At 45.2% G+C, this 144,179-nt stretch overlaps 1 long non-coding RNA gene and 1 pseudogene across 3 annotated transcripts, besides 1 other annotated feature; one reads left to right on the plus strand and one right to left on the minus strand.

Moving 5' to 3' along the window:
* Positions 1–2,929: 2,929 nt before the first annotated feature.
* On the plus strand, positions 2,930–84,931 carry LOC105373182 (uncharacterized). 3 transcript variants are annotated; one of them, XR_001755830.1, is made up of 3 exons: positions 2,930–3,253; positions 6,510–6,610; positions 83,184–84,931. It is a non-coding gene; the product is annotated as an uncharacterized LOC105373182 (long non-coding RNA). The 3 variants fall into 3 exon arrangements; XR_001755831.1 differs by lacking the exon at positions 83,184–84,931 and adding an exon at positions 28,940–29,414; XR_949031.3 differs by lacking the exon at positions 83,184–84,931 and adding an exon at positions 6,741–7,341.
* Positions 43,346–45,686, minus strand: IMPDH1P2 (inosine monophosphate dehydrogenase 1 pseudogene 2; annotated as a pseudogene).
* Positions 91,283–91,332: an enhancer, noted in NCBI's record as "active region_29541". NCBI's record gives its function as "activates an Ori minimal core promoter by ATAC-STARR-seq in GM12878 lymphoblastoid cells {active_cell/tissue: GM12878}" and the evidence as "EXISTENCE:reporter gene assay evidence [ECO:0000049][PMID:35858748]".

Genomic DNA, 144,179 nt, shown 5'->3' on the forward strand with positions numbered 1-144,179 from the left:
CTCCATCTCTCAAAAAAACAAAAACAAAAACAAAACAGAGAGAGAGAGAGAAAAAAAATAAAGTAAACCACTACAGTGGCTAGGAGATGGTGAACAGCCACTTCACTTGACGGTTTGACTGGACCAACACAATTTTCATTCTCAATTTTCTAACTTGGCTGCTTGTTTCCCACACTGCAGAAAGGCCAGGGCTCAAACTCCCCAGCAGCATATTAGTAACTAAAATGTTTGCACTTAGCGGGCTGGACTCTAGTTAATCCAGCTTCATCATTATGCCAGGAGAGCTCATTCCAACTGAAATTTGACTATTGGTTTTTAATTTTGGTGCCATTTTTCAAGATGATGGCTCTTCTGGCTGACAGTGAATTACCCGGGGTGCAAATTAAATACAATAGAATTGCTAATCAGGCCATTAGAATACATGGACAGGAGGAAAGCTACAAGTTGTCAGACCTGGGTGGGTTCTCTCCTTGCTTTTTGGACAGAATTTGTGTGACTTTGAATGGGCTTATGCATAGAACTGGTACAAATATTGGAAACAGACGCCTGCAGGCAGCGAGGGGGACAGAGCAAGTGGCTGCAAAGCCTGCGATGGTACACTGGTTTGGTTGGTTCCCCTTTGCAGGAAAAATCTTGTCCTATAAGTACTCATGTCCCTGGGGATTGCTGTCTAATGTTCCATACACTCTTCTCATGCAAGGAAGTGTCGAGATTTAATTCTCAACCTCCAGGCCCACAAGGAAGGCACCAAATATCTGACATAATGAACAGTGTTTTCGGATTTCTAAATTTAGAGGGAAGGCGAGAATGCACTAGTGGTTTTTCTCATGTCTAATTCTAAGCAAAGACAGAAAGACCGTCAAAGACTTCATGTAGCACATTCAGTCACAGTTTCTTTGTGTGTGTGTGTGTGTGTTTCTTTAACCCCCACGAGACTAACTGAGAAGAAATAGATTCAGGAGCCACTTCCTAAGGAGGCAGTGCTTGATGCCAAGAGGTAGTTCAGTAAATCAGGAAGTGTTTGACCATTGGAGAAGATAGAGTGTGGTTTTCAAGGGCAAAGATGCAAGCCAGGATGCTGTCCAGTAATGCTGCTAGGAGTGGAGGTGAGCTGGGGATCATATCTGCAAGTGAGGGAGGACTCCTACTGAATCAATCACAGGAAACACTTACCAAGGCCTGCCAGCCATGTCTGACCACTTGAAGTGCTTGCAGCATTTAATTTTCACAGCAGCCGTCTGAGGTGTGGATTATGATCACCCCCATTTAATGGATGTTAACTTGGAGGTTAGGTAACTTCCTGGAGTGTGTTAGTCAGTTTTGCATTGCTATAAAGGAATACCTGAGGCTGGCTAATTTATCAAAAAAAGTACGTTTCTGCAGGCTGTATGAAAAGCATGGCACTGGTGTCTGCTCCTGTTGAGGACTCGGGAAGCTTCCAATCATGGCGGAGAGCAAAGGGGGAGCTGGTGTATCACATGGCAAGAGAGGGAGCAAGAGAGAGATGGGGGAAGGTGCCAGGCTCTCTTAAACAACCAGATCTTGTGTGAACTCATAGAGTGAGAACTCACTCATCACGGCAAGGACAGCACCAAGCCATTCACGAGGGATCCTTCCCCATGACCCAAACACCTCCCACCAGGCCCGCCTCCAACATCAGAGGTCACATTGCAACATAAGATTTGGAGGGGACAAAAACCATCTAAACCACATCACCAGGGTCACCCAACAAGTTCATGGCAGAGCTAGTGTTTATTAGATTGGGTTCAGCTATCAGAGACAGGAGAAAAAATCTGAGTAAGGCATAAACAAGATAGACATCCTTTCTTACAAAAACAAAGATTCAGGGCCAGGTGCGGTGGCTCATGCCTATTATCCCAGCACTTTGGGAGGCCAAGGTGGGAGGATCACTTGAGGCCAGTGATCTCAACATAATGAGACCCTGTCTCTACAAAATTTAAAAAGTAGCCAGTTGTGGTGTGTGCCTGTAGTCCCAGCTACTTGGCAGGCTGAGGAGGGAGGATCACTTTAGACCAGGAGTTGGAGGCTTCAGTGAGCTATGATTGTGCCACTGCACTCCAGCCTGGTTAACAGAGTGAGACTCTGTCTCTAAAAAAGCCCCCAAACCTACGATGTTTTGAGGTATACAGTCTAATTCCATTACAGCAGCTCCATAACCATCTGCCACCCAAGTTCTTCTTTCTTGTTCCTCTACCATCTTCAACACATGATCTCTGCCTTGGGTTGCCAGATAAAATACAGGACAGCCAGTTGAATGTGAATTTCAGATAAATAACAAATAATTTTTTTAGTATGTGTCCCATGCAATATTAAATAATCAAATGACATTGTTTTGTTCTTGTTTGAGATGGGGTCTCACTCTATCACTCGAGCTGGAGTGTAGTGGCATAATTGCGGCTCACCACAGCCTTGACCTCCTGGCTTAGGTGATCCTCCCGCCTCAGCCTCCTAAGTGGCTGGGACTGCAGGTGCACCCTACTATGCCTGGCTAATTTTATGTATTTTTAGTAGAGACAGGGTTTCACCATGCTGTCCAGGCTGGTCCCGAACATGAAATCTTAAAATTAAATGAAGTATTAAAATTGTAAAATATTAAAAAATTAAATATTTTTATTTGCTAAACCTGGCAATCCTATCTCTGCCTCATGGTTCAAGATGGCTGCTTATGCTCCAGCCTTCAGGACGACCATACTTCAGGCAGCAGGAGGAAAGGGGATTAAAGAAGGGCCTCCCTTCCTTTGAACACACCTCATGGGAGTCATACCCAAATCAATTTCTCAACTCACATTGGCAACACATTGGTTTTAGGGAGGCTGGGAAATATGGTTTCTATTCTGGGCAGCCACAAACTCAGCCACCAATCAGGGCTTCTATATTAAGAAAAATGGGTATCAGGGGTCAACTTAGTTTCTGTCACAGCTTTCGAGTCTTGAGGCTTAATCACCCTGCTGTTCTGCCTTTTCTCTATTTCATGAAAGAAAGGGTAGAGAAGACACGTGTGTATTTCACACAGACTTCTTTGGTTCCTTTTGACGATTTCTGCGTGCCTCTTCCCTGATTCCTCCTTGTGTTTGCTGCTAACAGCCTGCCCATGTGAAATGCTTCAGAACCCTGCCCTTGGGCTCACGGAGTCATGTTGCCTACACCTGGGAATTTGGATGGCCCTTAGCAAGTGACTTACTCTGTGGGAGCACAAAAACCCAGCTCCCTTGGCTGGGGTCAGGACGAACACGTAAGTGTAATTTACACCCCAGAGCCCATCTGCAAGATCAGGCTGAGGCTGGGACTCCCCTGAGTGTGTGCCCTGGCTTGGCTTCTTCTCTTCCCTGTCTTGTTTTCTTGACTTCTTTACTGGTCTGTCCTGGAAGCACTTCCTTCATAAATCATGTGCACACAAATCCTGGTCTCAGTGTCTTAGCAGGCTCAGATAAGGGTTTACCCTGGAAAATATAAATAGGAAGTGGGCCAGCACTTTTGAAGACAAAGCTCTTCAGTTGCTGCATACCCCTCTGTGATGAAGAGGCTAAAGTGACTGGCAAAGCCCTTGAGTTTGAATCAGGTCACACCCAGCCTTATGGGGCAAATCCTGAGCTGTGACAACTTCTACTTAGTTGGACATTTAATATTTATTTCAATCTTCTCCAAGCCGTATGTTTTCTAAGAGAATGTGTATTAGTCAGGATTTGGTCAGGAAAACAGATGGCACTTGGAATTTCAAATAGGGATTTAACACGGAAGGTTAGGTACTTACAAACCAGTTGGGAGAGCTGGAAGAGCAAAAGTCTCTCAGATTTCCTCCCAACTCCCAGAGCATCAGAAAGTACAGTGAAGAAAGAGCCCGCCAGCCTGTGGGACCAAGATAGCTGATTCTCGGGGAAGTGCCTGGAGGTGGCTGCGAAAGCTGTACTTCCTGTGCCCCTTGTGTCTGTCTGCTGTTGCAGGAGAAGCAATAATAATCATGGCTTCTGCTTCTCTGGCCTTCCAGGTCTTGTGCCACTACAGTCAATCCTCATTATTTGTGGGTTCCATATTTGCAAATTCACCTGCTCACTAACATTGATTTGTAACCCCAAAATCAATACTCACAGTCCATTCGTAGTCACTCTCGGAAAGAGCTGCAAAAAACTTGAGTCACCTAAAGCCCACGTTCCCGGCTGAGCTGAATAAGGGACCTCTCTGCCTGGTAGTTTGAGCTCTCGTACTGTAAACAAGTGTTATTTTGGCCGTCTGGCTACTGCCATGTTTTTCACATTTTTGTGCTTTTTGTTGGTGATTTCACTGTTTAAAATGGACCCCAAGTGTAGTGCTACAGTGCTGTTCAGCGTTCCTAAATAAGAGAAGGCAATGATGTGCCTTATGGAGAAACTGTGTGTTAAAAAAAAGCTTTGTTCTGGCCAGGCGTGGTAGCTCGTGCCTGTAATCCCAGCACTTTGGGAAGCTGAGGCGGGTGGATCACTTGAGGACAGAAGTTCGAGACCAGCCTGGCCAACATGGTGAAACCCCATCTCTACTAGAAACACAAACATTAGCCAGGCGTGGTGGCAGGCACCTGTAGTCCCAGCTACTCAGGAGGCTGAGGCACGAGAATCGTTTGAACCTGGGAGGTGGAGGTTGCAGGAAGCCAAGATCACGCCACTGCACTCCACACTCCAGCCTGGGTGACAGAGCAAGACTCCATCTCAGGAAAAAAAAAAAAAAAAAAAGGAAAGATTTTTTCAAGCATGAGTTATAGCGCTGTTGGCTGTGAGTTCAATGTTAATGCACCAACTATATATATTAAATAAGGTGTCTTTAAACAGAAACACACAAAAGACAAAGTTACATATTGACTGGTTCACAAAAATATTGTGACCAGAGGCTTGCAGGAACCTAACTGCCTATCTCTCCTAGGAGCAATTGTTCAGTATTTGCTAATTCAACGTTTGAAAACTGAATAGATCATAACTACTGTGAATAATGAGAATCAATGATACTTCTCATTGATAGAATCTAACTAGTAACCTATTTGGGAAGGAATGCTGGAAAATGTAGTTCCCCAGCTTCCAGATGCTGTGATATATGGAAGATCATAGAAGGAAAAAATGGTGCTAAGTTTTTCACAGACAATCCAGAGCAGTATGTTAAATTATGTAATGCTTTCAAAACTTTTTAAAGGGTTGCTCTAGGGTTTACAATATACGTATTTCATTAATCAATATCTACCTTCAAATAATAATATACTATTTCATATGTAGTATAAAAACATTGTAAGAGTGTACTTCTAATTCCTCCCTCCCATCCCACAGTACATTTACATATCCTATAAACACACAATGCATTGCTGCTGTGCTGACTTTAGACAGTCATCTTTTAGAGCAATTTAAACATTTTAAAAGGAATTTTTATTTACCTTTATTTGTTCCATTTCCAGCCCTTTTCATTTATTTGTGTAGATCCAAGTATCTGTATCATATCATATTCCTCCTACCTATAACATTTCTTATAGAGCAGTTCTGCCAGCAATTAATTCTCTATTTTTGTTTGAGAGAGTATTTCTCTTTCACTTTTGAAATATATTTTTTGCCGGGTATAGAATTTGGGGTTGACGTGTTCTTTTGTTGTTGTTTAACATTTTGAAGATGTTACTTTATTGTCTTTTGACTTGTATGTTTTCTGATGAGAAGTATGCCGTGATTCTTTGTTCTACTTTATGTAATATGCCTTTTTTCTCTGGCTGCCTTTATAATTGTTCTCTTTCTTGGTTTTCAGCAGTTTAAATATGATATACCCAGATTTTTGTTTGTTTGGTTTTGCTTTTGGTTTTTGTTTTACCCTGCTTGGTCTTTTCTGTGCTTCATGGATCTGTGGTTTGGTGTCTGCCATTTAGTTTTGGAAAACTCTTAGCCATTATTCCCTCAAATATTTCTCCTGCCTTGTTTGCTCTTCTCCTTCTGGGATTTCAGTTACATGTACTTCAGACTGTTTGATAATTTCCCACAGCTCTTTGATGCTCTGTTCTGTTTTTTCCCTCCATTCATTTATCTTTGTGTTTCAGTTTGAATAATTTCCACTGACTTATCTTCAAATTTGCTGATTCTTTCCTCAGCTGTATCAGTCTCTTGATGAGCCCATCCAAGGAACATTAGTGTTTTTCATTTCTTGCATTTCCATTTGATTCTTTCTTATAGGTTTATTCTCTCTGCTAAAATTACCCATCTGATCTTCCATGTTGTCCGTAAGTGTTTATTCCCAACTCTCCTTGGAGGCACCTGTCTTTTCTTACTTAGAGTTTGGGTTAGTTGGTTGCCCTGTGACTTCGGCTGTCTGATAAGTTCAAGGTAAGTTGTGATTTGCAGATTGTCTTTCCTTTTTTGTTGTTGCTGTAAGGGTGGGCACAATGCTTTTACCAGCCTCCTACATTAGAAGCAGACTGCTGCTATTCAGAGACAGATGTTTCTGTAGAAAAAGTACAAGACTTAATTTTGTGCCTAATTCCTGGTTTCTTTCAGATCCTCATGCTATGCACATATAACCAAATCAAGGCACCAGTATTTACTGTGGAATTCAAGAGGAAAAGCTCAGTCTCTGTGGGAATGGCTTAGAAACAGTGGTAAGTGGTATAAAATGACAGATCAAATGTAATATGTTACCCCTAGTTGCAGGTGTGGTAGGTTCTTAAAAACAGCCCCCAATGAATCATGTCTCCCAGTGTTCACATCCTTTGCAATGTTTCTTTGCAGCTCTTTCCATCATGAGGTGGAGTTACTTCTCCAGCGTTTGAATCTGCTGTTTTGATCAACAGAATATGGCTGAAGTGACATGTGTGTTTGTGCCTGGGTGAAGATGGGGGGCATTTAAGTCCAGGGCTTAGGAGTTCTGGTAGCTTCCACTTTTGCCTGGGGGGTTTCCAGCCACCATGTGAAGAAGCTCAGATTAACCTGCTGGAGACAGAAGCCACTTAGGAGGAGAGCCAAGCTCCCAGATATATTAGTGAACCCGGCTGACCCCATGAAAAGAGAGAGGCCCAGCCACCCCAGTTAGCCCCAGCCATGCGAACCACCCCAACTGAGCCATCAGACATGTCAGTGTGGCCATTTTGGGTTTTCCAGCTCCAGTCAAGATATTGCAGCCCCAAATTCCTGAACCACAGAACTGTGAGATGTAAAAAGGTAGTTGTTTTATGCTACTAAGTTTTGGGGTGGTTTGTTAGGAAGCAATAGCTAACAGCAGACACTTGTAGTTGCTCCACAATATCCCTTCTCCCCCTTTTCCTCTTTAAAAGAAAGGCTGAGTTTTCTAGCTGGTTAAATGGCCACCTAAAATAAAAATTACATTTCTCAACTTTCCTTGCCACTAGATATAGCCATATGACTAAGTTCCAGTCAATGAGATGCAAGTAAGAATGGGTATATGCAACTTCCAGCGTAGTATTTATTTTGGAGGCCTTTATCTTACCAATATATCAGAGTCTAGCACTGGAAAGATAAGAATACCATGACCATCTTTCCTTCCTACCCTACCCAAATGAGATATGGGTTGCTTTGGAGTCTGTTAGGAAAAAAACAAGAGCAACAGCAACCCAAACACTGTAGTGTAGACAGGCCATGAGGATCAAAAGGTCAATGGAGAAAAAAAGGAGCTAAAAATGATACAGTGAGCACCAACTGAAAAGACTATCTTTAACCCACTAACAGTTTCTAACATTTTGAGTACCTTGAAAAATAAGTGGTGGTGAATCTTCTCATTGAAAATGAATTTAAATGAAGACATTAGGCCTTTTGACTCTGGGCATAGAATGTTCTCAGGGTAATAACACAGGTCTGGTACTTGCACCTTAATTACCCACAGATGGCTGTGGGTAATTACCCACAGATGGCTGTGATCTTGCTGTAGTAGAACTTACGGAAATCTCCTTGCCATATCCTGGACCCAGGTAAATAGTCCTTCCAGGTGTGGTAGAAAGTTGAGAGGTTTGGTTAAAACACTGCAAGGGAAGCCAAGACTAGCATAGATGCCTTCCTAGGGCTCCTCTTCCTGTTAGCATTAGGCTTTGTGCATTCTTCATCTCTCTTGATTCTGTCACGTTCTCTTTCTCTCTATGGCCACTTCCCTGTGTTCAGCCTTCACAATTTCTCTCTGGGGCTCCCTGTCCTCATGATGTCACCTCGAATCCATTCCTCACTCTGCACCTAAAGTAATTTCTCTAGAGAGTATATCAGATTCATGACATACCTGTGCTTACAATCCCAGCAAGTCTCCTCAATCCTTCCATAGGAAGAAGAAAGCCGCGCTCGGGCTCTGTGTGATCTAGCACCACCTTTTTTCCTTCCCTTATCCTTCCATTCCTCCTCTTTCACATGCTAGATGACATGTCCAGCCACCTTGGATGACTCGAAAACTCCTGAAGCACCCCAGCTATCAAATCCTTAGAGCCTCTTTCCTGGCCCCTTCTTCTAAGACAATTCTTTCTTGCCTTTTAAGATTCAGATCATGGCCAGGCGCGATGGCTCAAGTCTGTAATCCCAGCACTTTGGGAGGCCGAGGTGGGCCGATCACCTGAGGTCAGGAGTTCAAGACCAGCCTGGCCAACATGGTGAAACCCTGTCTCTACTAAAAATACAAAAATTAGCCAGACGTGGTGGCAGGTGCCTGTAATCCCAGCTACTCAGGAGGCTGAGGCAGGAGAATTGCTTGAACCGGGGAGGTGGAGGTTGCAGTGAGCCGAGATCATGCCACTGCACTCCAGCTTGGGCAACGGAGCAAGACTCCGTCTCAAAAAAAAAAAAAAAAGATTCAGCTCAGGTGTTCAGCCACCCCTTTGAGAAGGTACCTCAGATTAGGGCCTTCTTTGTGTTTCAAGCATGCCTCTCGTCATTACATTTGTCAGGCTGTTTTTCTGACGATCAGTCTCCCCCTAAAGCTGTCAAGTGCTTAATGTGAGTGCAGCACCCACTGCCAGTGCCCCAGATCCTTCCAGCACTCACCATTTCTGCACCTAGCAGCACGGGGCAGGATGAAAGTGCCAGGGGCTTAATGCCTTCTGAGAGCAGCTCTCAACCAATGACTGATGGGAGTTGGCGTATAACTACCCCAGCTCCCTTGCCCTTGAGTGGGTAACACTGAGGCATGTGCTCTTGGCCATTACACAGAGTTCACCTGTGGAAATGAGCTCCAACTGCCCACAGTGGTAGTCAGTAAAGCCCACCGTTTATTGCCTGACTTCCTTTCCTTGTCTCACTTCCCTACTTCTCTTCTGGTATTTCTTATCCCTCCCAAATAAACCATAAGCCAGCACTCATCCTTCTTCTTTTTTTTTTTTTTTTGAGAAGGAGTCTCGCTCTGTTGCCCAGACTGGAGTGCAGTGGCGCAATCTCGGCTCACTGCAAGCTCTGCCACCTGGGTTCACGCCATTCTCCTGCCTCAGCCTCCCAAGTAGCTGGGACTACAGGTGCCCACCACCACGCCCGGCTAATTTTTTGTATTTTTAGTAAAGATGGGGTTCCACCGTGTTAGCCAGGATGGTCTTGATCTCCTGACCTCATGATCCACCCGTCTCGGCCTCCCAAAGTGCTGGGATTACAGGCGTGAGCCACTGTGCCTGGCCGCCAGCACTCATCCTCTTATCACAGGATCTGCTCTGGGGAAATCCAAACCATGGAGGTACCTGTCTTACTGTCTTTGCATCTTTCCACAGCACTGAGTTTAATCCCTGACACAAAGTAAGTCTTTGATGATAGTTTGTTGTCTGGCTGTGTCTGTCTTTTTGAGTGAATAACTGAATTAATTAATGGTTATGATGACAATTTTTCTGGTATTATCCCTTATCCCTCTTGTGGTAGACACAGAGATGTGTCACCAAATCTGCATTCAATAAAGTTCACTTTGGGAAGCTGAGGTGGGCGGATCACTTGAGGTCAGGAGTTCGAGACCAGCCTGGCCAACATGGTGAAACCCCGCCTCTACTAAAAAAAAAAAATACAAAACTTAGCCAGGCATGGTGGTGCATGCCTGTAATCCCAGTTACTCAGGAGGCTGAGGCAGGAGAATTTCTTGAACCCGGGTAGCGGAGGTTGCAGTGACCCGAGATCGTGCCACTGTACTCCAGCCTGGGCAACAGAGCGAGATTCCAAGAAAGTTTTTGTTGTCCATTCATGGAGTGTGCAGAGAGCAGATAGCTCCCAGCTGCCAGCAATACCGGTCTGCCTCAGCTGCAGAGAGCCACCTCACTCCAGGCCACGGCCTCCTCAGGGCAACCCACACCTGGCGACTGCTTTAGCAGAAATCATAAAAGGGTGTAAGAGTCTGGCCATTTCAGCCAATTGCAGGAAACCTCTGGTGGCCGATCCCTGCTCCAGAGCTCTCCACTGGGTTGGCCGAAGCTATGCGGGTTTGCATTACAGTTCAGCTTCTCAGTCAGCCCTATCTTGCCTTCTCCCATTTCTTTTTTTCCTCACAGAATTTGATCTCTAATAAACATCTTGCATCTCAAAAGCCATCCCATCATCTGCTTCTGGAGAGTCTAACTTGCAGAATCTTCCATGGTGTATTAATCAGGATTTTCCAGAAAAGCAGATCCAATAGGAGATACATTTATGGAGATGAAGTGCTGATGTTCAAGGGCAGGAGAAGAGGGATGTCCCAGCTCAAGGACAGAGAGAGTTAATTCGCTCTTCCTCCTCCTTTTTGTTCTATTCAGGCTCTCAATGGACTGGATGATACCCACTGTATTAGAGTATTCTTGTATTGCTATAAAGAAATACCTGTGACTGGGTAATTTATAAAGAAAAGAGGTTTAATTGGCTCACGGTTCTGCAGGCTGTACAGGAAGCATGATGCTGCTATCTGCTTGGCTTCTAGGGAGGCCTCAGGAAAGTTCCAATCGTGGTAGAAGGCAAAGGGGGAGCAGGCATGTCACATGCCTAGAGCAGGAGCAAGAGAGGGGAGAGGGGGTACCACACACTTTTAAATGACCAGATCTTCTGTCAGGAGGACAGTACCAAGGGGGATGGTTTACCTCCCACCAGGCCCCACCTCCAACATTGTGGATTACATTTCAATGTGAGATTTGAGCAGGTACACTCATCCAAACTCTATCACCCACCGACATTGGTGAGGGTGATTTTTACTCAGCCTGCTGATTCAAATGGTAATCTCTTCCAGAAACTCTCACAGACGCACCCAGAAACAATATCTTATTAGCTATGTGAACATCCCCTTAGTCCGGTCAAGCTGACACATAAAATTAATCATCACTCATAGATTCCATGCTTTGTCATCCTGATTCCCTGATTCACTGTCACCTCAACAGACTTTGTGCTTTTCTGACTGCACTCCATTGTTTATCCCACTGTCCACTCCTCTCTGCCATGTAATAATATCTGGACAATGCTTCATAGTCTAAGTATTTCTCCATATGACATCAGATTTACTCCTCAACAATAGCCCTGCAAGGTGGGCGTTCTTATTCCCATTTTTCTGCTGTGGAGACTGAAATTTAGATAAATATAGGGATTTTCCCAAGGTCCCCAGTTTCTAAGTGGAAACTGGAACTCAGAAGTCATTGGCAAGTACAGGAATGTCCGCAGGTAACTTTCCTCCCTCTGGGTGGGCCTTGGAGATATGGGCCCAACAATACTGTCTGCTACAGGAACTATCTGCGGTATTTGCTTAGCAGGTGGGAGGTAAATCACCTATCTAATTCCTTTGGATTCACACACTGAAAGCTCCCTGTTGAATTTTCCTGGGAACCGTAATGGCCCCTAGTCCCTTAAGCTGAACTAATACGTGATTTGTTCTGGAGTCACCTATGGGGGTGAAACAGTTGTAGGAGAAGGCAGAGAGGTCCAGGACTGAGGGCTTGGGAGAGTTGCTGGTGGAGGCCCCTCAGTGCTTATGGATGATCGTGGGCACTGAATGGGAGGAGGGGAATCTGTCATGACTTTGAGCTGTGGGCACACCAGCAATCTCTTCTTTTGCTCTCAGAGCTGCCTGGGAGTTGGTATATAAATACACCAGCCAGAGGGGGTTGGGGGATTCCCATCTGGAATTTGACAGTTCCTCCCTCAGTTGACACAGAGGAGGGTCCCTGTGGAAGTCAGCTGGTAATCCTCCACCCAGGTGCTCCAGACTTGAGACAGATGAATGGGTGGCCTAGGCTGGGGAAGCACCCAAGCAAGCATTCCATCTCAGATAGTCTCGCAGGGGGTAGCCTCAGCCTGACTTGGGAGTGGAGGAGCTCTGGAGTGTGAGTTACAGGTCAGAGGGGTCCCATGCATAGGCAAGGGAGCTGGGCTTTCATACTCCTCCATCCACCAGCCATTGGCTAAGGACTGCTTTGTCCTGGGGAAGCATACATTTCCAGACATTTTCAGCTCTCCTCAATAAAGTTGCTCCAGTAGGCATGGGCAGGCCTCCAAATAAGTTACAGGTTTTGGAAACAAAGGCACACTGAAGCCAGGGGTGGTCAAAAACAGCACAGAAATAGCCAGGGGAATGCAGGTGTAACACAGACAACAAGAAATTATGGGGACCTCTGGCTTTTTCAGTGTGTGATCAATGCACCTCTTCTCTCTTTGTTTTTGCCGTGAGCTCCATGGGAGCAGAGACTGTGTAACTTTGTAGTCCCAGCAGTCAGCAGAAGGCCTGGTGTCCATGCCCAAATAACTGTTGCCAAAGGGGTGGAAGATGGAATGTTTTGTCCAAGAGTGTAAACGAATGCACAGAGCCAAGACTGAAACAGGGCTCTCTGGGAACAAGGCAGAGGTGTAGAGCCTGGACTGGGGCCTTAGTTGGCTTTGGAGTCATGGTTTTGAACCTGGGGCTGTTCTGCAGTTTCTCCATTATCTGCTAGCCTCTCCCTTTGAATGAGTGATGCTTTCTGGGGATGTTAAATATCTGTAGCTGTTAACTATTTGTGCATGGATAGAGTGGAGGGTTAAGAAACAAAGGTGCCTCACCTCCCCCAGGAAAGCCCAGGTGGTTTGAAGAGTGAGATGTCTGGGTCAGAGGGAAGTGGAAGTGGACTTTTAGGTTAAGCGAGAAGTCTCCAGGGCAGAGCTGATTTAACTCTGAAAATAGCTGGAGGAGGACTCTAGTGGGTGCGTTTACCCCTGCTGTGGCCGGGGTTGGATACTTATTATTCCCCTTTCAACTTTCTGTATCTTATTCTTTCTAGGCCTGATTGTTACTCTCTTTCAGAAACAAGAGGGCGGGGGTGGTAGCTCACACCTGTAATTGCAACACTTAGGGTGGCAGAGGCTAGAGGATGGCTTGAACCCAGCCTGGGCAACATAGCAGGACCACCTCCACAAAAAGAAAAAAAAAAGAAACAAGGACACTCTGGGGACTGACTCACGTTAATTAAAATCACGAGACTGGTATTAAAAACTCAGGAAGTCATTATTAACTTACAGCAAGAAATTCAGTCGTTTATTCATTTATTTATCCCATAAATATTTATTGATTGCTGACCTAAGCCAAATTGGTCATGCATAACCCTAAAGTTCTTTCTAGAAGGTAATATAGCCTCCTGTATGAGGCAGGAGACAAAAACCACAGTGGTTGTTTTAACAGAGAGAATTTAATATAGAGAATGGTTAGCTAAGTATAAGGAATCATTAACTAGTTATCGAAGAACTCAAAAAGCAAAAAAGAGAACTCTGTGGTATCATGAAGGTAGCAATTTCTGGAAGCAGCTACCACCTCTGAGGGACAAAGGGGGAAAAGTTGGAATTATTAAAACCTAGAAGCTTGGAGGAGTGATCGCATGGGGCTGAAACTCAGAAGCCTGAGGAAGGGGCACCTGCTGGCTAGTGCTGGTGTCTCTGAGCTCAGAGGAGGGGCCCCACGGAGGTGGAATCCAGACCTCTAAGGAGGATGAGCTGGCCAGCTGGCATCTGTGGGGTAGGAGATGATGAGGTTGGTTCTGTGGGCATTGCAAACCGGATTCAGCTGCTGCTACAGGAAGGGACTGCTGCTGCCATAGTGAAGAAGCATGGTGTGAGGGATGCCACTCACAGGATTAGAAAGCTAAGGGAAGAAGCCACTGGGAAGCCAGCAGAAGCCCAAAGGAAAAAAACAACTCCCTTCTCCCTCCTCTAGCCTTGAGTCTCTCTCTAGCGCTTCCTACAGGCAGAGCACAAGAGGGAGCAGCTGGCAAAGCAGAAAGGTGGTTTAAGTCCCAGCCCTAGCATCATAAAGAAGGGTGGGTTTGGAGCTGAGAGATGATCTCTTAATAATTGGCTGGGCGCGGTGGCTCACGCCTGTAATCCCAGCACTTTGGGAGGCCAAGGCCGGCGGATCACTTGAGGTTAGGAGTTCGAGACCAGCCTGGCCAATATGGTGAAATCCCGTCTCTATTAATAATACAAAAATTAGCCGGGCGTGGTGGTGCAGGCCTGAAATCCCAGCTACTTGGGAGGCTAAGGCATGAGAATCACCTGAACCCAGGAGGCAGAGGTTGCAGTGAGCGAGATCACGCCACAGTACTCCAGCCTGAGAGACAGTGAAACTGAGTCTCAAAAAAAAAAAAAAAAAGAAAAGAAAAGAAAAGAAAAGAAAAGAAAAAATCTCTTAATAACTGATACATCTCCAAAGAGTCTTGAGGTGAGTGAGGATTAGCTAACCACCCCCAGAAACCTCACCACCAGCTCACACAAAAGCAAATATCTGACCAAACTCTACCACATTTATTAAGCAAGCATTCGTTAGCAATCTGGCACAAACGCAATTGATGCAACCTTTTCTCTAGGCTTGAGGAAGTCCCAGCTCTCAGCTTACCCTTGCATGAAAGGTCACTGAAGGTGGATGCAACATTCCAGAAGCATCAGAGAACCAGAAATCCTCTAAAACTAAAGGTTGAATCAAGCCTCAGGTGCCATCTCTAAGGTGCAGGGCACAGACCTTGCTAGATTCTGATAATCTCTTTATCTAAAGGTGGAGAGTAGCATCTCCAATATATTCAAGTAAACCCATAGACCCTGAATACCTCTAACTTCACCAACAAGAGTCTATTTCTAACATTCGTCATGCTAATTAACAAGCCACCAATTTCATCAATGAAAACCCATTTTTGACTTTCACTTTGCTAATTAGCAAAGCCTCGGGTATTGATGGAGCCTTTGTGATCTTGTATTTGGATATGGTCTTTCTGATATAAAGCCAGCTGACTAGCTGGAGAGGGGATTTTTGGTGAAGGCAAATGACTGACTGCCCCTGGAATTGGAGTTTTAGCTGACACAGACATGATATCACACTGTTCAGGTGGAATTACTTCAAAAATCAAATGCAGAGGTCGGGCGTGGTGGCTCACGCCTGTAATCCCAGCACTTTGGGAGGCTGAGGTGGGTGGATCACCTGAGGTCAGGAGTTCAAGACCAGCCTGGCCAACATGGCAAAACCCTGTTTCTACTAAAAATACAAAAATTAGCTGGATGTGGTGGCACATGCCAGTAATCCCAGCTACTTGGAAGGGTGAGGCAAGAGAATTGCTTGAACCTGGGAGGCAGAGGTTGCGGTGAGCCGAGATCACGCCACTGCACTCCAGCCTCGGTGACAGAGCGAGAGTCCTCCTCAAAAAAAAAAAACAACAAAAAAACAAAAAAAACAAAAAAAAACCAACCAACCAAACAAACAACAAGAACAAAAACAAACAAAAACAAAAAACAAAAAAAAACTGCAGAGACTGTAACAAGTACTGTTTATACCAGGTGCCACTGTGATTCAGTGGTAAACAAGGCACAGTCTTTGCTCTCAAGTGGCTCACAGCCTGGGAGATGAACAGTAAACAGGTGACTGCAATATGTGCAGAGTGTACCTATAGGGGTCGGCCGGTTGGTACTGGGTACTTTTCTGAAAACATCAGGAGGACCAAATTCTGCCACTCGGTTGTCAGCAAACCTTCCCTGTAGGTTGAGTTGCCAGATAAAATACAGGCTATCCAGTTCAATTTGCATTTCAGATAAACAATGAATACTTTTTTTTTTTTTTAGCATAAGTGCTATATTTTATTTGCTAAATCTGGCAATTCTATTTCTAGGCAAAGCTATAAGGAAAGCCAAACAGGGCAGAAGTCAGCTCAGTGAGTGTGAGATTAGTCAAGGCAGGAGGATGAGATAGCTTTAGGTTCAATGCCTGAGTTATCTATTTCCATCTGCCTCCCCAGACAAGCCCAAGTATTTTAGAGGTCAGGGGGTCGGCTTCCCTGAGCAGTGCTGGCCAAGACACACGTGGTCTCTCTGATTTCCTTTTATAAATGCCACGCACATTCTTCTTAAACAGACCCCTCTGCCAGCACATTCTTTCTTATGCAGATGCCGTGATGGTTAATTTTATGTGTCAACTTGGAGGGTGTTTTGGGATAAAATTAACGTTGAAATTGATGAACCGATTAACATTGAAATTGATGAACAGATCCATAGTGTGGGTGGGCCTCGTTCAATCAGTTGAAGGCCAGAAAGGAGCAAAAAGACCAGCCTCCCTGAGCAAGAGGAATTCTCCAGAATACACTGCCTTCAGACTTCATCTGCAGCTTCAGCTCTCCCCAGTCTCTGCCTACCAGCCCACACTGCAGATTTTGGACTTGCTGGCCTCCATAATCATGTGAACCAATCCCTTATAATCTCTCTCTCTTGCTCTATGTGTGTGTGTATACATAGGTATATGTGTATATATATATGCGTGTATATATATATAGTATATGTGTATAGATATATCCATGTATTTATACATATATACACGCACACACGTGTGTGTGTTTGTGTGTGTGTGTGTACATCCTTTTGGTTCTGTTTCTCTGGAGAACCCTAATACAGACCCCCAAATAGCTGATTAGGTTTGAGGTTCCATAATGACAAAGCAGTTTTGCTTCCTTCTTCTAAACAGGTTCCCTGAATGGGATTCGTTTGCTCATAGTCTTCATTTTTTTCTCCATTAATGGATGATTTCATTTTTCTCTTAACACTCAGAGAGATTAAGAAACTTGCCGAAGCCTGGCCAGCTGAAATTTCATCTCACCTCTAGCTTCAAGGCTTGTGCTTGAAGCTGTTCTGCTGTTCAGTGTCAGTCTGTATCCTGGAAATTGTCTTCCTCGATACAGGGAGGTTTCTGTTGGGTAAAGTAAAGGATGCTGGGCTTGGAGTCAGAAGACTTTGGCCTTGTTCAGAAATGGAAACATCCCAGATGGGGTTAGCAGTTTGGAGAGGGCTTTGATGCTTAGGAGCTATGCAAGCACGTTCAGCAACTCCTGCAGGTTGACCTGACAGAACCTCTTGATAAACTTGAACTCTGGGCATGCAGGGCGAGCCAAGGCTAGGTCTCATTAGTGATGTCACAGCCCCAGGAGGCACAACAATTAAAGGAGCAGCTTTTTGGGTCAAAGGCAGGAGATCCTGCTGGTGGGAACTCAGGGAAGGTGTGGGTCCCACTCAACCTCTGCAAAACCAGTCCTATTATTCTACCCTTGTCTCCAGGCAATGCCTACACTCATGTGGAAGCTTCAAGGGGATGGAGGGCAGGTTTCTGATCCTCCTGAGGCATCACAATCCTCAAATCCACCAGGCTGGGGCCAGAAACTGATGGCAGGGCGGGGCAGTTGGGGAGGGCAGGAGTTAAATAAACACAGGTTTCATGGCTAGCCAGGTGTGAAGGTAAAGTTTTTCTTTACTAGCTGTGTTCTAGTTCTAGAATATTATGTACTAAATGTTTCTGTCCCTTCAAAATTCATATATTGAAGCCCCAGTCTCCATTGAGATGTTATTACGAGGTGGGGCCTTTGGGAGGTGATTAGGTTTAGATGACATCTTGAGGATGGGACCCCCCCATGATGGGATTAATGTTCTTATGAGAAGAGGAAGACCAGAGCACACTGTCTCTGCCATGTGAGTACACAGCAAGAAGATGGCTGTCTGCAAACCAGGAATAGAGCACTCACCAGGGAACTGAACTGCCTGGCACTTTGACCTTGGACTTCCCAGCCTCCAGAACTATGAGAAATAAATGTAAGTTCCTTAAGCCCCCAGCCTGTGGTATTTTGTTATAGCAGCCTGAGCTGACTAATACATAGAGTGACTACACAATGTCTCTTATTAGCAGTTTTCCCATGTAAAATCTCTTAGTAAACATGTACTGCTTTGTGTACATGTATGTTTTTTAATTTTTAAAATCAACATTATTGATGTATAATTTACATACAATAACATGTACCCATTTTAAGTGTACAGTTTGATGAGTTTGGAGAAATATACATACCCGTTTAACCACACACCAGTCAAGATATAGGTCATTTTCATCCATGATGGATCTTGGATCCATCACCAAGAATACAAGATTTCCCTTGTATTCTTTTGCAGTCAATCCCTTCTCTCCACCCTAGCTCTAAGCAACACTAATCTGCTTTTCCCACTGTAGATTAGTTTTGCCTGTTCCGGAATTTTATAGACATAGAGTCATATAACGCACACTTTATTGTGTCTGGCTTTTGTTCAATAGAATGCTTTTGAGATCATCCATGTTATTGCATGTGTCAATATTTGGGGATTAAAAAAATTGCTGTGTAGTATTCTGTTGTATGAATATACCACAATTTGTTTATCCATACTCTTTGGTATATTTTAAATTTATGTATATTCTGTTATATATCTCATTCTGGGTTTTAGATTTTTCACTAAGCATAGCTTTAAGACTCACTCATGTAGCTATTTGTATATCTAACTCATTGCTACTAAATGCTTCATATTACTCCATCATGGGCAGTCCCCAGGTTTTATCTAATCACCCCCTCAGTGATGGATGCCACTTTGCTACCCACCACACAAAAAAATACTGCACTGAGCACCTTTTACATGTACCTCATGGACCTCTGAATTTTCATGGGATATATACCCAGGAGGTGAATTGCTGGGTCATTTACTACATGTTTACTTAATTAATGTCAGAGATGTCAGCTTCTTCTCCAGAATGGCTGCACTAGTCTACACTCCTACCTGCAATGCCAGAGGGCTTTTTATAGCCCTATAGCTCCCCAGCACTTGGCATTATACAGCTAACTTTTGCAGTCTAATATAAAAAAGTGATATCTCATTTTTGTTTTAATTTGCATCTCCCTGATTGCAAATAAGTTTGAGCACCTTTGCAGGTGGGTGTCTCTCTCTAAACTGCCTGTTCATATTCTTTGCCCAGTTTTCTACCGGGGATGCTGTTTTGCTTCATGTTGATTTGCAGGTGTTTCTCACATATTTGACATGCTCATTTCTTGTTTTAGAGATTGAAAACATTTTCTTCCATTTTGGGCATACATCTATTCCCTTTGTCTGTGGTGTGCTTCAATAAACAGAAATCCTTAATTTTGAAGTAAATACATTTCCCTTTTCACCTAATGGTCTTTGCCTTTGAAGTTTTATTTAAGTAGTCTTTCTCTGCCAATAGAGATCACAAAGATATTCTTTTACAGTTTCTCCTATTAACTTTATAGTTTTCACTTTCACTTTTAGTTCTTCAGTCTACAGACTCCCCAGTTTATTGGTGGTGTTAGCTTGGGATACAGTTTTAATTTTTTCCATTTGGTGCACCAGTTTTTGTTTTTTTTTTTTTTCAGACGGAGTCTCGCTCTGTTGCCCAGGCTGGAGTGCAGTGGCGCAATCTCAGCTCACTGCAAGCTCCGCCTCCTGGGTTCACGCCATTCTCCTGCCTCAGCCTCCCGAGTAGCTGGGACTACAGGCACCCGCCACCACACCTGGCTAATCTTTTGTATTTTTAGTAGAGATGGGGTTTCACTATGTTAGCCAAGAGGGTCTCGATCTCCTGACCTCGTGATCCGCCCACCTTGGCCTCCCAAAGTGCTGGGATTACAGGCGTGAGCCACCTCGCCTGGCCCAGTTTTGTTTTAACTCCATGCAGAGGATCTTTAAAATCTTGGCTCTGGCCGGGCGTGGTGGCTCATGCCTGTAATCCCAGCACTTTGGGAGGCTAAGGTGGGCAGATCATGAGATCAGGAGCTCGAGACCAGCCTGACCAACATGGTGAAACCCCATCTTTACTAAAAATACAAAAATTAGCCAGGTATGGTGGCATGCACCTGTAATCCCAGCTACTCAGGAGGCTGAGGCAGGAGAATCGCTTGAACCCAGGAGGTGGAGGTTGCAGTGAGCCGAGATCATGCCACTGCACTCCAGCCTGGGCAACAGAGTGAGACTGTCTCAAAAAAAAAAAAAATATTGCCCACACCAATTCATGAAAATGTTTTCCTCTAAAAGCTTTATTATTTTATCTTTCCTATTTAGATCTACAATTCTTCTGAAATTGATTTACATGTATGGTGTGAGATAGGGATCCAGATTTATTTCTCCCCATTTAGATACAAAATTAACCCAGTGCCATTTATTTAAAAGATTATCTTTTTTCCACTATACATCAGTGTCATACTGTAATAAACCAGGTAAACTAAATGTGTGTCTGCTCTGGATTCTTGATTATTTTCCATTGGTCAGTTTATCTATCCTTGTGTAGTACATCACTGTATTCCTCAGAGAGGGCTTGTGTAGTCTTATGCTAATTTTAGACACTTTATAATTTTGTAGCTATTGTAAATGATTTTATTTTTATTACATTTTATAGTTTCTAGTTATTTCTGTAGTAAAAAGCAGCTACTGATTTCTGTAGGTTGATTTTCTAGTTAGAAACTTTATGTATATCCCCACTTAGAGTTGAGTTTATGGATTACATTTTTATTTCTAGATAGATGGTCATATCACTTGCAAATAGCAATTTTATCTTTTTCCTTCCCAAAAGTATATCTCCATGATGATTAATTTTATATGTCAATTTGGCTAGTCTCTTGTGCCCAGTTATTTTGTCACACAACAGTCTACAGTCTAGGTGTTGCCACGAAGGTATTTTTTAGATGAGATTAACATTTAACTCAATGGACTTTGAGTAAAGCAGATTACCCTCCATAATGTGGGTAGGCCTTGTCCAGTCAGTTGAAGGCCTTAAGAAAAAAGATGAACATTCTTGGAGGGAGAGACAATTCTGCCTCTAGAATGCCTTTGGACTTAAGCTGCAACATCAGTTCTTCCCTGGGTCTCCAGCCTGCTAGTCCACTCTGCAGATTTCTGACTTGTCAGTCCACACAATCACGTGAGCTAATTCCTTAAAGTAAATCTTCCTCCCTCCCTCTCTCTTTCTCTCTCTCCTCCCCTTACACTCTTTTTCACTGTCTGCATACATCCTATTGCTTCTCTTTCTCTGGAGAAGCCTGACTAATACAACCTCTTAATTATTTTCATTTTCTAACAATGGCCAGGACTTTCATGCCATATTACACAGTAAAGGTTGAGGACACATTTGTCTTATTTATAATCTTAAAGGGAATGTGTCTAAAGTTTCTCCATTAAGTATATTTGCTGTAGGTTTTTTGTTGTTGTTTCCGAGGCAGAGTCTCACTCCATCACCCAGGCTGGAGTGCAGTGCTGTAGTCTCGGCTCACTGCAACTGCTGCTTCCTGGGTTCAAGTGATTCTCGTGCCTCAGCCTCCTGAGTAACTGAGATTACAGGTGCCTGCCACCACACCCAGCTAATTTTTGTATTTTTAGTAGAGACAGGGTTTTGCCATGTTGGCCAGGCTGGTCTGGAACTCCTGATCTCAAGTGATCTGCCTGCCTCGGACTCTCAATGTGCTGGGATTACAAGTGTGAGCCACTACACCCAGCCTTCCGTAGGATTTGATACATAACCTTTATCAAGTTAAGAAAATTTCTTTATGTTCCTAGTTTGCTAAGTTTACTGATGTTGAACCATTGTCGAATTTCTGGGATAAAACCTTCATCATGATGGATATATATATATATATTTAAATCCTGTTGAGTTCTGTCAGTAAATCTTTTGTTTGGGATTTATACATCTGTTTTCATAAATGAAAAAGCCCTGTAAGTACATTTTTTAAAATTTTAATTTTAATTTTTTTTTTTTGAGACGGAGTCTCACTCTGTCACCCAGGCTGGAGTGCAGTGGCATGATCTCGGCTCACTGCAAGCTCTGCCCCCCGGGTTCATGCCATTCTTCTGCCTCAGCCTCCCAAGTAGCTGGGACTACAGGTGCCCACCACCACGCCCAGCTAATTTTTTGTTTTTTTAGTAGAGACGGGGTTTCACCGTGTTAGCCAGGATGGCCTCGATCTCCTGACCTTGTGATCCACCCGCCTCGACCTCCCAAAGTGCTAGGATTACAGGCATGAGCCACTGCGCCCGGCCATAAGTACTTTTTAAAAATTGTCACTAACTGGTTTTGGAATTAAGATTGCCTTGGCTTCAAAATGAGCTGGATGGCATTCACTCTTTTTCTAAACTCTGAAACAATCTGGGTAAAATAGGAATTAAGCATTTCTTTCTTTTTTAAAACAATTTATTTTTTTTTTTTGAGATAGAGTCTCACCCTGTTGCACCTGCTGGAGTGCAGTGGCATGATCTCGGCTCACTGCAACCTCTGCCTCCCAGGCTCAAGCTATCCTCCTGCTTCAGCTTCCTGGAATTACAGCCTCCCGGCTAATTTTGTATTTTTTGTAGAGACAGGGTTTCACTGTGTTGGCCAGGCTGGTCTTGAACTCCTGATCTCAAGTGATCTGCCTGCTTTGGCCTCCCAAAGTGCTGGGATTACAGGCGTGAGCCACCACACCTGGCCGGAATTAAGCATTTCTTAAAAATTTCATAGAATTCGCCTATAAAACTAAAAGGGCCATCAGTGATAGACTGGATAAAGAAAATGTGGCACATATACACCATGGAATATATGCAGCCATAAAAAAGAATGAGATCACGTCCTTTGCGAGGACATGGATGAAGCTGGAAACCATCATCCTCAGCAAACTAACACAGGAACAGAAAACCAAACACCGCATGTTCTCACTCATAAGTGGGAGTTGAACCATGAGAACACATGGACACAGGGAGGAGAACAACACACACTGGGGCCTGTCGGGGGGTGGAGGGCAAGGGGAGGGAAAGCATCAGGACAAATACCTAATGCATGCGGGGCTTAACACCTAGATGATGGGTTGATAGATGCAGCAAACCACCATGGCACACGTATACCTATGTAACAAACCTGCACATCCTGCACATGTATCCTGGAACTTAAAATAATATATTTTAAAAAACAAACTAAAAGGGCCTAAAGTTTTGGGGGAGAGGATGTCTTTGACTACCATTTCAATCTTTTCGTGCTTGGCCTGGAATTAGTCATCTTCTTGATCAAACTGTTGCATTTTATATATTTCTAGAACTTTATTTCATTTTTTTTTTGAGACGGAGTCTCGCTGTCACCCAGGCTGGAGTGCAGTGGTGTGATCTCGGCTCACTGCAAGCTCCGCCTCCCGGATTCACGCCATTCTCCTGCCTCAGCCTTCCGAGTAGCTGGGACTACAGGCGCCCACCACCACACCCGTCTAATTTTTGTATTTTTAGTTGAGACGGGGTTTCACCATGTTAGCCAGGCTGGTCTCGATCTCCTGACCTCGTGATCCGCCTGCCTCGGCCTCCCAAAGTGCTGGCATTACAGGTGTGAGCCACCACGCCCAGCCCCTATTTCATTTTTTTTTCAATTTTAGTAGTGCAGAGTTATTCATAATGCTTTTTTCTTTTTTAAATAATCACTTTAGTGCCTGTGGTTATTTCTTCCTTTTCTTTTTGTATTTTATTTATTCACATCCTCTCTTTTTTTTTTTTTTGAGACGGAGTCTTGCTCTGTCGCCCAGGCTGGAGTGCGGTGGCACATCTCGGCTCACTGCAAACTCCGCCTCCTGGATTCACACCATTCTCCTGCCTCAGCCTCCCGGGTAGCTGGGACTACAGGCACCCGCCACCACGCCCGGCTAATTTTTTGTATTTTTAATAGAGACGGGGTTTCACCGTATTAGCCAGGATGGTCTCAATCTCCTGACCTTGTGATCCACCCGCCTCAACCTCCCAAAGTGCTGGGATTACAGGCGTGAGCCACCGCACCCGGCCCATATCTTCTCTTTTTTATTCTTGATCACTCTTGCCAGAGGTCTGTCTTTAAAAACATCTTTTCATGGAACCAGTTTTTGACTTTTAAAATAATTCTCACAGTTTTTGTTGCTGTTCTGTTTCATAGAGTTGTGCCAGGACTGAGCCAAGCATTTGCAGTTGTTTTCAATAACAACTGAGCATGCAAACTAGAGGTCAACTCTACTTTCAATGTATCCATAATTGGTAACTGTATCTGTCACAATGTAGTCTCACCAAAGCTGTAATTATTCCAGAGAAGTGGCCAGCTTGTTACCTTGGCCACAGTACATAGATAAAGGAACTGTTCACAGGAAATCATGAGAATAGATGCAAATATTGGAATGATAGCAATATGGTTGACACGCCAGCACTCACAGTCTATTCAGCAAATGTACCTTCTTCTCTTTAGGAAGGGCCGTGAAATCCTGGCTGGGAATTTTGCAGGACCAATCAGAGACATTGCTTTCGATGCTCATTGTTCCATCTCAGACCCCTGCTCTCATGTGCTTAGGTCTTCAATGGGTGATTTCTAGCGTGGGTATGGCAACTCACTTATCTCTGCTAATGTGTCTGCCTGTGCCTCAGTTGAGTGTAGAGGATTTATGGACAGGAGCCTTATCCCAACGTTGCCATCCTCCCCCGTTGCCCCAGATAAATGGCCAGATGAAAAGGCTGGAACAGTGTGCCAAGGATGCTCTGAAGGAGATTGTTGGAAAGATGAGCCATAAGACATGCCAGGTTTCTGGCTGCTCAAAATGTCACACACTATTCAATTTTTACAGCCAGTCCTGCTGAATTACCGTGAGGCCATCCATCAAGAATGGTCTCAGCTGTCTCCACATAGATAAATAAGAATGATGTCTGAATGCCATTCTGTCTGTAACTATCTTTCACTTATTTTACCCTATGAGTTAGTCTGGTGGGGTTAAGCCAAGGGTGGGATCTGCTGCTAGAATAATGAATACCGGGACCCTCTGAGCACACTGGGTCCGTGTAACATTGTCTAATTGATCACTGGCAAAATCTCCCTCCCAGGGTAACTAGAGGAAGACAGACCAATAGAAATGCCTCCTTCAGAGTCACTGGTGTTGATTTTTCAGACTCATGAGGATTCCTCAAAGCTGCAAGGAAGGAAGCAATAACTCCTCAGGCACTGCAGCTACACCCAGTATTTCACCTGGGTAGTGCCCAAGAGTACCACTGTAAAACAGTTTGTCACAGGCCAGGTTTCCTGGGAAACAGACTCTGAGATAGAGATTTGCATGCAGGAAGCTTATTGAGGTGTGATCTCAGGATCTACACCTGAGAGGGCATGAGGGCTGCAGGATTGGGCAGAGAAAGAACCTGAACTGTGATGAGGTTGCACCCAAGGCCCATTTGACCCCATGGGGAGTTCTGGAGCTGGGATGATCCTTTAGAATTGTCTGCAATTGAGAGGAGGGGCCAAAGCCTTTGTTCTCCCACATTGGCCAGTCTCTGGATATGGGCTGCCCCCTGGGAAGGGGACATGATCTTGGGTGAGGCAGGCATCTTCAGCTGAAGGCAATCCCCATGTAGGGATTCAGCGGCCAGCTGCCAGCTGTCAACACTCCCTGCAGCAGGGAGAATGAGTGCTTCAGTGGGACATTTGCACAGTGCACCACAGCACCCATCACAGTCGTCACCCCTTGTGCCGCTCACACTCACTTGCTTCATAGAGTAAACTTGGAGCACAGCTCCTCCAGGTTTCAGGTGATCTTCATTTCCTGGAATAACTTACAAGAGGAGGGTCAGTGAGACAAACTACAGACCCAGCTACTCCAACTGGTCTTGAGGCCTCAAATGATATTCAGTGTCTCCCTTCTCTACTACCCATTCTAGATTCTCTTCACCATTCAAGAACAACTGTCAGCATAGGTGGCTTACCTGCTGACACAATACAGATTCTCATCCTTGAAGGGTCTGAGCCCTGGTCACCATCCTCTTTTCAGACCAAGGTTGCTATATTTGTCCATTTCCTATCAAAACCGAGCAAGGAAGTATCAAGAGGTACCCAAGGATATCAACTGAAGGTCGAATATAATCCTTCCTGTCTCCCTTGTATAACAGAGCCCTACCTCCTCCTGAAGATCATGGTTAGACCTGCCAGGATAGTGACTCCTCTTATTGCCTGCTTGTCTGTTAGTGTGTGAAACCTAAAGTGACTGGGTAGAAGCAATAGTTTAAATTTTAGTAGGACTTTTTCTGAGCCCCTAGTGGAAGAGTTACCTCTCTAGGAACCAGAAACTCCAAACCTGCAGAGCTGAGAGTTGCAGGACAAGAAGCACAAATTCAATAAGCACAAATTTCTTATTTTGTTTGTTTGTTTTGAGACAGAGTCTCGCTCTGTCGCCCAGGCTGGAGTGCAGTGGCGCAATCTTGGCTCACTGCAAGCTCCGCCTCCTGGGTTCACGCCATCCTCCTGCCTCAGCCTCCCGAGTAGCTGGGACTGCAGGCGCCTGCCACCATGCCCGGCTAATTTTTTTTTTTTTTTTGTATTTTTAGTAGAGATGTAGTTTCACCTTGTTAGCCAGGATGGTCTCGATCTCCTGACCTTGTGATCCGCCCGCCTCGGCCTCCCAAAGTGCTGGGATTACAGGCGTGAGCCACCGCGCCCGGCCAATAAGCACAAATTTCAATAAAAACTGAGCAAGCAAGCTGGAGGTCAACTCCATTTTCTCTCTCTCTTTTTTTTTTTTTTTGAGATGGAGTCTCGCTCTGTTGCCCAGGCTGGAGTGCAGTGGCGCCATCTTGGCTCATTGCAACTTCCGCATCCTGGGTTCAAGCAATACTCCTCACTCAGCCTCCTGAGTAGCTGGGATTACAGATGTGTGCCACCACACCTGGATAACTTTGTATTTTTAGTGGAGACGGGGTTTCACCATTTTGGCAAGGCTGGTCTCAAATTCCTGACCTCAGGTGATCTGCCCGCCTCGGTCTCCCAAAGTGCTGGGATTACAGGTGTGAGCCACCATGCCCAGCCTCATCTCCATTTTCAATGCATCGATAATTGGTAACTATATCTGTCACAATACAGTCTCATTAAAGTTGTAAGTATTCCAGAGAGGTAGCCAGATTGTTACCTTGGCCACAGTACATAGATCAGGGAACTGTTCACAGGAAAAGATGAGAATAGATGTGAATATTGGAATGACAGCAATATGGTTGATGCATGCCAATTTTGATGAAGTCCAATTTATCTTTTTGTTTTCTTTAGTTGCTTATGCTTTTGGTGTCAAATCTAAGAACCTACTGCCAAATCCGATGAAGATTTAACCCTAGGTTTTCTCCTAATAGTTTCATAGCATTACCTCTTAAATTTAGGTTGCTGACCCATCTTGAGTTAATTTTTGTTTATAGAGTAAGGTAGGATTCCAACTTCATTTTATGGTTATAGAGTTGTTCAAGCACCATTTGTTGAAGAAACTAGTTTTACCCATTGAATAGTTTTGACATCCATGTTAAAAAATCAATTGGCCGTAGATGTTTGAGTTTATTTCTGGACTCCAAATTCTATTCATTTATTTCTACATCTAGCCTTATGCCAGTACCACACTGTTTTGATTACTGTAGCATTGTAGTCAGTTTTAAAATCAGGAGGTGTAAGTCCACAAACTTCGTTTTTCATTTACAATGTTGTTGTGGCTATTCAGAGTCCATGCAGTTCCATATGAGCATCAGAGCCAGCTTTTCCATTTCTGTCATTGCAGGTCCTTTTGATAGGGATTGTGTTAAATCTGTAAGTCTTTTGGGGAGGGGGTATTGCTATCTTAACAATATTAAATCTTCCAAACTATGAACATGGAATGTCTTTCTATTTATTTAAGTCTTCTTTAATTTCTTTCAGCAGTATTTCATAGTTTTCAGTGTACAAGTCTTTCAACTCCTTGGTTAAATTTGTTCCTTGGCATTTTATTCTTTTGGAGGTATTGTAAATGTAAATTTTTTTTTAGTTTCTGTTTTGGATTGTCCATTGCTGGCATATAGAAACAAAAGTGATTTTTTTTTAAAGCTTTCCTGTGCTTGCTATTATAAGTAATACTTTAATTTTTTTTTTTTTTTTTTTTTTTGAGACATGGTCTCATTCTGTCACCCAGACTGAGACGAGTGCAGTGATGCGATCATAGTGATGGCAGGGGCTGCTGCCATCATGCCAACTGCAGCAGGGAGGTGTGGCTGGAGCTGTACACTCCATGGAGCCGGTGGGAGCCCTGCCCCTTCTGAGTTGGGACTGGAGCTCCCTGTGCGGCTGCAGCCGCCCAAACCGCAGCTGCAGACCCAGGCCTCCTGCTCTACGGAGCAGGCAGAGCCCCGCCCTCTTGGGCACCACCGCCGCCCAAACTGCAGCTGTGGATCCGAGCCTCCCTGTGCTCTTGGGGGAGCCGGGAACAGGCAGGCTCTGCACTCCCTGGTGCAGCCGTAACCACCCGACCTGCTACTGCAGGGCCTCCCACTCCAAGAAGCAGGCAGGAGCCAGGGACAAGCAGGAGCCCTGCCTATTCAGGGTTGGTGGGGTGGGAGCTCCTGGGTGCAGCTGAGGCTGCCCTCCCAGGCACAGGACCTGGGCATCTCTGTAGCCTGCACCCTTGGGCGCCCCAGGAAGGAGCCCCCATCTCTGCAGTCTCAGGGGTATCTCCTCCCACTGCCTGGCCTCTCTCCACTCCCAGCACTGGCTCCGATCTCAGAGTGGGGTTGGAGCCAAGCCCAGGGGCCATGAATGGCAGCAGGAGGCAGACAGAGTCCTGGGCAGAAGGGGGTGGGATCCTCAGTAAGGCCCCACTCTCAAACCAGGGAGGGCCTGAAGGCTGGGGGCTGGGCTGCCAGAGTGAGGACTCGTGGTGCCTCTTCCAGGCCCACCCACGGCCGCCCACAGACCAATCTACATTCACTTCTTCCCCTCTGAGGTTCATAAAAGCCCTGGACTCAGCCAGAGCAGGGTAGAAGATGGCCAGAGGACAAAGAAGGCAGAGAGATGGCAGGAGGATCAGCTGCAGAGAGGAGTACCCTTTATGCTGAGAGCTGCAGAGATGACCTGCCAGCAGAGAGAAGCTATCCTCTCCCACTGAGAGCTTCAGAGACCTGCAGAAATGTCCAAACGACCTGCCTGCAGAGAGGAGCTATCCTCTCCAGAGCCTCCTCTCTGCTATGAGCTGAATATTCCATAGGATGACCTGCCTACACTGAGGAGCTACCCACTCCTCTGAGCTGTTCTAACACTAAATAAAACTCTTCTTCACCCTTCACTTGTCTGCATACCTCATTCTTCCTGGATGCAGGACAAGGACGTGGGCAAAGGTGCCATGACCACAAAGGTTTCCAGCCAGGAAAATCAACACCCCAGATATCCTGTAACAATAGCTCTCTGCAGTCTTGACCTTTTGGGCTCAAAGGATCCCCCTGTGTCAGCCTCTTGAGTAGCTGGGACCATAGGCACAGGCCATCACACCCAGCTAATTTTTTAAATTTTTGTAAAGATGGGGTCTTGCTATGTTGCCCAGGCTGGTCTCGAACTTTTGGGCTCAAGTGATCCTCCCACTTCAGCCTCCTAAAGTGCTGGGATTACAGGCATGAGCCACTCTGCCTGGTCCTACTTTCAGCTTTTTATCTGGTCCTTACTTTAGTGTGTGTGTTTTAAACACCACAACTGTATCATCTCAGGGTTCTGAAGGTCAGCAGTCCAAAATGAGTTTTGTAGAGCTAAAATTAAGTTGTGAGCAGAGCTACATTCCTCCTGGAGGCTCTAGGGGAGAATCAATTTCCTTGCCTTTTCCAGCTTCCAGAGGGTGCCTGCATTCCTTGACTTGTGGCCATTCATCCTCAAACTCACCAGCGTAGCATCTTCAAATCTTGCTCTGGACTGGGCACAGTGGCTCAGGCCTGTAATCCCAGCACTTTGGGAGGCTGAGGTGGGAGGACTGCTTGAAGCCAGGAGTTCAAGACCAGCCTAGGCAACAAAGTGAGACCCCTGTCTCTCTTTTTTTTTTAAAAAATTAGGTATGGTGGCATGCACCTGTAGTCCCAGCTACTGGGAGGCTGAGGCAGGAGAATCACTTGAGCCCAGTAGTTCAAGGCTGTAGTGAGCCATGACTGTGCCACTGTACTCCAGCCTGAGCAACAGAGTGAGACCCTGTCTCAAAAAAAAATCTTGTTCTGATCCTGATTCTGATTCCTCCGATTCTGTTTCTACCATCATATCTCCTTTATCTCTGACCCTCCTGCCTCTTTAAGAAAAATTGTGGTAATATATATATAACTTAAAATTTACCATTTTAACCATTTTTAAAGTGAATAGCTTGGTGGCATTGAGTACATTCAGATTGTTGTGCAACCACAACTGATTTTTGTATGTAGATCTTGTACCCTACAAATTTGCTGAACTTCTTTATTAGCACTAGTAGTTTTTTGTGTGTATTCTATGGGATTTTCTTTTTATTTTATTATATTTTATTTTATTTTTTGAGACAGAGTCTCACTCTGTCACCCAGGCTGGAGTGCAGTGGCACAATCTCGGCTCACTGAAACCTCCGCCTCCGGGGTTCAAGTGATTCTCCTGCCTCAGCCTCCTGAGTAGCTGGGATTACAGGTGCGTGCCACCATGCCTGGCTAATTTTTTGTACTTTTAGTAGAGACAGAGTTTCACCGTGTTGGCGAGGATAGTCTCAATCTCCTGACCTCGTGATCCGCCCGCCTTGGTCTCCCAAAGTGCTGGGATTATAGGCATGAACCACTGTGCCCGGCCTTCTGTAGGATTTTCTATATGTAGGATGATGTCATCTGCAAACAGAAATAGTTTTACTTTTTCCTTTCCAAGTTGGATGCCTGTTATTTCTTTTTCTTGCCTAATTGCTGTAGCTAGGATTTCCAGTACAATGTTCAATAGCAGTGGTGAAAGCAGGCATCCTTGCCTTGTTCCTGATCTTAGGGGAAGAGCTTTCTATCTTTTACTGTTGAGTATGAGGTTAGCTATAGGTTTTTCATAAGGAATTCCTTTTTATTCTTAGTTTGCTGGGTGTTTTTTTCATGAAAGACTGTTGAGTTTTGTCAAATGCTTTTTTTTTTTGCAACTACTGAGATGATCATATGGTTTTTTTCCCTTTGTTCTTTTAATGTGGTGTGTTATATTGATCTATTTTCTTATGTAGAACCACCCTTGCATTCGTGGGATATATCCCACTTGGTTACGGTATATAATCATTTTTATGTTCCATTGAATTCAGTTTGCTAGTATTTTGCTGAGGATTTTTCTGTCTGTTCATAAAGGATATTGGTCAGTAGTATTTTTTTGTTTGTGGCATCCTTGTGTCTTTGGTATCAGGGTCATGCAAGCCTTATAGAATATGCTGGGAAGTATTCCTTTCTCTTCCATTTTTTGGGAGAATTTGAGGTAGCATTGCTGTTAATTGTTCTTTAAATGTTTGGTAGAATTCACTAGTGACGTCATCTGATCCTAGACTTTTCTTTGCTGGGAGGTTTTTGATTACTGATTCAATCTCTTTACTTGTTAAAGATTTGTTGAGATTTTATATTTTTTTCTTCACTCAATTGTGATTGTTTGTGTGTTCCTGGGAATTTGTCCACTTCATCTAGATTATCTGATTTGTTGCATACAGTTGTTCACAGTATCCATAATCCTTTTAATTTCTATAAAGTTGTTTTTAAAATTTCTGATTTTACAAAAAATTAAAAAAAAATAGATGTTGGTGTGGATGCAATGAAAAGGGAACACTTCTACACTGCTGTTGGGAATGTAAACTAGTACAACCACTATGGAAAACAGTGTGGAGATTCCTTAAAGAACTAAAAGTAGAACTACCATTTGATCCAGCAATCCCACTACTGGGTACCTACCCAGAGGAAAAGAAGTCATTATATGAAAAAGATACTTGCTCACACATGTTTATAGCAGCACAATTCACAATTGCAAAAATGTGGAGCCAACTCAAATGTCCATCAATAATCAACATGTGGTTAAAAAAACTGTGATATATATATCTCCACACAAACACAATGGAATACTACTAAGCCATAAAAAGGAATGAATTAATGGCATTTGCAGCGACCTGGATGGGACTAAAGACTATTATTGTAAGTGAAGTAACTCAGGAATAGAAAACCAAACATCGTATGTTCTCACTCATAAGTGGGAGCTAAGCTATGAGGACCCAAAGGCATAAGAATGACACAATGGACTCTGGGGACTCGGGGGGAAAGGGTGGGAAGGGGGTGAGGGATAAATGACTACCAAAAAATTGGGTTCAATGTATACTGCTGGGGAGATGGGTACACCAAAATCTCACAAATCACCACTAAAGGACTTACTCATGTAATCAAATACCACCTGTTCCCCAGAAACCTATGGAAATAAAAAACTAAAAAAGAAAGGGATTATATACTCCGGCCAACTGGCATTCATCCCAGGAATGCAAAGGTGGTTTAACATCCTAAAATCAATTAACATAACATACCATATTAATAGAATAAAGTGTCAAAACCATAAAAAAATTTCTGATTTTAGTTATCTTTGTTTTCTCTCTTTTTCTTAGTCATCCTAGCTAAAGGTTTGTAAATTTTGCTGATATCTTCAAAGAACCAACTTTTGGTTTGTTGTTTCTTTCTATTGTTTTTCTATTCTCTACTTCCTTTCTCTCTGCTGCCATCAATTTTTAGTTTGTGTGAACATTCTGAGCTTTCTCATCCATGAACCAAGCTTGGCTTTTTCCCTCTTCCATTAATTAGCTGGTCACAAAGAATACCCCATGAAGCCCTAAGTGTGAGCTGGGGCAGAGGCACAGATGGAACAGTGGTAGATGGTTGAGGGGTCTGCGTCTCTTGCTTAGCCACTTGCTTGTGCTCTCTGGCTTTGCTTGTAAATGATCTACATGTTCCACCTCCATCTTCTGAAGGACTGCTTTTTGGCCTTCCTAAACCTATGACTTGGTGGGTCTGACAGAACCCAGGTCATGATGGTTAGTTCTGGCTGTGTGATCACTTGATTCCCCTTGGTCAGGCACTTGTCTCTACCTGCCACCCACCTTCCTCTGAGAGTCGAGTGTCACCACCTACCATCTGTCATTTTGGGATTCCATCATCCTCATTGCTATCAGTGAGCTCCGTTCTGTAACAGCATATCCTACCATCATTCCCAACCATCCTGATGGATGGCCACTGAGTTTCTCATTGATGCTGGCTCTCCTGTTACCCATGCATTGTTTATTGCTTTGATAAAGTGTGTACTTGGGGGTCCTCCAGTGAGGACTTTATATAATACAACCCCTATATTAGTTGCTCAGGCTGCAGTACCAAAATACCACAGGCTGGGTGGCTTAAACAACAGACATTTGTTCTCTCACAGTTTTGGAGGCTGGAAGTACAAGATCAAGGTGTCATCAGGGTTGGTTTCTGGTGAGACCTCTCTTCCTGGCTTGCAGACAGCCATCTTCTTACTTCTTACTGTGTCTCACATGGCCTCTTCTCTGTACTTGCATGGAGAGCAAGATCTCTCTGAAGTCTCTTTCTCTCCTTATAAAGATACCAGTCCTGCAGCATTACAGTCCCACCCTTGTGACTTCATTTAACCTTAATTACCCCCCTATGCTCCCTATCTCCAAATACAGTCACATTGGAGAGTAAGGCTACAACATATGAATTTTAGGAGGGCACAATTCAGTCCATAACAATCCCCTAGCATGCCTATTTTTCTGTGCTTTTTGGTCTTCCTTCCACAGCCTGCCATGGCAGTTCTCCCATTTCTACCTCATTCAGTGGTGCCCATTGGTTTCTCCAAGCTTCCAACAATGTGTGTAACACCATCTCCCAAGGGTCCTGCCAAGGTTTAAAATCTCATATCATAGATGAGTGGGCATCTATCAATAAACTCTCCCTTAGCCAACTTTATGGCTTACCTCCTGAATTAGTTTACTCGGGCTACCAGAACAAAATACCGCAAACTGAGTGGCTTCCAACAACAGAAATTTATTGTCTCATGGTTCTAGAAGCGGGAAGTCTGAAGTCAAGATGTTGGCAGGGCCATGCTCCCTCTGAGACTCTGGGTAGAATCCTTCCTTGCCTCTTTCTAGTTTCTGGTGGTGCTGCCAATGCTTGGTGCTCCTTGGCTTACAGCTGCATTTAGCCTCTGCCCCATCTTCACATGGCATTCCCCTGTGCATCTTCACATCATCTTCCCTTTGTGTGTGTCTGTGTTCAAATTTTTTCTTTTTAAAGGACACCAGTTGTTTTGATGTAGGGCCCTTCTAGATGACCTCATCTTAACTTGGTTAAGTCTGCAAGAGTCCTTTTTCCAAATAAGGTCACATTCTGGGGTACTGGAGGTTTGGACTTCAAAATAGCTCTTACGGGAGACAGTTTTAGTCATAACCCCTCCCTTGATACAGAATCCTCAGAATCTCATCCATACTCTCTGGGCTTCTGCCATTACATGGTTTGCTCTTACAGTCTTTTGAAATATAGCCACTCTCCTCTCTTAGCAGGCCCGGCACTTTAGTGGCTGGGTAATGTTATGACTGAACCCTAGTTATTGACCTAGCAACCAGGAGAAATGGTTGGGGTAGATCCCAGTAGGGGGTGGGCTATGTGTTATCTTGCAGGGTAGAGGCCTCTGCACCGTCTTCAAACAAAAGGCTATCACTAGCCTTAAGTATAGTCACTCCACCTCTCTTTTTGGTTACTGTTTGCATGGAATATATTTTTTCATTCATTTACTTTCAATCTATTTGCGTTTTTGAATCTAAAGTAAATCTCTTGTAGATAGCATATAGTTGGATCATGTATTTTATTCATTCTGCTAATCTCTGTATTGGAGAGTTACACCTATTTACATTTAACGTAATTACTGATAAGAAAGGACTTACTTCTGCTATTTTGTTATTCATTCCCTGTATGTCTTACTTTTTTTGTTCCTCAGTTCCTCCATTACTGCCTTCTTTCATATCAATTGGATATTTTCTAGTGTAACACTTGAGTTCTCTTGCCATTTCTTTTTACTATACATTTTTGGGTTATTTTCTTAGTGGCTGCCCTGGCGATTATAATTAACATCTTACATTTACAACAACCCAGTTCATATCAATGCCAACTTAATTCCTTTTCTTTTTCTTTTCTTCAGAGACAGGGTCTTACTCTGTCACCCAGTGCAGTGAGGGTGCAGTGGCATAATCATAGCTCACTGCAGCCTCGAACTCCTGGGCTCAAGTGATCCTCCTGCTTCAGTCTCCCAAATAGGTGGAATTACAGGCACATGCCACCATGTCTGGCTAATTTTAAAACTTTTTGTAGAAACCAGGTCTCACTATATTGCCTAGGTTGGTCCTGAACTCCTGGGCTCAAGTGATCCTCCCACCTCAGCCTCCCAAAGTGCTGAGACCATAGGTGTGAGCCACTATGCCTGGCCTTAATTTCAATAGTATACAAAATTGTTCCTCCATATAGCTCTGTCCCCCTTCCCATGTTGTTATTGTCACAATTGTATGTTTATACATTATGTGCCCATTAACATAGATTTATAATTATTGTTTCTTATAGATGTCTTTTAAATAAGATAGGAAACAAGGAGCTACAAACCAAAAATACTTTCTAACAAAGTTTTTTATTATTATTATTATTTTTTAGACAGAGTCTCACTCTGTCACCCAGGCTGGAACGCAGTGGTGTAATCTTGGTTCACTGCAACCTCCGTCTTCTGGGTTCAAGCGATTCTCCTGCCTCAGCCTCCTGAATAACTGGGATTACAGGCACCTGCCACCACGCCCAGCTAATTTTTGTATTTTTAGTAGAGACAGGGTTTCACCATGTAGACCAGGCTGGTCTTGAACTCCTGACATTAGGTGATCCACCCACCTCGGCCTCCCAGAATGCTGGGATTACAGAGTGTGAGCTACCATGCCTGGCCAATACAGACTTCTATATTTGTCTATGTACTTACCTTTACTGGTGTCCTTTATTTCTTTATGTGGGTTTGAATTACTGTCCAGTGTCCTTTCATTTCAGCCTGAAGGACTCCCTTTAGCATTTCTCATAGGGTAGGTGTACTAGTGACGAACTCCCTCTGTTTTTGTTTATCTGGGCATGTCTTAATTTCTCTTTCATTATAAAAATCAATTATTTAAATTAGTTATTTTAAAGAAGAATTTCTTTTTCCTCTGTTCCATTTGCTTAGTGGTCAGCTAAAAATTGTAGAGATTTCCTTAAATTTCTGTGTGTTTGCATGTTGGGGCACACCTTCAACACTCAGCCAGGCAGTTTAAAACTCTGCCTTAGCCTTCACTTCCTGCTTGTATGGAGCCTGAAGGGCAGCCAGAGGTGGGAACTTAGGGTCTTCTCAGGTCTTTTCTGAGCCTGCACATAGTCCTGGGCATGCATGCGGCCTTTTGGATTCCCAGGAATATGCCAGAACTTTTCAAAGCTCTTATTCCCAAATCACCTCATTATTCAGATTTTTCTCCCAAGATTTTTGGTTAGTCTATTGCCTGTCCCAACTATTATCCATTGCCTCAGATAGCAGTGACTAACACAATTACCTATAAATGTTTTCAGAGTAAGTTAAAATGCCACAAAGCTCATCATTCCTACTGAGGTTCAGCCTGTTTTTCTTAAGTAGTCTCCTGGTTGCTGCAAGCTTTGAGTTAATTTCCAGAGTTCTGAAAAAGTTGATTCCAACCATTTTTGCCTGTTTTTTCATTGCATTTATGGAGGGATGAACTTTTGGCATTTCTTATTCCACCATTTTTGCTAGGCACTAGCCTTAAACAAGGTGGAGTGGGCCACTTCTGCAGGCCCAGAGGGTTTGGGGTATATGGTGAGTTAAGATTTTTTTGATAGCATTGATCCAGATGTCGTGTTCCATATCTCAAGGCGCCACTCCTTCCCAATCAGGGCCCTGATCTTGGTAGAGCGGACTCACTGGAGTTGAAAATTTCACTTTCTCTGGAGCTCTGATGCTCTTATAATTAACTCCTAGGCCTGACTCTCAGCTTTTTCTGTCCACTGGCTACAGTAGATAAGGGTCTCTTTTAATGCAGCTGGCATGGGATACTGCTGGCAAGAAATTCACTGGCCTGGTGCAATGTCTCAGGCATTTAAGAGGTACAAGGGAAATAGTAATTATAAAGACTATTGAATTTTTGAAATATATAATACTAAGAGAGTACATTTCAAATGTCTAATCATAAAAAATGATAGGTAATTGAGGTGATGAATATGTTAATTTGCTTGATTTAATCAGGCCACATTGTATTCATATATCAACACATCACATTGTACCCCATAAATGTAGATAATTATGATTTGTCAATCAAAAATAATATTGATAATAATTTTTTAAAAAACACATTGAACAAAAGATTATGGAATTGGAGGGATGTTTCTGGAAGCATCCAATGCATTGGAAAAAAATAATGAAAATTGAAGGTGATATCACTAATTAAATGCTAAGAATAAAAGCCATAGAGTCTCCTTAAAAATACTAATAAATGAAATAATATTGAAAAACACTAAATTGATCCAAATGATAGCATGACAAATAGCAAGCATTCATCAAGATGATTAGCTTAAAATTAAGTATATTGTAATTATATTATGTGTAAAGTAACTGGTTAGATATGTATACAAAGAATACACCAAAGAAAGAAAGGAAGCCAATGTGACTATATTTTCAGACAAAAATGAGCATTATGGACAAAAGCATTACTACAGATAAAGAAGATGTTATCATGATTAAAAAATGTTCGATTCACCAGGAAGATATACCAGTTCTAAATGTGTATGCTTCTAATAAGAAGGCCCCAAAATAAAGCAAAAATTTAATTACAAAAGGAAAGCCCAGTCCTTGATCACGGTAGAGATTTTACTTATTTATTTGTTGGTTTATTTATTTATTTAACAGACAAGGTCTCACTCTGTCACTCAGGCTGGAGTGTAGTGGTGTGATAATAGCTCACTGTAACCTTGAATTCCTGGCCTCAAGCCACCCTCCCCACTTAGCCTCCCAAAACACTGGGATATAGGCATGAACTGCCATACCCAGCCCATAGGGGAGATTTTGACAAACCTTGCTCAGTAACTGATAGTACAAACAGACAAAGGTATCAGTAAGGATATAGAACATTTGTACAACTCAACTAACAAACATGACCTAATAGGCATAGAAAGAATAATGTAGCCAACAAGTATAGAAAATAACTTCTTTATCAATTCCAATAAGATAGTTACAAAAGATTAACTGTAGATTGGGCCATAAAGCAAGTTTCAACAAATTTCAAAAAATGGTGCATGGTCTCTACCTCAATGCCAATAAGCTAAAAATCAATACTAAAAAGATAATGTAAAAGTCTCTTTGTGTTTGGCTTTAAAAATAACTAATAATAATAATTTCAACTTTTATTTTAGATTCAGGGGGCACATGTGCAGGTTTGTTATGCGGGTATATTGCATGGGGCTGAGGTTTGGGGTACAGATTCCCTCACTCAGGTAGTAAGCATAGTACCAAATAGGTAGTTATTCAACCCACACCCACATCCCCATCTTTCCCCAGTAGTCCACAGTGTCTATTGTTCCCATAAGTGAAAACATGCAGTATTTGATATTCCATTCCTGTTATTATGATCTCCAGCTGCATCCATGTTGCTGCAAAGGACATTGATTTTATTCTTTTTTTGTGGCTGCATAGTATTTCATGGTGTATATGTACCATATTTCATTTATCCAGTCCACCATTGATGGGCACCTAGGCCAATTCCATGTCTTTGCTATTGTGAATAGTGAAAATAAGACAATATTTTGAACTGAATGACAATGAAAATTCTATATACCAAAACTTGTGGGACACAGATAAAGCAGCATTCGTTAAGAAATTTATACCCTTAAATGTATGTATTGGAAAAAGGAGAAAGCCTGAGGCCGGGCACGGTGGCTTATGCCTGTAATCCCAGCACTTTGGGAGGCCGAGGAGGGTGGATCACGAGGTCAGGAGATTGAGACCATCCTGGCTAACATGGTGAAACCCCGTCTCTACTAAAAATACAAAAAATTAGCCGGGCGTGGTGGCACGCGCCTGTAGTCCCAGCTACTCGGAGGCTGAGGCAGAAGAAAGGCGTGAACCCGGGAGGCGGAGCTTGCAGTGAGCCGAGATCACACCACTGCACTATAGCCCGGGTAACAGAGCGAGACTCTGTCTCAAAAAAAATTAATGAGCTAAGCATCCATATCAAGAAGCTAGAAAAAGAACAGCAAACTTAAACCAAAGGAAGTAGAAGGAATGAAATACCAAAGAGTAGAAATCATGAAATAAAAAACAAAGATGTAATAGAGAAGTTCAACAAAACCAAAAGTTGGTTCTCTAAAAAGATTGATGAAATTGATAAATCCATGTCAACGCTGATAGAGAAAAAATGAGAGAAGACACAAACTTATTAGTGTCAGGAATTTTAAAAAAGATATCACTATAGATCCTTCTGATGTGACAAAGATACTAAAATGATATTTTGATCAGTTTTATTGCAATAAACTTTAAAATTAGATGAAATGAGCAAAGTTTTAGAAAAATAAAACATATCAAAAAGATGCGGCCAGGCATGGTGGCTCACATTTATAATCCCAGCACTTTGGGAGGCTGAGGTGGTCAGATTGCTTGAGCCTAGGAGTTCAAGACCAACCTGGGAAACATAGCGAGGCCCCATCTCCACAAAAATTTTAAAAAAGATGCAAGAAGAAATAGAAAATCTGAATAGTTCTAGAAATACTGAATAAACTGAATCTTTTAAAACTCCCCCACATCTCTCCCAGTGCGTCACCCATCACACCACAGAAGCTCTAGTTCTAGATAATTTCCCCTAAGAATTCTACCAAACATTTAGAGGCAAAATATTACCAATATTATAAAACTCTTCTAGACAGTAAAAATGAGGGACCACTCCTTGCACTCCTCTGGTAAAGCCCACATTACCTAGATAAGGAAACACAACAAGAGCATTATGAATAAGAAAAATTACTGGCCTGTCTGTCTCAAGAACATAGATACAAACTACACTAACAAATTATTAGCAGACCGAACCTAGCAATAGAACATGGGGAAAAATAAAAAGATAATATACTTTTACCATGTAAGATTTTTTTCAGAAATACAGTTATTTTGATAGTAGAAAATCAACCAATAGAATTTGCCACATTAACAGGAAAGGCAAGAAATATACAATCCTCCTTAAAAATGCAGAAAAAGTGTGTGTTTTTTTGGTGTTTGGTTTTTTTTTTTTTTTTTTTTTGAAACAGAGTCTTGCTCTGTCGCCCAGGCTGGAGTGCAGTGGCGCGTTCTCGGCTCACTGCAACCTCCGCCTCCCGGGTTCAAGCAATTCTTCTGCCTCAGCTTCCCGAGTAGCTGGGACTATAGGCGTGTGCCACCATGCCTGGCTAATTTTTGTATTTTTAGTAGAGACGGGGTTTCACCATATTGGCCAGGCTGGTCTCGAGCTCCTGACCTCGTGATCCGCCTGCCTCGGCCTCCCAAAGTGCTGGGATTACAGGCGTGAGCTACCGCGCCCAGCCAGAAAAAATGTTTTATAAAAGTAACATTCATTTATAGATACGAACTCTTGGCAAACTTCTCTATTCTGATGGAAGTTATCTGCAAAAAACTTACAGCAAAAATTATACTTAGTGGTGAAATATAGAAATGGTGAAATATAGAAACCTTTTCTTTGAGATCAGGAGAAAGAGAAAGATCCCTACAATGGTGCCAGCTATTCCAGCAAAACAAGAAAAAGAAAAAGAAAGTAAAAGTAAAAGAAGTAGACAAGACAAAGTAAAATGAATTATTTGTAGATAATGTTACTGGGTACATAGAATAGAATAACCAACAGAAACTGAAATTCAGTGCTATTTACCACGGCACCAAAAAATATCAACTACTCAGGAATGACTTTTTTTAAAAAAAGCACAAGCTGTCCTGCAGAAAACTATTAAACATTACTGAGAGAAATATTCAAAAATAAACAAAAAAAAAAAAAGAGAGAGAGAGAAATATACCATGTTCCAGAATTGGAAGGTTCAATACTATAGAGATATAAATACTTCCCAAATTGATCTTCAGATTCAATGCAATCATAATCAAAATCTGAAAAGGTGTTTTTATTTGTCTGTTTGTGGAACTTGACAAATTAAAAGTTTATGGAAATTCCATACTGAAAGTTTGTGGAATTCAAAGTCCCAAGAACTGTGACATGCTTGAAGATTGAGACTTGCTCTACTCTGTATTAAGACTTATAAACTGACAGTATATACAACTGAAAATAATTGAAATAAAAATAAACCAGCATGGCATAATAGAGGGTCCAGAAACAAATCTTTGCGTATATGGAAATTTGATTTACAACAAAGGTAACCTTGTAAGACAGTGGAAAAAGAATGATCTTTTCAATAAATGGTACAGGGATAAAGGGATACCTGTATTTGCAAAAATGAAACTTGGCTGACCTGAGGTCAGGAGTTGGAGACCAGCCTGGCCAACAGGGTGAAAGCCCGTCTGTGTTAAAAATACAAAAATTAGCAGGGTGTCATGATGCGTGCCTGTAATTCCAGCTACTCAGGAGGCTAAGGTGGGTGAATCACTTGAAACCGGGAGGCAGAGGTTGCAGTGAGCCGGGATCGTGCCACTGCACTCCAGCCTGGGCAACAAGAGTGAAACTCCGTCTCAAACAAACAAACAAACAAACACTCCTACAAATCATTAAGCAAAAGACGGACAAACACAGTAGAAAAGTGGGCAAGAGATTTGAACAAGCATTTAGGAAAAGAGTGCAAATAAATGACAAAAAGGGGCTCAATCTTATTAGTGAGAAAGGAAATGGAAATGAAAACCACAAGGAGATACCATTATACTCCCACTAGAATGGCTAAAGTTTAAGAGTGACAATACTAAGTCTTTGCAAGGATATGGAACAACAGGAACTTTCACACTGCTAGTGGGAGTGTGAAATAGAACATTTTCAAAAATAATTGAGCATTATCTACCAAAGTGGAGGATATGCATAACGCTGAGAACCAAAAATTCCACTCCAAGGTTTATATCAGTCAGAAATGCATGTACACGCATAAACTGCTCATAGCAGCAAATACTCATTAACAATAGAATGGGTAAGTACATTTTAATATACAAATGCGGCCGGGCGTGGTGGCTCATACCTGTAATCCCAGCACTTTGGGAGGCCGAGGATGGCGGATCCCCTGAGGTCAGGAGTTCGAGACCAGCCTGGCCAATATGGTGAAACCCTGTCTGCTGAAAATACAAAATTAACCGGCAAGGTGGTGGGCACCTGTAATCCAACTACCTGGGAGGCTGAGGCACGAGAATCTCTTGAACCCGGGAGGCAGAAGTGGCAGGGAGCCGAGATTGTGCTACTGCACTCCAGCCTGGGCAATAGAGAGAGACTCCATCTCAAAAGAAAAAATAATGCAATGGAACACTAGTGTACAGCAATGCAAATGAACCACCTGTAGCTTATATCCAACAACATAGTTGAATCTCGGAAACATAATGATGAGCAAATGAAACCAGACACAAAAGAACACTTTCTATGTTATCTCATTTATATAAAATTCAAAAACAGGCAAAACTGAACTAGTATGTTTAGGGATGCCTAACTAGGCTGTAAAAGTATAAGAGAATGCTAAGAAATTACTACCAAGAAGTTAGGTTAGTGGGGAGAAGAGTGGGAATGGGTGGGATACAGGGGGGTGCTTTGGTGGTGCTGGCAATGTTATGGTTCTTTTTTTTTTACTTTTTCAAAAATAAGTTTTTAAAGAAAAATTAGAGATGGGGTCTCACTATGTTGGCCAGAGTAGTCTCAAAATTTTTCTGGTTCTTGATTATAGAGTGGTCATTACACAAGTGTTTGCTTCATGATAACTCACTAAACTGTACAATTATGTTTTACAATTTTATTTTTAACAGCTTTATTAAGGTATAATTCACCCATTTAAACGGTACAAGTCTCTGGCATTTGGTATATTAAATTATTAATTTTTTGAAATTGTAGTAAAACATATATACCACAGAAAATTTGCCATTTTAACCATTTTCAGCATACAATTCAATTGCATTAAGTACATTCACAATGTTGTGCAACCTTCACACTACCTGCTTCCAAAACTTCATAAACCCAAACAGAAACTCGGTACCCATTAAGCATTAACTCCCCATTCTCCCCTCTCCCTAGCCTTTGGTAAGTTTTATTCGGCTTTGTCTCTTTAGTAACTTCTATTTGGCTTTGTCTCTATGAATTTGCCTATTCTAGATTTTTTTTTTTTGGAGGCGTTGAGATCTGCTTGATTTATTCCAATTATTTAATACCCACAATGTCGCAACTGTGATCCCAAAGTGTGCAAAGTTAAAGCCTTAAACTGCAGCTGAGGAGAGGGCAGGAATGGCACACCTGGGGACGGTGGTGAGTCAGGAACGATGGGCAGGTGGCCATGACCAGGGCAGTGTCCTCCCCAGGGCCAGGGACAGGGGAGTGGCCTGAGGAGCAGGACTCAATTGGAGCCCAGTGCCGGAGAAGCGGGCAGAGACCTCCCGCTGGCCTAGGTCAGGAGCTCAGAAGTGCCACATGGCTGAGGGGGCAGCAGCCTGGGAAGGGCCAGAGGCAGGGCCAGGAGAGTGCCATTTCTTGGGGAGCTGGGGGGCAGGGAGGTGTCCTACAGGAGAAGCCAGGAGGGGCGGCCTGCCCCTGGGGTGGGGGCCGGGCTGGAGCAGGCTGCAGCAAGAAAGACCTGAGGCAGGCGCAGGGCCTGAGAGCCTGGCTGGCTGGGCTGGGCTTCCCAGGGCAGCCTGGCCCAGGGAGCGGTCCTGACTTTGTGGGAGATGCCCAGCGAGGGGCAACAGTACCCTCAGGGCCTCCCGTCCTCTCTCCCTGGAAAGGAGCTGGGGAACCCATAGTGTAAATCTGTGGATCACTCAGTTAAGGAGGGAGGCTGTGCCCAAAGGGGGAAAGCGGGGCACGCCCCTTCAACCACCTCGGCCTCCACCACTCTCCTCAGTACAGCCACCTCTCGTAAGAGTGCAGGCCATGAACGCCACCCTCGATCTGGGCCGACACGGTCCCCTTCTCAAACTTGAGCTCTCCTGAGTACATCATGGACCGAAGGACAGCCAGGCTTCGGGCCCCGATATCCTGGCAACTGTGCTGGATGCCCGCTATGAGGTAGGGCACGAACTTCTGAATGGACCCTTTGTCCTGGATGGAGCCCAAGATACCCTGCGAGAACTTCACCTTATCCGCCTCGCTGAAGTATCGTTTCTGGCTGCTACTGCTCTTCTCCATGGCATCCACAGAGCCCATGCCCTGATACTTCTTGAGCGGCACCCCGTCTGAGAAGAAGTATTCACCGGAGGCCTCCGTGGTGGTGGCCAGCAGGGAGCCCATCATCACTGTGGAGGCTCCAAGGGCCAGGGCCTTGACCACGTGCCCCACGGTCTGGATGCCACCATCAGCTATGATGGGCACACCAAAACGCCAGGCATACTCGGCCACCTTGTACACAGCAGTGCCGTGGGTCCGACCACAGGCCATCATTTCCAGGGTGATGCAGATGGAGCCGCAGCCCATGCCCACGTGCAGCCCATCCACACCAGCGTCAATCAGGTTCTTGGCCTGGGCTGCTGTCACCACATTCCTCCCAATCACCTGGAGGTGGGGGTACTTCTGTTTGATGTAACGCACCATGGCAATCTGATACACCGAGTTCCCTTGGGACGAGTCCAAGACTATGACATCGACGCCCGCCTGGGTGAGCAGGCCCAGGCGGAATTTGTCATCTTCACAGGTGCCCACAACTGCCCCGCACAGCAGCTGCTTGTGGGAATCCTTGGAGGCCAGAGGGTAGTCTCGGTTCTTCTTCAGGTCCGTGCGGGCGATGATGGCCACCAGCTCATCATGATCATTGACAACAGGCAGCTTCCCTTTCTTGCTACGCTGCAGGATCTCATTTGCCTCTTTGAACGTCACGCCTGCTGGAGCCACCACTAGCTCCATCCTTGGCGTCATCACCTCACTGAGGAGGGTGTGTGGTCCTTCTCAGCAAGGAAGTCGATGTCTCGGGAGGTGAGGATGCCCACCAGCTTGCTGCCGATGGTGCCGGTCTCAGTAATGGGGATGCCAGAGAAGCCATGCCGCATCTTGGCCTCCAGCACATCACCCACAGTGTGCAAGGGGCTCAGTACCACAGGGTCTGTGATGAAGCCCTGTTCAAACTTCTTGACCTTCTGCACCTTGTTGGCCTGGAACTCTGGGGTGCAGTTGTGGTGAATGAAACCAATACCTCCCATCAGAGCCATCGCGATGGCCATGTCGGCCTCTATCACAGTGTCCGTGGGAAAGGAGATCAGTGGCGTCTTCAGCGTGATCTTCCGGGTCAGGGCTGAGGTCAGGTCCACCTCACCAGCTAGGAAGTCTATGAATCCTGGGAGAATCAGGAAATCGTTGTAGGTGAGGTCGTCAGCGCTGGCAAAGAGCTGCTGTGCGGTGAGCCCATCCTCGGGCTGGTAGCGGGTGCCGCCGCTGATGAGGTAGTCCGCCATGCTGCCAGCGACACCCTGCGACCTGACGTAAACACCCGCGCCGCCACCCGCCTCTAACGCAGCCGCTGCTGACGCCACGCCACAGGTAGGGCGGGCCAGGGGCTTATTCTAGATATTTCGTATAAGTGGAGTCATACAGCATTTGTCCTTTTGTGTCTGGCTTCTTTCACTTAGCATAGCATTTTTAAGATTCATCCATGTTGTAGCATGTATCAGAATTTCGTTCCTTCGTGTAACTAAATACTGTTCTATGATAGGGATACACAGTTGGCTCTCGTATTGTGGGTTTGGCATTCTCAGATTCAATCAACCTCAGATTGAAAATATTGAAAGACTATACGTAGTGGCCCATGTCTGTAGTCTCAGCTACTTGAGAGTAATGCGGGAGGATCCTTAGAGCTCAGGAGCTTGAGACCAGTCTGGGTAACGTAGTGAGATCTCCCATCTCTAAAAAAAAAAAAGAAAATATTACCCAAAAAAAGCCCAATAAAAATAATACAAATAAAAAACAATATGCTATAACAACTGTTTACATAGCATTTACATTGTATTAGGTATGATATAAGTAATCTAGAGATGATTTAAAGTATATGTTATATGCAAGTACTACACCATTTTATTTAAGGGACTTGAGCATCCCAAGATTTTGGTATCTGCTGGGGTCCTGGAACCAGTCCACTCATGGATACTGAGGAATGACTGTATTATGTTTTGTCTATCCGTTCATCTGCTGATAGACACTTGGGTTGTTTCCACCTTTTGGCGATTGTGAATAGTGCTGCTGTGAATATTGGCATACAATGTTGGCATACTCTCTTTGAATCCTTGCTTTTCATTCCTTTGGGCATATACCCAGGAGTGGGATTGCTGGGTCCTATGAGTATATTAATGTTTTCAGCATTTTTCTACAAGCTTTACATTTCACAATGAAAAAAAGAGAGAGGGAGGTGAGAAGAGGAAAAGGAGACAGCAGATATAGACAATTCTTTTGAATTTTTTTTTTTTTAAGAGACAGGGCCGGACCTGAATTCCTGGGCTCAAGCAATCCACCTGCCTCAGCCTCTCAAGTAGCTGGGACTACAGACGCATGCCACCCGCCTGGCCTCTTTTGAATATTTTGTTTCTATGGGAAGCAGAGAAGTGGGCAGTGGCTGCAGGAGGAAGTGGGCTCAAGGGAAAGTTTTTTAAGACAGGAGAAATCAGAAACGTTCTTATGCTAATGAGAGTGATGTAGTGAAGAGGGAATATTTAACAGCGCAGGAAAGGAGAGAATTGAGGGAGCTGTCCTTGCGTGGATGAGAGGGGATGGTGTTGGTTTGAGCTAAGAGCAGGGGACAGTTCATCCCAAGTGGCAAGTGGGAAGGCAGATTGGTGGGTACATATGGTGGCAGAGGCTGCCAAAGTCCTTTTTCTTTTCTTTTCTTTCTTCTTTTTTTTTTTTTTTTGAGACGGAGTCTCGCTCTGTTGCCCAGGCTGGAGTGCAGCGGCGCATCTCGGCTCACTGCAAGCTCCGCCTCCCGGGTTCACGCCATTCTCCTGCCTCAGCCTCCAGAGTAGCTGGGACTACAGGCGCCCGCCACCACGCCCACCTAATTTTTTGTATTTTTAGTAGAGACTGGGTTTCACCGTGTTAGCCAGGATGGTCTCGATTTCCTGACCTTGTGATCAGCCCGCCTCGGCCTCCCAAAGTGCTGGTATTACAGGCGTGAGCCACCGCTCCCGGCAAAGTCCTTTTTCGATGGTTTCAGTTTGCTGGACAAGCCAGGAACAAGGCCATTGGTTGCAAGGGAGGAGGAGCTCTTGTAGGTGGCAGCGCACGGAGGAGGTGGGAAGTTGTCACCTAGGAGAGTGGAAGGGGGAATGGACTGGGGATATGTAAGATGATGGCTGGATGGCATTTAGGGTGCAAATGAAGGTCCTGGTCAGATTCATTTACCCATGGATAGACCCGGCTCCCTCTTGGATTAATTCCCGCTTCCCCAGAAGCCCTTAACTGCATCAACAAAGGTAAATGGCAAGTCCTCAGTACTTTGCCCTCTCCTAGCAGGAGTCAAGAGGGGGCTGCGAGCCTGGGACAAAAATCACACCCCCGCCCCAAGCCTTCTACCTGACCCCTTTCATCAGGGATCAAGAGGGGCCATTAAGGATTAAACATTTACTGGGCAACCACTAGAAGCCAGGTAATAGCACTAATACCTACTATTTACTTACCATATGCACGATGCTGAGTACTTTACATTTATTGTCTAGTTTAACCCTTTTAATAACTCCATGAGCAAAGTACTATTAATTGACCCATTTTACAGATGAGAAAATGGAGTCTCAGAAGATTTAAACCCTTGTTTATAAATTCCAGAATCTAAACCCTTAAGACCTGGTGGATGACCTGAATATAAAATCCAGATCCAGTCCCAGACCTCAGGCATACAAACAGATTATTGAACTGCACTTTGCACATTTATTCTTTTGCCCTGGTCTCCCCAGTCCTCTTTCTACTTTTGATAAATGCAGACCCCACCCTCTCCCAGACCCCACCCTCTTCCTTTCCCTTTAGCTAAGCTAAGGTAACCAAAAGGCCAAGTTTGCCCAGGACTGATGGGTTTCCTGGGACTAGAGACTTTCGATGCTAAAGTTGAGACCATACCAGACAAAAGACCATTTCGTCTCCCTAGCTGCAGCTTACGCCTGAGTTGCTCCCCTCTCTCTCCCTCTTTCCCTTCTTCTTCAGTGTTTTTGTTTGTTTGTTTGTTTTTGAGACAGGTGACAGACTCGCTCTGTCGGCCAGGCTGGAGTGCAGTGGCGCCATCTCAGTTTACTACAACCTCCACCGCCTGTGTTCAAGCAGTTCTCCTTGTCTCTGCCTCCCAAGTAACTGGGACTATAGGCACCTGCCACCACGCCCTGGTAATTTTTGTATTTTTAGTAGAGATGGGATTTTGCTATGTTGGCCAGGCAGGTCTCGAACTCCTGGCCTCAAGTGATCCACCCACCTCAGCCTCTCAAAGTGCTGGGATTACAGGCGTGAGCCACCGCCCCCAGCCTTTCAGTGTTTTTGCTTCTCATTTCAGGCATGGCATTTCTTTTACCTCCACTGCCTCCTTGGGGGCCACGAATACTTCCTGGGTACCTTCTGGGAACCCAGCACCCTGGTTGGAACAGACTAGAAGTTGCAGCAAGAGTTTGGGAAGGGCATTTCTTTTTTAAAAAAAATTTTGGGGCTGGCACGGTGGCTCACGCCTGTAATCTCAGCCTTTGGGAGGCAGAGGTGGGTGGATCGCCTGAGGTCAGTAGTTCGAGACCAGCCTGGCCAACATGGTGAAATCCCATCTCTACTAAAAATGCAAAAATTAGCCAGGCGTGGTGGTGGGTGCCTGTAATCCCAGCTACTTGTGAGACTGAGGTGGGAGAATTGCTTGAACCTGGGAGGCAGAGGCTGTACTGAGCCGAGATTGTGCCACTGCACTCCAGCCTGGGCGACAGAGCGAGACTCCATCTAAAAAAAAAAAAAAAATTAACTCCTGTTTTAGATTCAAGGGGTACATGTGCAGGTTTGTTACATGAATATATTGCAGGATGTTGAGGTTTGGGGCATGATTGATCCTATCACTCAGGGTGGTGAGCATAGTACTCAATGGGTAGTTTTTCAGTCCTTTTCTCTCTTCCTCCCTTCTGCCCTGATGTCTATCGTTCTCTTCTTTATGTCCATGTGTACCCAATGCTTAGCTTCCACTTATAAGTGAGAACATGTAGTATTTAGTTTTCTCTTTCTGCGTTAATTCACTTAGGATAATGGCCTCCAGATGCATCCAGGTTGCTGCAAAGGACATGATTTCATTCTTTTTTATGGCTGCATAATATTCCATGGTGTATATTTACCACATTTTCTTTATCTAGTCCACCATTGATGGGCACCTAGGTTGATTCCATGTCTTTACTATTATAGATAGTACTGTGATGAATATACAAGTGTATGTGTCTTTTTGGTAGAATGATTTATTTTCCTTTGAATATATACCCAGTAATAAGATTTCTGGGTTGAATGGTAATTCTATTTTTAGATCTTTGAGAAATCTCCAAACTGCTTTCCACAGTGGTCGAACTAATTTACATTCCCACCAACAGTGTATAAACATTCTCTTTTCTCCACAGCCTCACCAATATCTGTTATTTTTTGACTTTTTGACTTTTTAATAATAGCCATTCTGACTGGTGTGAGATGATACTAATTGTGGTTTTGATTTGTATTTCTCTGATGCTTAGTGATGTGGAGCATTTTTTCATATGTTTGTTGGTTACTTGTATGTCTTCTTTTGAGAAGTATCTGCTCATGTTCTTTGCCCACTTTTTTAAAATGGAGTTTTGTTTTTTGCTTGTTGAATTGTTTAAGTTCCTTATAAATTCTGGATATTAGACCTGTCAGATGCATAGTTTGCAAATATTTTCTCCCATTTTGTAGCTTGTCTGTTTACTCTGTTGATAGTTTATTTTGCCGTGCAGAAGCTTTGTAATTTAATTAGGTCTCACTTGTCAATTTTTGCTTTTGTTGCAATTGCTTTTGAGGGCTTAGTTATAAATTCTTTTCCAAGGCCGATGTCCAAAAGGGTATTGCCTAGATTTTCTTCTAGGATTTTTATAGTTTAAGGTTTTACATTTAAGTCTTTAATCCATCTTGAGTTAATTTTTGTATATGGTGATAGGTAGGGATTCAGTTTTAATCTTCTGCATATAGCTAGCCAGTAATCCCAGCGCCATTTATTGAATAGGGAGTCCTTTCTCCATTGCTTATTTTTGTTGACTTTGTCAAAGATAGTTGGTTTTAGGTGTGTGGTTTTATTTCTAGGTTATCTATTCAGTTTCATTGGCCTATGTGTCTATGTACCAGTACCATACTGTTTTGGTTACTGTAGCCTTGTAGTGTAGTTTGAAGTTGAGTAATGTGATGGAACAGGGCATTTCTTGAACAGGGCTTAGTACTTTGGGTGCTCATAGTTGACCTGAACATCATTCCCAAGTGGACACATTATTCACATAAACAGTGAGGATATTCTGGACTTGACTGACACCTGGGGAGAAAGAAAAGGACAATTCCTCAAGCAGGTTCCCCTTCAATTCCTTCTTTCCTTCCTTCCTTCCTTCAATACTTATTGAGGGCCAATGATGCTCTAGATTCTTTTCTAGGCAGCAGTGAGTAAGCCAGATAGAATCCTTGCCATCATGGGACTTACATTCCCTGGTCCTTCTGTCTCCTTGAGGAAACATCTTGAGATAGGTGATCAAGTCTTCCCTGTATTTCAATTCCCAGCACCTTGCATGGGATCTGTTACATAGATGTTCAATAAAGGTCGACAGAATGGCTGTTTGAATGAGGGCATGAATAGATAAATAAGTGATGTTAATGCCTTAAGTTCCATCCTGAGAGGTCCACTAACTTTGATAAAGGCTTCCCATGTTGAAGGCAGGTATCACTGAGAGGAATAGTGGCCAACTGTGCTTAGTGCAAAATTGACAGCTGATGGAAGAGTTTGGGTCTTCAAGGGGCTGCAATGGAATGCCAAAGCAAAGGGGATATATTAGGCCGTTCTCACATTGCTATAAAGAAATGCCTGAGACTGGGTAATTTATAAAGAAAAGAGGTGTAATTTTCTCATGGTTCTGCAGGCTGTACAGGAAGCATAGTGGCTTCTGCTTCTGGGGAGGCCTCAGGAAGCTTCCAATCATGGTGGAAGGCAAAGGGGGAGCGAGACGTCTCACAGAGCCAGAGCAGGAGAAAGTGGATAGGGGAGATGCTCACACTTTTAAACAATCAGATCTCCTGAGAACTCCCTGACTACCACGAGAACGAGAACGGCACCAAGGGGGATGGTGCTAAACCATTCATGAGAAATCCACCCCCATGATCCAACCATCTCCCACCAGGCCCCACCTCCAACATTGCGGGTTACAACTGAAGTTGAGATTTGGGTGGGGATACAGATTCAAATTATATCAGGGGACTTTAGGGGACCCAGGCCTGCATGTGGTCCTGAATAATTAGGAGACAACAGAAGGCATTGAGCAGCTGGGGAGAGAAACCCTGGAGGAATGTCAGGCACAAACAAAGCCACCCACAGCCACCCTTGTTGCACTGCTTTCCTGGCCCTGGAGGAGGCAGGGCTGGGAGGAAAGTGCTGGCAGGGGAAAGAATGCAGGATGTCCCTCAGAACAAATCCTGATCCCTACACTGAACAAACTGCACCCGGGAAAGAACAGGGGCTCTGGAGCTGACCTATTGGCTTCAAATCCAGCTCCGTCACCAACTGTGCTACCTTGAGCAAGTCACTTAGCTCCTCTGTGTCCCACTTTCCCCACTCCTTAAATGAGGTAATGATGCTGATCTCAGAGGGTTTTTCTAAGGATCATCTAGGCTAAGTGATGTTAAAGGAAAAAAATACCTAATCTAAAAAGATTGATCATAAAAGTAGAGAGTATAATGGTGGTTATCAGAGGGTGGGGTGCTTAGCAGGGATGGGGAGAGGTTGGTCAGAGGATATATACTTAACAGTTAAGAGGAAGAAATGTCAAAAGATCTATCATACAGTAAAGTGACTATAGTTAATGACGATGTACAGATGCTTCTTGCGTGCTTTTGACTTGTGACATTTTCATTGGGACATAACCCCAGTATAAGTTGAGTAGTAAGTTGAGGAGTGTAATGACTGTGTATCACTTTCACTCCACTGTAAAGTCAAAAAGTTGTAAATCGAACCATTGTAAGTCAGGACCGTCTGTACTGTTCTTGAAAAATGTAAAGAGAGTGAATATTACGGGCTGTTACCAGAAAGTGGTAACTGCAAAGTAATGCATTTGTTAATTGACTTGATTTGGCCATTCTACAACGTATGTATTCTTCAAGACATCATGTTGTACATGATGAAAACATATTATCTGCCAATTAAAAAAATACATAAAACAAATTTAATGACACCTTGTTAAAGCACGCTAAGCCAGACTTTATTCAGGATCATCGAGATAGGTATAGGGAACACTACAATGGGATTTTGCAGTAGAGGAAAGAGATTGGGCTCATCCCCAAATACAGCATGGGCAAGTGAGAATTTACAGTTAAGGGGCAGGGTGAGGTCAGTGGATGGAAAATTACTAAGAAAGAACATCGTGGTACCCATTCTGCCTAAACCAACCTGACAGGACTCTTGCTGAAGGCTGGCCAGGGTGATCAGATATCACTCTGGGATGGTGGAGGGTGAGGAACTGATCAGATATTGAGAGTAGGGGGTTCTTACTAATATGAGTTTTTACAAGGATGGGCACAGATGGACCTAGAAGAAGGTTGGGGAGCCTAACTAACATTTGGTCCAACAAAAAATCTTTGTCAGTGGTTCTCAGTGTGGTCTTCAGACGATGAGCAGCATCACCTGCGAACTCATTAGAAATACAAATTCTCAGGCCCCACCTCAGACTTGCTGAATCAGAGAACCGGGGCTTTAACAAGCACTCTAGGGGATTCTGATGCTTGCTGAAGTTTGAGAAACATTGTGCTATGTCAGCATAGTAACAAACCCTTTGTAAGTGAGAAATTCTTTTTCTCTGCCCTGATGACAGAATTAGGGGACTGGGTCCCAGGACTGCTCTCCGGGTGCACAGCAGAGTCACCTAGGGAGCTTCAAAATCTCCGGAAGCCCAGGTCTCTTCCCAGACCAATTATTTCAGAATCCTGGGAGATGGGGAGGGATGCAGACATCAGTAGTTTTTCAAGGTTCCCAGGTGATTCCCCAGCCTCTTGCATTGGAGCTCCCTGGAGGGCTTGTTAAAGCAAAGAGTACCAGGGCCCAGCCTGGAGCAGCTGATTCTGCAGGTCTGGGGTGGGGCCCAAGAATGTGCATTTCTAACAAGCTCCCAGATGATGCTGAGCCCGGTCTGTGGACCACACTGTGAGAACCACTGTTGTAGGGGGATTTGATCAGAAAGGAGGTGTGTGGGAGTGAGGAGGTTGGGGAGAAACCACTGCTTCCTCCACCTACCCTTCTCTCTCCGCCTTGAATTAAGCATGGGATAACTGGGTGTGAACTTTGCTTACACATTCATTGTTTTTATTACTCTCTGCCTGCACAGGAGGGATGAGATCATTTGACATTTGTGGAGAAGCTAAGTGGTGGCATGGACCTCCCTCAGAGAGAGCAGGGATTATCTTCCCCAGGAAAATAAATCAAGGGGAGCCACCTGGATTAGGATCCCTTGGGTGGCGTGTGGGACAACCTTGGGGATCCCTCACCGCCACCCCGGCCCTGGCCCTGGCCGCCTTGCCAGTGTTTTCCTAGAAGATGCTTTCTTTTATGATTTTATTTCACTTCCTCTGGATCCCAATCTCCCCTAGTGTGGAGGGGGAGAGGGAACCAGGAGATAGGGGATATTTTCTGTGGGGTTTTCTTTTATTTTTAAGTTTTTTGGTTTTGTTTTTATACAGGTAGGGTCTGTGTTGCCCAGGCTGGTCTTGAACTCCTGGCCTCAAATGATCCTCCCACCTCAGCCTCCCAAAGTGCTAGGATTGCAGGCATGAGCCACCACATGCAACCTTCTATGAGGTTTTCAGTTGCTCTGAATTCATTCATTCATTCAACATTCATTTCATTCAACAAACATTCATGCCAGCTCTAGGGGCACAGAGAGTTTTGTCTGTTTTGTTTGCTGCTATATGCCTGGTGCCTGGCATATAGTAGGTGTTCAATAAATATTTGCTCAGTGACAGAGGACCAGTTATGGGCTACTCCTTCCATTGGGCAAGGAAGATTCAGCCCCTGCCATCAAGAGCCAGGGGAGAAAGACACTAAATCCTCAACGACAGCCCCTGTGACAGGCCTGATCACAGCCAGGGGTCTAGGACCGTTTGTCAGTGGCCCCATCCCAGGCTTGGGGCAGGGGAGTGGGGAGGGGGCCAGGAAAGGGTTCCCAGTGGGAGTGTGTTTCAGCCAAGGCTTGGAAGATGAGCACGAGGCAGCCAGGAAAGGACGGGAGAAAGATGCTCCAGGCTGAGCCTCAGACACTGCTGTGTGCAGTGCAATGGACTTGCTCGTGTTCTGGATGAAATCAAGCACTACCTGTGTAAATTAAGCTCCCGGTTGTCCTGCCTTCCTGATCACATCCTCCTTCCCTACTTCAGAGGTAACCACTGGATGAAATCTGCTGTTCCTAATTTCTATACATGTCTTCCCATTTTCATGACATAGCTGTGCATCACTGTGTAAAACGTAGTGGTGTGTGTGTTTAGGCATCTTGACCTCCCTGTTGATCTCGCCGAATTTCTTCTGCTGCTCTCTTAGCTTTGCAGTGTATCTGCTTGTGAGACTCCTCTGTGGGCATGTGGGTCTCTACCACATGTGTTTTTGCTGCTGTTTGGATTGCACTAGGGGATGGCACCACAATGAATGGACCTATTCTCTGCTAACCTTGTCCCATGGGCATCTCACTGGATCCTCAGAATAACCCCACGAGGGAAGTGCTGGTATTAACCCACTTTACAGATGAGGAATCCGAAGTGTAGTTCAAGCAAAGTTGGTAACTGGAGATGGGGCTGACTCCCACCTGGCCCTGGAAACGCCTCCTGCCATGTCCTTTCCATGTTACCTTGGTTCTCCACTCCCGCTTTGGGGAATTTGGGCTCCACTCCACATCCCCTTTCCCCCTCCTTGGTGGCTGTGGGGCCTCTCCCCGTCCCCTGCCCCAGAAGGCAGTGCTTAAAAGGCAAGAGTGAGGCGCTTTCTTATCCTGGGCAGCACCCTTGGGGGAGGCAGGCCTTCAGGGAGCTGCCTGTAACCCCAGTTTGCCCAAGGATGGAGCCCTGGAGCCCTGGACCTCAGTTGCCAGATCCCCTGTGCTGCTCTCAGCAGAGCCTTCCAAGAAGGCCCTTCTGCTCAAAGGGCCTGGGGGCCCCCAACTGGCAGGAGCAACCAGAAGCAGGAAGGTGGACTTGCCGGGGGGCCTGGCCCTGCCTCCTGCTATGTGACCTTGGGCAAGTCACTTCCTCTCTGGACCTCAACCTTCTCATCTGAAAATGGGGGCTCTGCTTTCATGTCTAAGGTTCATATTTAAGGTCCCTTCCAGCTCTAAAAAAACTTCTTTGCATCCTGGGCCACTACCGAGATGGAAGAAGAGATTCTGGAGTGTGCTCACAGGGTTTGGAGGTGAGGGGCTCCCGCTGGGGTAGCTTTGCTCCTTGTTGTTAAAGTAACTGAATGAATCTTCCTAAGAGGAAGATAATTTCTTTTTCTTTTCTTTTCTTTTTTTTTTTTTGAGACAGGGTCTCATTCTGTCACACAGGCTGGAGTGCAGTGGCATGATCTCAGCTCACTGCAACTTCTGCCTCCTGGGTTCAAGCAATTCTCCTGCCTCAGCCTCCCGAGTAGCTAGGACTACAGACGCATGCCACCACGCCCAGCTAATTTTTGTATTTTTAGTAGAGACAGAGTTTCACCAAGTTGGCCAGGCTGGTCTCAGACACCTGACCTCAATTGATCCACTCGCCTCCGCCTCCCAAAAGTGCTGGGATTACAGGTGTGAGCCACTGTGCCCGGCCAGAAGATAATTTCCTTGTCTTTTTGGATTGTCATCTTCCAGGGGAGATCCAGGGCAGGGAATCCGTGAACCAGGGTGGCCTGCCACGCTGCCTAGCTGGGAACTCTTGTACTCCCATCTTGATGAATCAATGGAACTCGTTACTTTAATCACAATGAGAGGTGATAGCCCTGTGAACAAGGGATATCCAGGCTGACAAATGGAACCTGCAGCCAAAACAGGTGAAACCCAGGCCCGTCCCAACCACTGTGCCTCAGGTGAGCCTGGAGGGTGTGGCATGAAGGAGGGAGCTGGGCGCTGCTGCTCAGGGCATGGGCAAAGCTGTTTGCCTTATGGGAAGGGGCTGGCAGGAAGCCCTCCTTCCCACCTCAGGGGCTGGCTTCCCGGCTATTGTGGGAGTGTCTGAGGTAGTGACTGAAGCTCTGAGACCCAGCACCTCCACACTGACTCAGCCGTCTTGCCTCTTGGAGAAGTTCTTTCCCTATTCCAACTATCCTAAAGTGGCCCTTCTACAACCGGGCTGTGTTCCTGTCACACAAAAAGTCCTTTGTGAACAGAAATGGTCAAAAGGCTTTGCCTTCCATTTAAGGCCTTGTCCGGGCCAGGCATGGTGGCACTTTGGGAGGCTGTCGCAGGGGAATCACTTGAGCCCAGGAGTTCCAGACCAGCCTGGGCAATGTGGTGAGATCCCATCTGTACAAAAAAATACAAAAATTAGCCTGGTGTGGTGGTGTGTGCCTGTGGTCCCAGTTATTTGGGAGACAGGAGGATGGCTTGAGCCAGAGAGGTTGGGGCTGCAGTGAGCTGAGATCACGCCACTGTACTCCAGCCTGGGCGACAGAGCGAGACCCTGTAAAAGGCCTTGTCCAATCCAGCTACCCCACATTTCCAGACTTACCTTTCCTGGCCCCACCCTCCCGTGTGTAGTGACATTTGCTGTAGCCACCCCAGCTCCCACCCCCTGCACTCACTTCCCACGTTGGGACATGGCCTTGCCAAAGTCTCCACCACACAGGAAAAGCTTTCCTGACCTCCCCTCACCTGTGTTGTCTTGGATGCTGTTCCTGACTAGCTTAAAATCCCATTATGTACCTTCAGCCCCTTTGTGCAACTTCCTGGCACATGGCTTCCAGTTGCGATAACTGCCGGCCTCTTCTCCTTCACTATCATCTGATGGCAATAAGCCACCTAGACCCTTTTCACTGCTGAGTCCCAGCACAGTGCCTGGCATGCAGCAGATGTCCAGTAAATATCTGATGAATGGGCAGATTTTTCCTGTACAAGAACTTTCAGGAGTGGGGATTACCATTACTGTTTTACTGATGAAGAAACAGAAGCTTAGAGAGTTAATTGCTCAGGGTCAGATAGACAAAGGGGGCCCACCAGGGCCCTGTTAAATAACCTCACCTCTCCAGAGACTCACTAGAAAGTGCTCTCAACAGTCCCCATGGTAGCCTTTGTCAATGGGTGGCAATAGCCCTTGGATGGGTAGCATTTGCCAGTGTAGGTGGGTGACATTTGGTGGATTTTGAAATGTGTATGTATGTGTTTAGGTATGGATGTGTACGTGTGTACATTTGTGTAGGTGTATATTTGTATGTATGCCTGCATATTTGTGTGTAGGTGTGTATATGTGTGCATGTGTATATGCATATGTGTATATGTGCATATGTATATTTGTGTGCATGTGCGTATCTGTGTATGTGTCGATGTGCATGTGTATATATATGTATATCTGTGTATGTGTATTCATGTTTGTGTGTGTATATGTTTGTATGTGTGCATATGTGTGTGTGTACGTGTGTATATTTATATGTGTGTATGTGCATGTGTGGTGTGTGTATGTGTGTGTACACGTGTATTTTTACATGTGTAGAGGTGTGTATGGGTATGTGTGTGTGCATGTGTGCATGTGTGTGTGTATGCATGTGTATTTATACATGTGTGTATGTGCATGTGTATAGGTGTGTATGGGTATATGTGTATGTGCATGTGTGTGTACACATGTGTATTTGTACATGTGTGTATGTGCGTGTATATAGGTATGTAGATGTATATGTGTGTGTGTGTTTGTGTGTGTATGTGTGCGTATTTCCTTCTAAGAGTTTTCCCCCTTCCCCTTCCTTCCCTTCACTACTTCATGGACTTTGAGGATCATGACTAAGAGTTTGTTTCCCCAAACTTAAGGTGATTAAAGACATTCTCTCAGTTCCTGGAGAGAAGTTTCCAAATAAGCCAGTGCGGGAGTGAAGCACCAAGGAGAGGCAGACAGGAGAGGGAGGCCCCCCCAAGTGCTCTGGGCTAGGAAAGCTGGGTCCTTGAAGGAGACGTGGGGGGAGCCTGTGTATCTAGGAGCTAGAGGGACAGGGCCTCTGTGATGGTCAATTGCATGTGTCAACTTGGCTGGGCCATGGGGCACCAAGATATTTGAACAAACATTATTCTTGGTGTTTCTGTGGGGGTGTTTTAGGATGGGATTAACATTTAAATTGATCCACTTTAAGTAAAGCAGATGGCTCTCCCTCATGTGGGTGGGCCTCATCCAATCAGTTGAAGACCTGAATTGAACAAAAAACCTGGCCTCTCCCAAGCAAGAGAGAATTCTCCACCAGACTACCTTTGGGCTTCATCTGAAACATTAGCTCTTCCTGGCCCTGCAGCAAATGTCATGAGATTGGAACTGCAGCATTGGCTCTTCCTGGGTCTCCACCTGCTAGCCCACCCTGCAGATTTTGGACTTGCCAGCTTTCATAATCCCATAAGCCAATTCCTTATCATAAATATCTTTCTCTCCCTTTTTATTTTATTTTATTTTATTTTATTTTTTTTGAGACAGAGTCTCAGTCTGTCACCCAGGCTGGAGTGCAGCCGTGCAATCTTGGCTCACTGCAACCTTCTCCTCCAAGGTTCAAGCAATTCTCGTGCCTCAGCCTCATGAGTAGCTGGGATTACAGGCGCCTGGCACTACGCCTGGATAATTTTTGTATTTTTAGTAGAGACGGGGTTTCACCATGTTGGGCAGGCTGGTCTTGAACTCCTGACCTCAAATGATCCACCCACCTTGGCCTCCCAAAGTGCTGGGATTATAGGTGTGAGCCACCGCACCCAGGCATGAATCTCTTTCTCTATCTAGACACATCCTATTGGTTCTGTCTCTGTGAAGAACCCTAACTAATACTGCTGGCTTCCTGCCAGAGTCTAGGATGGCTCCAGGGTCCATGCCCTAGGGTGGGAGAGAAGCCTCGTACCTAGTGTACCAGGATGAGACCCAAGACCTTGCCTCAAATCACAGTTTCTTGGGGCCTTAGAACTGGAGCTTCCCTGGTCAAACTGAGAAGCTGGTCATCCTGTTTGAGCCATCTGTTTTGCTATGTCACCTGCCAGCTTGGCCCTCAGACTCCAGAGCCTGGAGACAGTTGGAGCCTTGTGTTCTGCCCAACCTGCTAGGCCCAGATCTCAGCAGGAGGCTCTGCTGTTCCCTGCACCCTGGTTGCACGGTGACTTTCCTCCTGCTTTTGAAGGCATGGAAGGGCATTCTCTTTGGACATCCAGGGGGCCCAGATACCCTCTGTCTTAGTCTACTAGGACAGCCATAAGAAAATACCACAGGCTGGGTGGCTTAAACAACAGAAAATTCATTTCTCACAGTTCTGAAGCTGGAAGTTCAAGATCAAGGTGCCAGCAGGTCAGGTTTTGATGAGGGCTGTCTTCCTGGCTTGTAGATGAATACCTTCTTGTTGTATCATCACATGATGGGGAGAGAGAGACAGCAAGCTCTCTGGTGTCTCTTCTTACAATGTCACGAATCCCTTTAAATAGGAGTCCACCTTTGCAACCCTTTCTAACCTTAATTACTTCCTTATAGGTCCTGTCTTCAAATACAGTGACACTGAGGGTTAGGGCTTCAACATATGACTTTTTGTGGGAGGTACAATTCATTTCCTAGCAGCCTTGCAAATGAATTCCACTCCTCAAAGGCTACTGTCTACTTACTAATAGGGGTGGGCACCCCAGGCTCTTGCCTGGAGAAAGGGACATGTGTTGAAGGGTGATCTGGGTACTTTATTCTAAAACCACTTGTAAATCACCAGTGAGCCCAATCTGTTACACATCCTGCCCCACTAATTGTCCTATTCAGTGACACTCCCAGGACCCACTAGGATGGCAGGTAGATCAGTGGGTGCACAGTGAATGCTGTGAGGGCCAGATGCAGGATTGGGGTTGGGATTGGGCCTAGGGCAAGGGGGGTTTAGTGAAGAGACTCAAGGTTCACTCTAACCCAAGTGGGGAGCAGAACTCCGTGTATGTGTGTGTGTCTGTGCGCGCGCACGCACACAGACACACACGCACGCATGAAGACTCAAGAGACGTCACCCATCATCTAACCCTATCCCTTCACTTCACAGATGAGGATATCCAGGTGCAGCAAGTGGAGGGGGTGCCCACAAAGGAGACATGTTGCTTCAGCACACAAGTCACAGAGTAAGCACACAGTAGGCAGCAATAGATAACTATAGCAGTGTGTGTGTGTGTGTGTGTGTGTGTGTGTACACGCATGTGTGTGGGACAGAGAGAGACAGACACAGAGTGTGTATTTGTGGTGGAAAAGTGTGTGCTACCTGTGTGCAGACTATTTAAAAGGATTTTACAGATGGATCTTTCATCCAAAGGGCATTTTTCTTCTCAAGTTTTCTGCCTGCTGGCTAAAACTTCTGGATAGAGTTGCCAGATAAAATGCAGGATGCTCAGTTCAGCTGGAACTTCAGTGAAACAACAAATAATATTTTCACATACTGATGTACTTAACATCAGTATAAGTATATCCTGTGCAGTATTTGGGGGTATACTTGTACTAAAAAATTACTCATTGTTTATCTGAAATTCAAATTGAACTGGCACCCTGTATATTTATATGCTAAATCTTGGAGCCCTACTTTTGAAGGGTGGCCAGGTAGCACATGGGGATGCAAATCAGGGAGTATTAATAGATAACCAGGCCAGCACTGCGGGTTCAGCAAGTAGGCAAGCAAACCCCAGGTTGTAGGAGGAGCAGCTGCTGCCTCCAGAGACCCTTGGGAAGGAAGCAGGCATTGCTCAGCTCACACCTACACTGGTGGCTACTGCCCCCAACACCTTGCTCATTTCAGGGGCTTCGATGCACAGATAACTTTTCCCATATGAGCCTTTAGGAAGGGCTAACCTTGCCTGGCCTTTCGCTGACCCATGGCTTAGGGCAGGGCAGGCTGTTTGGGAACCTCTGTTCAGCACTGGGGTTTGTAGACACCCTATGTAGTTTCATGGAGGGGTAAAGGAAGTGTCAAAGCTGAGGGGTTTTTGGTGACCTCTGCTCATTCTACCTTTCAGGTAGACCTATAACAAGGGTAAGTCAAGGGCAAGTCCTCCTTGGACTAAAGGTCATAGGGGTGTGGCCTCTAAGGGGGAAGCAGATTGTAGGAGAAAGAAGAAGCTCAGCCTTTTGTTAGTGAGTTGGGATAGTGACTTTGCTTCTCTGAATCTTAACCTGCCCTTCTTTGGAAGGGGTTATACAAATATTTTCCTAGTATAATAGTTGTAAGAGTTCAGTGGAAATGGTATATAAAAAGAACTTGGCCTAGTTACTGGACAAAGGAGCTAGGGGAAGGGGAGCCAGGCCCTCAATGGTTCCCAGTACTCACAAGGTGCCCTTTCTGGCAATGTGTTTCCATTGGCTCTGAGTGTAGGACTAAGGTGGACAATATCTCAGTGGAATCTCCAGAAATAAGCCATCCAAGACTGTTTCAGAAGCCTCTAGTTCACTGAGGCCGGGCACGGTGGCTCACGCCTGTAATCCCAGCACTTTGGGAGGCTGAGGCGGGCAGATCGCCTGAGGTCAGGAGTTCGAGACCAGCCTGGCCAACATGGTGAAATCCCGTCTCTACTAAAAATATAAAAATTATCCAGGTGTTGCAGTGGGCGCCTGAGGCACAAGAATCGCTTGAATCCAGGAGGTGGAGGCTGCAGTGAGCCGTGATTGTGCCATTGCACTCCAGCCTGGGTGACAAGAGTGAGACTCCATCTCAAAAAAAAAAAAAGCCTCTAGTTCACTGAATACACAGTTATTTACTCATATGAGGGAGAACAGTCGATAGACTGCTCTCAAGGAACCCAGGCAAAAATAGGATCTACGAAAGAGAGAGAGAAAAAACCCTGCAGATAATCTGGGAACAGTGAGTCTTGCACTTTTGCACTTTTTTTGGGTGAAATGATTCAGTGGCAGCTGGCAGGGAGGCCAGTTTGGGTCATCTGCCTTCAAGCAGACCAAGTAGGGAAGCAAAGAAAATAATTTCAATAGTTTATGATTTCCCCTGAAAACCTTGAGAATGTAGCTGTCATGGTAGGTGGAGTTCTAAGAAGGCCCCAAGGATTCCCATCCCCTGATGTACACAGCCTGAATCATCCCCTCTTCTTGATTGTGAGTGGGATTTGAGAACATCATGGGATATCACTCCCATGATTATGTTACATGGCAGAAGGGATTTTGCCAATGTAATTAATGTCCCCAATCAGTTGACTTTGAGTGAATCAAAAGGGAGATTATCCTGGGTGGGCCTGACCTAATCAGGTGAGTCCTTAAAGTCAAAAAGGTAGAGCATCAGCAAGACTATCTTGCTGGCCTTGAGGAAGAAAGTAAACAGCCACATGTGAACTGCCTATGGAGGAGGCCACAGAACAAGGACCTGAGGGTGGCCTCTAGAAGTAGAGAGAGGTCCCCAGCGAACAGCTAGCAGTCCTACAACCCCAAGAAACTGAATTCTGCCAGCAACCAGTGAGCTTGGGAGAAGACTCCAAGCTCCCAAAAGGAAGACAGTGGGCAGACACTGTGATTGCAGCTTTTTGAGACCCTAGGCAGAAAACCTAGTTCTGCCTGGCTTGGACTTTGACCTACAGAAGCATAAATGTGTGTTGTTTTAAGCTGCTAAATTGTGGTAATGTATTACATAGCAATAGAAAAGGAAGGCAGCTGTGGTGTATTTTGAGAGACTCCAGGCTGTCTTTGTGTACCACCTACCAGCATCCTACCAGCACCTCCACTTTTTCTGTCCCATTTCCTCCATCAGAGTTTCACAATAGGCACTCAGAGAATTTTCTTTTTCTTTTCTTTCTTTTTCTTTCTTTTTTTTTTTTTTTTTTTTTTTGAGACAGAGTCTCATTCTGTTACCCAGGCTGGAGTGCAGTGGCATGGTCTCAGCTCACTGCAACCTCTGCCTTCTCGGTTCAAGCAATTCTTGTATCTCAGCCTCCCAAGAAGCTGGGATTACAGGTGTGTGCCACCACGCTCAGCTAATTTTTTTGTGTTTTTAGTAGAGACAGGGTTTTGCTATGTTGTCCAGGCTGGTCTTGAACTCCTGAGCTCAGGTGATCTGCCCGCCTCAGCCTCCCAAAGTGCTGGGATTACAGGCATGAGCCACCACGCCCAGCCTACTGAATTTTCATTGCTCCCTCCTTCCTCAAATTCTTATTTTCCAACAGATCATTCCTCCCATCCTGCAACTATATACAAGTCTCCCTGTTCTGAAGCAGTGTTCCTTTAACTCTTCTTGCTCAACCCAGATAGTGTCGTTTCTTGTTTCTTAGCAGTGTGAAATTTCTTGAGAGAGTAGCACTCACCTCCTCCTGCCCACTTACTGCATAGCTCACTGCAGCCAGCATGGCCTCCTTCTGATGACCATGTCTAATAGTCCCCATGCACTCTTCACCCTTCCAGAATAGATTGCTGTGGCCAACACTCATTACTTGCTCACCTAGCTTCCATTTGCCTTTCATCACAGCACCTAGAGTGTCCTTTGCAGATGCTTTTTCCCCATTGTCCAGCAACCATGTGATTTGGGAGACTTTGATTCTTGCCTCCCACACTGCCCTCCATGATGGGTTCAATTGGCCAAAGCCAGTCAGCATGATCCTATCTCTTTTACTGCAAGTGTTTGGTTCAAGGATGGGTGGGGAAAGATGAAAAGATACCAGGTCTTTGGTGATAGCATTAAACTTCTGGATCAAACTTGTCCTGAAGCCTCTTCTGATTATGCACTTTCTAGTTACATGAGCCAACCAATCTCTTCAAGGCTTATGCTAACATGAGTTGTCTTTTCTGTTCCATAAAGGGCCCTCACTGACACATCTTTATAGTGTTTGATACTATTGACTGCCTTCTGCATGAGTAATGGAAAACCCAAGTAATTGTGGCTTAAATGTGTTAGAGGTTTTTTGTTTGTTTGTTTATTTGTTTTTTCTCCTTGTAATGAGAATCCTGAGGGGAATTGGTTGCTAGTGTTGGAGTCATTTCAAGCAGCTCAAAGATGTCACAGCAATTCTCTCAGCTTTTCCCTCATGATCCCACGACGGCTTCTGCAGGTGGAGCCATCACTTCCGTAGTTAAGGCTGAGAGCGGAAGGAGAGGGCAGAAGAGGTCCCATTACAAGCTGGCTTCTACTAATGTCTCACTGGTCAGAGCTCTGTCCCATGGCTGCTCCTGGCTGCAAGGAAGTCTGAGAAGGCAAGGTTTTAGCTTTCCAGAGCCTGTAGCAGGGACTGGCTGGCTAGAAGGGAGTGAGAGTGTGAGGGAGCCGATCTGGAGTAGCTTGCTTAAGCCCCCAGGGCTCCTTCAGTGAGCCTTCCTCCTCCCTCTTCCTCCTCCTGCAGCTTCTCTGCCTGGCTCCCAGGCACCTTCTCTGGGCCCCCGCTATCCCGTGCAAGCCCATCTGCTGCTGGAAACCTCCAGATGTTTACTTTCAGGCCCCACCTCCCTCCTGTGCTGCCCACCTGTTTGCTCAGCTGTCTGCCAATCATCTCCACCTGCTGTCCCTCAGGTGCCGGCCCTGTACACCACTTTCCTAGAGTCACTGAGGATCCAAAGTCAACTCAGCTCCTGTGCTCAAACCACTCACCCCAGTCGGCCGCAATACTCACTATCTGGAAAGCTCAGATCATGCCCAGAGCTGGCGATGATGGAGTGAAGTGAAGGAGAGCTATGTCCAAGAACCTCCCAGCTGGAGGGGAGGCAAGGTGGGCATGGGGAGGGCTGCTGCCGCATCTGGAGGGAGAGCCCCGGAAGAAAGGCAGCACTGTCGCTGTGGACTCACTCCATGGCTGGTTTTCACGGAAATTCTTGTGAGTCCATAGTGTGGTTTTAAAAATTCACCTGCCCTCTGGGCTTTGAGGTCCTCTAACAACCCAGGAGCAGGCCTTGGATTTTCCAAGGCCTGGGCAGACTTTGTGGCTTCAGATTGTTCTCAACCTCCAGAGGGTTTGAGGACAGGCAGCAGGAGCCCCTGGCCTTGCCCAGAAAGTAGCACAAAGTACGCACCCACACAAGTTACCAGCCGGAAGGGAGACCAGTGGCAGGCAGAAAAGGAAGGGAGGAAGGGAGGGAGGGAGGGAGGAAGGAAGGAAAAGAGGAAGGAAGGAAGGAAAAGAAGGAGGAAGGGAGGGAGAGAGGAAAGGAAGAAGGAAAGGGGCAGAAGCTGGCATGTGGGGGAACCCCAGGCCCCGCCTGGTTCTCTTTTTCTGTATGCAGCCTCAGGTCGCTTCCTTCTGTGGACCTCAATTTCCTCTTCTGCAAAAAGAAGGCCTGGATTAGCTCACTCCCCAGGCCTCTTCTAGCCCTGACAGTGTGATTTTCTAATTTCTTTCAGACTTCAGGGGCCTGCAGACCCCATGCTAATGTGTATGAATAAAACATGGCCATCTGAAAGCTCTGAATATTGCAAGTATTTGCTTTGGATGTGTTCTCCCTTAACTGTGCGAAGCAGCGTCCAGCTGGGGCCCCCGCAGCCTCCTGTTTGGATTGTTCGCGTGTGGCCTGACTCCCTGAGGTGGGGAGGGGTTGGGGGTGGGGGAGGGTCCAGCCTCCCGGGTATGCCTGGGCCCTCCTCCCTCCACCTCTCCCATACCCTGGCCCTGAGGAGGGCTTTGTTCTTAGACCTCAACCCCAAATCCACCTCACCAGTTCCCCTTCGAGGCGGTGCTCCAGGCCCTAATCCCCACTGCACCGAGGACATTTCCCTTGGCCATCTGCCCTGGCACCTTCACACTTCACGTGTCTGTCCGTCCACCCTGGGAGACAGCCTGTCCTCCATTGCAGGGCTGCACCTTCCGGCAGCCGAACGTCTGTCCCCTGGGACTGTAGCCATATCCTATGTATCTTTTGTGGGAGCTCAACAAATGTAGGCTTTTTTTTTCCCTTAATTTTCAGGTTTTTTAAAAAATTATTTTTAAAGAAGTTTTCAGTTTATAGAAAAATGGTACAGAAAGTACAGGGAGTTCCTGTGTCCCCTACCTCAGTTTCTCCTATTATTAATATATTGCATGAGTGACATTGTTGTTTACTAAAGGCCACAGTTTACATTAAGATCTACTCTGGGTGTTGTATGTTCTATGGTTTTTCCAAATGCACTATACTATCATACATAATAGTTTCACTGCCCTAAATATCCCCTGTGATCCACCTATTCATCTCCCTACCTCCCTCCCCACTGAACCCATGGCAACCACTGATCTTTTTGCTGTCTCCCTAGTTTGTTTGTTTGCTTTGTTTAGAGATGGAGTTTCTCTCTTGTCGCCCAGGCTGGAGTGCAATGGCGTGATCTCGGTTCACTACAACCTCCGCCTCTCGGGTTCAAGCAATTCTCCTGCCTCAAACTCCTGTATAGCTGGCATTACAGGCGCCTGCCACCAAGTCCAGCTAATTTTTTGTATTTTTAGTAGAGACAGGGTTTCACCACGTTGGCCAGGCTGGTCTCGAACTCCTGACCTTAGGTAATCCACCCACCTTGGCCTCCCAAAGTGCTGGGATTACAGGCATGAGCCACCGTGCCCAGCCCCTAATTTTGACTTGTCCAGAATGTCATGTAGTTGGAATCATGCAGCATGTAGCCTTTTCAGACTGACTTCTTTCACTCAGTGATATCTTTTTGTGGCTTGATAGCTAATTTATTTTTATTGTATAATAATATTCCACTGTCTGGATGGATCACTCAACAGATAGAATTTTTGATTGATCGATTGGTTGAAAAGACCTAAATTACTAGATGAACAACAATTCTCTAAACACAAAGTCTGTAAGAAATCTAGATTTCAGGACAGTTCTAAGTAATGGATACAGTGTATCTAACACAAAGAAAATCCAATATTCTGATAGTTGAGTTTAGAGGTGATTACTTTTATTACAGAAAAGTTCTTTCCTACATAATTGCATTTAAAATAGAATTCAATTAACAATTTTTTACAACATTTTAGGGATGCATTCACACTGCAAATTATCTATAACCATGCTAGATGTTGCGCAAAGAGGGAGGGTTTTGAGAGTAAAAGGGAGATGCTATTAATAATTATGCCAGACAGGCCAGGCGCAGTGGCTCACACCTGTAGTCCCAGCACTTTGGGTGGCCAATGCGAGCAGATCACTTGAGGTCAAGAGTTTGAGACCAGCCTGGCCAACATGATGAAACCCCGTCTCTACTAAAAATACAAAAATTAGCTGGGTGTGGTGGCACATGCCTATAATCCCAGCCACTCGGGAGGCTGAAGCACGAGAATCGCTTGGACCTGGAAAGCAGAGGTTGCAGCGAGCTGAGCTTGTGCCACTGCACTCCAGCCTGGATGACAGAGTGAGACTCCATCTCAAATAATAATAATAGTAATAATAATAATAATAATGCTAGACAACAAGTATGAACCAGGACTATCCCAGATAGTCTGCCTATTTATAACTGGGATCCATCTTCTTAAAATAGTAGCTGGGGAACATAGAATATTTTTGTGTTTCTCCAAAAATATTAGATGGTGGATCAGTTAAGGTTACACTAGCTGTGGTACCACATATAGTAGCAAATCTCAGTTTATTTCTCAACCACATAAAGTTCAAAATAGGTGTATTGGTGATTGGTGGGGGTGGGGGGTGGGCGGTGGGGTGGGGTTGGCTGGGGAAGTGGGGAGTGCCCTGCTCCAGGCATCCATTCAAGGACCTGGGCTGAGGGAGGCTCTGCCATCTGTCACAGGTGCCTTTCAAATTTGTCTCAGACTGAGGGGTTTCCCAGAGGGCAGACTTTCAGTGTTAAAATTGGGACAGTTCCTGGCAAGTTGGTACAGTTGGTCACCTATTTCCAAGGTTGCCCTAAAGATTGACAGCCAACTGGTGGGGAGGGGAAGAAAGAGAGCGGAGAATAGCATGATGGGGTGAGGAGAGGGTCTATAGGCCAGGCCACTCATCATATCTGCCTGCCTTCTATTGGCCAGAATGCAGTCTCATGGCCACACTTGGCTGCAAGGGAGACTGGGAAACGTAGTCTAGCTCTGTGCCAAAAAGGAAGGGGAAATGGATTGGGTGACGAACCAGCGATCTCTCTAATGGAGGGGAATTAATAATATCTTCTTTGACATGTGTCCTTAGATGAGATGGACGTCTTTGTCCACGGGAATATGTCTGGGATATTCGTCCACTGGAATATGATCTCTTTTGAAACTGAAGTCTCATTTGCCTAGCAGTCAATGGTGTTCAGCTCTGGGTGTCCACGTGTCCTAGGCCTCTGCCAACAGACAGCCTTGAACACTCTGGGCTTCTGGGAAGGTTGGGGATGGGGCATTGTGGAGGTGACAACTGGCAGCCACAGAGACCAACTAAAAGCGAACCAAGTCACATGCAAGGAGAGCAGAGAAGTGCCACATTGGAGGGTCTGCTTGTGCTGCAAATTGAAAACTTGTGGCCTGGGAAGCCACTCCAATGCATTCTGGCACCCACAATGAAAATGTAGCAATGTCATTAGTCTTCAATAGGTCTACTTTTTCCAGGCCAAGATCGTGGGTGAGTCATTTCACACAGCTGAGCGTTTCTGTGGCAGTGAGTGCACTTCACAATCATTAACTCTCATAGCATCCCTGAGAAGTTGGTGAGGGCTGTTAACCCCAGGCTGGGGGAATGCCCCATGCTTCCTTGCACAGGATCTGTCCTCCCCTAGGTACCCTTGATGCAGCCCGAGAGCAGCTCTGGGAGATCGTTTTCAGGTGCTTGATTCTAGGGCCTCAGACAGTTGGTCCAGGCTGTTCCTGCCTTCCCAGGTGAGGGAGCGTTTGTGCCGGAAGTGGAGAAGCAAATGATACTAATTTTCCTCGTATCCTTGCCTGGACACCTCCTGTGAGGATCAAAGTTCAAGGAGTTAGTGTGAGTGTGAGTTGACAAGACCACCCAGGGCAACCCTAGCTGGAAGGACTTGGTGTTTCTGCAGCCTCTACCCAAGGGACCAAAGGGCTTTCTTTTCCGAGGGTGGCCTTGGAACACAGATCTTTCCTTTCTTAACTCTCTTGTTGGGGTCACAGACTCAGTCAGCCACTGCATTTGTTTCTTGTGGCTGCTGCCACAAATTACCACAAACTTGACGGCTCACAGTTTTGGAAGCCGGAAGCCCCAAATCATTGTCACTGAGCTGAAATCAAGGTGGCCATAGGGCCAAGCTACTTCAGGAGGCTCTAGGGGAGAATCCGTTCCTTGCCTCCTCCAGCTCCTGGTGACTGCCAGCCTTCCTTGGTTTATGGCTGCAGCACTCCCTTCTCTGCCTCTGTGGTCACATACATGGCCTTCTTTTCTCCTCTCTATACTCTCCCTCTGCCTTTCTCTTATGAGGGCACTTGTGATGGCATTTAGAGTCTACCCAAATAATCCAGGATAATGCCCTCATCTCAAGACCTTTAACTTAATCACATCTGCAAAGTCTTTTTTATTTTGTCATATAAGGTATCACACGTTCCAGGCATTAGCACATGGACATCATTGATTTTTCTGGGGGGAGATTGGGGTTCTGTTTCGTTTTTGCAGGCGTAACAGGGAGAGGGGCACTACTCAGCCTCCCACAGCTACTGTGGCACAAAATATTTCAAACAGTGGGAGACTCTTTCTGGATATGCATGAGAGGGGGAGGCAACCGGCTGCTCTGTGCCAGATGCTTGTGATCTCATTTAATTATTCCAGAACCCTGTGAGCAGGTATTGTTATTTCCACTCACCAGTGTGAGACCCAGAGAGGTGAAGTGACTTGCTTAAGGAAACACAGTGGGTAAGAGAAGAAGCTGGACTTAAACAGGGCTGCCTGACTCTAGAGCCCATATTCTTTCTACGGAAACAGAGGAAGTTGCACAAGGAATCACTTGGTATGCAGATGAACAAGCACATTTCCACGTCTTGGCCAGATCAACCATATTCCCCGTGCAGGGGTTTCTGGCCTTTTGCCTCTCTCTGGGAGAATCCCTTAGCCACGTGCTAACGCGACCTGACTGCAGGCCCTGAGTGTAGATGCGGCCGACCCAGATGCCAGGGAGGTCCCAGCAGCTCTGTCGCGAGCCCCTTTTCATTGGCATTATCTCTTTTCACAAACCCATTTCTGGTTCCTTTCTTCATCTTCTCCAACTTAGATGAAACTATTGCTACTTTTCATACCCAGTGTTCTGGAACGTTTCTTCCCTTGTTACCACTGTGTGTTTGGTAATTTCCTCATTGACAGGAAAATAGGCAAAAGGCTGTAATACCCAATATAAGTGAGTCAATGTGTGTATAGGGCATACTTCATCACATGAGTAGACACATTTGTGAAACGTATTTACTAGACTGGTGCTTCAGATGTGATGCTGATTGGAGTGAATGATGAAGAGTTTAACTTACTGGTTCCCCTCTGGACTTCCTTTAGAGCAAATCAACTCTTTATGGTTTATTAGCCATACTCAGCTAACTTTTTGTATTTTTTTTTTAAAGACGGATTTTCACCATGTTGCCCAGGCCTTCTCCAACTCTTGAACTCAGCGATCTGCCCGCCTCAACCTCCCAAAGTACTGGGATTACAGGTGTGAGCCACCTCATCTGGCCTATTTTCTTTTAAACCAATGAATAAATAGATCTAAGCCACCTACCACTTCTCTCTCTCTCTTTTTTTTTTTTTTTTTTTGAGGAGAGATGGGAGTGGAAAGGAAAGCTAACTTTTGCATGTTAGCACTTGTGGCCCTATCATCAAATAGATTACCACTTGCTAGAGCATACTGATAGTTAAGAGCTACATGTGCACACAGGCATGCACATATGCATACAATTTAGCTGACTAGAAGATCCTATTCAGCACACTTTTGGGCTTCTCAAACCCTATTTTAGACAGGTTTTGAGGTTGTTTGCAGGCTAGGCTGCAACAACAAATAAACCCTTAACATCTTAGTGGCTGAACACAATAATAACTGATTTCTTGCTCATAAAGTGTGATGCAGGTTGCTAGGGCTCTTCTCTTTCCAGTAACTCAAGGATCCAGGCTCCCTTCAGTTGAGGATGCCATCATTTTAATGCAAGCCCTTCATGTTTGCCACTTTAGGGATAGCAAAAGATTGAAGACAGTACACTGGTTCTTTTTATTTATTTATTTTTTTGTGTGTGTGAGATGTAGTCTCGCTCTGTTGCCAGGCTGGAGTGCTGTGGTGCAATCTCTGCTTAGTACACTGGTTCTTAAATGCTTTGGCCTGCTACTCACATTTCATTGGATAGAGCCAGTCATATGGTCTCACCTACCTGCAAGAGTCCTGGAAAGTGTGGCGTTCTCATGTACTCAGAAAAAAAGAGAGCTGAATATAGGCACAGTCAATTCACATTATTCACGGTAGTTATGGTCCATAAAGTCTCAGTGAATACTGAATTAACTAATATGGAACCATTGCTCCTAAGGGCTGTATAGGGTTAAGTTCCTACAAGCCTCTGATCACATTATAATCAGCCAATCAATACATAATCTTGTTTTATGTGTGTTTCTGTTTAAAGACATCTTAATTAATACATAGATGGTTCATTAACATTGAACATAACAGCACTATAACTCATGCCTTAATGAATTACATGTATATATCATGTATTTTCTCTGTAAGGCATATCACAGTCCCGTTGCACCTAGGAACACTAGACAGCCCTTCAATACTACACTTGGGGGCCATTTTAAACAGTGAAATCACCAGGAAATAGGACAAAAATGTGAAAAAGGGGGCATTAGGTAGGTCTCAAAAAGGCCATGTTTATGGTATGGGAGTTGTAGTGAATTTTTATAATATGTTGTCTCAGCATCATTTTGAATATATTGGACTTTCTCATACCAGAAGCAGGGCTTAGTCACCCTTGACACAGTTTCCTGTTCTCCATCTCCTTCCTGTTCCTCAATGTGGTCGATCCAGATATCTACCTTATACAGTCACCTGCTGGTGACCACCTCCCTACGGGACAGCTAGATACAACCTACTTGACTGGCCCCACTGACACCCCACACTCTACATGGGCCGCACGGATCTGCCACAGCGACCCCTTCTCAGTCACAGCGTGCCTCCATGGAACTCCTGCCTGCTGGCTTTCAACCCACTGATGAGAACTCCCCACGGGAAAGCGGCCTGGGAATGCCTGGACCCCGATAAAGGCCTAGGCCCACAGGTCCCTCACTCTCTATCTTGCTCCCCACCTGCTGGCTAAGCATGGATGGCCCAGAGGGTTCCTTCCTTCTTGCTGGCCCTGAGAGGAATCTGTAAAGAAGATGCTGCCTCTGGTATTTTGCGCGTTCTGTGGAGCTGCCTCTCTGTGTCTCACCCCACCCACACACCCGGACCTAACTTCTTTCCCGGTTGGCGTTCTCCTAGAGAGTGGCTCTCTTGGCAGGAATAGACTCGACACAGGTCAGACAAGAGCCACAAGGGCGCCTGCGACTATAAACAACTTTCCTGTGAGAGGGACACCTGGTCATGGTTTGGACACTTAAGAATTAGGCTGTCTGCCAAGATAAAGAAGTGTCCTGTGAAAAGCACACTGTAAACATCCACGACCAAATTCCCTGGAACCCTGTTAAGGCAGACTGAGAGTTTATAGCCACTCTCATGAGACAGACCTTAAGACCAAATTAGAAAAAAATACAAGAGCTGAAACAAGAAAGCAGAGTGTCACCTTGTTTGACCGTGTTCCTCGGTGAGCAGGTATATGCAAATCTATCCCCAAAGGCCAGGGGAGCTGAGAGACCGAAAAAAGAGGCTGACAAATCCAGTTTCTCAGAAAGAAACATTTAATAGGGACTTACAAACAGAAGTGATGTCTCAGGTGGTCATGAGACAGTAGATCGCCGCACCCACCCTCCGGAAAATATCCTGTATTTAGCAAGCTTTTATGGCAAAATGTGTAGCTGGTCACACCTCAGACTTTCTTGTGAGACTTGTGACTACTGGGTTATATACGCATCTTTATGGGATGTTATCTATGCTACGGAAACACCTTGGTATGCAGGAGTCAACATCTGTCAACATGACGGTTTTGCTTCAAGATGGTGCCACACCTGCCATGCCACAGGCTGTTTACCTATAGACCTCAGCTGGGAATATGCACATTGGGTGACTTAAACTTGTTGCCACTCTGCATGTGTCCACAAATGACCACAAAAGCGTCTTAAGTAATCAGTTTGGGGTTACATATAAATTTTAGTAAGTAGAATTTGCAAATATCAAACACATGACTATGAGGACTTACTATATATTAGTTATCTATTGCTGTAGTATAAGCCATGCCAATACTTAGTGGCTTAAAACACCAACATATATTTTTTTCGGGGCTCTACAATTGCACAGGGCTCAGCAGGGTCAGCTCATCTCTGCTCCACTTGGCGTCAACTGGGGCATCTCAAAGGCTGGAGGTTGAAATCATCCAAGGCTAGCTCACTCACATATCTACCTCCTGGCCTGGGAAGACCCAAGTGGCTGGAGGCTGGAGGATGGTACAACTGGAGCCCTTCAGGCATTTACCTCTATGTAGTCACTCTGTGTGGTCTCTTCAGCATGGAGCTTTCGGGGAAGCCAGGCTCAGGGCTCCCAAAAAAGCCTGTGTCCTGAGAGAGAGCCAGATTGAAGCTGTGTCTCCTTTTATGGCCTGACCTTGGGAATCACACAGAGTCACTTCTGCCATACTTCATTAATTGAGGCAGTCACAAAGTTGCATCCAGGTTCCTGGAGTGATGACATAAACTCTATATGTTGATTGGGGAGTGTCAAGGTCATATTATATGAAGAATACATGAGATGGGAGATAGTGTTGAAGCATTTAGGAAAATAAAATCTGCCACAATGGGTGGGTATTTTTATAATAAACTACCACCATCAGTCCTCTGGCTTACAAATATTTGGTTCATTTTTTTTTATTCTTCTTTCCCCTAAAATAACATGCTCATCCCATTCCCAAGAAATTTAACCCAAAGTCTTATCCAGCAACTACATCCCAGCTCAAAGGTCAGGATCTCTGGGCATTGTAGTATCCACATAGGGCTTTCAACAATTTCTTTTACCTTTGTGCATGTGTGCTACTCCACCCGGCCAGAGGTGAAGTCTATTTCCTCTCCCCTTGAATCCAGGCTGGCCTTCTGACTCACTTTGGCCAGTAGTATATTGCAGAAGTGATGCCATGTCAGTTCTAGGCCTAGACCTTAAGAAGGGCTGGAGTTTCGGCCTTTGTACTCTGAGAAGCCAGGGCATGCCATAAGGAAACTAAGCTTAGGCTACTGAAGGATGACCTGCCATGTGGAGACAGAAGCCATGTGGAAGAGGATCAGACATGTGAGTGAAGTTTTCCTGGCCTAGTCACTAGCTAAATGTGGCTGCGCAAATGATTCCAGCCGATGGCAGGTAGAGCAGAAGATCCACTCAGCTAAGCCCTGCTTGAATTCCTGACCCAGGGAATTGTGAGAAATTATAAATCTTTGTTGTCTAAGCTAAGTTTTAGGGCATTTTCTTACCCCCTATAGACCCTTAAACATTGGATGATGCATAATAGTCCTACCTTCAGGTCTAGATGTTGCTTCTTCTAGTCTGGCAACCTATGAACCAAACAAAACAAGTTATCAGCACCCTACACCTTCAGCCTCAATCCAATGGTGGAGCAGGGGCAGGATACCACAGCAAACGCTAGCGTTCTGAAAGGGGAGGGATGGGAGACATACAGCAGTCACTAGTCCATAGTCATTCTCAGATCCTACTGTGAAGGCCTCATGCCCTGACGGTGAAGAAGATTTCTTTTTTCTTTTTATTTTTTTGAGACAGGATCTAGCTCTGTTGCCCAGGCTGGAGTGCAGTGGCACTATCATAGCTCACTGCAGCCTTCATCTCCTGGGCTCAAGTGATCCTCTTACCTTAGCCTCCCAAGAAGCTGGAACCACAGTCACGTGTTACCAAACCTGGCTAATTTTTTTTTTTTTTTAAGTAGAGAGAAGGTCTTGCTATGTTACCCAGGCTGGTCTTGAACTCCTAGGCTCAAGCAATCCACTTACCTCGGCATCCCAAAATGCTGAGATTACAGGCGTAAGCCACCACACCCAGCTAAGATTTCCTTATTAGACCCCAAGTTTTCTCCTGGAGGAGTTTCTTTGTTCATTTTCTCCCCAAGTCATGGCTCTGCCCTCTAGTTCTTTTTTCCTATAATATTTTTTGGCTATATCTAAATGGATACTGAGGAAATCCCTCCTTGAGGGTCATAGAACTTTCTTAGTCTACTTTTTGAACATGGTGGGAGCCCAAGGATTATTTTATCTTCATAGCTGACTCAAGAAAGACTTTTTTTTGAGGTCTAGGCTCAAGGTTTCTTTGGCTATACAATTCCCCTAAAAATGTAATGGGCCATTGATGTATTTGCTTATAGTCACTTCCACATGCCAAAGACCACATCCAAAGTTCTTTTCAAGATATAGTTTTCATATCTGCTATATGTCTTTGCTTTCTCATCCGTATACCTTGCCCCCTGCATTTAATCAAAGTTACCTTTAGGCTTCTGGAAATTTGGGGGAAGGCCATACCCTTAGTCTAATCTTTACCTTAAGTCATTTTTGCCACTCAAAGGTTTTCCCATCACTTACTATTTGCAAGTGGAAGCTTGACTGAATTTTTGTCACTGTGTAACATGGATCACTATTTTACCAACCTTTTTTTTTTCTTTTTTTGAGATGGAGTCTCCCTCTGTCGTTGCCCAGGTTGGGGTGCAGTGGCATGATCTCCGCTCACTGCAACCTCTGCCTCCCGAGTTCAAGCGATTCTCCTGCCTCAGCCTCCCTAGTAGCTGAGACTAGAGGCTCCCGCCACCACACCCTGCAATTTTTTTTTTTTTTTTTTTAAGTAGAGACAGGCTTTCACCATGTTGGTCAGGCTGGTCTCAAACTCCTGGCCTCAAATGATCTGCCCACCTCGGTCTCCCAAAGTGCTGGGATTACAGGCGTGAGTTACTGTGCCTGGCCATCTGGCAGCAATTTTTGTATTAGCCTGGGTAGGATAGACTATGCTGCAGAAACAAATTAGCCCCCACTGATGAGTTGGGCCACTCCTCAGGGCAGCACTCAGCCACTAGGTGAATCTGGGATCCCAGGTGCATCTATCTTACCATCTTAATACATAGCCTCTATGGTTGCTGCTGAAGGTGACAGTACAGTGGGAAGGTTGCACAAGATGTTTTTAATGGCAAGGCCTGGGAGGAGTGCTTTATATTATTTCAACTTACTTCCCATTGGCCAGAATCCAATCACATGACCTCAGTCTAACTCCAAGGGAGGCCGGGAAAGGTAGTCTTTCTGTGACCCCCAGAAAGAAGAAAATGAAACAGGATTTGGTGAACACACAGGTTATTTCTTTCACACACCCTTTTCAAAGCTCTCCATTCTCGTTCATCTGTCCCTGTCAAGTGCCTAATGCGCCCTCACTTATCCCCTACATCAGCAGACCTCTTCAGACTTCATTTGCACTAAGGAATATAAATGACTGATAATAATCTAAAACGTGACCCTTAGAGATAGTTGCATGCAAAAGCAAATGCAAGGTTTTGGCTAGCAGGTTAATGCAGTGACAGAATTTTAGGCAGGAGCAGACAAATAGGGAAAATATTTGGGTATTCCTGAAATGACTGACTGGGCAGGTCCTATGTGTCATCGTTTGTGCCATTTTGCCACTGCCTGGGGACCATTTGTGTGAGACACTTTGGAGTCAAGAGATATCAAACTAACAGTATGAGTGGCCATGCTATTAGATACGACCAGAACATTACAGCATGATTTTCATCTGGCTGTCTAGAGGTATTGATGTGAAGTGGGGATAAATTATTGTCTACTCCAGGAAATCAGCTTTCAAATCGTCCATCTCCCAGCCTTTACTCCCTCCCTCCCCACTACAGATGAAAGAAGCTTAATCCAGAGTGGGTTTGTCATGGGCCTGGAGAGGGAGTTGGAGTTTTCCCTGAGGTTCTGAGAAGACTGGAGTCTCTTGAGTTTCTCACTGTCAGACTCTGGCTCATCCATGGCTGTCTTTGCTCTTCCTGTCCCTAGTCCAAGGAGAAAGAACAGAGAGCTTATTATGACCACCTCTTTCATTTGCTGCACTCATCCCCTAACACATACTCCAGCCCTGTGATGCCTGTGTGCTGTGGCCACTAGTTAAGCTAGAACTACATTTCCCAGAATTCAGTTCTCTGCATGGTTCCAAGTTAGAGTTGGCCACAGGAGACATTTGTGTGAGATTTGGAAGGCAGAGGTGAAGCAGCGGCCACTGTCACACTCTGCAGCTCTGTGTGAGCCAGGCGCTGTTGCAGCTCAGATGTGTTGTTGCTGATCTCCTGGCTCTCCTTTTTGGCCTGGGGAATCAGCCAGGCCTGTAGCATCAGCCAGGCCTGTAGCTGCAACAGCTCTTTTTGGATCTTCTTCAGCATCTCCAGATTCTGGGTGCATGTGCAGTAATTGCAAAGGATGCCAGCTTTTCTTGCAGGTTACCCATACCATCAAGGTTGGAGATGGTCAAATGTGGATTCCAGCTGTCACATGGGTTCCAGTTTGTCTTTGCACCTGTCTACATACGTTCATGGTAGGCGGCCCAGGTGGCTGAGGCTGCAGTGAGCCATGATCATACCACTGCACTCCGGCCTGGGTGACAGAGTAAAACCCCGTCTCATCTTAAAAAAAAAAAAGACACTGTGGTTTCTGTCTTGGTCTCATTCTCTCCCTCTCTCTTTTCTCTGAGATCACTTGATGTGGGGAAAACCAGCTCCTATATCAGGAGGAGCCCTATGGAAAGGCCCATGTGGTGAGAAACTGAGGCCTTTGGCCAATAGCCAGCAAGGAACTGAAACCTCCTGTCAATAGCTATGTGAGGAAGCCATCTTGGAAGCAGACCCTCCCGCCCCAGTCAAACCTGCAGATAACCACAGGCCCCAGCTGGCACTTTGACTGGAACCTCATGAGAAAGCCTGAGTCAGAACCATCCAGCCAGGTTGCTCCTGGATTCCTGACCCACAGATGCTATGTGAGATAATAAATGTTCATTGTGTCAAGTTGAAAAATTTGGGGGTAATTTGTTACACAGCAGTAGGTAGCTACAACTGTGTCCATCCTTTCATCTCAACTGCTGTTCCTGCTTCAAGTCCACCATCAGACACAGGTTAGCATTCTTACATAGGTGGCTTCACCAGCTCCCACAATTGTGTCAGGCCCAATTCCACAATAAATCCCTTATTCTGCATCCCTCACAGTGGTCCTTCTTCCCTGATCAAACCCTATCTAATACCACAAGGAGCAAAGGGGAGAGAGACCCCAGTCCTTTCATCATTGGTTTCTCCTGAAGCAGAGGTTCTCAGCCTTTCATCAGAACCACCCAGGGAGCTTTAAAGAAAATACTATGCCTGGAGGCCAGGCGCGGTGGCTCACGCCTGTAATCCCAGCACTTTGGGAGGCTGAAGGGGGCGGATCACGAGGTCAGGAGATCGAGACCCTCCTGGCTAACACGGTGAAACTCCATCTCTACTAAAAATACAAAAAATTAGCCAGGCGTGGTGGCGGGCGCCTGTAGTCCCAGCTACTCAGGAAGCTGAGGCAGGAGAATGGCGTGAACCTGGGAGGTGGAGGTTGCAGTGAGCCGAGATTGCACCACTGCACTCCAGCCTGGGCAACAAAGCGAGACTCCACCTCAAAAAAAAAAGAAGGAAGGAAGGAAAGAGAGAGAAAGAAAGAGAGAGAAGAGAGAGAGAAAGAAAGAAAGAAAATACTATGCCTGGGTCCCACCTTCAGAAGTTCCGATTTAATTGGTCTGCCGTGTGGCCTGGGCAATGTGATCTCTTATAGCTCCCAGGTACTTTAAATGCACCGGCAGAGTTGAGAGCCACTGATCTACAGTCTGGCTGACTCAACTGGTCCTTCCAGGTTCCTACCTTCCCCGGCCTTCTTTGTGCTGGGATATGGGCACCAATCCAGGCTCCCATGGCAACTTTGCATCAGGAGCTCTTGACACCCAGAAGTAGGGGCCACATGGGATCTTCTCATTGGTGGTGGTAGCATCAGCAAGACGGAGTTCCCAGGGCAGCACATTGTGGCAATGGCCACTAGGGTCCATTTCTGGTTATTTAACTCCATTACTTCTGCCATCAATGCTATGAAATTTACCCAGTATCCTCTTAAGTATATATATTTTTCCTGCTTAGATCAGGGGACCCTGAAGATCTATTCCAATGCTGAGAGTCTGGATCTGAGAACCAAATCTCACATCAACTCCCAGAGTGATCTCAAGGGTCTCTAGCCCCTCATGGACCTCAGTTTCCTCATCTGTCAAGAAAAGGGCTGTGTTAGATGAGCTTCAGACCCCTTGTCTTGCCTTAGATTGTCTGAAAACAGGCTCTGAGATGGAGATTTCTGAGCGAGTGGTTTCTGGGGGTGTGCCTTTAGGTCAACACCTATAAGACAATGAGAGAAGCAAGGTTGGGCAGAGAAGGAGTTGAGCTGTGATGCAGTCATAACAGAAGGTCTCCCATGATTCCCTGGGAACCGTTGAACCAGAGATGTCCCCAGTTGAGGCAAGGGGGCCGGTTCTTTGTACCCCCAATAGGTCAATCATTGAATGTGGTCTGCCCCCAGGGAGGGGCTGTGACCTTGTGTGAGGCAGCTTTCCTGGACTGCAGGCAATTCCTGGAGAGAGACACAGCTGAGAGCTGTCAGCAGCCAACACCCAGGCAGCTGAAGGAAGAAGTTCCTCAGTCTTGAAGAGGGGTGTTTTCTGGTATTTTGTCTTGTGGCAAAATACCATAAACTGGGCAGCTCATAGACAACAGAAATTTAGTTTTCAAAGTTCCAGGGGCTGGAAAGCCCAAGATCAAGGCACTGTCAGATTCAGTATCTGGTGAGGGCCCACTTCCTGGTTGATAGAGAGCCATCTTCTCACTGTGACCTCACACGGCAGAGGGATGACAGTGCGCTCAGGGGCCTCTTTTATAAGGCCAGTAATATCATTCATGAGGGCTCCACTCTCAGAACCTACTCATCTCCCAAAGGCCCCACCTCCTAATACCATCACATTGGAGGTTAGAATTTCAACATATAAATTTTGGGAGACACAAATATTCAGTTCATAGCAAAGGGGATCTGAGCAATGAACTTCAGCGGGACTGTACCCTTTTGCTTCAAAGACTCTGTAGTTATAGCTTCAGCTGTAGGGCTATCTGTAGAGAAAGGGGTGAATTTCTTACTCTCTTTGGCTAGACATGGCATCAGACACCCCGGGAGAGTAGCTGGAAGGTTCTGGGAGACCAAGAGCTTGATTAAAGCCTAACAACTCTCCTTAAAACAGCCCTCATCATTAGCAGAGAGAGAGCCATAGGGAGGAGTCTTTACCTCTCCAAAGAGCTTGGGGGAAAATTAAAAGCCACTCCTGGAGGAAGGTGTGGCTTCCAGAAGGAAAGTCTCCCAGGTATAACACTCAACTCCCCAGAGCATGGAAGATGACGGAGCTGCAAGGGACTATGGTCGCCATGGTAATGGTATCTCAGATTCCAACTGAATGTGAGCTCCTGGCTGGGCTGTCAATCACATAGCATCTGCATTTACAGTGGGAACCAGACCCAGCACTGGTCAGGGGTGGAGAGGAGAAGAGACCACTCTGGTGCATGCACACAGCAGGCTCATGAAAGCATTTGTGCTCAGGTGGGTGTCTTTGCTTATATGATTCTTTATAAAGGCATTTGTGCACATGCTTGTGGTCCTAAGCATGCACAGGCTTGGTTTTCCTAAGCATGGAAAACCAAGTCCAATGTATGTGTGTGTTGGTGCTGGGGATGGGGGTCTGAATGCCGGACCCACTGCCCATGGATGTCAGGCAGAGAAGATTACTCCATTTAAGAGGCATGATTTTAGGGCCTCTTCACCCTTCTTCAAAATGTCAACAACTGCCATTGTCCATTCATCATTAGAAAGTCATTTCTTTGGATAAATTTTCTACCTTCAGTGGACTATTTTAAAATGCAAATAGTTGGCTGGGCACAGTGGTTCACACTTGTAATCCCAGCACTTTGGGAGGCTGAGGTGGGCTGATCACCTGAAGTCAAGAGTTCAACACCAGCCAACAGGGTGAAACCCCGTCTCTACTAAAAATACAAAAAATTATCTGGGCATGGTGGCATGCACCTGTAATCTCAGCTACTTGGGAGGCTGAGGCATGACAATCGCTTGAACCTGGGAGGTGGAGGTTGCAGTGAGCTGAGATCACACCACTGCACTCCAGCCTGGGCAACAGAGCGAGACTCTGTCTCAAAAAGAAAAAAAAATGCAAATAAGTGTCAATTACCAATCGACCAAGAATGGATGGGCATCCCCAAAAGATAGGTAAAGAGACACAGAGGAGAGCTGGACCTGCCATGAGAGGGGAGGGCCCTAGCTTAGTGCCTCTCGTATAGTAGCTGCTCAGCATATTGGTATGGACTTATGAATGCGTAAGTATATGAATAAATAGAGAGCTATGGTAGGGGAAGTGCAACCATGAGAGAGAATATTCTGATGGGCAAGTGGAAGGGTTCCTGGGATCAGTTTCAAGTCAATTCAATTCAATGTATTGCATAGCTTCCCTGTTACCAGGTATTGGGTTGGGGTGTAGTGGTGAACAGGGCAGATTGGGTCATGGTCTCTGGAAGCTCAAAGTCCTTTGGGAGTGTGGGTTTATCTTAGTTTGTTTAGGCTGCTATAACAGGATACAATGAATTTGGAAGCTAAAAACAGCAGAAATTTATTTCTTATGGTTCTGGAGGCTGGGAAGTCCAAGATCAAGGTGTCAGCAGGTTTGGTGTTTGGTGAGGGCCTGCTTCCTAGTTCATAGATGGCTGCCTTCTCTCTGTGTCTTTACAAGGCAGAAGGGGTGAGGAGCTCCCTAGGATCTCTTTTATGAGGGCACTAATCCCACTCATGAGGGCTCCACTATTGTGACCTGATCAGCGCCCAAAGGCCCCACCTGCTAATACCATCACATTGAGGGTCAGGATTTCAACAGATGAATTTTGGGGGGACATAAACATCCAGTCTAGCAGGGGTCCTTTGTGGGTTTCCTTGGTGCTGAGCTGAGAGTGCAATTCTTTAGAGATGCTGGGACTCAGCCCAGTCAGGGCTTCTGAAACGTTTGCTGACTTTAGCTAACTGGGCCACCCCAGCCAACCATGAGCCACAGAACCAGGCAAGCTCACTCCAGGGAGAGCAGAGCCCATCTCACTCTTCCTTGATATAAGCTCAGACTGTGGCCTATTGGTCCAGGGCCTTAGTGCTCAAGAGGCATTTGCAAGGGTCTGTGCTCCCATTCCCTGCTTACCCTCTTCTGTCTGCTTCTGATTGCTCGGTCAGGATCTGACATCCTCCCTGGACATTGGTAGGCACTCCTGTCATCTTCTGCTCACTCAGGGCTCCAATCCTCTTCTCTCCTGGGGCCTACTTTTCCACTCAGCCCCATCATCTGTTGGGAAAAGGACCTCTGGATTCTGTGCCTGAGCCTTCTTACTCTGAATTTAGAGGAGACTTGCCCTTCCTAGACTATAATCAGCTCTATTCACTCTAAATCTTCTGCCAAATGGATTAAGGATAGAGAAGGGTGAATTGGCAGGAGGGGGGTTGGGGCAGCCTCCCTTGGCTTAATCTCAAGTTATTAACTTTTCTACTCCATTCTTCTCAGATTCCCACCCATTTCCAGACTCCTTGGAAGTTAAATTCAAGTCAACAGCTGCCAAAGAACTTTCCGTGAGTCGAGGACACTACCAAGCATGGAAGGATTAGAGAGAAGTCCAACCAAGCCCATGACACTTGCCTGGAGGCCACTTCTGTACCAATCATCTCTGTTAGTGACACATCTTCTTTCTTTGGTTTTTGACCTGTCAAGGCCAATCCTCAGAGAATCCTAATGGCTGGAGAATGTACTGGGTTTCTGAAAGACAAGAGTTGGGCTCCAACCAAAGATGAATTGGCTCAACCTGTGGGAGCCATGAACTAGCTTGACGTGAAGCTTCGGGTCAGTGAGGATTGTCTACAGGAGGACTTTGTGACAAGTACACTATTTACCAAGGTAGTGAGGGGAGTGTACAGTCTCCCTGAAGGTTGCCAAGAATTTTAGGTTGTTTCCCAATCTGCAGGCACTGGTGTGTTGTCCCCCAGCTCTGGTCAGCATGTGGCTTCTGCCCAGCAGCTTTAATGTTGTTACATACTGCATATCCCCCGTGCCTTTTGCAAAATGGCTAGCAAGAACACATCCCTGTCTTTCCTCTGTCTGTGGTGAAGCAGAAGTTGGCTGCCATCTACCTCTACCATGTGAACTCATGCTGGTCCTACCACTGATGCTAAGAGAAGTGCTTTGCCCACAGGTAAACAATTCAGAAAGGAGCCAGCCTTTATTGGTTGTAAAATAAAAAATCCTGAATTGCCTTGCCACAAAAATCTGACTAGTATAGAATTAATAAAGTCAGATGATCACAGACTATGAAAGTTCTCAGAGACTTAGAAATCCTCTAACGTAGTCTTACTCTACCACCAAGAATCAGACCAGGGAGATCAAGACCTATGGATATAGGAAAGGCAGAATTTTGGAGCTCCAGTGGCACAATTGGTTATATAGGAAAGGCAGAATTTTTAGGAAGCACTGTGGAAGGGGGAAAATATTTCTGATCCTTTTGTACAACCCTCCTTCCCCAATCCTTCCCCCACTCATCATGCCTTTCCTGGTGCCCAGCAACAAAGGTGTAACATTATCACAGTGAGGAATAGTTTTTGCAGTGCTTTCACAAACATCATCTCATTCCCCTCCCCAAGCACATTGTGAGGTCTGTGCAGTGGGCATTATGAGTCCCATTATACAGATGAGGTTACCCACCAAGGCTCAGAGAGCTTAAAAGACTTTGCTCCAGAGTCGATGCATGTTTCAGTTAGGATTATGCACAGACACTCAAAATAGCTGTGGTTAAAACAACATAAGAGTTTATTTTTCTTTCCCATTGGAGACTGGGGGTAAGCTCTGCTCCACAAAGTTATAGGGACCAAGGATCCATCCATTGCTCTGCCATTACTAGGATGTGGTCCTTGCCTTCATGATCCAAGATAGCAGCTAGAACTCCAGCCATCACATTTTCATTCCAGGCAGCATAATGAAAGAATGGGTGGATGATAAAAAGAGGGAAGAAAAGCCTGCCCTTTCCCTTTAAGGACACTTGCTGAAAGTTGCACTCACCATTTCTACCCTGCCTCCAGAATTTAGTCACATGGCCACACCTAATTGCAAGGAAGGCTAGGAAATATGGTCTTTATTCCAGATGATCATGTGCCCAAGTAAAAATTCGAGGCTCCATTTCTGTGAAAAGAGGGACACCATATATTGGGAAAAACTAGTCATTTCTGCTACAGTGATTTTGCCATCGAGGGAGGAATCAGCTTTTAAATCTAGTTTATCTTTTCTTTCTTTTCTCTTCTTTTTTTTTTTTTTTTATAGAGACAGGGTCTCACTATGTTGCCCAGGCTGGTCTTGAACTGGCGTCAACCAATCCTCCTGCCTCAGCCTCCCAAAGTGCTGAGACTATAGGCGTGAGCCACCGCACCCAGCCTAAATCTAGTTTTTCTGACTCCAAATCCTCCCTTCTTTACCCTCCATGTCATGTGTGTCATGTGGCATTTCTTTTTTCTTTTTTTTTTTTTTTTTGAGACGGAGTCTCTCTCTGTCGCCCAGGCTGGAGTGGAGTGGCGCCATCTTGGCTCACTGCAAGCTCCACCTCCCGGGTTCACACCATTCTCCTGCCTCAGCCTCCTGAGTAGCTGGGACTACAGGCGCCCGCCACCACGCCCGGCTAATTTTTTGTATTTTTAGTAGAGATGGGGTTTCACCATGCTAGCCAGGATGGTCTCAATCTCCTGACCTCGTGAGCTGCCCACCTTAGCCTTCATGTGGCATTTCTTATGTATAATTTGATTCACAGAAGTATAGAATTTTGTCACTGGGAAGGACTTTGGGAGTTCTCCTGTCATCTGCTGGTTGGATGCCTGAATTAGCTCTAAAACCTACTAGACTAATGCCCATTGCCTTTCTCAAACATCTTGTAGGCCAGCCCATTTGGAAGCAGCTCCAGCTGTTAACAAAGATCTTTCTGTGACTGGTCCCAAACCAGCTTCCCTGGCCTCTCTGACCATTGGTCCTCACCGTGTCTTTTAGTACCTCTCAGAGCAGAAAGCATCTGCTCTTCTCTTCACTCCTCTCAAAGCAGCCCTTCAGATGTTTGAAGATGACCTTTCTGTTCCCTGAGCCATTTCTTCTCCAGGCTAAATGTTCCATATTCCGCCAACCAGTCCTGGACATCTCCTTCTGGACATCGTCCCAGTGATTTGTAGCTTCCACACTAGGACACACTAGCTAAGAAGAGAGGAGTCTTCCTGAAGACTAAGCAGCAGGGTACTCAACCTTCAACCCTTTCAGCAAGAGGGACTTATGTGCAGTGAATGCAGAGACTATTCACAGGAGCAAGGTCTCCGCTCCCACTCTAAATCCTCTGCAAAATGCATAGAGGGGGCAGGACCAGAAGAGACAACCCTGGGATGATGTCTTTGACATCTAGGATGCTCTTTCAAGGCTTCTTTAGTCTTTGGGATTCTAAGCCTTGCAGTAAAAGCACAGGCCCAGGGAAAGCTATCTGGATGCTCATATAAGTTAAGATCAAATTTGGCCACAAGTAACAGAAAACCTAACCAACAAGAAATTCAGGTTGGTGTCAATTTAGCCTTGTCATTAAAGACCCAGACTCCTTCTATTTCCTTGATCTTCCATCCTCAACATGGGGCTTTTATCCTCATGGCTGCAAGAAAGCTGCTGCACTTCTAGGCATTGCAACTGCATTTCAGGAAGGAAGACAGAGGAGTGCAGAAGACAAAGGGTGGTGTTTATTTGCTTGTTTGTTTTTTGAGACAGAGTCTCACTCTGTCACTCAGGCTGCAGTGCAGTGGCATGATCTCAACTCACTGCAACCTCCGCCTCCCAGGTTCAAGCAGTTCTACTGTCTCAGCCTCCTGAGTAGCTGGCACTACAGGCATATGCCACTACGCCCGGCTAATTTTTGTATTTTTAGTAGAGATGGGGTTTTGCCATGTTGGCCAGGCTGGTCTTGAACTCCTGACCTCAGGTGATCCACCCACCTCGACCTCTCAAAGTGCTGGGATTACAGGCGTGAGCCACGGCACCCTGCGGACAAAGGGTATTTTAAAAGAGAAATGTTCTCTTTTACCTGGAAGCCCCAAACTTGTGAGTTTCGTTTATAGATCATTGACCAGAACTGAGACACATGTGTCCTCTGCCCAGCTGCATGGGAGTCTAGGAAGAGGAGCATTTTAACTTTCCAGTTTCTATGGTAGAAGACAAAGGAAAAGAGGACTGTGAATGGTTTAGGGGTGGCCATTCCAGTGTGTGCCATAATGTTCTTCTGCAAAATAAAGGAATTAGACTCAATAGTTTCTCAATTCCTTTCCGGATGACATTGTGTGGGAGTGGACTGGTGAGAAGCTGCATGAGCTAATGGAAAAAACACCTGAGGCCGGGCGTGGTGGCTCATGCCTGTAATCCTAGCACTTTGGGAGGCCAAGGCGGGCGGATCACCTGAGGTCAGGAGTTTGAAACCGGCCTGGCCAACATGGCAAAACCCCATCTCTACTAAAAATACAAAATTAGCCGGGCGTGGCGGCAGGCGCCTGTAGTCCCAGCTACTCAGGAGGCTGAGGCAGGAGAATCGCCTGCACCCGTGAGGCAGAGGTTGCAGTGAGCCGAGGTCACACCAATGCACTCCAGCCTGGGCGAGAAGAGTGAAACTCCGTCTCAAAAAACAAACAAACAAACAAAAAACACTTGAAGTCGGTTTTGTTACTGTAAAGCCTGGAGTTTGAATCCTGGCTCTGCCATAACAAGCCCTGTGACCTTAGATAAGTCACTTAACATCCCTGAGCTCCATTTGCTTTATGTATAAAATGAGGATAATAATATTCACCTCTCAACGATGCTGTGAAGATTGGGGTCATATGTCAAGTTCCTAGCACAGAGATGGGCGCACATACTACTCACTCCTCAAAATGACAGCTGAGTCACAATGCTGGCTGATACGTCTCAGCTTTCTATGGGCGACCAGGATGCTGCTCAAGCTTTACCCAGGGCCAAGAGCTCCCTCCTCTCTCCCTCTCCCCCTACTTCCCCTGCTTGCAACCACCAATGGTGACCAGTAATGATCCAGATCATATCCAGACCTCTAAGGTAGCAAACTAATTGGTCCTGGTGGAGATAACTTGGACCACCCAGGCAGGCAGCTCAGCATGGATAGAGGCCACCTCAGTGGATGTTAAACATTAACAAAATCGTAGAGTGGAAATGCTGGCAACGCTTTAATCAGAGCAGGGCTGGCGGGTGTTGAGACCATGCAGATGAAGTGCGGCTCAGAGCTTGAGGGGCTATAGCTTAGGTGGCACCGGAGGTGGTACCCTGAGCCTGCCCTGAGCCAAGAAACGCCTCCATGCAAGGCCAGGGTGTCCTCTCTGGGGAGGAAGCCCCACGTGCTTGAAGGTTTCTTAAAATAGAGCCAAAAGGGTTTCTGCTGCCAGCGCTAAGGAGCTGAGGGCTTTTCCCTCTCCCGCTGAAGGTTGTAATTCTCCTGCCATGATTCGGGTTCCCCTTGCCAGGACTGCTTAGCATTACTGGCTGATCTGAAGGAGGCTTGGGGCCTTTGATGACACTGCCTGATGACTCAGAACTGAACGCAGCTTGGAAGCGCTAACTGAGCAGATTGTTCAGGGCAAGCTGGGGCTGTCTTCTGCCTTCTGAAGATCTATGGTTTGGGCCCTGTTATTGGCTAAATCATGTCCCCCACCACAATTCAGATGTTCAAGTCCTATGCCCTGGGATCTCAGAATGTGACTGTATTTGGAGACAGGACCCTTAAAGATGTGATTAAATTAAAATGAGGTCTTTATACTGGACCCTGATCCACTATGTCTGGTGTCCTTATAAGAATAGGAGGCCAGGCACGGTGGCTCACGCCTGTAATCCCACCACTTTCGGAGGCTGAGGCTGCAGGATTGCTTGAGGCCAGGAGTTCAAGACCAGTCTGGGCAACATAGCAAGATCTTGTCTCTACAAAAAATTTAAAAATTAGCCGGGCATGATCGTGTGCTTCTAGAGTCCCAGCTACTCGGAAGGCTGAGGCAGGGAGTTGGAGACTGCAGTCTTAAAAAACAAAACAAAAACTAAAGCGAAAACAAAAACAAAAGAAAGAGGAGATGAGGACACAGACGTACACAAAGGAAAGACCATGTGAAGACACAATGATAAGAAGGCCACATGCAGGCCAAGGTCAGAGGCCTCAGAAGGAACCAACCCTGTGACACCTCAATCTAGGATTTCCAGCCATAAGAACTGTGAGAAGATAAATTTCTGTTGTTTAAGCTTCCCAGTGTGTGGTACCTCGTTGCAGCAGCCCTCATAGTCTAATACAGGCTTTTACAACTCCGTTCTGTGCTTTGACCCTGAAAAAAGAAGAAGATGAAGGAGAGGATACTAGTTTGAAGTGATTGGCACTGATCTGTCTTCTCACACCTATAAACTGCTATATGCCTGGTATCTATTATGATCAGGATATATTTATAATAGACCACAGGAGCCGATTGTGGCTAATAGTGGTGAAACTGTCCTCACAAGGTTGACAAAAATTGCATGCCGGGTTCTGGACAGAAATATAGTTATCATTAAGCATCAGTTAGACTGCACTCTGGCCCACTTCCTTGTTGCTAAAAGTCCTGCAGCACTAGATACTGACCATTTGTCCTGTAGATAGGATTTCTGACTGTTTAAGAGTTGATTTGCATTCCCATCATTCCTACAGACAGGATCTCTGACATTAGAATCATAAGGTTTTTGTTTAAGGATGACTTACGATGGTTTTCAGACCTTGAATTCCCGCAACCAGTTTGAAGACCCCCACAGAGGAACAAGATCAGCACGAGAACAGAGTTTCTTCACCTTCTGGTCCCATGACTTCACTCTGCACTCTTCCACCAATCAACCGTCTCCACACTTTGGCCCACTCCAAAACCCTTAAGAATTCTAACCCCCAATTCCACAGGGAGATGGATTTGAGCTTCCCTTCCATCTCCTCATTCAGCAACCCTACAATTAAGCCTCTTTCGCTGTTGCAACCCGGTGTTTCAGAGCACTGACTTGCTGTGTGCATCGGGCAATGAACTTATTATGGTTACAACAGCATCTGAAGACTAAACATTTTGGGGGACTCTCTTTTTAAAAATGAATACAAAATTACAAATACAAAACCTGCTATGAAGGTGAACGTTTAAATGAGAAAAGAAATGACAATTATGAAATTTAAAAGCTCACAAAGACTTCAAACTTCACAAAATCCAGAAAAATATCTAGTGTTTTTACTAATTAATTGTCTGAAACACTTTTGTGATTCCTTTTTCTACTCTGGTGGGCTGTGCCGCTTTGATCGCCTTTTCATGTGATAACAATTTTAAAACATTGTTTTCTATAGAGACAATAGAAAGATCAGTCTTTCCTCCAGTGTGCTTGATCTCCTTTTTATAAAATTATTGATAGTGTTGTAAAGTTTCTTTCAGATTCACTAGTTGTCATTGGTAATTAGCTTCCATTGTGATGTATTAAGAGAGTGACATTTTGAAGTAACTGTGGGTCTCCTTCTACTTTACATTTTTGACTACTACTGAGATACTTCTACCTTCCTATCCTATTTGAATTTTGGTATGATGAGTAATTCTTATGTGTGTGTGTGTGTGTGTGTGTGTGTGTGTGAAATTAGCATGAAATTAAGGTGCATATATTGTGCTGCAGTGCTGCATAATTGAATAATAAAATAAAAATTACTCTTATGCTACATGCATTGATGTGTTGATAAGCCTGTGTAGTTTTGACACTAGAGCACTTGTTTCTTCAGGCTGTTTTGCAGCAACATTAGCAATTTTGCATTCCCTTTTTCCTTCTGGATTCACTGGACTCTGTCAGGACAAGATGCGTCAGATATGCTAAAATGCGATCTGAAACACTGGATGGATAAAACTTGCCACTTTTCAAACAGATGCCACTTGTGTTTGTAGGACTGTTACAGTTTCGTGCCCTATGAAACACATGAATTTTGATAAATCCTTTTTTGTGCAAGTCCCATCAGAAAAGAAATAAAAATATATGGTGTGTTATTAATTGCATACACTGCATTATTGAGTCTATTCCTGACAGAAGCAAATTTCCATTTTGACTAGGAAGATTTTCCACAGATTAGCTCCTGGCTCCGTACATTTCAGGCTTTGTTTCTTCTGCTACCTACATATTTTTAGGGGCTGGGTGCCATAAGACACCATGGAAGACTGTATTTTCCAAAATGGTCACGATCAGACCTTCCATCTCACATGCTCTTCTTATAGTGGGATATTGGTATCCCTCTCATTGAGGAGTGGGGCCTGTCTTCCTTCCCCTTATCTGAGTGGGTCTGTGATTACCTCAGAAGTGACACTATGTGACTTCCAAGGTGGTCATAAAAGGCAAGACAGCTTCCACTTGGCCCTCTTGGGACAATCACCCTTAGAACCCAGCCGCCATGCCCAGGCCCCACGGAAAGGCCACAGCCAGCTAGCTGAGGTCTCAGCTCACAGCCAGCATCAACCACCAGATACATGAACTCGGAGCCTTCAGATGATTCCAGCCCCCAGCCTTTGAGCCACCCCAGATGATGCCATGTGAAACCATGAGAAGCTGTCCCTGCAAAGCCCTGCCTATTACAGATTTGTGAACAAAACAAATGACTGTTGTCATTTGAAGCCACTGAGTTCTAGAATGACTTGCTATGTCGCAAGAGATACGCAGGACAGACACATTTATGTTATGAAACAACCTTTGGCACGCACCTTCAAGTCACAATAGTGGGCAAGTCAGCCCAGAGGCAGTAGGAGAATTCCTGAAGGCTATTTCTGCACTGCAATGTGTGATGGTTAGCATCAATTTTACATGGAAGTGGTTGCAAACCCCTAAACAAAAACTAATTGTATCCTCACTTTCATTTCCCCTTAGCCAGAACCCAAATATGCCTGCAGCTGCTCTTGCACCATCTGACCCAATGGGAGGTGTGTTAGAGGGGAAGTTAAACTGGAAACAGATGGTGGTCTGTACAAAACCTTACTACCCCTGAGCCAAGCTTGGAAGGGGCCAGTGTAAGTAAGGGACCTGAAGCTTAAGCTTTATTAGGTTCGCAGTAAATCCACTTCTGTAGCCAATATTTACTGAATGCTTACAAGTGCTATGTCCTGAGCTAAGCTCTTTACATGAACAGTCATATGTTTTTAGATTATGACCCTCTGGGTAGGTATTATTCTTATCCCTATTCTACAGATGAGAAAAGAGAAGCCCAATATAGGTTTCTGTTAAATCATGAATAATCCAATACATTTGGCATGTATTTATTGGGCACTTGATTTTAAAACCAATAACTATTTGTGTATTATCTTAATTGTACAAAGGATATGCAAATTCATTATGGATGTTATACTTACAACAACACTCCAGGCACAAATCTTTTCCTTTTGTTTTTTTAAGAGATGGTGTCTTGCTCCGTCACCCAGGCTGGAGGGAGTGGCACAGTCATAGAACTCCCGGGCTCAAGGTGATCCTCCCGCCTCAGCCTCCCAAGTAGCTGGGACCACAGAATTGCCTAGCTAATTTTTAAATTTTTTGTAGAGATCGGGGCTGGGAGGGTGTCTCACTGTGTTGCCCAGGCTGGTCTCGAACTCCTGGGCTCAAGGGATCCTCCCACCTCAGCCTCCCAAAGTGCTGGAATTACAGGCGTGAGCCACCACACCTGACCAGGCACAAATGTTATGTCCATTTTGTAGAGATGCAAACTGAGGCGAGGCACTGAATGGAGCTGTGATGAAGACCAAGATGCATTCCTCAATCTTGGGAGTCTGACTGCCTCAAAAAGCTAAGAAATGCTTTTAATTTGGACAAAATAACCAAAGACACTGGAGATGTTAGTGTCACATGAGGGAGGAGCCCTGGAGCACTGTGGGTTGGGCAAACAGGCCTTGAGGTAGAGTCTAAGAAGTGGCCCTCCACTCATTTGAAATTTGAGTATCGCCTTAACATTTCACCTAGTAAGGATGTATTTCCTCTTCTGGAGGACTAATGTGGCCTCTTCGGGTAAAATCATGGATAATTAACAAACATTTACTGAGGGCCTTTTGGGTATAAGACGCAGAGCTAGATTCTAGTCTTATCTTTGAAGAGCTTTAAGTCCTGCTGAGAAGAAAAACCAAGTAACAATAATAATGTTAACCACCACTCCAATTCTTTGAGAATCAGTCACCCTGCTAGGCATTTTCCCCCTACATTATATGTTCAAGCCTCAAAACAATCTTGAGGAGATGAGCATTATTATTCTCCTTTTTAACAAGAGAGAACTGAGGGCTGTGAGTTGCCCCAAGTCCACAGTTAATAGTTAGCAGAATTGGGATTTGAAGCAAAGACTTGCTGTTTCCCTGTCCATATGCCTTTCACTCTGGTTAACGCTATAGAGTTATAATCTAGAAAAGGTCCAAGAGATGTCATGGGAAGCCAGAGTGGAAAAAGCAGGAAGGCATACAGTTGGGAGTCAGAGACATTTCCACAGAGAAGGAATAACCTCAAACACAGAAGGTGGGGCCAATTTATCTGGGCAGAGAGATGTAGAGAGGACATTTGGGGGAGTAGCATGAACAAAGTCAGAGATTGACAGGACATTGGGGTGGTGCACAAGAGGGGGCTTGAGCAGAGGGTGTATAGCAATGATGAGAGATGATTTATTCCTATGCATGTGATGGTTTTTTAAATACTATTATACAATGATGTGTTTTTATTTTCCAATTTTTTCTGTTGCTAATATATAAAAAATGCAATTGGTTTTTGTATATTCACCATGTATCCCATTACTTTGCTAAATTCATCCATCAGTTCCAGTGGTTTGTTTGTAGATTTCCTTGAATTCTTAATATATATGATTGTATCAGCTGAGGACAATGACAGTTTTATTTCTTTCTTTCCAATTTTTGTTTGTTTCTTTTTCTTGTTTTATTGCACTGGCAAAGACCTCTAGTACAATGCTGAATAGAAGTGATGAGAATGGAGATCTTTGTCTTATTCCTAATCTTAGAGTGAAAGCAGTCTTTTATGATATAAGCTGTAGGTTTTTTGGTAGATACCTTTTATCATATTGAAAAAGTTCTCTTTCATTTCTAGTTTGCTGAGAGGCTCTATCCTGAGTTAGCCAAATCTTAAAATTTATAGCCTGTTCCCAGTTGTGCTGTGGGGATTAAGGAGGGTGGTAACTTTTTATTCATCTGTGGAGTATTTATTGACCTGGGTCAATGTTCTCATTTGGGAGACTGGGGAAACAGACAGGAATAGTCATCAGCAGAATATGGCCATGCCCAGTGGAGTGTAGACCTCCCAGGGTCAGTAGCAAACAGAGAGCTGCATGGTGACTAGACAGGGCAGAGCAGAGGGACCATAGAGATTGGTTCCAGGACACAGGTAAGGCAGTACCATAGGGAAGTCTAGAAACAATTGGGGGATGTGGGAAATGGGGATGCTTCTTCCAGCAAGAAGGCCAATGGGGGCTCACCATGATCACTGGGTTTAAAAACCAAGTGTAATTATATTACAATTTAACTGGGTAGAGGAAGCAGTAGTTCATTCTACTTTGGGATGTGAGAGAACTTTTTTTTAAAAAAATTAAATTTTAAAACATAGAAGAAAGTTGAAAGAATAGTGCAAGGAAACCTGATCACCTTCCCCACCTACTATGGTTTGCATGTTTGTCTCTTCCAACACTCATGTTGAAATTTAATTGCCTTTGTAATAGTATTAAGAGGTGAGACACTTAAGAGGTAATTAGGCCATGAGGGCTTCACTGTCATGGTTGAGATTGGTGCCATGTTCAGGCTCTCTCTTGCCTACCCTTTGCTCTTCCACTCTTCTGCCACATGAGGAACAATGTTCCTCCCCTCTCCTTTGGAGGATGCAGTGTTCATGGTGTCACCTTGGAAACGGAGACAGGACCCTTCCCAGACACTAAACCTGACAGTGCCTTGATCTTGGACTTCCCAGCCTCCAGAACTGTGAGAAATACATTTAAATTGTTTATAAATTACTCAGTTTGTGGTATTATGTTATAGAAGCACAAAATAGACTAAGATACCATCCTACTCCATATTCAACAACTGCTAACATTTTGCCACATTTGCCCTATCTCTTTGTATTAGGTTGAGTCAGATGAATTGCCTTTTTTGTTTGTCAAAAATGTTTGAATATCAGAAATTTCACATGGATTAACCTAACATATAAATACTTTGTTTTTGCCAAATCACTTGAAAGTTGCCGCTATCGCTATACTCCACCCCTAAATACTTCTACATACACCTACTAAGAAGAGGAATATTTTCCTGCAAAACCACAATACCATTTTCACATTAAGAAAGTTAATACTACCTCATACATGTGGTAGCCAGTCTCCAAGGTGGCTCCCAGTGGTCCTCGCCTCTTGGTATTCATACCCTTGTGGATTCCATTCCTACAGTGAATAAGGCTGAGCTGGGTAACTAATAGGATACTAAGGAAAGTGATGGAGTGTGATTCCTGAGGCTAGGCCATAAGAGACATTGTGGTTTCTTCCTTGCTTTCTTGGCTCTCTCACTCTGGGAAAGCCAGCTGCCATATTGTGAGGGTACTCAAGTAGCCTATAAAGAGGCCCATGTGGCAATAAAAAACTGAGGCCTCCTGCCAACAGTCAGAACCAACTTGCCAGTCATGTGAGAGAGCCATCTGGAAGCAGATCCTCCAGCCCCAGTTGAGCTTTTGGATGGCTGCAGCCCCAGCCTACATCTTAACTGCAACCTTATGGAAGACCCTAAGCCAGAACCACCCAGTCAATCTGCTCCTGGGTTCCTGATCCATGGAAACTGGATGATTTAATAAATTGTTGTTGTTTTCAGCCACTGAGTATTGGGGTAACTAGTTACTTAGTAATAGGTAGCAATTCAATAGCTAATACATCATCTAACATCTAATTCACATTCAGATTTCCCCAATTATCTCCAAAAGTGTCTTGGAGGTTTGGGGGAGATTTTTAGTTTTGTCGGGGTGTGGCAATCAAGGTTCACACACTGCACTTTGTTACTATGTCTCTATAGTCTTAGTGTCTGGGGTGCGGAGTACTTGTATGAGTGAAGGAAAAGTAGAACTGACCCACATGTGTTAGGAACACCAATGTACCAATGTAACGTAGGATTAAATAACTTGCCCCACATCATACAATGGTAAGTGGTGGAGCTAGGATTTGAACCCCAGCTGTCTGGCTCCAGAGCCCATGCTTTTAACCACTACACCATTCTATCCAAGCCATAGAAATATTTGCTACAGCCTTTTGAAAGAGGTCTAGAATGGTTCAGAAACAAGATTGAAAAGGGATAGAAAACACAAATCCTGTAAGAACCATTAAAAGGAATTCTACTTTATAATGTGGAGGAATTGTGGGGAGAGTAGTTAACCATCTCATTGTGTATATAAAACAAAAAATGTTGATTGGTTTCTCTTCATCTCTGTAAGGGACATAGCTCTATCAGAGGAAACACTGCTCAGCCACATCTACACAGTCTGTTCATGGTGAGGATGAGGAGCCACATAGCGCTGGGACAGGAAAGCTGTCTGGGTAGGATGATTAAAGTCTCATGTCCTGGCAGTAGAAAACTGAACTCTATAATCTCTTGGGGTTCTACTGAACCAAAGGATTTCATAAGCTTTTGTGGCCACTTGTGACTCATTGCTCCCCTTCTATCTTCCTCTAGCAGGCGCTGTTGGTAACCCACCTACCAACACCGCCTCCAGCGCTCATCTCTATACTCTGACAGCTGTGCTGTCCAATAGCATTTTCTGTGATGATGAAAGTGTTTTGTGTCTGTGCTGTCAAATATGGTAGCCACTAGCCACATGTGGGTATTGAGTGCTTGAGATGCGGCCAGTAGAGTGAGGAACTGAATTTTAAATTTTATTTAATTTAAATTAATTTAAATTCAAATAGCCACATGTGCTAGTGGCTACCTATTGGACAACACAGAACTTCTGAAGGGTGTTTACTGTGAGCACCTGCAACTGTTTGCCTGAGGGCTTTTTTTCTGGCCCAGGGAGCATCCCTGCCCCCAGACTTGGGCAATTTGGTGAGTTAAAGAGCCTCCTCCTAGCAGCCTCCCCCAATCAACAAACTGATAAGGCGGCTCGCTTGACTGGGGTCACTCTGAGACAGCTTCACTGGGTCCTAGAGTTCTCCCCGTGGGACCAAGCCCCAGTTGCCAACAGTGGTAAATGACTTGATATTAATGACCTTGTGTTGGTGGTGGTACCCTTCTGTGCTCCCTCCCAAGTGAACTACCTACACTTGAATCTCTCAGGGTCTGCTTCTGCAAGAACCCAAACTAAGACAGGACTGCCCTCAGCTAAGCCCAAATGAAAGAAACAAATGCCCAAGGCATTTGTACCTCTATTTACATACACGGGAAACATGATCGGATCTTCCTTTGCTTTTATTCTCCTTGGAATAGAACTGACATGCAACTCTGCCTTGATGGTGACAACTGCTGGGTACAACTCCATTTGCCTTGAGGACCCCAGGCTGGAAGGAAGCCCAGGATTTGACTGGACCCAACAGAGTCCCTCTGCTCCCTGCCAGGAGAACATGGATTCTGAGAGTGTAGGCGGAGCCTCAGTTTCCAGGTTGGGTTTTATCTTCAAGGTCAAAGTGAGGCTTGCTGAGGAGGCAAGCTCTCTGGGGAGGGTAAGAGCAAAGCTGTGTGGAGTCAGTCTATTGGGAAGGGTGGCTGGCCTAGGTTTGCATTTTATTTTTAAACCTTTTCCCTCAACATGTCCTGTATCAAGGAGTGACTCAGCCATGAGAGGAACATGTTTGAAAACTTTCAAATCAAATAAGCCTCCTTTATTCTGTCTCAGCATCTCTCTCCCCACCTGACCCCATCACTTCATTGACTTCCCTCATGTAATAATGGGCAGTGGGCTCCCAGTAGCCCTCTTGCAAGTAACCATGCCTATTCACATCTGTCTCAGGAATCCTGAGGTCAGAGATCTTTTCTTGTTTTTTCTCTTCTTTTAGAGATGGGGTTTTGCTTTGTCACCCAGGCTGGAGTGCAGTGAGTGGCACTATCACGGTTCACTGCAGCCTTCATCTCCCTGGCTCAAGCTATCCTCCCACCTCATCCTCTAAAGTAGCTGGGACTAGCAGCGCACACCACTATGCCCAGCCAATCTTTTAAAATTTTTTGTAGAGATGGGGTCTCATTTTATTGTCCAAGCTGGTTTTGAACTCCAGGGCTTAGCTGATCCTCCCGCCTCAGCCTCCCAAAGCTCTGGGATTACAAGCATGAGCCACTGTGCCTTGAAAATAGGGCTTGTCCCTTCCTTCCACTATATACAGATATGCACCCTGAATGAAAGCATTTCTTGGACTTAAGTGTTTATTGCCCTGTATTGTACCCCTTGTGAAGAGAGTTTCTTATAAAACTTTGTTGTGATACACCACTCCCCCTTGCTTTCTTGTAGTTTATTTTTTCTAGACAGTTCAGCCAATGGGCTGGAGCTAATAAAAGTGATGGTTTTTTTCTAAAGGATCAGGGCAGTCTGTCAGACAGGACTGAGTGACCTTGGAGAGATTTCCTCTGCCGCTTCACCCAGAGTGTGTGCAGTTCTGGGGACCCAGTGATTACCTGAGGGTGGAGGTTGAGAGAGAGCTTCTTTCTCTGACAGAGGGGCCCCCATCCCTCTGGCTAAAGAGCTGACTGACCCACCGCAGAACACACTGCCAGGGCTGAACGTGGAAAATTTGGAGCTGGTGTAATTGCTTATGTAGTTTTAATTGCTCATTCATCATGCTAACAGGCCCAGAGTGCTGATCGTTTGCAACGTGCTCAGTAATTAAAAGACCAGGGGTGACGTAGGGTAATGGGGAGTGGAGGAGTAAAATGAGGTGACCAAAAGCCAAACCGTATAGCACAGGAGGAAAATGGGGAGATGGCAGCCTGTCTCCTTCCTGACACCAAATGAAGCGTTTTCCACACTAGCATTTCACGATTGTTGGTTTTAACCAGGAACAACATTGCTCTCAGCTTCCTAGGAAGAGAACCGGTCCCTTGACAGCCCTTTTCAGTTTGCAAAGCACTTTCGCCCACAACGTTCCATTTACTCCTAGGTGGTCCAGGGAGTTCCACATGCTTTGGGGCCCACAGTTTTCAGGTGAGGAAAAAGAGGCTCTGTAAGGTCATTTGCCCAAGATTATTAGCAACTGACCACTGGTGGAGTTGACACACAAACTCACCTCTTCTTTAGGGACAGCGAAATATGGGGTTTTCTCTTGGTTTTATCAACATTGCCACAGTAGTTGGATTCTGGAGTGAATACCCAATGGTCTGGGAGGATTTACAATAAAATGTCTATTCCTAGACCCCACAGCAGGTGTCTTGATTTGGGTTCCTTCCCCCAGAAGCAGATCCTGAGTCAAGGATTTGAGTACAAAAAGGTTTATTTAGAAGGCGAAGGAAATGCTGGAAGGGTTGGGGGAAATGAGACACGGAAGGGAAGGCAGAAAATAGACGGCACATTATCCAGCAAGTTACCTCTGTAGGCAATAGGAGCTTAATCTCATTGGGAATCTCTAGGAGACAGAACAGAACATGCCTCACAGTGATCTCACCTGCAGGGTGAGGGAGCTGCGGTATTTACATTCTAGGGAGGTGGGGTTCTTAATTCTCTGTCACTGTCACTTTCAGCCTTCCCTGCAGGGCAGAGCAGGCTCCAGCACCCCCTCCCCAAAAGTCCTCAGGCAAAAGAGATGCAGATTCTGGCATTTGTAGGTTTGGCTGGTGCGGAAGGCCCCCAGGGATCCAGACAGGATGGAGACAGTGTCTCTACAGCAGGCATCTGCCATACTGCCTTAAGGGAGGCTCCTGAGTGCCCCTGTCCGCAACCAACTGTGATATTCATCTGCCTTCACTGGTGGCTCAACTGCTTCTTGAACAATTCGCAAGTTGAAATAGTGTTCCCCTAGGGGAGTTTTCTGTGCATTTATTTTCCTTCTCGTGTCTTCTTACCCTCCCACTAAAGGGGAAGATCCCCTCGCCCCAAAAGCCAAAGAGGAGTTAGTGACTGTTACTGCGAAGAAGGCAGTGGGTAAGGAGGGATGCTAAGGACAACTGGAAATCTGTGATGTGTGCCATTCATTTCATCCACAATTCAGAGAGCATTGTTCTTGTTCCCGGTAAAAGACACAAATAGATGATGTTGACATGTACAGCCTCCTCCAGAAAGTGGGCCCAGGATTCTGCCCAACTCCTGGCTTGATGACTGTATTTCTACAACTTTCTCTTCCACTCAAGAAAGTGCATCAGAAGGCAAACGAGTGTGAGCCATGTTATGATAGGGATAACTTTGAATGTATTCTAATTTATTTAGGCAAATAAATTGAGATTTTTGTATTTTATTGATCATAACAAATTTTGGGGGAGGCAACTTAGCTGATGCGGACACAGTTGTTGAGAACTACTATTCTATACCATCAAAAGGAAATGTGTTTGCTTGTTGTGCATCAAGGGCAAAAAACTCCCTGGAAATAGCTTATGTGCATGCATGGCTGGCTTTCCATCTGTTGATCAATAAATCAATCAACAAATATTGATTGTCTACCTTGTGCAAGGTATCGTGGGGATTTATTGTAAATATAAACATAGTCCCTACCTCAAAAGAGCTCATAGTCTAACTGGGGGTGAGATCTGTAGACATAAAAAGGTAATTTATAACATAAAGCAGCATATAAATGCTGAATGAATGGTGTACATTGATTGGCTTAGGGAGAAATCAACGAAGGCTTCTTGAAGGAAGGGTGATTTGAGCTGGGTTTTGAAGAATAGGTAGGCGTTACACAAAAGAGAAAAACAGAAGGTGTTGTAGGCAAAAGCAGCAGTGCCAAGGAAGAAACACTCCCGGCCTGTTTAGGGCCTATGAGGAGATTTGCCTGGCTACAGTGGGGTGCATGGATGGGACAGGCACTGCCCAAACAGACTGAGTCACCCTATTCAAAGAACCACCCAGTCCTCAGCATTGGAAGTTGGTCGCTTTCCACCCAATGGGAGACAGGTGCCTCCGGCATGTTTATCTGTGTTCGGCAAAGCAGACAGTTTCCAGCCAGGGTCTGTGGAGCTGGCAAGGGTCCCAGGGCCTCCCTGAGCCATGCTACTTAGCTCTGCCAGGGAGGCCTGGCCTCTACTGGCATCTCTGGAACCTGTAAGCCTTAAGCAACTGCAATTCTCTTTGCATCAGGGATATGCAGAAGGGTCAGGTGGGGATAACCTGCCCCCTTGTCCCACACCCCTCCCCGGGCCATGTGGGAGGAGGGCTGCCAGATTTAGCAAATAAAAATACAGCTATATTTGAACCTCAGATAAACAGCAATTAATTTTGTTAGTATAAGTATATCCTGGCCAGGTGTGGTGGCTCACACCTGTAATCCAGCACTATGGGAGGCCGAGGCGGGCCGATCACCTGAGGTCAGGAGATCGAGACCAGCCTGGCTAACATGGCAAAATCCTGTCTCTACTAAAAATACAAAAATTAGCCGGGCATGGTGGCATACACCAGTGATCCCAGCTACTCGGGAGGCTAGGCAGGAGAATCACTTGAACCCAAGAGGTGGAGGTTGCAGTGAGCAAAGATGGTGCCACTGCACTCCAGCCTGGGCGACAGAGTGAGACTCCATCTCAAAAAAAAAAAAAAAGTATATCCCATGCAGTATTTGGAACATAACTTACACTTAGAAATTACTTCTTGTTTATCTAAAATTCTAATGTATCCTGTATATTATCTGGTACCCCTATATGGGAGGGCTTATGACAAATGCATGGCCAAGCAGAATACTCCATGCTCTGGGTATCAGTGGCTAGTTCTGGATTGAGCATGTGACCCAGGGAAACCCTGTCCCCCAAACACACACTTTGACTTTTGTTGGTGTTGCCAGAACTGAAACCTCACAAGCTGTCAGGATGAAGGAAATCTTACAGTCATGGGAGGCCTCCCCCAGGGAGGTGCCTGTCTGACAACGGAGTTCACACAGAAGGAAGTAGAGCTGAGAGAGAAAAAAGATGCCTCAAGACTTTGCTTGATCAGCTTCATCCCTTGAACTTTGAGAATATAGGAGCCAATAGAGTCCCTTTTGAGCCCATGCAGTTTGAGTTGGGAACTCACAACTGGCTCAGAGTTCTTGCCAAATCTGTGGGGCAACATCCCTTCAGGCCCACAGGAACCAAACCTGACTAAATTCAAAGAGAGGGTTGCTCCTGCGACACCTCCATTTAATTGCTGAGCAAACAGAGGTTCCCTGGCCCAGAGCAGCTCAACTGGCCTCTCAGGCACCCTGGGGCTCCTGGGTATGACTCTGAGGTGCCACCTCTGTGATATGATCTTCACCTCTGCCATGTCCATGTCCCCTGCTGGCAGTGGCTGAGGGCCCCTTTGCTTCCCCTCCCCTCACAGGGGTTCTTCTGCTCTTCCTCCCCTCAGGTCCAACTCTTGTTTCTCTAGAAGACCTTCTTTGCCTTTTTTTTTTTTTAAGAGACGGGGGTCTCACTCTGTCACCCAGGCTGAAGTGCAGTGGTGCAATCATAGCTCACTGCAGCCTCTAACTCCTGGGCTCAAGCCATCTTCCCGCCTCAGCACCCTGAGTAGATGGAACTATAGGCATGCACCACCATGCCTAGCTAAATTTTTTAGTTTTTTTGTAGAGATGGGATCTCGATATGTTGCCCAGGCGTATCTCCAACTCCTGGCATCAAGCAATCTTCCCGTCTCGGCCTCCCAGAGTTCTGGGATTACAGGCACGAGCCAACACACCCAGCCGTCTTGTTTGCCTTCTAAGTGAGTCTTCTCTGCCACAGCTTTCTGTTCATTCTCTTCCTCACCATTCTCTTTGTGCTCACTTATAAGGCCCACAGACTCTCTAAACCACGGAGGGCCTGTTGATTCATCCTGGATAGCTCCTGGACTGGGCTAGAAATATTACAGCTGGAGGGACAATGGAGTTGATCCAGTCCAACCCACTCACCATCCCTATCTCGTAGAGGAGGAAACTGAGGTTCAGAGTGATTCTATCATAAGTTACAGGCTGGTCAAAGAATAGGAAAACTACATGGTTTGGGGGAAAACTACATGGATTTGGCTTCAGAAAGCCTGTCTGGTAATTTGGGCTCTACTACACTTAACCTCTTCATGTCCATATCTCCAGCTCGAGAATGAGTTTAAATACTGGCCCCTTCCACCTCAATATGACTTTCTAAGGCCGACAGAATTACAAAATGTCAAATGCATGTGCTGGACAAAGGCTACATGGTATTAGTGTTGTCGGTGTTACTGTTATTATTTAACAAGGCTAATCCACCAGTGAAGGGAATGAGCACACATCACGAAATTAATTATGGATGTTTTAAAAATGACTGTTTATATTGAAAGGAAGGCCTCACATTTGCCGCACAATTTCAGGATAAGTCGTGTTTTGAAAAAATATTATTATTCAGAGCTGTGTTGATTAGTTTCACTCCTGTTGCTAAGCAACAAGGTCCTTTGTAGCCTCTGCAGTGGTGGGTTTTGTCTGGGGTGGGGGCGGGGAAGGGGATGGGGAATAGGGAGAGGAAAGTACATTACAGTAAATTATTCTGCTGGTTCAGCCAATTCCAAAGTTGCCTCAAAAAAAAAAATCTACTTCTTAATAACCTATGTGATTATAGTGGTTGGATGAGGAAGGCCAAACCTCAGTCCAGAGCTCACCACTCATCCATGACTTGAGTTTCAGGTTTGGCAAGACTTGTGTTTACTAGCCCAGGACTGAACCACACAGCCCAGGGTTTGCCACCACTGATGTTCATCATGGCTCAGCGAAGGCAGCCTTCCAGCCCGGGGATTAGGGGGTCGGGAGGCTATGAGGAGAGACTGCAATGAATCAAATGATCCAATCTCATTCAATAGCTGCTGTGGCCTGCCAGTCTAATTCTACCACTTGAATGGGAGCCATCCTGGAGTAAGCCAAATAGCGTGTTTTCTGGACCAAAATGAAGACTCATGAATATTCGAAATTCACTGAAGACCCAGAACACATGACCCCAAGCAATACATGGAATTAACCTTATGGAGCACCTACAGTGTGTTAGGTGCTTTGCTGGGTTAGCTCACTGACTTCTGGCACCCACACTAGGAAGGATGTGGTAATGTGGCCACTTTGGGGACTGGGGTTCAGAGAGATTAAGCAATTTGCCCAAGGCTTTACTAGGGCAGAGCAAGGATTTAAACTCAAGTCTTTCTGTCTCTGAGTGCTATGTTCCCACTTAACTGGGCTGCCTGCCTTTACCGGTGTAAGAGGGGCTGGGAAGGGCATGAAGAGCCCATCTTGGGTTTGGATGAAGGTGGTTTGTAGCTTCTGTTAGGTTGAAGCCCGCTCAGTGGGTCTCTGATTTCATCACAGACAGCTTTATTTGTGGTACTCTTCCAGTCACTATTGCTGCATAACAAATCACTCCAACTTAGTAGCACAAAACCATACCTATCTTATTGTGCGCAAGGATCTGCTGGTCAGGAATTTAGGCAGGGTGCAGCTGGATGGTTTTTTGCTCCTCGTGGCATCTGCTGAGACCACCCAGTGGTGAGTGGGCTGGGTCTGGAGGATCCAACATGGCTCCACTCATATGTCTGGTGCCTCTGCAGGGAGAAGCTGTCACCCAGAGCATCGACATTTGGCCTCATCAGCACAGCAGTCTTGGGAAGGTTGGATTTCTTATGCGACAACTGGCTTCCCCCATAGCAACTGTCCTAAGAGAATCAGGTGGAAATTGCATGTACCTTTCTGGCCCAACCTCAGAAATCACATGATATCACATGTCATAGTCTATGGGTTGAAGCAGTTATGAGCCCACTCAGATTCAAGGGCAGGGGAGATAGAACCTAGTTTGTTGATGGGAGTAGTATCAAAGAATTTAGGGGCCATGTTTTAAAATGGCCATAGGTACCAAGTTCCTCATACCAGTGAGAAATGGGTACTCAAAAAACTCTGGGTGCCTTGAAAATTGCGGAAATGTATGAGCAGTAGAAATTTTGATATTCAATACTGTGAACCTCACTCGTTTTGATGAATTTAGAGGATGGCCAGTTTAATAAAAGATAGGGTTAACTAAAAGCTTTTCTTTGAGTGTTTTCAATTAATTAATTACCTATTGTTTTATTTTTAGAGATAGGGTCTCACTCTGTTGCCTAGGCTAGAGTGCAGTGGTGCAATCATAGCTCACTGTAACCTTGAACTCCTGGGCTCAAACAATCCTCCTGCCTCAGCCTTCTGAGTAGCTAGAACTTGAGGCATGTGCCACTATGCCTGGATAATTTATTTTATTCTTTGTAGAAACAGGGTCTCACTATGTTGCTCAGGCCGGTCTGGAACTCCTGGCCTCAGGCTTTCCTCCTGCCTCAACTTCCCAAAGCGCTGGGATTACAGTCATGAGCCACTGCCCCTAGCCCTGTTTTGAGTTTTATGTTCAGATGTTGTCATCAGCTGAGGAGTGTATCTTGCTGATGAGCTAAAGATTCATTTGTAATTAGTGGTCCTATTTGCATACTTTTAAAAACCTTCTTTCCACTGTGATCATATTTACCATAGTGGTTTGGTTAGAGAAGCCTTTTCTCATTGTAGAAATCAAGTAAGATGATGCAGGTGAAAATTACTTTGGATATTCTAATGAGTTCTGCAAATAGGGGAGATGATGACTCTAGTCAACTTCAGTTCTGGTCAAGTTTCCAACTGAAGTGATATGTCTTAATGGATTTTATTTTAATGTGTTAATGAAAAATGGGCCAAAGAGACGTGCATGCTGGAATTCAGAGTATTCTGAAGATGAAATTTCAGAGTTCAGCTCCTCAAACTCAAAATTCATCTCATCTGGCCTCAGAAGATTTCAGAAGGGTCACCAGGTTGCAAATATTCTTGCCTTATTTTTGTTAGAGAGAGGAAATAAGGGGCAAAGCTTTTGCCTCTGTCTTCCTAAGACTCAAGGGCAAAGGCTGTTCTAGAACCCCCAGATTCTGCCCTAGTCTTGCAGGAACTGGAGACAGAAAATTGACACAGGAAGGTGTGGGCCCTGAGAGCAGGATAAGATCAGGCATTGAGCCCTGGTATGCTTCTGTTGCTATTCCACAACCCACCTCAAAACTTAATGGCTTGAATGGCTTGAAACAATGAGTCATTGTTCCTTTCAATTCTGTGGGTTGACTGGGCAGTTCTTCTGCTCCACATGGTATTGGCTGGGGTCACTCATGCAGCTGCAGTCAGCTGGGAGCTTGACTGGGGCCAGAACATCCAACCGGCCTCCCTCACATGTCTGGCACCCTAGTAGCTGGGACTGAAATGGCTAAAGGCTGGCTGGGTCTCACTTTCTCTCCCTTCGTAGTCTCCATCCCCCAGGGCCTTTCTCCCTCCACATGGCCTCATGCTCCAGCACGGCAGCCAGACCTCTTTATATGGCAGTGGGCTGCCAAGAGAACAAAGGCACAAGCTGCCAGGCCTGTTAAGGCTGAGACCTGGAATTGGCACGAGGTCACTTCCATCGCATTCTATTCATCAGAGCAAGTCACAAGGCTGGTCCAGATTCAAGGGGAAGGGAAATAAGTCTCTACCTCTTGATGGGAGTTATGGGCGGCCATATTTGGGGACTTCCACACCAACCACAGCTTCTAGGCTTAGATAAAGGCATTGTGCCATCAGAAACCTCAGACCCAGCTGCTCCTTAACAGGTAACATCTCAGTTTGACCATTTGTTCATCCAACACCACCACAATAATAACCGTAGCTACTACTTATATAGCACATGCTATGTACCAGTTCCTGTTCTAAAGGCTTTACATTGATAAACTTATTTAACCTTCACAATAACCCTGTCCGCTATTATTATCCTCGTTTTACAGATAGGAAAACTGAGGCTCAGAGAGTTTAAATGACTTGCCGAAGGTCACACAGCTAGTTAAGTGGCAGAGCTGGAATTCAAATTCAGGCAGATGGTTCCAGAATCTGTGCTTTCACCCATTCTGCTATCTTACCTCTCATTCCTTGATGCTGTGTGTCAAGCTCCACTAGAGTTGCTTAGGATATTGAGATGCATAAGCCTATCTATGACAGAGACTGTTCCCCAGTATACTACATCCCCTTCTAACATAATACTCAAACCCTGATTTTCAGGTGGGCACATGGCCACTTAGAAGAAAGATTACATTTCCCAGCCTCCTTTGCAGGTAGGCATAGACATGTAATTAAGTTCAGGCTATTGGATTACAAGTGGAAGTGACAATGTGGCTGCTTCCAAGAACCTTCCTTAAGAGATGGCTGATATTTGACCATTGCCTCCTTTAGTTTTCATCTTTTGCTGCCTGGAATGTAGATGTGATGGCTGGAGCTCTAGCCACTATCATGAACCATGAGAACAAGGGCTTCACCTTCATCAATGTTGGGATCTGGAATGGTAGGCTGAAAGGAGCCTGGGTCTCTGAGATCTTCTTAGAACAACAGCCATTTCCATGCTGAACTGTTTATCTCTAAACTTTAACACACGAGAAACTGCTCTCACGTTTAAGCCACATTGCAATTTTGAGTCTCTAGCTCCTAGCCAAACCGAATCCTAACTGATAGAGTCCCTATCCCCCAAGGAGCTCACAATCTACTGGAGCAAAGTCCATAATTATGATCAAAGCAGAGTGAAATAAGTGGCCTAATCACAGTGATCACAATTTATAAACCAAGACTGAGGACAGGTAGCCTAAGTACAGGATTATGGGGTTGCTTCCAATTGGGAGAAATAATCTGGAAGATGTTGTTTTGATATTGAAATACTGGAATTACTAGGACATGTACAGGGAGGTAGGGAGATAGTGTGACATTTTTGAACTTAAGGCTAGCCCAGAAAACGCAGGACAAATGATAGCTATGCAGCAATGCCAGAGCCAAAAGGAAAATGCCATGTGAGCCCTGAGGAAGGAGCAAGAATTTCTAATGAGGGAATCCTGATCAGATTCACCGAAGAAGAGGTAAAAATTTTAACTTGGGCCTGAATTTGGGGATGGCATCCTAGCAGAGAGAAGAGCAAGACCAAAGGCCAGGTAGTGTGGAAATGGATGGGGAGTTTGCAGACAGGTCCATGTGGCTCGGCAGGAGACGGAGCTGGAGAGCTTTTTCCTTCCTTGTTGGGGAGGAAAAGGCTTTTTACCCAGCTCCCTCTGGCAGGCCTCAGGTGGTTGTGTGGGCCTGGGACATTTGACACGTGATGGACAATGGGGGTCTTGGTGGCCACTCTGCTATGAGGGTATCTTTGGCCTCATGTAGCTTTTCTCATTTTGAGTTCATTTTTGGCTATGGGGTGAGATGGCATGTAGATACGCAGTTTCCTTTGCCCACTTTCTGCCCCTTGTGCCCACTGCCTAAATTAAATGTTGAAGGTCCTGATTATGGGACAAGTTAGTGCCACATCTTTCAAGTGAACAAAATGAGGAGCAGGAGCAGAGACCGAGCCATGCCCTTGGTGCTGTTGTTCACTTACTTGGATGTGAGCAGTTTCGTTTTAAATATTGATGATCTCACTCAGCACATTCTGAGAAAGGCCCTGCTGGGAGTTGTGCAATGGAAAAAAGCTCCTAGAGCCCAAGCCTCTTTTTAAGTGCCTCTCCCCAGAAATCTTTTCTTTTGACTTGGTGAGGTTTAACAGGTTTGTGGATTAGCAGAGTAAGAATCAGCACAGTCCTGCTGAGAAGATGGCCAGTTGCCCAGAGCCTCAGTCCACAAAGCCTTTGTTAATAATCTGATGTGGAATTAGGGCAACGGATATAATAATGAGGTTCTTAATAAAACCTTTTTTCCAAGACTGGGTTTGTAAAATATTTTTGAACAATGATGATAATGCCTTAAGACATTGGGGGAGTTGGGGCACCGGACCTGTTGAATACTGGCTTTCCAAATGTCTGCCTGCCAGGGAAATTTAAAGGGCAGACAGCCAGGATAAGGAGTCAGTAAAGGAAAGCAAAGACTGCGCCTTGAAATATTGGTGTAGATGACCCAGGAAATGCTCCTTTCCATGGCAGCCATTCACATATGCACACATTCATTCATTCACAGCATGTTTGCTTTTATTGAGGTGAAATTCACATAACATAACATTAGCCACTTTAAAGGGCACGATTCAGTTGAATTAGTACAGTCACAATGTTATGCAACCATCATCTTTGTCTAGTTCTAAAACGTTCTCATCACCCCAAAAGGAAACCATTGATCCATAAGCAGTCAGTCCCTATTTCCCCCTCCCGAATCCCCTGGTAACTACTAATCTGCTTTCTGAATCTACCTATTCCGGATTTTTCACATAAATAGAATCCGACAATATTTGTCTTTTTGTGTCTGACTTCTTTCACTCAGCCTGAGGTTTTCAAGGTTTATTCATATTGTAGCAGGTATCAGCACTTTATTCCTTTTTATGGCTGAATGGTATTCCTTTATGGATATACCACACTTTATCCATTCCTCCACTGATGAACATTTGATTTGTTTCTACCTTTTGCCTATTGGGAATAGAACTGCAACGAACATTTGTGTACAAATATTTGTTTGAATAGCTATTTTCAATTCCTTTGGGTTTATACGTAAATAGAGGAATTGCTGAGTCATATAGTAATTCTGTGTTCAACTTTTTGAGGAACTGCCAAACTGTTTTCCATAGTAGCTGCACCATGTTACATTCCCACCATTAATGTACGTGGGTTCCAATTTCTCTACATCCTCACCAACACTTATTTTCTTTTTTTTTGAATTATAGCCACCCTATTGCATATGAAATAGTGTCTCATCATGTTTCTGATTTGCATTTCCCTAATGACTAATTAGATTGAACATATTTTCATGTGCTTATTGGCCATTTGTATATCTTCCTTGGAGAAATGTCTATCCAAGTCCTTTGCTCATTTTTAAATTAGGCTGTTTGTCTTTTTGTGGTTGAGTTGTAAGAGTTCTTTCTATATTGTGGATACTAGACCCTCATCAGATAAGTAATTTGCAAATACTTTCCTCCCATTCTGTCATTTCACTTTATTGATTGCATTCCTTGATGCGTAAAAGTTTTTAAAATTTTGATGAAGTCCAGTTCATCTATTTTTTCTTTTGTTGCTCATGCTTTTGGTGTCATATCTAAGAATTGATTACCAAATTCAAGGTCATGAAGATTTACCCCTATATTTTCTTGTAAGAGCTTCACAGTTTTAGCTCTTACATTTAGGTCTTTGATTCATTTTGAGTTAATTTTTGTGCACAATGTGAACTAGGAGTCCAACTTTATTCTGTTACATGTGGATATCCTGTTGTTCCAGCACCATTTGTTTAAAAGGCTATTCTTTCCCCACTGCATGGCCTTGGCACCCTTGCCAAAAATCAGTTGATCGTAAGTGCATGGGTTTATTTCTGGACTCTAAATTCTATTCTATTGATCTATGTGTCTATCCTTATTCCTTATGCCAGTACCCCACATATGCACAGCCTCCCCCACCATAACATCCTGTACCAGAGTGGTATATTTATTACAACTGATGAAACTACATTGACATATCATTGTCACCCAGAGTCCATAGTTTACATTAGTGTTTGCTCTTGATGTTGTACGTTCTTTTTTTTCTCTCTTTCTTTTCTTTTTGTTTTTTTAAAGACAGGATCTCACCATGTTGTTGCACAGGCTGATCTCGAACTCCTGGGCTCAAGTGATCCACCCACCTCAGCCTCTCAAAGTGCTGGGATTACAGGCATGAGCTACCGTGCCTGGCTTGATGATGTACATTTGATAGGTTTTGACAAATATACAATGACATGTATCCACCATTATAGTATCATACAAAATAGTTTCACTGCCCTAAAAATCTTTATGCGCTGCCTATTCATCCCACCCTCCCTTCCTAACCCTAGCAACTATTAACTTTTCTACTGTCATCTCCATAGTTTTGCCTTTTCCAGAATGTCATACAGTTGAAATCAGTAGTAGGTAGCCTCTTCAGTTTGGCTTCTTTCACTTAGTAACATGCATTTATGGTTCCTCCATGTCTTTTCATGGCTTAGTAGCTCATTTTTTAGTGTTGAATAATATTCCATTGTCTGGAATATTACAGTTTATTTATCCATTCATCCACTGAAGAATATCTTGGCTGCATCTAAGTTTTGGAAATTGTCAATAAACCTATTATAAACATCCATGTGCAGCACGTTTCTATGTGGATGTATGTTTTAAACTAATTTGGGTAAATATCAAGGAGTGAGATTGCTGGATCATAGGGTAAGAATATATTTAATTTTGTAAGAAACTGCCAAACTGCTACACTATTTCGCATTCCCACCAGCAACAAATGAGAGTTCCTGTTGCTCCACATCCTCACCAGCATTTGGTGTTGTCAGTGTCTTGGATTTGGCCATTCTAATAGGTCTGTAGTGATAGTTCATTGTTGTTTTAATTTGCAATTTCCTAATGACATATGATGTTGAGCATCTTTTCACATGCTTATTTTCCATCTGCATATCTTCGTTGGTGAGGTGGCTTTCCAGATCTTTTACCAATATTTTTAATTGGGTTGTTCATTTCCTCATTGTTGAGTTTTAAGAGTTCTTATATTTTGAATAGCAGTCCTTTATGAGATATGTCTTTTGCAAATTTTTTCTGTCTTGTCTTCTCATTCTCTTAATTTCATTTTCAGATTATTCATTGCCTGTGTACAGAAATACCACTAACCTGCATGTGTTGACCTTGTATCCTGCAACTTTGCTGAATTTGCATCCGTTAAAGAACTTGTAAATTGTAGAAGAGCCCATTCAAACTGACTTGAGGGGAATTGGGCATGGTGGCTCGCGCCTGTAATCCCAGCACTTTGGGAGGCCGAGGTGGATAGATCACTTGAGCTCAGGAGTTCGAGAACAGCCTGGCCAACATGGCTAAACCCTGTTTCTACTAAAAATACAAAAATTAGCCAGGCATGGTGGCATGTGCCTGTAGTTCCAGCTACTCGGGAGGTTGAGGCAGGAGAATTACTTGAACTTGGGAGGCAGAGGTTGCAGTGAGCCAAGATCGTGCCACCCCACTCCAGCCTCCAGCCTGGGAAACAGAGTGAGACTCTGTCTCAAGAAAACCCAAAAAACTGACTTGAATAATAAGGAAGATTTATTGGCTCACACAATTAAAATATCCAGTGGGCTTCAGGCATGCATGGTTTTATCAAGGCTCTGGCTCCATTTCTCTTCTGCACTGGTTCTTTGCTCAGGTGGACTTCCCTCGTGGTGGCAAGATGGCTGCCAACAGAAACTGAGTCTTCGAGCTTTTTCATTCACATCCAGGGAAAGAAAGAGAGCATACTCCTTCCCACAAAAGTCCTGAGCATCTCTTTGAGTGAACCATCCCTGCCACTGTGACAAAGGAAATGGAATTGATCTGATTAGCTTAGGCTATGGAGGTAAAAATGGGGTAAACTGCATGGTTGCTACATAATTTCGGGGGGAGGGGGCATTCTTAGAGGAAAATCTTATTGCTGTTAGGAAGGGGAAAGGAAATGTCCACCAAACTAATGAAATTTATACTGTGCTATGCAGTATTCAATAAATATTTGCTGAATGAATGAATGAGAAATCCTGTTAGTCCTCTCACTGATACATGGTTCCCTGGGACTTTGGCAGCTTCCATTCTGGAAAGGCCAGCCTTTCAACCCCTGGAAATCTCCTACTTAGATACCAGGCTCTTCTATGGGGAGGAGATAATTCTGCTTACAGGGCCCCATAACTTCTCTGATTTTTTTTTTGAGACGGAGTCTTGCTCTGCCACCCAGGCTGGAGTGCGGTGGCGCAATCTCGGCTCACTGCAAGCTCTGCCTCCCGGGTTCATGCCATTCTCCTGCCTCAGCCTCCCGAGTAGCTAGGACTAAAGGCTCCCGCCACCATGCCCAGCTAATTTTTTGTGTTTTTAGTAGAAGGGGTTTCACCGTGTTGGCCAGGATGGTCTCGATCTCCTGACCTCGTGATCTGCCTGCCTTGGCCTCCCAAAGTGCTGGGATTACAGGTGTGAGCCACCGCGTCCGGCCAACTTCTCTGATTTTTGAGCAGCAAGACTCTGGCAGAACAGACTGGGAGAGCTGAGGACACAGGTGAATATGCATATTGAAAATTAGCAGGGTGGGCCTTGTGAGTTAATGGCGTGGCTTTGAAGTCATCATCCACAAATTGCTCTCCAGGCCTGGTGCCTGACATTCTGCCATTAGGAATTCACTCCTCCAGTTTGAGTTTAAAAGACTTTTTCACCTTCAAGCCTCAGCCCTCCTACTGGGGCTTTGGTTTGCAACCAAACATCCTAACCGATAGAGTCGGGGGCCCATCTTTGTAGACTCCAAACCATAGCAACACTGATATACTCTGAAGAGTATGTTCAGTCATGAAGGATGATCTATACCAGAGAAACAGAGTCAGGGACAGGGGTCTCAGGAGTCTCATATCCTGAATTGTGAGAACTGACTTCTCTTCCTAGACATCCACGTTGGGTCTAGTTTCCTCAGCTATAGACTCAGCCCCTTCTCTGAATACTACTAAGCTCCAATGTAGCAGAAGGTATTTTCCAAAGATAACTGCAATAATATTTTGTGTCCCACAGGCTTTTCTTGAACCTTGCCACTCTTGCATCAACAGGTAAAATTTATGATCCTTATCTTTAAACCTGTGTGGCCTTTGACCAATAGAGTGTGGTGGAAGTGATGCTATGTGATTTCTGAGGCTAGGTCATTAAATATGTAATGTACACTTGCCTTAATACTCTATTGAGACACTTGCTCTTGGAATCCAGCAACCATGCTGTGAGGAAGCCCAAGCAACTCATGGAGAGGAACCAAAGCTCCCAGCCCACAGCCTCATCTATGCTTCCAGCCAATAGCCAGTACCAATTTGCCAGTTGTATGAGAGAGCCATCTTGAAAGTCAAACCTCATGGTAGGCAGCATCTCAGATGGCCCCCAATGATAGGATTCCTGCCCTTGTGTAATCACCTCGCCCAAACACTGATGTATTCTGAAGAGTATGTTCGTGATAAAGGATGAACTACACCAGAGAAAGAACCAGGGATGGAGGTCTCAGGAGTATCATATCCTGAATTATGAGAATTTACTTCTTTTTCTAGACATCCAGCTGCAGTGAGTCAGAGGAGAGATGTCTGGTCTCCCCCAAATGTAGATGGCACTGAGTACCTAGCTTCTAACAAATAGAATATAGCATAAGTGGTATCCAAGATTATATTATAAAACTGATGTGGCATCAATCGTATCTCAATAAAGCTGGGGGAGAAAAGACTAGCTTCCATTTTGGATACTCTCTTACATGTTCTCTCTCTCTTGCATGGCTTACCTGGGGGAAGCCAGTTGCCATATTGTGAGGCAGCCCTATAGAGGGTCCCTTATGGTAAGAGACTGAGACCTGCCATCAACTACATGAGGGAGCTTGGAAGCAGATTCTTCCACCAGTTGCACCTTCAGATGAGAACACAACTCCAGCTGACAACTGGACTGCAACTTCATGAGACACCTCAAGCCAGAGACGGCTAGATAAGAGGCACCCAGCTAAACCACACCTGCATTTCTGACCCACAGAAGCTATGTGAGATAATAAAAGTTTCTTACATTAAGCCACTAAATGTTGGAGTAATTTGTTACGCAGAAACTGATAACTAATACAACCTTCTATTCCCTAGTCAAGGCAGCCCAGCTGATGCTGCATGAAGGAGAGACAAGATGTCCCCACTGAGCTCCATTCTAATTACAGAATTGCGAGTAAAATTAATGATTTGTTGGGGTTTTTAACCCACTAGATTTTAGAATAGTTTGCTATGCAACTATGGTTTACTTTTTCTTATTGAAAGCTCCACGATGGCCAGGTGCAGTGGCTCATGCCTGTAATCCCAGCACTTTGCGGGGCTAAGGCAGGCAGATCATTTGTGGCCAGGAGTTTGGGATCAGCCTGGCTAACATGGTGAAATTTCGTCCATATTTAAAAAAAAAAAATACAAAAATTAGCTGGCTGTGGTGGCGCATGCTTGTAGGCCCAACTACTCAGGAGGCTGAGGCACGAGAATCGCTTGAACTTGGGAAGTGGAGGTTGCAGTGAGCCAAGATCGCACCACTGCACTCCAGCCTGGGCAACAGAGCCAGACCCTGTCTCAAAAAAAAAAAAAAAAAAAAAAAGCTTCATGACAGGTGCTAGGAAAACGAAGCAATAAACAAAGCAGGCCCAATCTTCTTTCATCCACTATAGCCTAGTGTGTTAGTCTGCTCACATTGCCATAACAAAATACCACAGACTGCAGGCTTAAACAACAGAAATTTATTTTCTCACAGTTTTGGAGTCTAGAAGTTCAAGGTCAACATGTTGTCAAAGTTGGTTTCTTGTGAGGCCTCTGTCCTTGGTTGGTTGGCGGCTGTCTTCTCTCTGTGTCTTCACATGGTCTTCCCTCTGTGCATGTCTGTGTCCTAATCTCTTCTTAATATTATTTTTTTATGTTGCCCAGTGATATGGTTTTGCTGTGTCCCCACCCAAATCTCAACTTGAATTGTGTCTCCCAGAATTCCCATGTGTTGTGGGAAGGACCCAGGGGGAGGTAATTGAATCATGGGTGCTGATCTTACCTGTGCTATTCTTGTGATAGTGAATAAGTCTCATGAGATTTGATGGGTTTATCAGGGGTTTCTGCTTTTGCTTCTTCCTCATTTTTCTCCTGCCACTACCATGTAAGAAGTGCCTTTTGCCTCCTGCCATGATTCTGAGGCCTCCCCAGCCATGTGGAACTGTAAGTCCAATTAAACCACTTTTTGTTCCCAGTTTCGGATATGTCTTTATCAGCAGCATCAAAACGGATTAATACAGTAAGTTGGTACCAGTAGAGTGGGGCATTGCTGAAAAGATACCTGAAAATGTTCAAGTGACTTTGGAACTGGGCAACAGGCAGAGGTTGGAACAGTTTGGAGGGCTCAGAAGAAGACAGGAAAATATGGGAAAGTTTGGAACCTCCTAGAGACTTGTTGAATGGCTTTGACAAAAATGCTTATAGTGATATGAACAATAAGGTCCAGGCTGAGGTGGTCTCAGATGGAGATGAGGAACTTGCTGAGAACTGGAGTGAAGGTGTCTCTTGTTATGTTTTAGCAAAGAGACTGGGGACATTTTGCCCCTGCCCTAGAGATTTGTGGAACTTTGAACTTGATGATTCAGGGTATCTGGCAGAAGAAATTTCTAAGCAGCAAAGCATTCAAAAGGTAACTTGGGTGCTGTTAAAGGCATTCCATTTCAAAAGGGAAACAGAACATAAAAGTTCAGAAAATTTGCAGCCTGACAATGTAGTAAAAAGAAAATAACATTTTTTTTTTTTTGAGGAGAAATTCAAGCTGGCTGCAGAAATTTGCATAAGTAGCAAGGACCTAATGTTAATCCCCAAGACCATGGGGAAAATGTCTCCAGGCCATGTCAGATACCTTCACAGCAGCCCCTCCCCATCACAGGCCCAGAGGCCCAGGAGGAAAAAGTGGTTTCCTGGGCTGAGCCCAGGGTCCTCGTGCTGTGTGCAACCTAGGGACTTGGGGCCCTGTGTCCCAGCCACTCCAGCAGTGACTGAAAGGAGCCAATGTAGAGCTTGGGCTGTGGCTTCAGAGGTGGAAACCCCAAGCCTTGGCAGCTTCCACGTGGTGTTGAGCCTGCAGTTACAGAGAAGTCAAGAATTGAGGTTGGAAAGCTCTGCCTGGATTTCAGAAGATGTATGGAAATGCCTGGATGTTCAGGCGAAAGTTTGCTGCAGAGGCAGGGCCCTCATGGAGAACCTCTATTAGGGCAGTGTGGAAGGGAAATGTGGGGTTGGAGCTCCCACACAGAGTCCCTACTGGGGCACTGCCTAGTGGAGCTGTGAGAAGAGGGCCACCATCCTCCAGACCCCAAAATGGTAGATCCACTGACAGCTTGCACCATGCACCTGGAAAAGCCACAGACACTTGATGCCAGCCTGTGAAAGCAGCCAAGAGGGAGGCTGTACCATGCAAAGCCACAAGGGCGGAGCTGCCCAAGACCATGGGAACCCACCTCTTACATCAATGTGACTTGGATGTGAGACCTGGAGCCAAAGGAGATCATTTTGGAGCTTAAAAATTTGACTGCCCCACTGGATTTCGGACTTGCATGGGCCCTGTAACCCCTTTTTTGGGCCAATTTCTCCCATTTGGAATGGCTGTATTTACCCAATACCTATACCCCCATTGTATCTAGGAAGTAACTAGCTTGCTTCTGATTTTGCAGGCTCGTAGGCAGAAGGGACTTGCCTTGTCTCAGATGAGACTTGGGACTGTGGACTTTTGAGTTACTGCTGAAATGAGTTTAGACTTTGGGGGACTGTTGGGAAGGCATGATTGGTTTTGAAATGGGAGGACATGAGATTTGAAGGGGCCAGGGGTGGAATTATATGGTTTGGCTGTGTCCCCATCCAAATCTCAACTTGAATTGTATCTCCCAGAATTCCCACATGTTGTGGGAGGGACCCAGCAGGAGGTAGTGGAATCATGGGGGCTGGTCTGAGAGCTGATGGGTTTATCGGGGATTTCTGCTTTTGCTTCTTCCTCATTTTTCTCTTGCTGCCACCATGTAAGAAGTGCCTTTTGCCTCCCGTCATGATTCTGAGGCCTCCCTAGCCATGTAGAACTGTAAGTCCAATTAAACCTCTTTTTGTTCCCAGTTTCAGGTATGTCTTTATCAGCAGCATGAAAACGGACTAATATACCCTGGCTGGAGTCAAACTCCTGGGTTCAAGCAATCTTTCTGCCTCAGCCTCCTGCATAGCTGGGACTGCAAGCAAACATCACTGTGCCTGGCCTAATCTCCTCTTATGAAGACACTAACCATTTTGGACTACCCCCATCGGCCCCATGGCTTCATTTTTCCTTGATCACCTCTTTAAAGGCACTATCTCCAAATATAGTTACATTCCAATGTACTAGGGGTTAGGGCTTTAGCAGATGAATGTTTGGAAGACAAAACTCAGTCCATAACAACCAGTTAACCTTATTCCTTTAAAAGGTCCTCAAAGAACCAACTTCCCAAGAGATAAAATGAGTCCCACCAGACGCCATGTTGCATGGCTGTAATCCCAGCCATTTGGGAGGCTGAGGCAGAAGGATCACTTGAGCCCAGGGGTTTGAGGCTGCAGTGAGCCACAATTGTGCCTGACAATAGCTACTGCACTCTAGCCTGGGCAACACAGTGAGACTCCATCTCTAAAAAAAAAAAAGTGTAGAAATATGTGTCCTTCTCTTTTCTTGCTGAAACATTTTATAATGGTACAGCTTTCATACTTTTCCCAAAGTTTTTAAAACTCATTTCTGCCTTTAGGAAAGCAATACCACCCTCCTAGTCATTCCTTCCACCTGCCTCCCTGTAGGCCTCTGTGGATTGCCATGGAAGGTCCAGAGTCCACAGTAGCTGGAGGCCCATGGCAGACACAAGCCCAAGGCACTCACAGGAACTATAGCAAAGGCTCAAGTGACATAGGCCTGTGGCAGACATGGGTCCACAGAGGTCACAGCGCTTCCAGAAAACAGAGTCCTCCGGAGGTCACTGAGCCCAGAGTCCAGGCAAACATCAGCTCCAGGGGCAAAACACCAGACCCACCTTCCTAGTTTTGTGGTGGCTTTAGTGAGTCAGAGGAGAGATTCCTGGTCCCCACTTGAGCACTTCTGGAGGATGGATAACTGTGGGAGAACTGATGGCCTGAGGGGAAAGCAGAAAGCTGTCCCTCAGCTCAGCAGTCACTCCATGCTTCTTGGGCCAGACACTTCTCCCTAGGTTGTTTTCTGTTTTCCTACAAAATGGGCGGAGGGGGGTGAGTTGGATAGAGGAGCAAGTTTTTCGCCACAAGATATCATTTCTCTCCAGCAGACCTCCCCTGCTGGGGATGGGGGGCATGGAATGAGGCCAAAACTGTGAGGCCACTGGTCAACGAAGGCTTTTCCTGATCCTGACCAGAGAAGCTTCTCGCAGGTGCTACTGGTGTTCGGGATCTCGGTTTCCCTCTGGCCCACCCTTCTGTCCTTTCAACGAATCTTCATTAACATGACCACGGGCCAAGCACTGTGCTAAGTACTTAATTTTCTTTAATGGCTTGAATTTACCCTGCTCACAGAAACCCTGCCAAGACCTTCCTCTCCACCCATGAACCCCAGCCTTGTACCCAGATGACTTGAAGCCCCTAACCCCACTCCACCCCTACCCCTCCAGTAAACAGGCTGTCCTGAAGGTTGTGGTCGTTCTTCTGTAGCAGCAGGTGGGGTGAAGGAAGTTGGGACGAGCCTCTAGATGGTGGCTTCTTCCCATCCAAGCTGCCCACAACAGGGGGGTGAGTGTTGGAGGCGCAAACAGGCAGCCTTCTCCATAGGATTCTTTTTTTTTTTTTTTGACAGAGGCTCACTCTGTTGCCCAGGCTGGAGGGCAGTGGCATAATCTTGGCTCACTGCAACCTCCGCCTCCTGAGTTCAAGCGATCCTCCTGCCTCAACCTCCTGAGTAGCTAGGACTACAGGCGCCTGCCACCACACCCGGCTAATTTTTGTATTTTTAGCAGAGACAGGGTTTCCCCATGTTGGCCAGGCTGATCTCAAACTCCTGACCTCAGGTGATCAGTCTGCCTTGGCCTCCCAAAGTGCTGGGGTTACAGGGGTGAACAACTGCACCCGGCCCTCCATAGGATTTTTGGCCAGCTTTCCTGCTTAGGTTTGCTGGTTGCTGTCAGGGACCACACCCTGCCAAGGAAAACGAAAACCGAGAGCTCAGGAGAGAAGCCACTGTGTACAGAGCACAAGCCTCGAAATGGTTCTTTAGCTCCTGTCTAAACTTCAGAAATGTGACTTTCGGGTAGGACAAAGGCTGCTGTAGAGCAAAATTGGGACAAATACATAACAAGGTAGGGATCCTGTAATTCCACTTAATTGCAGGTTGATACGGAAAGTGGCCCCCATTGCAGGCTCTCAACGTGCTACACGGGGGCAAGGTTTCATTTTATAGAGAGGTCCCCTGAGTCACTGCCTCGCAGGGTGCAGGGGTTGAGACGCAAGAGGCCCTGTCCAAGGAAGTGGGTGGGGGGCTATGCGCCACCAGGATTGCGGGCTGGCCTCCAGGTCTCAGTCCTGTCCTTGGCTGGAGCATGGAGATCCTGATTAACATGAAAACAGAAGCCAGTTCAGCGTCCTCGGGCAGCTGGCGGCTTCTGCTCTGCGTCTGAGGGGGAAGGGAACCGTTCTATCACTGTCTTTCTTGGCCAATTAGATGATTCAGCATATTCCCGGCCTCTCTCTTGGCTGAGGTGATTTATAGTGAGCTCTGCAGGCCTGGCGAGAGTGAGTGATGGGGAATAGGGGCCCATCCAACACGTGCGTGCATGTGCATGTGCGTGTTGTGTGCACACTTTACACATCACGTACACAGCACCAGATGGGGGTTGTGTGCGAGAGAGAGGAAAACATTTGCAGGCCTCTCCAGCTTCACTGGTTGCTGCCAGTTTCTATTGGAGAATTTCTCCTCTCAGGCGAAAATATTTACTTACGGGGATCCTCCAAGATCTTTTTTTTTTTTTTTTCTCACATGAGGGGTCGAAACGGAGGAATGGGAAGAAGTGCAGGAGTTTAGGGCTTAGTCTGCTTAGCTGTTTTGAGTTAAGAACTTCTGGGGAAACAAATGAGAAGGGAGGCAAGAGGGGCTGAGCCGTTTTGCCTCTGATGTCTGAACTCGCTTCTCTGATGATGGCAGCGGAAAATGGGCCTGATGCTGAGGGTGCAGCTGTGGGCGGGCATTACGGGAATGCGTGTGTGCATTTGGGACGTGAACAAGATGCCCTTCTGCATCAGCATTCAAGCATTTCTCATGGACATTTTGATGGGATGCTTTCATGGGATTGCTCTAATATACAGCTCTGTCTATCCTGGAGTTGGGATATATTTTTGTATCTACTGCACCAGGATGATGAAAGAAGCTATGTTGTGTCCTTAGGGGTAAGGTAGCCCCAGCCCAATCTTCCTGAAGGAGTCAAAGAGAGACCATGACAGTTTTTTGGCTGCTGTGAAGAGGAGTGGTTGTTTTACCTATCTATTTTTCCCCAAAAGATGGTTTCTAGCTTCTGTAATGGACCCCTTTTTTTTTTTTTCTAAACGGGGTCTCACTCTGTCTCCCAGGCTGGAGTGCAATGGTGCGATCTTGGCTCACTGCAACTTCCACCTCCCGGGCTCAAGCGATCCTCCTGCCTCAGCCTCCTGAGTAGGTGGGACTACAGGTGCACGCCACCACATCCAGCTAATTTTTGTATTTTTAGTAGAAATGGGGTTTCACCATGTTGCCCAGGCTGGTCTTGAACTCCTGGACTCAAGTGATCCACTAGCCTCGGCCTCCCAAAGTGCTGGGATTACAGGTGTGAGCCACTGTGCCCCGCCTGTAATGGACTCTTGATATCATCCATTGAACAGTAACCTTTCTAAGCCCCTTTCTAAGTTGCCCCTTTGAAGTTTGAACCCCTGGGCCTGACATCCTTTACCACCTTCATCACGGTCATTGTCAGCATCATCAATGTCTCCTCCCCCATGTTTATTAAGTGCCTAGTATATGCCAGCCATTATTCAAGGTGCTTTATATACTTCATTTATTCCCCAAGACAATCCTTTGGCAATACTGTTAGCATCCTATCATGGTTAATTTTATGTCAATTTGACTGGGCCACAGGGTACCCAGACATTTGGTCAAACATTATCTGGGTATGTCTCTGTGGGTGTTTCTGCATGAGAAGGACATTTGAATTGGTAGAGATAGCAAAGTAGATAGCCCTCCCTAATGTGGGTGGGCCTTGTACAATTGGTTGAAGACCTGAATAGAACAAAAAGGCTGAGTAAGGGGGTACTTTGCCTGCCTGACTGTTTGAACTGGAACATCAGTCTTCTCCTGTCCTTGGACTGGACTTACATCTCCCAGTTCTCTGGCTTTCAGACTTGGACTGGAACTATACCACTGGCTCCCCTGGGTCTCTAGCTTGCAGATGGCAAAATATGGGACTTCTCAGCCTCCATAATCATGTGAGCCAATTCCTTATATCTATTTATGTCTATCTATCTATCTATCTATCTATCTGTGTCTGTCTGTCTGTCTGTCTGTCTATCTATCTATCTATCTATCTATCCTATCATCTTCTACTTCCATTGGTTCTGTGTCTCTGGAGAATCCTGGCTAATACACATTTTGGAACAAAGAGTGGTTCTAGAGGAACAGAATTTTAAGGATGAGGTTTCTGAATTGGTTCTAGGGTTTCTGGAATTGGCTGTCTAATCTGATTAGATTTAAAAACATTAATGACTCTATTTCTAGTAGTAACAAGAGCACTGATAATCTACGGTGTGATCTGGCAATAAAGTTACACAAAATATCACCACTGGATGTTCCTAATCAACCTATAAGAAGCAAGGAGCTGGGTGACTGTGAATATAATATTTGTGAGCAATTTTTTTCAAATTAATGAATATGAGATTGGCTGGTTGCTTTTAATGTTGCTGTACAAAATGAAGAAAGAAAAGGATGAGCTCAGGGATTCAAATTCCTAGCTCAAGTACCACATAAATGATCTGAAAGCTTCCATGTGTCTCATGAAAGAGACCCTTATCTCCTGTAGCCACAGGGCTCAGATTGCCGAAAATCAGATCCAGAATCTCATCCTGTAACTGGCTGAATTACAATGCAAGTTGAACTTCTAGCCTCGTCGTTTGTCTACTAATGGAGTGGGGGCATTGATTGGGAAGGAATGGGATCCTGAAAGTTGGAATGGGGCTGTGTGGGAAAGGCCCTGATGAAGCTGGGGTCATTGAGCCCCTAAATTCTCGTTAATCTTCTTTGCCAATGGAAGAAGTCTCCCCAAGCCCAGTGGGAGCAGCATCCTCACCTCCAGTGGGAGCAGCTTCTCTATCCCCATCTGAGGAGATTAGTCATGCATTGCCTGAGGAAACTGCAATGGCTTCTCCTGAGGCAGTTGCTGTGCAAGACAATGCTGAGTCTCCTCAGAAACCACCCCACCATGCTTCTTTGCTTCTAGACCTATACCTAGACTCAAGTTCCAACAGGCCTCTAAAGGTGAGGTATGAAGTATGACCCATGAGGAGGTGCACTGCACTCCAACAAACTACTTGAGCTTTCTAATTTATACAGACAGAATCTAGGGAACATGTGTGGGAATGGATACTAAGTATGTGGGATAATGGTGGAGGGAACACAAAGTTGGATCAGGCCGAATTCATTGATATGGGCCCACTAAGCAGAGATTTTACATTAATATTGCAGCTTAAGGAGTTGGAAAGGACTCCAACAGTTGGGTTGGCTGGTTAGCTGAAACATGGACCAAAAGGTGGCCCACAGACCGAAAGGTGACTCACTCACAGTAAGTGAGTTGATCTGCCTTAGTTTAATGTAGAGGATAAAATTCAAAGGCTTAGGGAGATTGGAATGTTAGAGTGGATTTGTCATTTGAGACCTACTCACCCACCCTGGAAGGGTCCAAAAGACATAACTTTCACCAACACTGTGAGAAATAGATTTGTGAGGGGAGCCCTGGCATCCTTGAAGAGCTCTGGGATTGCTCTTCTTTGTAGGCCAGATCTTACAGTAGGAACTACAGTCACTGAATTGCACTAAACTCAATGGGGCTAATTGAATCCCAGGGTGGCAGGGGCCAAGTGGCAGGCACTTGACTGCCAAAGGCAAGGTGGGAATTGTTACCATAATGGATAGCAGAGCCAAAGTAGCAGTAAGAATAGTCTGGCTCATGCATACCTATGGCGTTCGCTAGATGATCATAGTGTTCCTAGAAATGAAATAGATAGGAAGCCTACTAGATTCTTACTTGATCTGTAGAATGTTAGGAATAGCGCTCAAAATCCTGAGGAAATTGAACACTCGAACAGAGGATTTTTAGCAAAGCAATTTTACTTCTGTGTAGAGGGGTGCCTCCTTGGCCAGTTGCCATGAAAGCACACCTGAACAAAGGGGCACGAGAGCCTTTATTCCTGACGCAAGTCCTGCCCCTGTACCCTTTCCCCATTGGCTTGGGTCGGGTCGTACAATCTAAACTAATCCCGGTTGGCTAAACATTTGATTTTTTTTTTTAAGATAGGGTGGGCGCATAAAAGAAAGTGGAGAGGGAGGGAAAGGGGTGTCCTTAATAAGCTAGAAAGTTAGTCCTCTTTCCAAATAAGGAAAGGAATGTGAGCTGGTACTGATAACAGTTGGTACTGTGGCATGCCTGGGCATCTAACAAAGGCAAAAAGGAAAAAAAAGGAGAAAAAAGGAGAAAAAAAGGGAGGGTACTATGAATTAAAGAATAAAAGATTGATCAGATTATTTCAAGAGAAACCTCATCATATCCCACAAGAAGCAGCAAAAGTTCTAGGTCAAGTGAACAAAAGTCTAATCCGAATTATATAAACAGATAGTCATAGCCCCTCAATCTATTGCCAGACTTGAGCCAGGTTGCAGACTCAGAACTCCTTAAGTGTAGGGAAGTCAGGGTTCCCTTGAGGAAGAACCCCAGTATACTGTCAAAATTTTATACTATTCTACTGGTTGTTTCTCTGGAGAACCTTGAATAACACATATCCACACTTAACAGATAGGGACACTGAGGCACAAGGTCTTACTTAGGAAGTTAGGATTTGCACCCAGGCAGTGTGACTCCAAGGCCCTCCTGCCTAGACCACTAGTTCTCTTGCCCTCTGGCTCCTTAGCTTCTGCATATTCAAATAATTCCTGGGAAGATTCAGCATGGGCAAATGAGCTGAGAAGCCTGAGAAGCCTGAGAATCCTGGGTCCTGGGCTGCCACTAACTTCCCCATCTAAACCGCCTTGGGCCACATCATGGAAGGATTAATGAGAACTGCTGAGGGCTGGCTTGCCACATCCTGGGTTGGAAAACCTCAGTCACCCTGAGAAGAAGGTGATGTAGTGGAAGCAGGAGGTAGGAGAACCAGCTTCTATTTCTACCTGCCCATTGACTTGCTGTGTAGCCATCTCTCTGCACCATAGTTTCATCAGCTGTGAAAGGAGAAGTGTAGGCGTGATTAATCTCTGTTGCTCCTAAATCCTGTGATTTGAAAGGGCTGTGGCCTTCAGATTATTGAGCAGCCTGAAGTAAGCAAGTCAACCATTGCATAATCTGAGTGCTTCACGGTATATGTACCCAGTTGCAGAGAAAGCGTGTCAGTCTGTTTTGCATTGCTGTAAAAGAATCCCTGAGGCTGGGTAATTTATAAAGAAAAGTTTATTTGGCTCACAATTCTGAAGAGTGTACAAGAAGCATGGCACCAGCGTCTGCTTCTGGTGAGGCCTCAGGAAGCTTCCACTCATGGCAGAAGGCAAGGGGAGCTGGGGTGTCACGTGGCAAGAGGGGAAGCAAGGAAGATGCCAGGCTCTGTTTATTTATTTATTTATTTATTTATTTATTTATTTATTTATTTATATATTAGATGGAGTTTTGCTCTTGTAGCCCAAACTGGAGTGCAATGGTGTGATCTCGGCTTACTGCAACCTCTGCCTCCCGGGTTCAAGCAGTTCTCCTGTCTCAGCCTCCCAAGTAGCTGGGATTATAGGAGCCTACCACCACGCCCAACATAAGATTTGGAGGGGACAAATATCCAAACCATATCAGGAATGAATTTAGAGGGTGAAAATAAAAGTTTAAATCCAGGCTCTTCTCTTTACTGTGAGACTTTGGGCAAATTCCTGAATTTCTCTGATTCTGTTTCTGTAAAATGAGAATAATGATACCAACTTTTGGAATTTCTGAGATATTTTAAGGAGGTAACACAGGCACTGTGCTAATATAAGTGGCTACACAGTCTGCAGTGTTTCCTTCCCTTCTTGACTCAATTGATGTCAACATGGCTCATTCTCCCAGCTGGAGGACTAAAAGTATTATTCATTTCTTTCCCCTTTTCTTTTCAGAAGCCCGAGAAAGCCTTGAGAGCACTATTGGAACCAGCTAGGTTCTTAAAGGGTCAGGCTTGCTTTCTGTCTTGATTTTCTTCCCTTCTTCCTTGTTTTCTGACTCCTTTCCCTGATTCTTTTCTCTTATTCAACAAGCAGTTGCTAAGAAGCTCTCTGTATGGGCATTTGTGCTGATTCTTTGAAGGTCAAGTTTGGCCAGCTTTCTGCGTGTAAAGCAAATGCCTTCCCTTCATCTCAGCTGGATGTCACATGGCTGCTTGAAGCAGGGAGGAGGGCAGAGTCTGCTTCAGTGGGGCCATGTGTGCATGTACACGTGGACACCGCATATGTGTGTGTGTATATATGGGAATCTATATATGTGTGTATATACATGAGGACACCCACACATGTACTGTGTACATGAGGAGACCCACATGTGTATATGTATGTGTATACAAGAACATTCACATATGTGTACACATGGACGCCCAAGTACATGTACAAGCTGACACCCATGTATGCACTAACACCAAAACATGATTCTCTAGCACATGCACAGATGGTTCTGATAAAACCTCTTCCAGGCCAGGCAGGGTGGCTCATACCTGTAATCCCAGCACTTTGGAAAGCTGAGGCAGGAGGATGGCTTGAGGCCAGGAGTTCAAGGTTACAGTGAGTTATGATTGTACAACTGCACTCTAGCCTGAGTGACAGAGTGAGACCCTGTCTCAGAAAACAAAACAAAGACAAAAAACTCTCTTCCTACCCTGCCCCCAAAGTGTAAACTGCCAGCAAAAAACAAGTCATTTCTAATGGGCTTGAAGGAAAAAAGACATGGCTGGGTAAAAGGAAAGAATCTGTACCAGATGGTGCTCTCTTCATTCTGAAGCCAAACATTTTGAGCTATGCCTTTTCTCAGAGGGGGAAGAAAATTATTAAATCAAACAAACAAATAAAACAAGGTGGAGAAGAGACATACCAGGTTAATGGACTGGGAGACTCAACATGGCAAGGATGCCAATTCTCTCCCAAGTCAATCTACATATTTACCATAATTTCAATCAAAATCCCATCACAATTTCTTGTAGATAAAGACAGACTGATTCTACAATGTATATGGAATGACAAAGAGGCTAGAATAGCCAAAACAATTTTGAAGAAAACAAATGAAATTGGAGGAATCACATTACCTAATTTTAAGACTTATTACGAAGCTACAATAATCAAGATGATGTGGTATTGGTGGAGAGATACATAGATCAATGAAATAGAATAGAGTCCAGACATAGGCAACTGATTTTTGACAAAAGTGCAAAGGCAATTCAATAGAGAAAGAATAGTCTTTTTGACAAACGGTGTTGGAACAATTGGATATCCATACGAAAAACAAAATGAACCTGAACTTAAACTTCACACCTTATACAAAAATTAACTGAAAAATGGATCATAGGTCTAAATGTAAAATATAAAACTATAAAACTCTTAGGAGAAAACACAGGGAAAAATTTTCATGACCTAGGATTAGGCAGAATTCTTAAACATGAGACCAAATATGTGATCCATAAAGAAAAATTTATGACTTGGACTTCAGCAAAATTTAAAAATTAAAAACTTTTGTTCTGTGAAAGACATCATTAAGACAATTAAAAAGCAACCTATGGACTGAAGAAAAACATTTGTAAATCATATATCCAACAAAAGACTTATATACAGAATATATAAAGAATGTTCAAAACTCAACAGTAAGAAAACTAGGGCCAGGCGTGGTAGCTCACGCCTGTAATTCCAACACTTTTGGAGGCTGAGGTGGGCAGATCACGAGGTCAGGAGTTTGAGACCAGCCTGGCCAATATGGTGAAACCCCGTCTCCACTAAAAAAATACAAAAATTAGCCAGGCATGGTGGCACGCGCCTGTAGTCCCAGCTACATGGGAGGCTGAGGCAGAAGAATCACTTGAACCTGGGAGGCGGATCAAGCAGTGAGCCGAGATCATGCCACTGCACTCCAGCCTGAGCGACAGAGGCTCTGTCTCAAAAAAAAAAAAAAAGAAAGAAAAAGAAAAAGAAAAAGAAAAGAAAACTAACAGCCCAATTAAAAATGGTCAAAAAGATAACCTCTTTGGTTATCCTCAAACAGATAAACAGATGGCAAATAAACAGAAAAAGATGTTCCACATCATCAGCCATTAAGGAAATGCAAATTAAAACCATGGTGAGATATATACCACACCCCTATCAGAATGGCTAAAATAAAAAAATAAAAAACCCACTGACCATATCAAGTGCTGACAAGGATGTGGAACAACTGGAAGTCTCATATGTCGCTGGTGAGAATGTAAAGTGGTATGGCCACTCTGAAAAATTGTTTGGTAGTTTTTTATAAAGTTAGACAAGCAGTTTCAATAAGACCTAGCAATCTGACTCCTAGGTTATTTACCCAAGGGAAATAAAAATTCATGTTCACACAAAAATCTGTTCACAAATGTTCATAGCAGCTCTAATCATAATTGCCAAAAGCTGGAAGCACCCTAAACATCCTTCAGTGGGTGAAGAGTTAAACAAATGGTGTTATATCCACACAATGGAAAACTACTCAGCCGCGAAAAGAAACAAACTACTGATACATACAACTTGGATGAATTGCAAAAGCATTATGTTGAGAGAGGGAAACCAGTCTTCAACAGCTCACATGCTGCATGATTCCGTTAATAAACACATGAGTGATGGGGCCTGGATCAGTGTTGGCCAGACACTAAGGGTGAGAGGGGCTTGACTGCAAAAGGGTAGCACAAATGAGTCCTGGGGATTAATGAAATGGTTCTGTACCCTGATTGTGGTAGTGGTTACAAAAATCTATACCTGTGTGAAAAGTCATAGAACAGCAAATTCACAGGTTAGTGCAAATAGAGGAAGGAAGAGGTTCTTAGGAAATAAAGAGGGCGAGAGGCATTTCACACACACACACACACACACATACACACCTGTGCGCGCGCACACAAGTTGGAAGGGGTGCCCCTTAATGAATTAAACACCCAATACCATTTGTCTATTCAAAAAAAGCATGACTTCATTCCTCTTTTAAGAAGGAAGATTTGATACAGGCGTCGGACAGACACATTTATCACCTGTAGAAATTGGAGGTTCAATATTCTGCAAAGAACTTCCCTACCACTGCCCCATCTGGATGCAACAATCCCTTTTTGCCACCATTTTACCCAGTCTGAAACTTTCTCTTCTAGCACAATGTGCCCATAACTATAGGAACGGTATTCTTGAATCCTAAGTGGGCCACATGGTCTCTGTAAGAATTAATAAACTTATGCACACAGCTGGACAAAATCTTTGAACTTGAGACTGGCCACAGGACAGCAAGGGCCCTTGGTGGTCCTGCCCTAACAGTGTCTCTGACTTGCCAGTGACCTCGTGTAGCTGCTGTGTCTGTCCCATTTGAAACCCTCTCTGTCATGCCCTCCCTGTTCCCTCAGAAAAGGAGATAGTGGTGGTGGAAATGCGGCTCCTGATAAACAGATAAGCAGATTAGGACTGGCAGAAATTAGGCCCCTCAAAGCAACCAGGCTGAAGATAAAAGAGAAATTTAATGAAAATTGAAAATACAATCCATATTACATAGCCATTAAAAATGATGTTTACCAGGAATTTGTAATAGCATGGAAAATGCTTGTATCACCACATTGAGCAAGAAAAGAGCAAATTACCAAATTGCATGTACAGTTGATCACAATTATATTTTAAAAGATGTATAGTGAAAAGACTGGAGCTAAATACACCGTCATGCTGGCAATGACTGACTTTCAGTGGGAGGAGGAGCCTCCCCCCACTGTTCCGTACTTTAATCTATATATTTCCAAATATTTTCTAGAATGAGTGCATACATCTAATTTAAATTAATCTTTAAACTTAGAAAAATAGAACGTTGGAACTTGCTTTTAAAAATACAATTTGGAGCACCGGTGCTATATGTGTAAATGATCAAATATTTATTCAGCACCTATCATGGTCCTCAGAATCCTTTGCATAATAAAACCATCACTGCCAACCTCTCCCCTCTCCCCCCATAGCAAAGCCTCCCCAGTCTCTCTCCCCGCAATACACACATACACCATCGTCTGTGTGCTGCATTTGTGACTAAGTGCCTCACCGAATACCTGAGGCAAGCTCAAGGATCTGGCACAGACATCATTGACAAGTCAGCTTCCTTTTGGCACTTTTGCCAAGACAGGCACTCTATAACAAATGAATGCCTGGGCCTCAAAGGTCCCCAGTTAAAACCCTGGTCTCTCCAATCTCATCTCTCACATGAAGTCGCGGGCTCCCTGTGACTCTGGCTCATCCTCCCCCCATTCCAGCCCAGCCCCCGGAGCTCATCAAACATCTCTCCTTTTGTATCTGGTGGCCCACTCTTTCACCGCCAGCTTGTCCTGATTGACAGAGTCCACCTGTCAATCACAGGCCCTGCTCAGCCGCCTTTGAGGAGTTAATGCGGGGGCCCCTCGGCCCTGCCTGATGGAGTTAATGCCTGCCTTCCCTGACATGGGCATTCTTCCCCTCGGGGCTAAGACCTCTCCCAGCCTCCCCACCATGCCCTAGGAGTGTCCTGCAGGCCTTTCACAATGCCTGGCCGCCTTCATTAGCCCTGGGGGTCTTCTGGGCCCCTTTCCAGTGCAAGGCGCCATTCACACTGATCCCCGCCCCCCAAATTCAGTATTAGGCCACCTGACCCCTGTCGGCAGCAATTTCTGTGACACAGCTCAGTGTGGGAAAGGCCAGTGACACCCTTTCTAGACCGATCAGGCCCCACACGGCCTCCTTTGACCCCACCCATCTCCTGCTGCCCCTCCCTACTGCAGGGACAGGAGTGTGGGTGGGATGGCACAGGGGCTGGTGACAGAAGCATGCTGGGCCTGGAGTGTACACCCTGCTGGGGACTGCTCTTCAATTTTGGGTCCCCATAGAGGATTCCAGAAAGGGCTCTCGCAACACTTATGAACCACAAAAGCAGTGAAAGTCAATAAAAGAGAAGTAGGCTTTGTGTGGAATCTATGACAGTGGAGAGCCGTGGAGCTGAGCCCCTGTTAGACAACAGGAAAGAGGAGGCAGAGCACAGTCACAGAGCAAGAGAATGAGAGTGACAGCAACAGAGAGACTGTCTCCATAGAGAGACCCAGGTGGTTTTGGCTGACTTAGCTCAAGAAGTCATTCACTGTCCCTTGCACTGCGTTCTATTGGTTACAAGTGGGTCAGTAGGCCATCTCAGATTCCAGGGGAGAGGACACAGATGACACCTCTCTATGGGATGAGTGTCAAATAATTTGCAGACTTGTTTAAAACTGCTCCAGACGATGTCTATGGGGTAGTCCCGCCCCTCTGTAATACACTGCAGGCTTTTGTCATGGCTATATTAAAAAAGAAACCTAAGGGTTCCTAATAATGCCATTGATGGATTTATTATGGGAAAAGCCTAAATCTAAGAGTTGCACATTATTTGAATGACAGCTTGAACCAGGGCAGCCACCAGCAGTAAGATCTTTCCAGAAAGAGCTTAAAGCACCTCAGCTCAAATACACCTTCTGTCACATGTGTTGGTGGTAACAGCAAATTCACAGGTTAGTGCAAATAGTGGAGGGAAGGGGCGCTTAGGAAAAAAAAGAGGGTGAGAGGCATTTCACCAATTAGTAAGATGGGAGGGCTTGTTCTCCCCTCCCTAGGCCCCTCTTAATAAGATAGCCCTAGGAGGGGTCAGAAATTGTTCAGGATTAAGGATTGGAGAACCACATGGCTTTGGACAGGTCGCTCGGCTTTCTGGCCTCTGTCTCCTCAACTGGAAAGTGAGAGGGTTGGATAAATGTCTCTGAGGTTAGTCCTGGGGCCAGCACTCCATAATTTTAACCAAGGGAAATGCATCCAGTTCAGCAGGGCTTTGCCAAGCCCACCAGCATGGGCCTAGGCAGGAAACAAGCCAAGTACAAGCTGAGTCTGTGCCCTCAAACTCCGGCATGTCTGAGGTCCCATTCTCAGCCAGTGGACAGAGTCACTAAGAATCCCATGGGTGTATTTCCTTTGTTAAGAAAAAAAGAAAATCCTATCCCAGGGAACTATTAAAGTTGATATTAAAAAGGAAAAAAAATCAAAGAATTCTTCTGCATCCGCAGTGCAACTTCAGGAGGAAAAAACTTGGCAATTATTCTAAGCTGGCTAAAGAGCCACGTGACAGATGGTTTTAAAAATACTGAGTGCAGTTCCTTGACACACCCCACGTGGAATCCTGGCCAAAGGTTTCCTCTACACTCACTCCTGAGCGAACCAATACACCACTGGCATACTCCTGAGGCTTGGGAGGAAATGCAAAGAGGCTGGCTCCGTTCCCCTGCCCTCAGAGTATTGAGCTCCACATCAGGACTTGAGGGAAAGGCAGAATCTTGGCTGATGAAAAAAGTCAGCACATACAACATGCGGGGTAGGGATTTGGTTCCATCAGGATGAGGGCCAGAGACCTGGCCACCTGGCACTTCCTAAGTTCCCTCTGCAGACACCAGTTTTCATCCTAGTAGAAGATGATATTTTCCCAAGATGGCTGCAACCAGAGCTCCCATCCATCCCACAGCATGTGGATGCTCTTCTTACAATGTACTATCGAGTGGAATCTATGTGCCCTCCCTCCTGAATCCAGTGGCCTGTGATTATGGCAGAAGTGACACTATTTGACTTCTGAGACTAGGCCATTAGAGGCCATCAAGTTTCCTCCAGGTTCTCTGTTAGGATTTTCACTGCTAGAATCCAGTGACCATGCTGCAAAGAAGCCCATGACATGGGAAGTGGCCCATGTGTAGGTATTCCAGCTGATTGCCCCAGTTGAGGTTCTAGACAATAGCCACCATCAACCACTGAATGTGGGACTAAAGGAGCTTTCAGAGGATGCCAGCTCCCAGCCTTTGAGACACCCCCAGCCTTTGACTCTTCCTAACTGAAGCCACAGACATCATAGAGCAGAAACAAGTTGCCCCTGTTGTGCCCTTTCCAGATTCCTGACCCACAGAATCTGTGAACAACATAAAATAGTCATTGCTTTAAGCCAGTAAGCCTGGGGATATTTGTTACATAGCAACAGTAACTGATAGATCTCTGAACTGACTGTAAAGTTGTATGTCTCAAACTGTAGTCCTTGGCCTGCCTATAGCAGAATGGGGGAAGACGCTGTTAAAGACACAGGTCCTGGCCCCACTCCAGGCTCAAGGAATCAGAATTTCTGGGGATGGAATCAGAAAAATTGATGTTTTAAACAGACACCTCCACATGATTCTTAGGCATATCAAAGTATGCAACACCACTGGTGCAGGACTAAGAAAACTATCCTAATCACGATTTTCTTCGCTGTTGTTTTGACTGCAAGTTACAAACTGTAGCTAACTTAAGCCCCCAGTGAGACTTTCTGAGTAGGCACAGAAATACCTCTCAACTCTTACTTTCTCTATGTGATCTCTTTATCTTTCCCTGTCTTGCAAACCAACCATCTTTCCTCCATACCACCTTGCAGCCAGCTGTGGCCATGTCACTAAACTGAGAAGTAAGGGGAAAGGTCATGTGACAAATTTCTGGGAACCTTCCTTCAAAGACAGTTGGCATGTGTCCTTTGCCCCTCTTCCTACCTGTCCTCCATTCTTCTGGCTGGAATGTGGACATGAAAGCTGGAGCCACAGCACATATTGGGCCAAGGGGCGACCTTGGGAATGGAGCCCAGGCACAGTTGAGTGACAAGACAGTAGGATCTTGTCAGACATACCTGGACCTCTGAGAACTTGGTGGAACAGAGCCATGATACCAGCCCTAGGCTTTATTCTTCTGGAATTCTGTGTTTGAAAGAAATAAACTATCTTGTAGGCTGCTGTGACTTTGGGTCTCAGCTACTTGCTGTTGTTTTTGAATTTAATTGGTACAATGGCAAATGCCATGAGGGAAAATCCCCAGATGATTTGGTACCTAAGGCCAAGGGCTGATTTGGAACCACCAGGATCCCCCTACTGCACGGGCCCAGAAAGAGTTGAGGCCAGAAATCCCTCCCAGGCCTAGAAACACACCAGAAGAAGCCTGCTAGCTGTTTTCAAGCTCTTTCAACCCACAGGTTGTTGAAGTCGTTAGTGACAGACTATCTGCCTGGTTCCAGGTTCCCCCAGGGAGCTAGATAACATCTATCAAAGCCAGCCGGATTCTAAGTTCTCACAGGAGGCTGAGGGCTCCCGGTGGCAGATGCCGAGAGTCTAGCTTCAAATTTAGGTTTGTGCCGAAGGCCTCAATGGGGCTAAATGTTTATCTAATTATTCTAATATTTGTTTATAATAATAGAGGCCTATATACTGGGCAAAGTGCTAAATGCTTAGCACACATGATTGCATTTACTCTCACAAGTGTACGTGGAGAAGGTTCTCTTATTAATAGGGTCAGAGGGGTTATGTAGAATGAGCCCACAGTCTCACAGCTAGCAAGTGGAGGAGCTGGAACTTGCACCCAGGTTTCATTGATTCCAAAGTCCAGGGGCGAACATTTCGGTGATTTCTTGTAGAAACTGACTCTCTCCCTCCATCCGCCTGGAGCCGGCTCCCTGAGCTGACACGTCTCCTTCCCTCAGGGAGCAGAAACCTGGGACACTCCCAAAGATCTGGCAATTTCTACCCTGGCAAGTTCTTTAGCGAGGCTGCAGATGAAGATGAAAGAGGACGTGCCGGAACAGGCTCTGGCAAGTGGGCAATGCCCCTGAAACGGGTTTGTAAAGGATCACTGGTCCAGGGCTCAGAGAGTGCTGGAGGTAAAGTGCTGTTGGCCTCAAGCCACAGAAGCCACCTGTGAAAGAAAGCTGGGTGTGTGTTTTGTCAAGCAGAATAGGGAGTATATATCTAGCCAGGGGTGACTACTCAGGGGCATTTCTCAACCTTGAAGGTGCCCTGCTTTCAAATGAATGAGTACTAATTGCTCATTCTAGAAAGCTAGGAGCCCCTCTCTCCTCTCACCTTTACCTCACTCTCTACCTAAACTTCTTGACTTGCAAACCACCAGTTAGGAGGTAACAGAAACTACCAGCTGTTAATTAATACTAATTAACAGGGCTACTTAAAGTAAATGCTATTTAAAAAGCCAAAAGTGTTTCCCTATTCCCCGGTTAAGTTGGAAAGGTCATGCAGAGGTCACTTGGCTGCTCTGATGTGTTCCATTCATTGTCTTTCTTTCCGGACCTTTCTTCCCCTCTGGCCACTGCACTGTCACTCTAATGGGTCTCCTGCCTGTCAGAGACAGAGACCTTGCTTTTCTTGATGGTCATCAGCCACCTCCTGCACCGTGCCCAGAATAATGTGAGAGCAGGGGATGTTTACGTAAGATGACACAGATACATAAATGAAGCTGGGCTCTCTAGGTCTTGGCAGATCAGAGTCTGCCAGGATGTTTGTGGTATCAGGAAACCCCAGAGTGTCTTCTAAAGGTGGTGTCGGGGGTCTGGGTCTTACAGCTGGACACTGTCACCTCCAAATCATCCTGTGTCCTTGAGTTTTTGTGCATACAAGTGAGAGTGCTGTGGAAGTCAAATCAGGGATGTCCACCAAATATTTCTGGCTCTCTGCCTTCCAGGCACATGGCGGAATTGCACTTCCTGGCCCCTTATAATTGAGTGAGGCCATGTGACCAGTCATGACCAGTGAGTTACAAGTGGGAAGTGATGTGTTTCACTTCTGGACCAGGACATTTAATTGCTGGAGTGAAGCCCTCCAGAGCTTGCTTCCTTTTGCTGGAACGGATGGCAATACTCTAAACAGTGGCCCATCAGCCTGTGTCTTGCAGTGAAGGCCAGATAAAGCGCAACACCCAGCCAACTCCAAATGGGTGTATTGTGTGTGTAAGAAATAAATGTGCTGTGTTAAGTTACTGAGAAGTAGGAGACAATTTACGACTGCAGCATAGCCTAGCATTTGCCACAGGGGTTCTAAACTCTTGGTGTTTGGGGCGATTTTCCAATTTGGGAATTCTTTTCAACCCGCTTGAAGGGATTAGAAATCTCATACAACACTAAACAATGACTTGGGCCCAAATCATTCCCTACTGCAGTTTTTCAGTATCTTTATCATCTTCCGCAGCTATCGGTCTTCAATTCTGTGCACGATTTGCCTTGGTCTTTTTTTCCAAGAACATTTTAAGTTGAAATACCATAGTTGTACATATTTTGGGGGATACATGAGATATTTTGATACTAGGTGTAATGATCAAATCAGAGTAACCAGGATATCCATCACCTCAAACATTTTTCTTTGAGCTGGGAACATTAGAATTTTTCTCTTCTAGCTATTTTGAAATATACAATAAATTATTGTTAACTGTAATTTCCCTACTGTACTATGCAACCCTAAAACTTATTCTTTCTCTCGAACTCTATTTTTGTACCCTTTAATCCAGGGTCCTCAACCCCCAGGCCGAGGAACCGTACTAGTCCATGGCCTGTTAAGAACCAGACCACACAGCAGGAGGTGAGTGGTGGCTAAGTGAGCATTACCGCCTGAGCTCCACCTCCTGTCAGATCAGCGGTGGCAATACGTTTTCATAGGAGCACAAACCCTACTGTGAACTGTGCATGCGAAGGATCTAGGTTGCATACTCCTTATGATAATCTAATGCCTGATGATCTGAGGTGGAACAGTTTCATTCCAAAACCATCTCCCCTCGCCCCTGTCCATGGAAAAAAATTGTCTTCTATGAAACCAGTTCCTGGTGCCAAAAAGGTTGGGGACAACTGCTTTAACCAACTGTTTGATTCCTGTCACCTTCCTTTCTAATGTTCCCCTGGAAGAAGCGTTCACCCATTTCAGAGAATCACGATTCTCTCAGAACTGGCTTGATGGACCCCTCACCTCTTTCTCATGCTCCCAACATCAGCTCCTGACATGCTTAGAACAATGTTCCATCTCACACGGAGCCAGCAGAATCTCATTCTCCATGGTTACTCAGTTGTCACGCGGGAACTCACCTCCATGCAGCAGTGGCCTCTGAGTACATGTCCAGACAAGATATCCAAGAGATCACAAGGAGAGAGGCTCTCAGACAAGATGAAAAGCTTAAATCACCCAGCGTATGAAATCCATTGAAAACACACAGCGAGAAGCAGGAAAGAGAGGTGGGGTGGGGTGGGTTCACACACTTAGGATGGGGTACAAGTGGATGGAAGGACAACACTGCCTGAACCGAGGGAGAGTGGAGGTGCTGCATCCACCCACCTTGCCTGCTGAGGGTGCTTCTGAGATCTGTGCTGAGGTTTGAAGTCCGCAGACGTCTAGAAGGTGCCTGAAGCCAGCAGCGCATACTTGGCTCCATTGAAGATATGCAGAGACAAAGACACTTGGCCACAGCTGTACTTCTCCAATTAGCCTGAGGAGCAGCCATGCATGGTATTTGCATTTCTTGGGCAGAGGACACATGGCGCTAGAATGAGTGTCACCAATGGGTGGCTGAATATTGAGTGCCTCGTATGCTTCATGTATATTTAGGTTATCATGAATATTTAGTGCCTCAGGTACCTTAAATATATTTAGAGCCTCATGAATATTTTGTGTCTCTTGTATATTTAGGACCTCATGAATATTAGGACTTTCTTGCTCCTTCCATCTCTTTCTATGTTCCATCTCTTTCTATGCTCTTCCTTATCTGTCTAACATTTCTCCAGGTTACTAACTTACTTATCAGTCACAAAGTTCATCCATCCGACTTATTTTCTTGGCTTCTGTGGCAGAATAGAACATTCTGTCTCTCTCTCCCTTTTCAATTGAGACAGGGTCTCACTCTGTTGCCCAGGCTGCAGTGCAGCAGCATGATGTCAGCTCACTATAGCCTCGAACTCCTGGGCCCAAGTGATCCTCCCACCTTACCCTCCCGAGTAGCTGGGACTACAGGCATGGACCACCATGCTCAGCTAATTTTTTTATTTTTTGTAGAAACAGGGTCTCCCTATGTTGCCCAGGCTGATCTCGAACTCCTGGACTCCGGTGATCCTCCTGCCTCAGCCTCCCAAAGTGCTGGAATTACAGGCGAGAGCCACCGTGCCAGAATGGAACACTGGGCATTCACCGGCCAGAATGGAACATTTTCAAACGCTATAACAAATATACATTACGTCAGCTGCAGCCAAAACTAAACGGCCTGTTCTCGGTCAGGATTTATCACATGTCTATGAGGGTTCACTGGACCTCAGGTGCCTCAGTCCACTGCTCTACACTTTCAGGGGTATCTCATGTAATCTGCATAACTACTCAGCAAGGTGGGCCTCGTTATCCCAGCTTTACGTATAAGCACACTGAAACAGAGAGGGTTAGAAACTTGCCACAGGTCACACAGCTGATAAGAAGCAGAGCCAGAATTTGAACTGGGATCTGTTTTATGTTCTCTCCATTACCTCGTGCTTTTGAGCTTTGGTCTCCACTGGGAGGTGGGTGATGTTCCACATCAGCTTGGTGCTGCTCATCTTTTTACCTCTGCAGCTTCTGCTCTGGTCCAAGCTGACTAGTACCATTTGCCTGGACTATTATAGTATCCAACTCTGCCTCTCCCACCCATGAAGTCAGTCTACACATGGTTTCCAGAGAGGATGCTTAACAACACAAATCTAATTCCATCACACCCTCACTTAAGCCATCCAGTGATTTCCCATTGCTCTTTTTTTTTTTTTTTTTGACAGAGTCTCACTCTGCACTCTGTCACCCAGGCTGGAGTGCAGTGGTATGATGTCCGCTCACTGCAACCTCCGCCTCTTGGGCTCAAGTGATTCTCCAGCCTCTGCCTCCCAAGTAGTTGGGACTACAGGCGTGCGTCACCACACATAGCTAATTTTTGTATTTTTAGTAGAGATGGGGTTTCACCATGTTGGCCAGGCTAGTTTCGAACTCCCGACCTCAAGTGATCCACCCGCCTTGGCCTCCCAAAATGCTGGGATTACAGTCTTGAGCCACCGTGCCTGGCTCCCATTGCTCTTTGAATAAAGATCCAAACTCTCACTAGAGCTTACAACTTCCTACCAGGCCACATGGTCTGTCCGCAGCTGACCACCTCTGTCTCTCTCTCACCACCATCCCCCTGGCTGTCTTCCAGCTACACACTGATGTTCTATCAGTTCCCAAATATGCTGTGTTACCTCCCATCACATGGTATTTACGGTATTTGCACATGCTGTTCTGTCTGTGATGCTTTGCCCTTCCTTCCTCACCTTGTTAATGCCCATTTATCCCATATTTCAGCATTTGTGTTCCTTCTACTTTTCTGATCCCTCTAGTGTCAGTCGGTTTTCTAGTTTATATTGGGTTGGTGCAAAAGCCATGGCAAAAACCGCAATTACTTTTGCATCAACCTAATAAATCCCTTCCTTATAGAACAGCAGTGTCAACCTATAATTATATTTGCATTGGTGAAAATGTTTACTGCTAACCTCTGTACTATACCTGTGGATGCTCTGAGATCAGGGCTTTTGCTCCCCACTGTATCTACAGTGCCCTCTCCATAAGTATTTATTGTTGTCAATATAGATTCTTTTTCTGAGGCATCACCGGAGCCCCTGCCTCAGGAACATCTCCAGCTAGTTCCTCTCTCAAAGGCTTGCCTTTCCTGGAATCAAAACTGATGGCCACTTGTGTAGTGTGACCTCAAGTCGTCTCAGAAGTACTATTTCTCCTATTATTCTGTGGGAAAATTCCACTGTGACAAAATCGTACCTTTTAGGACCTCACGAATATTAGGACTTTTGTTTGTTTTTTTTTTTTTTTTGAGACGGAGTCTTGCTCTGTTGCTCAGCCTGGAGTGCAGTGGTGTGACCTCGGCTTACTGCAACCTCTGCCTCCTGGATTCAAGCCATTCTCCTGCCTCAGCCTCCTGAGTAGCTGGGAATACAGGTATGTGCCACCACACCCAGCTAATTTTTGTATTTTTGGTAGTGACAGGGTTTTGCCATGTTGGCCAGGCTGGTCTCGAACTCCCGGCCTCAGGCGATCCACCCACTTAGGCTTTCCAAAGTGCTGGGATTACAGGCCTGAGCCACCGCGCCGCCCGGCCAAGACTTTCTTGCTTTATCCATCTCTTTCTATGTTCACACACATTCTTCCTTATTTGTCTAACATTTCTCCAGGTTACTAACTTGCTTATCAATGACAAGGTAAAATACAAATCTCTCTGGGAAGACTTTCACATGGACCCATAGCTCAGTTAGAATCATATTCCCGTCACATCTATCAAGCACCTACTGTGTGCCAGGGACTGTGCAAGGCAGTTACCACTGATGTGGCATATTAGTTACCTATTGTTGTGGAACAAATTACCCTGAAACTTAGAGGCTTAAAACAACAAACTATTATCTTCCAGTTTCTGGGGGTCCGGAATGCAGGTGTGGCCTAGTTGGGTCCTCTGGCTCAGGGTCTCTTGCAAGGCTGTAATCATGACATGGGAGAAGATCCACTTCCCAGCTCACTCATGCAGTTGCTATCAGCAGGCCTCAGGGCCTCATTGGCTGCTGGCTGGAGACATCGGTTCCATGCTCTGTTAGTCCGTTTTGTGTTGCTATAAAGGAATATCTGAGGCTGGGTAATTTATAAAGAAAAGAGGTTTATTTTGGCTCACAGTTCTGCAGGCTGTACAGGAAGTATGGCTCCAGCATCTGCTCCTGGTGAGGGTCTCAGGAAGCTTCCAGTCATGGTGGAAGGCGAAAGGGGAGCAGATGCACTCACATGGTGAGAGTGGGAGCAAGGGAGAGAGGAGGGGCGGCCTGGCTGTTTTAAACAACCAGTTCTCTCATGAACTAACAGAGTGACAACTCACTTATCATGGGGAGGGTACCAAGCCTTTCAGGAAGTATCTATTCCTATGACCCAAACACCTCCCACCAGGCCAACCTCCAGCTCTGGGGATCACATTTCAACATGAGATTTGGAAGGAACACATATCTAAATCATATCACTTGCCAGGTGGGCCTTCCCATAGGGCAGCTCACAAGATGGCGGCTGGCTTCCTTCAGAGCCACTGAGTGACACAGCAAGATAGAGTGGGCAAGATACAAACCAAAACCTCTTATAGCCTAATTTCAGAAGTGACATCCCATCATTTCTGCCTTACTCTATTTCTTTTCAGCAAAATTGAGTCAATAAGTCCAGCCCACATTCCAGAGGAGGGGATTACAAAAGGGCATGAACACCAGGAGGCAGAGATCATGGGGGCCATTGTAGAGGCTGCGTACCACATAGGGATTCTCATTTTATTCTCCCAACAGCTTTGTAAAGAACTTTTATCTTTATTTCAAAGGGGGAAAAGCTGGTTCAGAGAGGGTAAGTGTGGTGGTTACATTTTACGTGTCAATTTGGCTAAGCTGTGGAGTCCAATTGTTTGATTGAACACTACTCCAGATGTTGCTGTGAAGGTATCTTACAGATGTGATTAACATCTACAGTCAGTTGATTTTAAGTAAAGGAGATTACCCTCAATAATCTGCGTGGGCTTCATCCAATCAGTTGAAGACTTTAAGAGCAAAACTGAGGTTTCCCAAAGAAGAAAGAATTCTGCCTTGAGACCGTAACATAGAAATCCTGAGTTTCCAGCCTGCTGGCCTGTCCTGTGAATTTCAGGCTCAAAACTGCAACATCAAATCTTGCCTGAGTTTCTAGCCTACCAGCTTGCCCTACAAATTTCAAACTCGGGCCAGGCATGGTGGCTTATGCCTGTAATCCCAGCACTTTGGGAGGCCAAGGCAGGCGGATCACTTGAGCTCAGGAATTCGAGACCAGACTGGTCAATATGATGAAACCCCATCTCTACTGAAAATACAAAAAAAAAAAAAAAGTACCTGGGTGTGGTGGGTGGCATGTGCCTATAGTCCCAGCTACTTGGGAGGCTGAGGTGGAAGGATTGCTTGAGCCTGGGAGGCAGAGGTTGCAGTGAGCCAAGATCATGCCACTGCACTCTAGCCTGGGCAACAGAATGAGACCTTGTCTCAAAAAAAAAAAAAAAAATTCCAAACTTGCCAGCCCTCACAGTTGCATGTACCAATTCCTTTAAATATCTATATCTATCTATCCATCTATCTATCTATCCATCCACTGAAGGGGTTCAACACACACTATCCCAAGATATAATGCCTTGGCATATAGAATATTTTAGGTTGAAGGAATTTGAGAAATGGCAGTTGCAGGAAAGACCCTCTCACTCCCCTTTCTCCTCTGAAACAAATTGAAAGATCCTCATGTGAGAGGTGGCCTCTCTAGACCTGGAAGAAAAGATCATCCTTATATCTGAAGACAGAGGGACACCAATAGGAATCTGAACTAACAGGCCTTGCTAAGTCTCCCTCAGTTTACTCCACTTAGGGCATACCCCTTGGTCCTTTCTATCACATTTTTTCACTACTCTCCACTCTTCATCAAACCTAGTATTAAAATGCTGAAGCTTAACTTCATTTCCTCTGAAGGCTCCTGTGTCAGGTGAAGCTTCCATTAAATAAGTTTGTATGCTTTTCTCTTGTTAATCTGTCTTTTTTTTAGTCTAATTAACAGGGCCGCAGCCAGAGAAACTAGGAGGATGTAGAGGAAAAGATGTTTTTTCTTCCCCTACAATAAACACACACACACTCACACACACACACATATCCTACTAGTTCTGCTTCTCTGTAGAACTCTGACTGATACAGAAAGTGTTTTTCCCAAGTCATATAGTTGGTAAGTGGTGAAACAGGGAGGTGGAGAAAGAAGTTGAGAGCATAAAGCAGTCATTCAATCAACAAAGATTGATGAGTGATGTGGCAGATTGTGTTTTCCAAAGATGGTCACCACAACATATCCCAATCCACATGCTCTTCTTAGAATGTGACACTGAGAACTTTCCCATCAAGAGATGGGGTTTGTGCTTCCTCCCCTTGAATCTGAGTGGGTGTGTGATTACAGCAGAAGTGACACTATTTGATTTCCAAGCCTAGGTCTTAAAAGGTGACACCACTTTTGCCTACCCCACTTGAGATCTTCACACTTGGAAGTCAGCAGCCACACTGCAAGGCAGCCCAAACTAGCCCATATGGAGAGAGCACCTGGAAAGGCCACATGTAGGTTTCTAGCTGACAGTCCAGCTGCGGCCCAGCTGACAGCCAGCATCAACCCCCAGACAGGTGAGTGCGCAAGCCTTCAGACGATTCCAGCACCAGACATTCTGGAGTGGAAACAAGCTGCCCCTGCTATGCCTTGTCCAAATTCATGACACATGGAAACCTTGAAGGATTTTTTAAAAATTGCTAACGCTCTAGGCCAGTAAGTTTTCGGGGTGATTTGTTACCAACATCAGGCCTGGTTGGAGGCCCAAGGGATACACTGGTGAGTAAGATGGACATCGTCTAATGATGTTTTATATTAGTCAGCTAGGACTTTAGCAAAATATGTAGACTGGGTGGCTTAAACAGCAGAAACTTACTTCCCACTGTTCTGGAGGCTGGGAAGTCCAAGATCAAGGTGCCAGCAGATTTGGTGTCTGGCGAGGGCTGGCTTTCTGATTCATGGATAGTGCCTTCCAGCTGTGTCTTCACGTGGCAGAAAGGGCAAGGAATCTCTCTGGGGCCTCTTTGATAAGGGCACTCATCCAATTCATGAGAGCTCATGACCTAATCACCTCCCAAAGGCCCTACCTGCTAACACCATCATATTGATAGGCTTTCAACATACCAGTGTTGGAGGAATACAACCATTCAGTTCATGGCAAGTTTACATTCCAAACAGGGGAGACCATTCATAATCACATAACCAAACAAGGGGAAAATAAAACAGAGTGATGTGTTTCGGAGGTACCGTATGAACTTGGTTGGTCAGGGAAGGCCCCTCTGAGGTGGTGCTATTTGAGTTAAGATGTGAATGATGGGAAGAGGCAGAGGAGCAAAGAGCAGGGGAAAGGGAATCTCAGCAGAAGGTACAGCAAGCTCAAGGCTCTGCCCAAGGACAGACTTGGACAGGGGTCTCTGAAGGATGGCAGCAGCTGGAAGGTAGCAAAGACTTCCAAGGGGTCTGGTGGAGGTGGCCCCATGGCCTGAGGCAGGGATAGGAAACTTCATTGTATTTCTTTCGTTTTTTGCGACAGGGTCTTGCTCTGTCACCCAGGCTGGAGTGCAGTGGAGCAATCACGGCTCACTGCAGCCTCAGCCTCCCAGGCTCAAGTGATCCTCCCACCTCAGCCTCTCGAGTAGCTGGGACTACAGGTGTGCATCACCACACCCAGCTATTTTTTTAATTTTTTGTGGAAACAAGGCCCAGGTTAGTCTTGAACTTCTGGGCTGAATTGATCCTCCTGCCTTGGCCTTTTTTTTTTCCTTCTTCTTCTTCCTTTGAGACAAGATTTTGCTCTGTCGCCCAGGCTGGAGCACAGTGACACCATCAGGGCTCACTGAAGTTTGATCCTCCTGGGCTCAGGTGATCCTCCC

The sequence above is a fragment of the Homo sapiens genome, chromosome X, assembly GCF_000001405.40.
Source record: "Homo sapiens chromosome X, GRCh38.p14 Primary Assembly".
Lineage (NCBI taxonomy): Eukaryota > Metazoa > Chordata > Mammalia > Primates > Hominidae > Homo > Homo sapiens.